At 41.0% G+C, this 109,208-nt stretch overlaps 2 protein-coding genes and 1 non-coding gene across 6 annotated transcripts; 1 reads left to right on the forward strand and 2 right to left on the reverse strand.

Annotated features, from left to right (window-relative positions):
* Window positions 1-498: 498 nt before the first annotated feature.
* Window positions 499-52,663, forward strand: LOC140533212 (solute carrier family 23 member 1-like). Of its 3 annotated transcripts, XM_072652645.1 has the most exons (14): window positions 499-5,330; window positions 5,533-5,719; window positions 7,934-8,000; window positions 16,783-16,938; window positions 18,782-18,939; window positions 37,224-37,383; window positions 39,550-39,731; window positions 43,519-43,639; window positions 44,889-45,045; window positions 46,345-46,598; window positions 49,493-49,657; window positions 50,253-50,361; window positions 50,530-50,625; window positions 52,097-52,663. In XM_072652645.1, the coding sequence occupies exons 3-14, from the start codon at window positions 7,998-8,000 to the stop codon at window positions 52,357-52,359; spliced, it is 1,824 nt and encodes a 607-aa protein (XP_072508746.1). In that variant the 5' UTR covers window positions 499-5,330; window positions 5,533-5,719; window positions 7,934-7,997; the 3' UTR covers window positions 52,360-52,663. The 3 variants fall into 3 exon arrangements, with proteins under 3 accessions (XP_072508746.1, XP_072508748.1, XP_072508749.1); XM_072652647.1 differs by lacking the exon at window positions 5,533-5,719; XM_072652648.1 differs by lacking the exons at window positions 499-5,330; window positions 5,533-5,719; window positions 7,934-8,000; window positions 18,782-18,939 and having other exon boundaries at window positions 16,855-16,938.
* A 1,037-nt stretch (window positions 52,664-53,700) lies between these two features.
* LOC140533213 (stimulated by retinoic acid gene 8 protein-like) lies at window positions 53,701-71,432 on the reverse strand. Of its 2 annotated transcripts, none has more exons than XM_072652649.1 (7): window positions 71,361-71,432; window positions 70,763-70,847; window positions 68,835-68,990; window positions 65,282-65,570; window positions 58,920-58,969; window positions 56,363-56,474; window positions 53,701-53,891 (listed from the first exon to the last, which is right to left on the reverse strand). In XM_072652649.1, the coding sequence occupies exons 1-7, from the start codon at window positions 71,365-71,367 to the stop codon at window positions 53,820-53,822; spliced, it is 771 nt and encodes a 256-aa protein (XP_072508750.1). In that variant the 5' UTR covers window positions 71,368-71,432; the 3' UTR covers window positions 53,701-53,819. The 2 variants fall into 2 exon arrangements, 1 of the variants encoding a protein (XP_072508750.1); XR_011976837.1 differs by having other exon boundaries at window positions 53,804-53,891; window positions 55,922-56,474.
* A 35,303-nt stretch (window positions 71,433-106,735) lies between these two features.
* Window positions 106,736-106,839, reverse strand: LOC140497866 (U6 spliceosomal RNA). Its single transcript, XR_011964877.1, has one exon. It is a non-coding gene; the product is annotated as a U6 spliceosomal RNA (small nuclear RNA).
* Window positions 106,840-109,208: the final 2,369 nt, after the last annotated feature.

Genomic DNA, 109,208 nt, shown 5'->3' on the forward strand with positions numbered 1-109,208 from the left:
GGAAATAATCTATGGTGGGGGAAATTGATGGTGGGCAACAATAATAATACCAAAAAAAGAGAAGAACGTGAGAAGAGCATCAAGAAAACCCTTGCAAATACACAAAAGCAGGAGGAGAGAGATATAGAGACAAATAGAATAATTTTGTGTTAAATTTGATATGCACTTAACAAAAACCAAACTAACCATTCATAGATTTCTTCTAATACAATCCTCTTTTCTGTTCTTTGTATATTAAAATGTTTACCTTTTTAAGTTTATGATAAAAAAAGAACATTAAAAAAGAAAAATTAGGGACCCCAGATTCTACTATCAACTTAAGTAAACCAGCACAGGTAGAATGTGGGTTTTCCTTTACCCCAGCGTGAAGGGATATTTTACCACTTAACTGAGGGATGAGCTTGTCTGAGTTACGAGAGAGAGAGAGAGAGAGAGAGAGAGAGAGAGAGAGAGAGAGAGAGAGAGAGAGAGAGAGTCGGAAAGGGAGAGAGGGAAGGAGGGAGGGAAGGAAAGAAGACAGGAAGGAAGAAAGGGAGGAAAAAGGAAAGACCTTGGGGGGGCCTCCTCCTTCTGCTTATCTACTGCCTGGACTCTCCTCTCCAGAAGGATAGAAATAAATGTGGAGACACCTTAGAGGCAAAAGCACCATGCAGGTCAAAGTACTCCACTATTCTTCTCAGTATCATATCTCCTGTACTATCTGATAATATTCAATATAAATTTTAGACTTCAATAAGGGCCATAGTTTGAATTAAGAAGAGGCTGGACCTAATAGTCTCCTTTGTTTAACTTTACCTTGATGTCAAGCAAGCAAATGCGACCTCCTTACCAGACCCTTCTTCTGGCATCTTAGTGATAAGGAAAAACACAGACACCTTGAGCTGTAACTTCAGCTTTGTCAACTCTGTTAAGATACCACAACTTCAAACGCCTGTTTAGGACAGGATATCTATCATCTGGGTGACAGGACTTTTTCCTTATCTTAAACCACAGAGACATGCTATGGAGAGAAGATGCCCGTAGCTTGGGATCATAAAACCCAAGTGACGCTACTTTGTTTACAATGTGTTTATCTAAGAGAACTCCTTTCTCATGGCAAAATGTAGTTAAGACAGTCAATTTCTGTACTGAGTCAGCCAGAACATTTTTCTGGCTCCATAATGCATTATGTTAGTGTTTTCTTTAATAGGAAATTGATCAATTAATTAATTAAATCATAAATTGTATGCATTTAGCCTGTTGCCTTTTCTTTAACCAAGTGTTCAGGTCAACAGTTATGGTGCCCAAAAGTGGATTGGAACTGAGGAACAGGAGGGACATTTCCTCATCTCGCCAAAGCCAGGACTCTGGCGCCAATAGGAACTATTTTTCCTAGAGTCCTGGGCCTTGACGGGGTCGGCATATGCCCTTCTATTTCCCAGCTTCCAAAGAACTCTCACTTTAAATTCCCTTTAAAGGAAACTCTGGGGACCACAGACCAAGTCGCTTTAAACCTCTCTGTATTACTTAGGTCTCCTCTGGCGATCGATCTCAGGAAACTTAGCACAGGCATTGCCAGCACTAGTGTCAATCAATTAAAGATAGCCCTAAATTATGTTGGCCACCACAGGGCTCTTTTGGACCAGTCAAAGTTACTTTATCTTACAACCAAATTAAGTTTAAAGGCCAACAAAACAACTAGCCAGCAGCGACAAGGTTCCATCCTGAGCTTGCTGACTTGGCTTAGCGAGAACAAAAGACAGGTATCCTCTTCCCTGTAAGGCTGGGAGCTGCTTCAGCACCTAGTGGTGTCCTGGCAAAAATCCTTTCTTCTTCAAGGGCTCCAGTCTGTCCTTTCCTTCCCTCCCTCTACCCGATTCCTCACCCCTTTCCTCCCTCCCCCTCCCCTTGCAGGTCTCTGATCTGGGGAAACTGGCTGCACCTAGATGCAATCTTTCCCCCTCGCCTTCCCCTACATTAGACCTGAGGAAGGCAGCTTCTGTTCAAGCCTCTGTTGCCTCCCTCCTCCCCATTCCCCCTCCTCACTTTCCCGTAAGGGCTCTGGTCCTGAAGAGGACAGTTACAATGCACCTAAGAACTAGAGGCCTGAACCTATTCCCATGGGGCCTGTTCCTTTAAGACAGTCAGAAACTTTGGGGCACCAAGGCTCCCCAACTCTACAACGACTACAGGGGTGTTCTGAGCAAAGGCTGCAGGATTCCCCTTTATTGCCAGAACTTGAATTCTTGCAACCCCCTTTCCTCAGAATGATAATAGCCAATTCATGATGGCGATTTCTAGCAAGCTTCTAATTGCCCTCTCTCTCTGGGTTGTTTTTTGTGAGCTATGTTTGTATTTGTCCTGTTGTCTATTTGTCTGTTGGTGTATGTCCCTGTCCATATCATGTGTGCTGTGAATAAGTCTGTTATCTTGTAAGATTTAAATGCAAGCAGCCAGACTTCAAGGGCTGCAGCTAGGGAAATAAACAAAATTTTAACATTTTTCCTTGTTGTTCCAGTCTGGCCAACCTGGAATTACAATGGAAAGTTAGATCGTCTTAGGTAAAATCATTTTAGCAGATTTGTATGTTGTGAGATTAATTATAAAGCATTTGGGGAACTGATCATTTGAAATAACTCCTAAGATTGTAGGTAGCCCACCTTTCTAGCAAAAGCTTGGAAATGCCACCTAGGTCCTAGACATTCTGCCCACCCTGTCCCAGCAGCTGCATACTGCCTTAGGGGCTCAGTAAATTCTTCTGCTGTGGGGGGGATTGGGAAACGTGGAAGAATCAGGCCTGTAGAGAGCATTCTCTAAATTCTGCCTGCGAAAGTCACCTCTCGGACACCAGCTTCTCTGCTCTTGGTAAACTTCTCTTCTTTGTTCCAGTTGCAAAAAAAGTATTTTATCTCTGTCTCATTTTCTGATTTGTAAAAGTAAGAATAATTATGACAGTTGTTATGGGATCAAAATGGTAAAATGATTGTAAAATGCTTACCACAATGACTGGTATATGTTGCACACAATGCTATTATCTCTCTCTAATGCAATTGTTAACTTTGAAGTGGTTTTAATTGCTAAAAGTAATAAGATGAATAATTTCTGGAAATGCAAATTATGCCATCTTCTGTTATTGTTGCGTTAAAACTACTTCTAGGATTGTATTTCTGAATTTCTTTTAGATTGTAAAGACAAAGCAATTTTTAGTCTGAATTTTGTTGAATCTAAAAGATGTTGGGAAAATTGTGTAAAACCAGTTATGTTACTTTATCAATTCTGCTAACCTTGTCTTATAATGTTTGTAATTGTCATTTAGAAAACCAGGTATTTTCACCCTTGTCTGTTAAAAAATTTAAAGGTAAACAATCTAGCTATTTTCTATGAAGTTGTAGGATTGTTAACTAAGTTATTTGGGATTACTGTTTGAATGTTGAAACCTAACATTGTTAAGTGATTCCTATGTATGGAAAGGAGGAAATGGAGTGAAAACTTTATTTAGACTTCCTCTGCCCATTCAGAACAGTCCCACAATGAAGTGAAAACTTTATTTCAATTCTTTCTGCCCATTCAGAACAGTCCTCCCATTCCTGTGGGTAAGATCATCAGCCCTAGGAAAGGAATTTGTTTTAGGTAGCTCCTAACAATGAATATGACTTGCTCAGAAGTTGTAATAAATAAGGAGGATTTTTAATAATTGGCTTTTACATCAGGACAAGTTTTAAATTTGAAAAGGAAGGATGTTAAATGGAATCCCTTATGTGTGTCTCCTGGTAAATCTTTATTGCTTGTTGTAACTCCATGAGAGTAGAAATAACTGGTATCTGGCTCTAAGTTGTGATTAGTGAGATTTGCTGTTTAAGGTAAAGGCATTTGGGACCATAACTATTTTTGTTTTGAGTTTGAATTTGGATATAGCTGTTTGCATTAAATCAGTATCTGAGACACATGCCACAAAGGAATATTTCTCTCTCACCTGACAAAACACCGAGGGGACAATTCCAGACTCAATCTAGGATGGGATCCCCCTGGCTCAGTTTCCCTGTTCCTGAGTCTGACTATGAACAGATACTGCATGACTGGAGAATTTCACTCTTCTCTGAATTCAGAGTAAAGGATGTTTTATCCTGTCATATTTGGTATGTCACATGTCCCTGCTTTGTTTCTTCTATAGTAAATTTCTGTGGTCAATAACTAGCGACCAGCAAAACATGTGAGCCTTTTGTGTAATCTTACTGGAAAATCTAATATTATTTTTATCTGAAATTGGAACATGTGCAGAAATTTATGTAAACTACTTAAGATTCACCTTAAGATGTTCCCATTGTTTAAAAGGATTTTAAAAGCAACAATGTTTTCCTGTGAGTCAGTCGCTTATATCTAGGAATACTGCAATAATTAAGAATTCAGTTTGTTATAATACTTTGGAAATTCATATTACTTAAGAACATTTTGGTAACAACTCAGCTTTAATGAATTCCAGTTTTAAAGGTTTATTTTTGCTTAAGAAAAAAAGAGATATCAAGCATTTTAAAAGTTTCCAACTACTTTTCTTCATAAGAGTTTAGTGAACATCAGAGTAAGTTTTAAACTGTTTTTTAAGAAAGGAAATACTTTTAGAAGAAATGTTTTGAAAAATCATGTGTGATTCTTTGAAGGCCTACTAAAACTTCAAAATAATATGCTGTTAAATTAAGCTGTTTTGATCTGAATTTGTAGTCATTCTATGGTCTAAGTCAGAGTTAAAATCTTCATTTGAACTTACTATATGTAAAATATTTAATTCTTGAAGTATCTCATTCTTCCAGAGTGAGGATAATTAGAGAAGAATAACAACTTCTGAAACAAAGACATAATTCCATCAAACTATAAATTTAGTGATTAGCCTCTTTGCTTTGTTTAAGCTGGAACAGGATTCCAGTAGAGTTATGCTAGTAAAAAGTAATAACTTATGAGCTATCTTGTCTTATGGTTAAAATGAAAAAGCAAGTGGAATAATCTGGATAATAGGATTGAGAGATTTAGAAAGATAAATTAAGTTCTGATTGAAACTATGAAAGGTAGATAAGATTTGGGAATAAATAAGGGTTATCTAAACCCCTCTTGCTCCTAGATAGTTGTTCTGGATACTTTTGTGTCAGTTTCAGATGGTTTAAAGTGTGAGGAAGAATTTTATTTGAGGGATACCAGCCAATATTTATTTGCTATATAAGACTGGGACTGCAATTTACTATTGTTTGAAGCTCTGATTACAGGAATACTTGTCTAAGTTATCATAAAGCCAAGTGACATGTGCTGCAGGCTAACGGTGGATGCTTGGAAAGGTTTTGAAGACGACCTTGGACACAGCCTAGGTAGGATCTTCCTAACTCTATTTCCCAAATGTGCTATTTCCTCTCTGAAAAAGGAAATTTCCCAACTGATTACTCCTAAGCCCTGCTTTCAGTATCTGCTAACCTCACGATTACATGTCAGATAATAGCTTATTTTTGGAATCAACCAGAACTGAGGAAATCCTTTCCTTCTGTTAACATTGTCCCTCTTTTTCTTTTATAGCAAATCTTTATAATCAAGAAGTTCTGAAAGTACAATACTAAGTCTGTCAAATAATAAATGGAAATTGGAGCATCTCTGAGTTAATATAATGGGGTGCAAGAATGAACAGCTTACAACTTTAACCTGTATTTCTGGACAAATAAATAAATATAATATAGAGATAACATCGAGGAAATGATTAGATCAGGTAATAAGACAAAGATGTAATGTGATGATTGGTTTCTAAAATTTGGATTTTGCACACAAATTGTATAGGATAGTGGTAAATTATTTCTTCTCTCTTAAAATATCTGTCCAATAATTTAAAGGGCAGATGAGTTCATTTTATGGTTGAACCCTCACATTTAAAAGGATTCTTATTCCAGGTAGAAGATTTAGGTAAAAACAGAAGCAGCAAATAAGATAAACTGAAATTTTCTGAAATTTCAAAAATGGAGAACAAATTTTAAGTAATTGTACTAATTTATATTGTCATAATTATCTGGGAACTTCTTGATCTGAACCAGAAAAGCAAAATTCTCTTTTTAAACTATCCCAAGAATAAAACCTGTTATCAAAGAAAAGATATCTAGGTATCAGATAACTACATGAGAAATCTAAGATTCAAAAGTGATGTTTGAATGAAAATTAAGAATGGATTACTGGGATACTAGGAACTTAATGTTAGTTAACATTGGTAATTCTTTAGTTAGCACTGATTTGTATGGTTCATGTTTAAGCTTTCTTGTTTATCTTGATGACATGTAAATCTCCCTTTTTCAAAACAAGCCTATTGTGAGCCATCTAAGTTTAACTGTACCTGACTTAATGTAAAAATGCAATTTTGTGAACTGAAAAAAAAAAAAACTTCAATGTATTGTTTAAGCCTAGCCCTGCGTGGCCGGGAAACTGAACTATGGCTAAGTGCCTTTAGCCATGTTAACTATGTTGTATTGTTTCATCTCAACTATCAAATCATATGTTTTCTGGGAGACCCTGTCAGGTTTTCTGTGTAGACTCTTGGAGCCATCTGTCACCTCCGTTGCCCCTGCTCCTGAGTGGACCATGCCCTCCAAGTTTGAAAGAGCCCGAAGAAGATGACATCAGACAGAGACAGCTTTCCCAAGACCTACATGAAGATTTAGTTTTTCATGTCTTTGTTGGTCTACAGGTGAAGCCTTCGGCTTGCCTTTGACCAAAAGGAGGAAATGATAATATTCAACATAAATTTTAGACTTTAATAAGGGCCAAAGTTTGAAGTAAGAAAAGCCTGGACCTAATAGTCTCCTTTGTTTAACTCAGAGAATGCCTTTTGATGTCAAGCAAGCAAATGGGACCTCCTTACCAGACCCTTCTTCTGGCATCTTAGTGATAAGGAAAAACACAGATACCTTGAGTTGTAACTTCAGCTTTGTCAACTTTGTTAAGATACCACAACTTCAAACGCCTATTTAGGACAGGATATCTGTCATCTGGGTGATGGGACTTTTTCCTTATCTTAAACCACAGAGACATGCTATGGAGAGAAGATGCCCGTAGCTTGGGATCATAAAACCCAAGTGACACTACTTTGTTTACAATGTGTTTATCTAAGAGAACTCCTTTCTCATGGCAAAATGTAGTTAAGACAGTCAATTTCTGTACTGAGTCAGCCAGAACATTTTTCTGGCTCCATAATACATTATGTTAGTGTTTTCTTTAATAGGGAATTGATCAATTAATTAATTAAATCATATGCATTAAGCCTGTTGCCTTTTCTTTAACCAAGTTTTCGGGTCAACATATCACATCTAATTTCAACCACGAATTTTCAGTCCTTGGGTTCTCTTACCATCTCATTTTATTCTTTGGCTTTAGTGAATACAATCCCCTTTAAGCCACAAATACTCAGGCATATATTTCCTAACTGCTCACTCCATCTATACGATATTGAAATAATTTGTACTGAGGCTGCCAACATCACTTAAATTGAAACCAAACCAAACGAAACAACTTGACAGAGAAGTTACTGCTATGTAGTGCTCAGTACCCAAGCTCCTCACTGCCCATTCCAGGTCCCCACTCTAGCAAAGTCCATAATTCCACACCCTTCGCATAAATCCTCCACCCCTCCTAATCTAAGGTGTGGGGGTTTGGGTGGAGGAAGGCTAAAAGAGAACTAGGTTAACTCTGGGTTCAGTTAGTGAGGAGAGTAGCCAAAGCTTGGAGAGGTTCCCTGGCTCCTCACCCAGCACAGTGACCCCTTACCCATCTCTCCAGAGTGGAATCCCTTTGAGTTTACTTAGGCTCTAAAAAGAGTTTCTCTTCCCCTGGTCTATAAACAACAGTAATCCAGACTTTCTGGGATTGGGTTGTTTCTTTCTCTTTTTCTCTAAGCCAGTTCCTTTCTCCTCGTTTCTTATTTCCACTTTTTTTTTTAAAGGGAGCTTGGGAAGGAGAAGACTGTGAGCCACTGTGCTGCCCACTATCGCAAGAACCTCGACACAATGGTGAGTTAGTTACTTGTGAAGTGGGTCCTAAGGGGCAAGGAAAAATGAGAGAGAGAGAGAGAGAGAGAGAGAGAGAGAGAGAGAGAGAGAGAGAGAGAGAGAGAGAGAGAAGAGCATGTGCATGTGTGTGTGTGTGTGTGTGTGTGTGTGTGTGTGTGTGTGTGTGTGTGGTGGGAAACAAGCTTAGAGGAAAAAGAGACAGGGAGGACTTCCTGATGTTCTTCCTCATTCTGCTTATTGCTATTACCTAGCAGGGGTGGAGAACCTGCAGCCTCAAGGCCATGCATGGCCCTCTAGGTCTTCAAGTACAGTCCTTTGACTGAATCCAAATTTCACAGAACAAATGCCCCTAATAAAAGGACTTGTTCTGTAAAACTTTGACTCAGTCCAAAAGACCTAGAAGTTCACATGTGGTCTCAACTGAAGGTTCCCACCCCTGAATTCGGGCATTTGAGTGAATGAAGCTAGAAGGAGATAATCACTTCTCTGGATGTGATCAGTAATGAAAATGGAGAAATGGGATTGATTGTTTCCTTTTTTAAAAAAAAATAATTTTGATTGATGTTTTCTGTTTCTTACGTGACCATAGTATCCCATGTGTGGTACCCCCGTTACCTCTCCCTAACAGCCATCCCATAAAACAAATAGTGTTTTGCTTGGTGTTTAGAGAGGGAAAAGAAATTGAAAGCCCCCAAAGATGGATAGTGTGTAGCATCTGTGGACCTCCCACTGCTACCAAGTTGTGGCTTGGGGGTGTCTTCTCATATCTGTTCATTTGAATCCCACTTGATCTTTATAATTTTGTTATATTTACTTTTGACTCGTTGGGGGGGTCATTGTTCTTTCCATCTATGTCTTTTGGAAATCAAATTCCTCATTCTAGAATTTTCTAAACTCACATAGTTTATCGAGCATATTCTGTCTCTCATCTGGAGACCATCAATACATCACATACTGACTTTCCCCTTGTATGCAGTTCATTGCTTGAATATTACAAAATACGACCAACTTCTCCCTGTTCCTAAAATGAAGTACATCACAATTCAGTATGAAGAGGATCACAAATGAGAATCAGGGACTGGCTTATCCTCTGGAGGAAATTTCTGAGATTTCTTCAGCCTCCTCTGATATGGGTCAATGTTTAGAATATTTTCATTCTTGGAGTAGAGGCAAATGGAAATTATGAGCTCTAAAAGGGAACTGGTGAATGTATAGATGTGACATCTACCACCTCTGCATCATAAAACACCATGTCACCTGCCTCATAATCCAAAAAATTCTGCCCTTTGTACAGTTTTGCTCTTACGGGAATTCTCATCCTATGCGTGGTACAGACTATATACTTATTTTGTGTTAGACTCGAAAGTCAGTATCCAATAGAAGAAATTGGTGAAACCTCTCCAATTCTATCTACAGAGTTCTTACAAAACCAACATCCCAAGCAAAACTGTTTCCCACTGTTACCTCCCAATACTGTCTTCTAGTCACAAAACTCGGAGTTTGCTAGACCAGCATCACATAGATCAGATCTCTCTACAAGACAATGTATTTTCTTCCATGACTCTCTTTCTCTTATTGTTTCCATATATGTGGGTAAGATGATTTCAAGATGGCCAGCTTTAGGATCCAGATGGATTTCCTCATGGAATTTTTATCTTGGTTGTTTTTCTCTAATTCACGCTCCTCCTCAAGTGGGGCTGGAACAATTTGAAGGACGGTGCTACTCTGCACAATTGTTGATTGGGCCAGAGATCCTTCATGACAGAAATTTTCTCAGAACATTTAAAACAAGTTGCATGAATATGCTGGAGGAAATAATCTTTGAAGAAATTGTGACCACATTCTATAGATGTGGTGCATGTGAAGAAATCTAGGCAGATAGATCATGTCACCTCTTCTGAAATACTTGAAGGAAGATATGAGGCCATCAGTCTTTCTGATGTCTCTGATCTGGGTCTTTTGGTGTGAGATTGTTTCCTTTGTCATGAGATGTCGTTTTCCAATACCTGTCACCTCCTATAAAACATCTTTAGGTGACTAAATGGAAGGGAGAATGATGCCAGGTGACCAAAGATCTGAAATTCTTGCAGAAGAGAGAGCAGGGTCTCCAAGAACAGTTGGATAGTTATAATCAGCTGATAAGTTATCATGAGAAATCATGTGACATGATGGAAGGTATAGGCACTTAGTGTATATGTGACCACAGTCAACTCCTAACCTCTTTAAGCTTCAGTTTCCTCTTCTGTAAAATGGGTTTGATGACACCTGTCTCAGAGGTGTGAACATCCAGTGAAATCATTTTTTCTAAATTGTTTTGTTATTGAACTTTAAAACACTATAGAAAAAGCCATCCAATACTGTATTTTTTGAATTTATTGAATACCACCTCAGCACCATGCTAAGACACTAAATCACAATACGAATTTCAAAGTCTAGTTCAGGGCCCATCAGAGGGACAAACTGATATCCTGATCCGTATGAGGTAAAGAGTGGCCACCCTGTGTGCCTGGGCTAGCTGGAGTGGTCAGTACAGACTGCAAAAGCTTTTGTGGAGTTGAGAGTTGATCTGTAGAATGACCAGTTAGGCTGGCCCTTCCAGTTTCTTCTGTTCCAACTTCACATCTCTTCTAGGAGCTTAACTGTTCTTTTATCTCATGTCCTCACCCTTTAGTATCACTTTTCAAAACATTTCTTTCTGTGATGAATTCAGTACACATTAGCCTTACTCATGGTCTTAAATGGGGTCTTGATCTCAGTATGTGACTTAAAATATTAACCCTTCCAGAGAAGTCTGAATTTTTATGGAGTTTTAAAAGCATTTTTGTCTGTTTCTAAGGCTGCATGCTTTACATTGTGGAAAAGATCCAACAGCATGCTACAGTAAAAGATGTTGCAGCCAGCCCACCTGAACCCAAGTCCTGACCCTCTCTCTCACAAACTGTGTGATCATAGACAAGTTAGTTTGCCTCAGTTGCTCTTTTCTTATATGCAACATGATGGAGTTCAACCAGGTTATGACCTCTTAATTCATATTTGCCTAGTGGCTTAAGGTTTGCAAAGCAGTTTTACATGTCTTCTCATTGGAACCCTATCTCCCACTTCCATACCTTTGCACAGACATTCACCTGTGCCTGGAATGCACTCCCTCCTAACCTCTCCTCTTAGTATCTTCCTTGAACACTTTACTCAAACACCATCGTCCCCATGAAGCCTTTCTTGATTTGTCTGACTGCTAATGCCTTCCCTCCCCAACTACCTTGTAAACTGCCCTGTCTTTACTTGTATGTACTCACCCTAGCCTCCACTGCTGTCCCTGGGTTCTCTAGTACCCTTAAGGGCATTGGGGGTGTTTAAGCTCTGCACAGACAGCTCCAGCCCCCACCAGTGTTGTGCCTTCAATTATAGGGGGTATTCCCCTTCACTCCAGTTCCACTTTGCCCCTGCTAAATGGATTCAATTTTTAAAATTTAATTTACTTGTTTTTAATTTTCAACATTTACTTCTGTAAGATTTTGAGTTCTAAATTTCCCCCCTCTCTCTGTTTCTCCCACCCCAAGACAGCATATAATCTGATGTAGACTATACATATACAATTATATTAAATATATTTCCACATTAGTCATGTCAAAGGGAAAAACCATGGGAAAGGAGAAACAAAAAAGAGAGAAAATAGTCTGCTTTGATCTGCATTCAGACTCTACAGTTCTTTCTCTGGACATGGATAGCATTTTCCATCTTGAATCTTTTGGAATTGTCTTAGATTCTTATATTTCGGAGAAAAGTTAAGTCTATTAAAGCTGGTGGTTGTTTAATGTAGCTATTGTTGTGTACAATGTTCTTCTGGTTTTGCTCACCTCACTCAGCATCAGTTCATGTAAGTCTTCCCAGGTTTTTCTGTAGTTCACCTGCTCCTCATTTCTTGTGGAACATAGTATTCCATTACAATGAATTAGGTTTGACAAAGAAATATTTACTTCAAAGGTATAAGATAAATATGGGAACAGCTTAGCTGGGTTTCTTTCTTTAGAGCACAGTTCCAGTTCGAAGTGCAAACTCTAGCAAGTTCCAGGCATCCTGGCTTGTCTGGTCGTCCTGGCCAGGTTATAGCTATCTGCAATGTCCCAACTGGAACCATGGCTCCAAGGTCACCATGACTCCAACTCCTGTGGCCAGTGTGGTTCACCACTGGCACCTGAAACTAGGAAGGACAAACAACATAGAGCAGAAGCAAACACCCCCAGGTCTATTTTTCAGAACCTGTGTCAAAGAGAGGGAGCAGGTGAAGGAAAGTTCTTCTCTGTATACCAGTTCAGTTCATGGAGTTTTCATTGTAGGCAAACTAGAATATTCACTCTCTAGACAGAGCAGATACAAGACTGGCAGAAAAGAAAAGAGCAGAATGACAGTGAATGGCCAAGCTTTTTAAAAAAATAATTAATTAATTAATTTTAAACATTCATTTAAATATTTGGGGTGAAGAGAGTGTTTCCAAATTCTCTCACTCTTTCCCACCTACTTCTAATCACTGAGAGAGCGAGCAATATAATATTAATGATATGTGTGAAATCATACAAAATATATTTCCATATTAGCCATGTTGCAAACAAAGAGTAAAGTGAAACAACATGCTTCGGTCTGCACTCAGAGTTCATCAGTTCGGTACAGTGATTTCCTCGTTCTGCTTGCTTCACTTTGCATCAGTTCATAGGAGTCTTCCCAGATTTTTCAGAAATCATCCTGCTCATCATTTCTTATACCACAATAGTGGTCTGTCAAATCATGTACTAGAACTTGTTCTACCAGTGAATGGTTCAGTCCTAACAGCTTTACAAATGAAAGCAGCCAATCAATGAACGCTACCCCCACTCACATGGTACAAGATGAAAAGGTTTCCATGTCAATCAATCAGGACATGCTCCAAAAGCCCCTGAAGGGCACTTCCATGTTGGGTGAACTAGCCATGTCCATCGGTTACTTTTACATACATACTTGTTGTCTGTCCTATTCAAACAGCCAGTTTTTTGCAGATAGGAATTGTTTCATTCCTTGTAGTAATAACAGCAGTACCTGGTAGCATTTCTAATAGATATTTGATATTTGAATGATCTTTACAAGAATGCCTTGAGGTAGGTGCTAGGTGGTGAAGTGGATGGAATGCTGGAGTTAGAGTCAGAAAAACTGGAGTTCAAATCAGGCATGAGATGTTTACTAGCTGTGTGACCCAGAGTAAATCATCTAATATTGGCCTGCCTCAGTCTCCTCATCTGTAAAATTGGCATAATATTAGCACCAATCTCCCAAGCTTGTCATGAAGATAAAATGAGATATTTGTAAAGCACTTTGAAAATTTTAAAGTGCTACATTTTTGCTATTATTATTTTTATTATTAGATTATCATCCCCCCATTGTAAAGATGAAGGAATCTCATTTTTGTCACAATATTGCACAGCTATTAAGTGTCTGAGGTAGAATTCAAGGTCAGGTCAAATGGTCTTTTCAAGATTCCATGCTGTAGATCTCTGGCTCGAAAATTCTGTCATTTTCTGCCTTCCGAGGTAGAGATACTAAGAGTTGTACACTTTGCTTCACACAAACCTGTTTTGAGACACAAATGAAGTCCTGTATCTAAAAGTCCTTTGTACACCAGAAAAATCACTGAAACAATGGAAGCTAATCAGACAGTCGGGACCATCAAGGAACCAGTATTTTAGGAAGGGAGACAAGAAATATATGTAAATAACCATAATACAAGGTAGGGGGTGATAAGATAAGAACCACAAAGTTCTACAGGCTCTACGAGAACGAGAGATTGCTTGTGGTTGGGCATAAGAGAGAAGGACAGAGATAATGAATACATACAATATGGACCTTAAAGAATGGGTAGGACTTTGACAGACAGACAAGGAGTAGGGCAGGGAAGTGGGAAGGACACTTCAGTCAGAGGGAACAACATTAACAAAGACACAGAAGTATGAGAAAAAAAACAAACCCAGAACTGTATGATCTCCAAGTTAGAAGGGACCCCAGAGGTCATTTAGCTCAATCTTGGCTGGGGCCTGACCTTCCCCCTACAATATCAGCAAATCTCATGAGGATAGAAAGGGTCTGTTCCTTATTAGGATGACAGAGAGAGAGAGAGAGAGAGAGAGAGAGAGAGAGAGAGAGAGAGAGAGAGAGAGAGAGAGAGAGAGAGAAAAGCAGGGCATAGTCAGACATGTACCCTGGACTTGGGAAAAATAAGTTTTAAAGCAGTTCAGAGAAAAAGATAGGAAGGTTATCCTGGTTGAAAATTCTAGGTCATTTATTGGACCTCAAGGGAAGAGAAATTCTCAAGAATGAAACTATGAAAACATAAAAAGAGAAAGAATTCCGATGGAGAGGAAAAGGGGGAGGCAGTCAAAAGAGAATGATGTAGATGGACTGGGAATTCATTAATTTAGCAATGTCCAGAATTATTAAGAGATTAATGAGAGATCTACAGAATATTGAGAACAGTATGGTGCAGTAGTATTAGTAGTAGTAGTAGTAGCAGTAGTAGCAGCCATTGTCCTAATAATAGTAGTAATAAGAATTATAATACAAACTAGCATTCATATAGTACTTCAAGGTTTGTCAAACATTCTATAGGTATTATCTCATTTTATCCTCACAGAAACCCTGGGAGGTAGGTGTTATTGTTCTTTATTTTACAGGTGAGGAAGACTGAGGCTAATTGACTTGTCCAGGTCTTCCTGCCTCCTTGCCAAGTCAGAATGGGGTAGAGGCTGACTGGGGTCTTACTGGGATGTAATGACAATTAGCCACATAATGTTTAGGTGTTTAGGAGCAGGGATGAGCTGCCAGCTGCGCATGAAGTTCTGGGATCAAGCCAGGACCTAGAGTTGTCAGGATGATCTGGGGGTGCTGTGAAGGGGCCAGAGGATCCACAAGACTAAAAGCTGAGAAAAAGCATCATAGACTTAGGGAGCATGTGCATGAGGAAGATCATGGGACACCAGGGAGAGGGAGTCATCCAGCTGATAGTCACCCAGCCCCAGAAACCCTGCTAGGAGTGAATGAGCCAAGGACTGGGCTAGGTGGTGCTGTGAGTCTGCTGGAATTATGAGGTGGAGAGAAGGAAGGCAGGAATGGGAAGCTCACTAGAAGTGGGATAATCATTGCTTTGAACTAAGGTCTTCTAGTCTCTTCCCTGTTCTTTATATGACTATGATAAACTTGTATGTTTGATGATTGTGCTTATGGGAGAAGAAAAACTCTTTAGTGGGAAGCTCAAAATCAGTCCAATTCAGATGTTCCTGTGGCCTAAGCCATTGTTTTGTTGTTAACGAGAAGCTCCCAAGATTGAACTTGCAGCAGAGTTGCGGTCCTGTGGTTTGGCTTACATGAAGCTAGGAGGTGCAATGGATAGCATGCTGGGCCTGCAGTCAGGAAGGCTCATCTTCCTGAGTTGAAATCTGGCCCCAGGCACTTACTAGCTGTGAGTGGGTAAGCCACTTAACCCTGTTTACTTCAGTTTTCTCATCTGTAAAAAGAGCAGGAGATGGAAATGGCAAACCACTCCAGCATCTCCGCCGAGAAAACCCCAGCTGGGGTCACAAAGAGTTGGATATAACTGAAGATGACTAAACAACGTCAGCAAAGCCCTAGCTTACATGTATTACTCCTTTTTATTTCTAGGTTTGATTTTGTTTTTTTTAATTAGCATGTTTAGAACGTTTATGTGCTGTAATTGGTTTCCTTGATTGTCTTTTAAATTTTATTTCATGCATTTAAAAACATCATTCTGAAAAAAAAAGGTATGTAGGTTCCACCAAACTACCAAAGGGGTCCAAAGATGGAGAAAAGGTTAAGAATCCTTGATTTAGAGTTAAGGAGTAGAGAACAGGTGATGATGTTTGGATGTGTGGATTAAGAGGAAAGAGGAAGCTTGAGATACATGGTCTTGATTTTCTCTGTACAGTAGATCTTCTGCTGAAAGGCTGTGATCTGGGAGTGATACAGGGGGTCTAAAGACAAGAGAAAACGTTTGGCATAGTCACAGAGAAGAGCTTGATAGAAACTCAATCAACAAGGAGCAATGGAATTTCTCTGTATTAGTGAGAGGCCAGTAGAGATGAAACAACCTGAATTCATGGTGGAGCAGTTGACACGTTACATGTAGGGTCAGAATGCTACTACTCTCATTGATTTCATGTCTCATACTTGGGAGCAATGGGTATCTCAGCTTCTGAAGCCTCGCTCCCTGACCTAATATTCTCAAGCTACCTTGGGGTGTCGCCTCAAGGCTTGTTCTTCCTGAATGATGCCCCATGCTTCCCCTAGTTGCTCAGAGTTTGTTACATCATGCTTTGCTTTCTTCCCTTTCCCTTACCCTCAACGGATTCCTGAGTTCAAATCCTGCCTCAGACACTCACACTGTGTGACCCTGAGCAAGTCATTTAACTTCTTTGTGCTTCAGTTTCCTCATCGATAAAATGAGGGGTGATTTATGAGACAAGGGCCAGGGAACAAACATTAGGAGCATAATTCGCAGTCATCTTTGGGAACTTTGTGCATGCTCCTACAAGGTCGTTCTGTATGTATTCTGTATTCTCAACATTAGTTTCTGTTTAATTCTATGTTGCTTTGTGTACATCCCCTTATATTTCCTGGTGGCCCCACACCTGGTTCTCCCTGGGGGAAGATATTGCACCTGCAGGTTCTTTTGTATCTCTGATGATCGAGAACAGAGGTTCTGGACATGGCGGGTATTCAATAAAAGGGGGTGACTGTGTTCTTACAGAATGATGACCTGCCAAGTACCAGCAAGAAAGGCCAAGGCAAGAGGCAGAATGGACAAGCCCAGAATCACAGCCACAGCACAACAGACGTCACACAGTTTGCCTACAGCATAACAGACAACCCACCCTGGCACCTCTGCATCTTTCTGGGGATTCATGTAAGAACATCAACCAAAAAAACCCCCAAAACCAACCCTGGAATTTAACATTGAAAAAACCCAATCCTCAACTGAAATGATTTTTTTTTTTTGGACTTGTTTGACCATCCTAAAAACTAACCTCTCTGAGGATCTAAACACAGCTACAAACTCAGGTTTTGTCAATACTGGTCCAATGTATGGTAGTGTTCTTGAGTAATAAGCAAGGCCATCATTTCGTCTTGCTGTCACAGAAACAATGTCTAATCGCCATGTGTTTGCCCTTATTGACCAAGATGACAATGTAATTTTGAAAGCCGTGGGAATGTGACTGAAGGTGGAGATGGGGGGTTGTGGTTGGCACAGTTGCTAGAGGGTTGGATGAGGAGTCGGTAAGAGCCAAGTTTATATCCTGTCTCAGAGCTTCCTACCTCTCTGGCCCTAGCAAGTCACTTAACCTCTCAGTCTCAACCCACCAAGCAATCTATCCACAAACATTTATACAGTTCTCACCATGTGATGGGCACCGTGCCCCTCTTTCCTCATCTATAAAAAGGTACTCGCCACTCAGCACTCTAAGATTCAAACAAGATAACATGGAAAGCACTTTGCTGACCTTAAAGTGCTAAAGATGGTGATGGTGATGGTGATGGTGAGGGTTAAACTGAGCACAAAGTGTCCTGGCAATGGAGAACAGAAGAAGGGGTCACCATACCTGAGTCTGTTCTCTGGAATGCTCCAATTTCTACGCAGTGCTTGTGAAGCTAGGATTGGGGATTAAATGCCCAAATAGCTTTGCCTAGGGGGAACAAAGAGATGGCACAGAGTGCTCCCTGAACCCTGGCTGAGCAGCAAGTCAGCAAATGTTAGCTGAAGATCTTTAGGCAAGTGAGATTTCTCAATGGGATTCATTGCCATCACTAGGAAAACAATTTCAAGTGTATGTTTCTGTGACATGACCTTCAGAGTCTTCTTCTTTTTTTTTGTATATGAAGGAAGGAAGGGAAGAGACAAGCATTATGAAGCCCCTACAGTGCCAGACATTGTACTACTATCTCATTTTTATTTTCATCTTCACAATAATTCTGGGAGGCCAGTTCTATTATCCCCATTTTACAGTTGAGGAAATTGGGGCAAACTGAGGTCAAGTGACTTGCCTACAGTCTCATAGCTAGTCAGTATCTGAGGCTGGATATGAACTCAGGTGTTCTGGACTGCAAGCCCAACTCTCTCTACTTCTCTACCCAGCTAGAGCTCTGAGGTGAGGAAATCCCCAAAGAGGAAAAGAGTCCCTCAGCTTTCATTCCCAGCAGTCAGGTTCCCACCCCCTCCTAGCCCTGCCTCATCCCACATTGTAATTCACTCATTAGTTCTTCCCCAGTACCAATGCTGGGAAATACAGGCAGATCCCAGCTAGGAACAGGAAAAGTTCCCAGCAGGCAGTGGTCAGCCTCTGGAAATGTGGTGATGGGAAAAAACCAGGTGAATGTCCAGGTTTGAGCCATCCCTGACTTGATCTGTCTGTGTTGTTTGGTCATGACCTAACTCCACATGACCCCATGGGTCACATTGCCCATGGAGTTTTCATAGCTGAGTGGTTTACCATTTCTTTCTCCAGTGGATTAAGGGAATTAGAGGTGAATTGTGACTTGCCCAGGGACACAGAGCTAGTAAATATCTGAGACTAAATTTGAACTTGTGTCTTCCTGACTCCAGGCCCAGAGCTCTACCCACTGAGCCACCTAGCTGCCTCTTGTTGTATCCTCCCCACTCTCTAAACCTTGCTTCTGACAGTACCTATTGCATCCACAGGGCAGGGGGCAGCACTAGATTCTTCATGCCATTCTCTTCTCTTTTTCTGCAGCATTATCTCACAGCCCTGGGTGGGCTTGTGGCTGTGCCTCTCATCCTGTCCAATGACCTGTGCCTGCAGCATGACCCCTTGACCCAGAGCTACTTCATCAGCACCTCCTTCTTTGTCTCTGGCATCTGCACTCTCCTTCAGGTCCTTTTAGGTGTCAGGTAGGCTAATGCTTCCCTGTAAGTGGGCACAGGTCCTGTCTTCACCCCAGGAAGGCTTGGGCCCTCAGAAACACAGTGAAATGAGTTCTTCCTCCTAAAGCCCTCTGCAAGACTGTGAGGTGGAATATTAACTCCTTGAAGGCAGGGACTGTCTCACTTTTCCTATTTGTATCTTTAGTACTTAGCACACAGTAAGTACTTAATAAATGGTTGTTGATTGATTTAGTGCCTTTCCACATCCTCCATGTTCCTCCTGTGCTGATGGCTTCTTTCCAAGCTTCTCAGAGCTTTATCAGAACCCATTCCTAGAGCCAGAAAAAGGCCAAATGCCACTTAGAGTCATCTTCCTCTTATACATGTCCCCATGCCCAGTGAGAATTGCTTACCCTTACCCATATTCTCCTTTGGGGATAAAATCTGGGAGCAAATTCAGTTGATAGAACTCAGATAAGCAGTATTAATCAATAGATGAACCAGCATTTTATTAAGTATCTACTATTTACTGGTGATAGAAATATACAGAATCAAACAATCCCTAGAACCAGTCTCCTCTCATACCTATCATCATTGCTTGTACCCATCCTGGAATAGTGTCTGGAGGTGCTAAAGTAACTAAATCATGACTCTAGACCAAAACTAATACCTTTGGACACCTTCTCCCCAGCCCCAAACAGACTACCATGACAACCCAGAGGGAGAAGGCGAAAGGGAAAGGAGGCTGTATCCTCTAGCTTCTCTTTCTCCTTAGCAGTCATTCTGTCTTCAATCTTCAATTCAGGCTCTTCTCTGACTATATCCCTGTGGGATTCTCCCCCAGCCATACCTCCAGGATAAGTTACATCCCTGGAAGGTGGCTGCTTACTCCCTGGTTATTATTACCAGGTTTTAGTGTATGGATCCCATATTACTAAAACCATCACCCACAAGCCCCCACTAGTGTGCTTACCTTTAATAGTCAGTGAACAGCAATAGAAGACATCCTTCCCATCCACACCCCTGTCTCCCAAACCTAGGGCACTCTCTTCTACAAATACAGGTAGAATCAGTGGGAAAAGCAGGTATATGTGTAGAGTATATGGGTAATAAGGAACTGATGGGACTAAGGCAGCTCCACTCTTGATACAGTAGGAGTATGCATAATTTCCACTTCGCATGATGTCCTTGTCCTTTTGTCCATTGTGTACAACATCTGCACCAGGTAGATTGCTCCACTGCCAGTGTGGACTTTGTCCTCAGAAGGAAGCTGTAGTCTCCATCATCTCCAACTTCAGACTAGTTGCAGTCCTCAGTTAGGACACTGCTATGTGCTTTTAGAAAGAGTAGGGACCCTTGCCCTAAGACTGGGGCAAACTTCTTAGTACTGCCCTGTTTGGAGTTTACTGTCTCCAAGGCAATAGGAAGAGAGCAAGGTCATCCTGACAACCTAATGCTCTGAGGTTTAACTTTTCCTTTCAGTAATTCTTCCCAAGACAAGCCTGGATGGTCCCTTAGTAAGAGAACTCACTCTAAAGTATGGTGACTACTCCATACGTTTCCCAAATCTTCATCTCTTCAGGCCACAACTAGACAATTGTCATTTGCCTAATCACCAAGCAGCTTTGGAACTCAGGATTCCCCAATTTTTAAAATTTTTAAGTTTTTCTTTTTGATATATGCAAGTGAGCAGAGTGGAGTTGAGAGGGGAGAAGGGAAGGTTCAGAGGCAATCTGGGGTCAATTTCATTGATTACTTAGCCACTTTCATGGTCTTCTATAAAGATGAGCTGCTCAAAAGCATATAGCCTTTATAAGTTGCAAATGAGCCTGCTCAAAGTTTTATATTATTTACTAGGTGAACAATCATCCACTCAAATAATAAAAAGTCACTCTCCTATCAACAAACATTTATTAAGGACCAACAATATACCCAGCGCTATGCTCAGTAAAAATATGAACCAGTTCCTTTCTTCAAGAAACTTATATTTCGTTGGGAAGGGGGGTAGGGGAAAGAACACAATAATTTAGTGTTGCGGGGTTGCGGGGGAGGCACTGGAGCTGAGTTCAAATACTGGTTTTATACACTTCCTGTATAATCCATGGTAAGTTAATCTCCCTCAGTATGCCCCAGTTTCCTTATTTGTTAAATAAGGGAGTTGGATCAGAGGACATCTAAGGACCCTTCCAATTTGAAGATTAAATACAGAGGTTAAAAGATACAAGTTATTTTGAGAATGGAGAGAATGTCAACAAAGCACTTAGTTCAGTATCTGGTATATAGTAGGCATTTAATAAATGCTGGTTGACTTAAAAGTAGGAAGGTACAAGAGAATTTTCCAGAAGAGGTGGCCCCTGAGTTGAGTCTTAAAGCAAGGTAAGTATTCAAAGAAGCAGAGGTGAAAAGGAAGTGGATTCTAAGCATGGGGCACTGCTTCTATGAAAATACAGAAATGAGAGAGGGAAATGCTAGTGGTAGCTCATTTTTTCACAATATGGAACATGAGAAGGGGCAAAAAGCAGGTGGGAGGCAAACTGTGGAAGGCCTTGAATGCGAGGCCAAAGAATATGGACTTTGTTCTAGAAGTAGTTAGGAGCCACTGAAGATTTCTGATCAGGGGAATCTTCTCACAGAAGTCCAGATCTCAGAATCAGAAAGGACGTCAGAGGTCATCTCAGCATCTTCAGGCTGGTCCTGTTCAAGGATTCCCTCTACATCTCATTGCCTTTCCATTTTCGGATAGCTTTAATTATGAGCCTGTTGCCCCCCATTTTTGTATCTTAGAAGCCGAGGAGAACAAGTCTAGTCTCTTTTTCCACAGGACAGTCTTTTTAGTGCTTGAAGATAGCGATCGTGTTTCTCCAAATTATTGTCCTCAGACTAAACATACCTAGTCTCTTCAAGGGACTATTTTCAAAAGGCTCATTGTCTTGATTGCCTCCTTTTGCATGAACTCCAGCTTGGCAAAGGTCCATGAAAGCACCAGAACTCACCTTCATGTTCCAGATGTGACCTGAGAAAGGGAATGCATTGATACCCCTGGTATTGTATGCTTATTTTCTATCAAATCTTTTTACTTTGGATCTTTTCTTCTTATCTTTTCAAAATCTGCCAACTCTTTGTTTCATCCTTCTAGATTCTCATACACAGCTGTCCTCAATGTAAACTAGCTAATCTGTGTTTGAGTGTATTAATGGAGGGAGATTGTCTTCATTCTGCCTCCTCCAAGATAACAATATATGTATTTTAACACTGGCCTTCTGGAGAATAAAAGTATGGAATGTCAGAACTGGAGAGGAGCTCTGAAATATTCTAGACCAGACATGCCAAACTCCAATAGAAACAGATCCCTGCAGGCTGCACATTGGCATAGAAAACCACAAATTAACATTACATATGTTCTATTTTTATTTACTTTTGTTAAATATTTCCCAATTACATTTTAATCCGGGGGAAGGGGACTAGGGGGGCTGTTAACCATAGGCTTGACAGGTCTGGTCTAGACCAAAGCCTTGTCTTATGGTTTAAAGAGTAGTGCAACAGTAGGACAGAAGAATCTCAGTTTACTAGGGTCCCACAGTTACTGACTGTGAGGGGCCCCCCATCCTCAGCACAGACTGAGAATAGGGATGTGCTCAAGAATGTGTTGCTCACTTTGTGACATCTCTTGAATGCCACCTAGTACTTTGATATTCCATGTCTGAGTAAGACATCAGGAAGCTTGCAGCATAGCCTGATGTGTAGAGTCTCTCTAGGAATTCATATGACATAGAACACGGACACAAAACCAGAGGGAAAGTCACCAGATTCCCCCATAGTTGTACTACTCTGACATGAAGAGATCTCACCTTATTCTCTTTTTATTCCTCCTTTTGACAGTCCTGCAAACATGATGTGACAGTCAGTTTATGAACTTGAACTTGGACTCCTCTTGCTCTAAAATGCCACTTTACTATGGAAGAGAGGCTTCTGTCCTGGCTAGGGCTGCTGGCTGGCTAGCTGTTGCTGCCTTCCTGCCTCTACAGCTCAGCTGCTCTGCCTCTTTGAAAGTGCTAACATTGCATTTGGTTGGATTTTCCTCATAAACTTGGATGTGGATATTCTCTTTAGTTGACTTGATGGAATATCCAGATCATAATGGATGATGGGTGATGGAATATCCAGCTAATAGTTATGAACTTCTGGTAGGAAGATGTGAATATAGGACCAGAAAGATGCTGCTGTTAAGGGTCTTAAGTTGAAGATATTTTGAGATTAGATCTAGAAAAGACAGAAAAAAAGCAGATCTGGAAAGGTAGACACTATAATGGGGGAGAAAATGGGTTTTTCAGAGAAAATTTCTATTTTATCTCTAAATTGAGTAATTGCCTCAGCTTAAATTGTTTATGTGAGTTAGTATTGGGACTGTAGGTGGGGTAGGAGTGCTCTGGACACAGGGTGCAAGCCTCAGGACTGGCAGCATCCAGGTCATCAGGAATCAGGAGGGCATAGACACCAGAGAATAAAGCAATATTTTCGATTAAATTTAAATTCATTGAACAAGTACTTATCTATTAGTCCATTTATATATTTGTTGTTGTTACAACACAAGACTTTCCATAACACTGGACTAGAGGTGAACTGGCACATTAATTAATAAATACCTGGAGAGATGGGGGAGGGGGCAGATCAAAAATGAGTATAGAAAAACAGAATGCCAAAGGTTCCCCATAGTTGCTACTCATCCCTCAGCTTCAGACTGGGCCAGTCTCATGAACCACACCAAGCAGCTTCCCTTCTTATTCCATCCACATACCTTAAACAGAGAAAGTCTTTGGTCATTGTGAAGCCAACCCCCCTCCTACCCCCCATCCCTGATCCTGATGGAAGAAAGGCAAAGCCAAGAGATCCTGGGCAGCTTTCATGGGAAACAGGGAGGAAGGTGGGAAATACAGCTAGTCACCAGGGCACTTCTCTCTCCCCTAGACATCCAGGAGCCATAGACACTATGAGGAAACAGGCCAAGAAGGATGCAGAGTCATCCATAGGATGTCATGCCCAGCAGCAGGTTCCCTAAAGGAGATCTAAACTCAGAAAAGGGAAAACAAGTGTTGAGCACCAAGGTGTGTGTGTTTGTTGAGGGGAGAGAGGTTGTGGTAAACAAATGTTTATTAACTTACTGTGTGCCAGGCTCTGGGATAGATACAGGTTTACATTCTATTGAGGGGGACAGTTAAAAGACTGAGTAGGGAGGTGATCAGATGCCAAAAGGGGCAGAAAAAGGAGGTTGAGAGAATGTATTAGAATCACCAACACCCAAGAGACTTTGATCGTTTATCTGTCAAGAATCTGTTCATTCAGGAACCACACCCCAGGTGTGGCTGGTTGAGAACTTGCTGGGGGACTCACGTTGAGTGGTTGCCTCTGACTGGAGTTTAGACGTGTGGGTAGGGATGGTGGTAGATGTTAGAGACATGCCCCTATTGCCTTCTCTGTTCCTGACCTGTGCTGGAGAGAGCTTGGAATGTAGTCCCTCATAAAAGGAGTTGCAAAAATGCACACAGCTGTAGATGCTTAGCTAATTCTTCCCTGGAAGGACCAATGGAGGGTTATTTCTGACTTGTCTTAGGAGTCTGAACAAAAGAAATACATTGAAAATACTTTCTAAATTGATTCCTCTGCAAGGTAGAAAACCAACCATGCAAAATTATCCACTTATTTGTAGTTCTTTATTATTAATAGAGGCTCACATTTGAGTGACACTTGGAGGTTGTAAAACATTCTTCTGACCACAACCCCATGAAGTAGATAGAGCAAGTATTACAAGCCTAATTATGATGAGGTAAAATGACACTTGAGTCTTGTGCCTTGCCGACTGGTTATATAGCTAAAGACAATTCAGACTGGAATTCAAACCCATGCTTCCTGACTCAAGTCTTATGCTGCCTAGAGGCACCTAGCTAGTGGTATAGTGGATAGAGGAATGGACCTAGCTTCAGATACTTACTGTGTGACCCTAGGTGAGACATTTAAGCCTGTTTGCCTTGTTTTCCTCATCTGTAAAATGAGCTGGAGAAAAATGTCAAAGCACTACAGTATCTTTGCTAAGAAAACCCCAGATGGAGTCGTGAAGAGACTGAAATAAGTGAACAACAGTAGTCACTTAAGCTCTGTTTGCCTCATTTTGCTCAACATAAAATAGGGATGATAATAATGAAGCCTACATCTCTGGAGTGTGAGGATTAAATGGGATATTTATTTATTTATTTTAAGTTTTCAACATTCGTTTCCACCAAATTTTGAGTTCCAAATTTTCTCCCCAACTCTCCCCCCACACAAAACGCCATCCATTCTGATTGTTCCTTTCATCAATGTGCCCCTCTCTTCTAACACCCCTCCCTTCCCTTATCCCCATTTTCTCTCTTTTCCTGTAGGGCAAGATAAATTTCTATACCCCATTACCTGTATTTCTTATTTTCCAGTTGTATGCAAAAACAGTTCCCAACATTCATTCCTTAAACTTTGTGTTCCAACTTCTCTTCCTTCCACCCTCCCCACCCATCCCCACTGAGAAGGCAAGCAATTCAATATAGGCTATATATGTGTAGTTTTGCAAATGATTTCCATAATTGTCATGTTGTGTAAGACTAACTATATTTCCCTCCATCCTATCCTGCCCTCCATTTCTTCTATTCTCTCTTTTGGCCTTGTCCCTCCCCAAGAGTGTTTATTTCCAATTGCTCCCTCATCCCCTTTGCCCTCCCTTCCATTATCCCCCTACCCTGCTTATCCCTTTCTCCCCTACTCTCCTGTAGTGCAAGATAGATCTTCATACCTAATTGGGTGTGCATGTTATTCCTTCCTTGAGCCGTATGTGATGAGAGTAAGCCTCATTTTTTCCCTCTCACCTCACCCTTTCTCCCCTCCGTTGAAAAAGCTTTTTCTTGCCTTTTTTGTAAGAGATAATTTTCCCCATTCCATTTCTCCCTTTCTCCTCCCAATATATTTCTCTCTCACCCCTTAATTTTATCTTTTTAGGTATCGTCTCTTCCTATTCAACTCACCCTGTGCCCTCTGTATATGTATATAATCCCTCCAACTACCCAGATACTGAGAAAAGTTTCAAGAAATACAAATACTATCTTTCCATGTAGGAATGTAAACAGTTCAACTTTAGTAAGTCCCTTGTGATTTCTCTTTCCTGTTTACCTTTTCATACTTTTCTTGATTCTTGTGTTTGAAAGTCAAAATTTCTATTCAGGTCTGATTCTTTTCATCAAGAATGCTTGAAAGTCCTCTCTTTCATTGAATGATCATTTTTTCCCCTGAAGTACTACACTCAGTTTTGTTGGGTAGGTGATTCTTGGTTTTAATCCTAGTTCCTTTGACTTCTGGAATATCATATTTCACGCCCTTCTATCCCTTAATGTAGGAGCTGCTAGGTCTTGTGTTATCCTGATTATATTTCCACAATACTCGAATTGTTTCTTTCTAACTGCTTGCAATCTTTTGTCCTTGACTTGGAAACTCTGGAATTTGGTTGCAATATATCTAGGAGTTTCTCTTTTTGGATCTCTTTCAGGAGGTGATCAGTGGATTCTTTCATTATTTATTTTGCCCTCTGGTCCTAGAATATCAAGGAAATGTTCCTTGATAATTTTATGGAGGATGATGCCTAGGCTCCTTTTTTTGATCATGGCTTTCAGGCAGTCCCATAGTTTCTAAATTTTCTCTCCTGGATTTACTTTCCAGGTCAGTTGTTTTTCCAATGAGATCTTTCATATTATCTTCTATTTTTTCATTCATTTGGTTTTGTTTTGTAATTTCTTGGTTTTTCATGAAGTCATTAGCTTCTATCTATTTTATTCTAATTTTTAAAGAACTGTTTTCTTCAGAGAGCTTTTGAACCTCCTTTTTCATTTGGCTAATTATGCTTTTTAAAGCATTCTTCTCTTCTTTGACTTTTTGTACCTCTTTTGCCAATTGAGTTAGCCTATTTTTAAAGGTGTTATTTTCTTCAGCATTTTTTGGGGTCTCCTTTAGCAAGCTGTTGACTCATTTTTCATGATTTTTTTGCATTGCTGTCATTTCTCTCCCCAATTTTTCCTCCACCTCTCTTACTTGATTTTCAAAGTCCCTTTTCAACTCTTCTATGGCCTGGGACCATTGTGTATTTATTTTGGAGCTTTTGGATGCAGAAACCTTGACTCTTACGTCTTCCCCTGATGGTAAACATTGTTCTTCTTCATCTGAAAGGATGGGAGAGAATACCTGTTCACCAAGAAAGTAGCCTTCTATAGTCTTATTTTTTCCCCCTTTTTTGGGGCATTTTTCCCAACCAGTTACCTGACTTTTGGGTCCTTTGTCAAGAGTAGGGTATGCTCTGGGGTCTGTAAGTTCCTAGTTCCTCCAAGGGAGAGGACTTAACTCCAGACCTGGCTCCCAGCTGAGATTCAGGGCAGCTGCTCAGTTCCCTCAGGAGCTTTTTCCTGAATGCTCCAAGGATGGAACAATGGGTGCCAGCTGCTGCCTGCAGTGGCCACCTCAGCCTGCTGGTGATGCCTGCTGCTGCTGCTGCTACCCCCGCAGCCACCACTGCCATATAGGGCCAGGGCCAAGGGAGGACATTGTCATGGAGGTGAACAAGCCCCCTCCCTGACCTTTGACCTATCTTTGTTGTCTGTGGGTTGAGGGGCCCCTGAGGCCTGCTCTGGCCCAGCATGACGTGGGTAAGTCTGGGCTGGGCTATGCTCTGCATCTGGTTCGACAGACCTTTCCAGTTGGCCTTCCTGGTCACCCTGGGCTGGAAATCTCCTCCACTCCATAGTTCTGTGGCTTCTGCTGCTCTAGAATTTGTTGAGTCTTTCTTTACAGGTATTTTATGGGCTGTGGGGGAAGGGCTAGAGTACGTGCGTCTTTCTACTCTGCCATCTTGTAAATGGTATATTTGTAAAGGACTGGCACATGGTAGGTGCTATATAAATGCTTCTTCCTATCTTTTCCTCCCTTCTTTATGCTGTCTGCTACATTATGCTATCTACACTGGTTGTATGAGACCAAAGCTGATGACTTGGGCCAACTCTGGTGGTCCCCAACCTTTCTTCCCCCTTTGGTGACTTCTTGAGGGAGAAGCCTGGGCTTCTGCCAATCCTAAATTGAGAGCTTCCTTTGCAGCCTATAAGGCCACTGGAATTTATTCACTTCTTTGACTCTGCATTCTCCAGTACCTGGCTCTGATACTGTGGTCCCTAGACTGGCAGATAATACCATATCATGGCTTGCCTCTCTTCCAGAATCATAGAATTCAAGGAATGTTTGAGCTGAGAGAAACCTTAATAACTATTTCATCTAATGCTCCCTCTTTTCACATTTTATAGATGAGGAAAATGAGGCCTTGGAAGAGAAGATGAGTTATGCAGGGTCACATGGTTATGTAATGTCCAGGTCTCTGGACTTTCTTTACATATACTAGATGGCCCAGGAAATAGAAAATAAATAGAAAACAGGATTTCTGCCCTTAAGGAGAACCTTACAATCCTTGGAGAAGTCCATGGACAAGTCCACATGAAAATGAATGCTAAAAGACTCAGTATTATAGAAGTAGCATCAACATTGATCCAACAATAGTGCAAATTCCTTTAGTGCAGGGACTGTTTGGGGTTTTGTACATAGTAGGTGCTTAATAAATAACTATTGAATTGAGTTGAAATAAAGGAAGCCTAGGAATGTATATTTGTTTTGTGTTCTCTGGTGGCATTATCTGAGTATGTCTCTCAACTGTTTCTGTTTAACACCAGTACTTTCCAGAGACATTATATAAGGCTGCATATCCTGGAATACCAAAAATCCAAAATTCAGATGACAGTAACCCTTGGGCAATGGATGAGCTTTAATAACCTGTAGCATGTTACCAACAAGGCCAAGGACTTGCATACAAGAAATGGTGTAAAAGCCATTATTTAGAAAAGATATTACAGAATAACAGAGTCTCAGAATTGGAAGGAAATTAATTTATGACTAGAAATGGAGGAGGCATGATTCTGTGACAAAAATGAAAGATTACAAGTTGATAGGCTTTTAGAGGAACCTTCTGTTGTGTGGTTTGTCCTTTGTTCTCAAAGACGACCATGGAAGATAATGCCATGACTTTTAGATGAATTGGATTACAGTGATAGAGGGCTGTGCAAAGTGACCAGCTCCTCCAGAGCTGTTTGGGTTCAGTGGCCAGATATATATCAGGACTATTGAAGAGGGCCCAGGATACAGTGGGAGACCTTGGCCTTTTTAAGCTCATTTTGACTGAGGCAATACTCATTCAGTAATTAGGGCTGTTTAAGAAGTGAGCCAAGGGATGGCCCAGGAGTGGGGAACCTGTGACCTTCTAGGTCCTCAAATGTGGCCCTTTGATTCCAAACCCTGGGTGACCCTGATAGTAAAAAAAAAAAAAATATTCTAATCAAATTGAAGGGGAGAGACCTTAGGATTGTTTCTGGCCAAGACACACACAATTACTATTTACATCCATTCTGAGCCATCCAAAAATAAGCATTACATTGTGCTTAGGCAGGGACCTATTATTAGTCAACCAATGAGAGCTAGAGTGAAATGGGTTTCAGGCATGATGTTTAAGAAAGAAATCTAGCTGGTAAAACCCAACATATCAAGGTAGGCTTCAGCCACAAAAATTTACCTTCCTTTGGGCAGAGTACCCTCAGATATGGGCATGGCACCCAGAGGAGAACAGAGGAAAGGAGTTGCCCAACTGGAACTGGCTAGTTGGGTCTCCACTGGGTAGCTCCTGCTACTCTCAGGTTGTGGTTTAATTCACTTTGCAAGTCATGGTATCTTCTTCCAGAGGGATCTTAGCATTTCAACTAACTTCATTTTACAGTTGAGGAACAGAGAGAGGAAATGACTTGCAAATAGGTATAACAGTGAATTAAGTATTGGGATTGGAGTCAGAAAAGCCTCAGGTAATTCCTAGTTGTGTAACCCTGGACAGGTCGTTTAAAGAGCCTGTCTTTCTCAGTTTCCTCAAGTATAAAGTAGGGATAATAACAGCCCTATCTCACAGGGCTTTTGTGAGGATCATATGAAATAACATTTGTTAAGGGTTTATCAGAGTGTCTGGCACATAGTAGATATTTAAATATCCCTTCCTTTCCTTTTCTTTCCTTTTCTTTCCTTTCCTTTCGTTTCCTTTCCTTTTGTTTCCTTTCGTTTCCTTTCCTTTTGTTTCCTTTCCTTTCCTTTCCTTTCCTTTCCTTTCCTTTCCTTTCCTTTCCTTTCCTTTCCTTTCCTTTCCTTTCCTTTCCTTTCCTTTCCTTTCCTTTCCTTTCCTTTCCTTCCCTTCCCTTCCCTTCCCTTCGTTACTTTGTTCCTTCCCTTCCCTTTCCTTTCCCTTTTCTTTTCCCTATCTTTTTCCCTGTCCTTTTTCCTTTCCTTTCCTTTGTCTTTTGGAGGATTTATGGGAAAACATGGGCAAGTACTGTGTAGAATGAGAAAGTGTAGAAAGATTGTAAATTTCCCTGTTGGAGGGAGTACCCACACTGATGAAATCAAGGATCTTTCCAAGTTATCATAGTTAATGGATGATTCCCACTGATATCTAAAAGGGATTAAAACCAAACTGATTAAGTAGAAATAAAGAACCTAGCCTGACTAGGAGGAGACTGCCAGGTAGAGATTATTTTACGATTTGGAGCATAAACAGTACTTAAAGTTCATGTTGAGATTGAGAGAGGAAGAGTTACAAAGAGGTACAATTTTGTTGGGCAATCACAAGTCATTAAAGCATATTACATGATTAAAGGGGAAAGTGGAAGTACTTAATTACTGATTTATGATTAGGGAAGTTCCTCGGGATGGAATAAGAACCAACTTTCCTGTTGTGCAAGAATATCCCTATACCCCCTCACCTCCATCCCATATTTCCTGCATCTGTTCACTGACCCTTAAAATTTCTAGGGGAGGGGGTATTTGGGAGGGGTAAGGGTGTCTCATTTAACAATGAGATTGAATTAAAATACGAACATTGTGAGAGAAATAATGCTGATTGAGATGTATTCTCAATAAGGTATAAATGACTAAGTATAGAAACCTTTTCAGAGAAGAGATTTTGATTGAGTTCCTTAGTCTGACTAAGGAAGTCAGCCCCCAAACAAGGCTGGTTTGTTTGCCTCTTATCTGAGAGCACTGTTTTGAATCTCCCTAATATAAGATTTTTCAAAGCATTCTACTTGGGATTTCATTTTTTATTTGATTGATTGTGGTCAATTCATGAGTCCTGCCAGTTTCTAGTCCCACCATCATCACCAACAGCAACCATCTCTCAGTAATTCAGGCACAGTGATGGCTACATTCATGGTCGGTCCACAGTTCAACTAAAACTACATTATATGTCTGTGCACCAATCCTACTAAAAATATCAGAGGGATGATTGCAAGTCACACCAAAAAATGGGCATTATGATAGAATGAAGAAATGGCAACTGCATCCAAGTCTAAGAGAGCACCTGCCTATTGGAAGTGATTAGTTGTCCTGCTGTGCTTAAAGGAGTGCTAAGGATGCTTTCGAGATGCTGCTGGAGCACCTATGATGAGGTGGCCCCTGAGAGTTTGAAGTGGAAGATGATGGATATGTGGAGGATGGAAGCAGAGTTAATGATGTCATTGGAGTATTTAGTAGTATAAGTGAGATTGGTTAAGATAATGGTGAAATCGTGTGGATGCTGAGTGATTATTAAGGTTAGAAGTCTGTGGGTGTATATGGGTGCAACACTGGGTATGAATCCCTATAGGTCTGAGTTTGGGGGAGAATTAAAGATTAAAGTAGTAGGATGGGGCAATGAGTCAGCTGGTATATCTGATTGGTGAGGTGAGCAAGTGACAGATCCCAGTGCCCTCCCCACAGAATGATTCCAGGATCTGAAGACAGTGAGGAGAGAACCCTAATAGGCACTGTATCTAACTGATACAGGTTGGAGCCCCAAAGCCCGAGTGTCAGAATATGAATGAACTGTTCAAATTGGGTACAATTTCACCAAATCCCATCCCTCTTTGAGTATGAAGCCTACTACCTAATAAGAAATTAGTTACCACTTTTCTAGTTTTTGAGCTGGAGCAAAGAACTAGGAACTCAGCTTGTGGTACTACAGGGATGAAGGAGAATGGATTTTAAACTGCTGAAATGACCCAAATATCCATTGTGTGTAGGGGACCCAGGAAATAAATGAAACAAAGCTCCCTTTGTCCTGAAGTAACTGGGCTTTCTGGGCCCCTTTCTAGCCATGTGATTCAATCTTAATATGAACTTTAACAAACTAGAACAAATCTAAATTGGGGTGACCCCAGTTGTGAGGGATCTGAAAACCAGCCCATATGAGGAGAAGGAAAATGAAATATCTTAAAGGCTGTCATAGGAAAAGGCAAGTAGGCTTGTCTTGTGCAGTTCTAGGGCAGGATGAAGACCATAGATAGAAGCTACACAATGTTATAAATTATAAATATAAAGAAGAATTGCTTTTTAAAAACAGAAATAATTATAATGTCTCGTGGGGTAATAAGAACACCATCACTGAATATTAAAATACATTAAAGATATTAAAATATATATTAAAATATATACTAAAATGTAGTGGTGGAAAATTATCTGTTAGAGTTGGAATATCTATTTCGGACAGGGGAAGGGAAGGAGAAAGGAAGAAATACTTATTGTATTTATTAAGCACCTACTATGTTCCAAGCACTGTGCTATTGTATAAATATTATGTATATATAATATACACAATATAGTATATATAATATAAATGTTATCTCGTTTGATCCTCATAACAACAAACTATCATTTTCAGATATCATTTGGTATACCTGCCAAAAGGAGTGAAGGACAGGCTCATGACAATGCAATTGCTACTCACAGGAAAATACCATGCCACCATCATCAGTGCCTATGCTCCCACCATGATAAACCCTGAAGAGATGAAAGAAAAATTTTATGAAGACCCAGAGACCCTTATCATCAATGTGTCAAAGAAGACAAGCTTGGCATGGTGTCCTAGGGAGGAATGGAGTTGGAAACAGCAACAGCAATGATCATTTACTGCTGAAGACTTGTGCATCGTGTGACCTTCTCATCACCAACACTGTTTTCTGTTTACCTAAATGCAATAAAACTGCATGGGTGCACCCTCACAGCAAACATTGGCATCCAACATGTGATTGTGAAGAGAAGAGACAGACAAGATGTGAGAGTGACAGAGGCAATGTATGGTGCAGAGTGCTGGACTGATCATAGACTTATCCTTTCCAAGCTAAATATTTGCATTCATCAAAAATGCTGCCCCCAAGCAATATGACTACCAGAAGAATTAATGTCAACAAATTAGAACTCTTCTCTGAGCATGAACAGTGTGTTGCTAACTTGGAGGGAAAGTTGAGCCAACACACAGTTGGCAATAGTGGAGCAGAAAAGCAGTGGGCAGCTTTCAGAGATGTGTTGTACAGCACTGCATTTGCTCATCTGGTTCAGAACACTCACAACCACCAAGACTGGTTTGATGAAAATGATGGGGAAATTTAGAAGCTGCTAAATGAAAAAATGAGAACTCCACAGGATATACCAACAGGATAGTTTATTCACCTCTAAGAAGGCAGCATTTAATTCCTTTAAAAGCAAAGTATAAGCAAAGCTTAAAGAGATGCAGGATTCCTGGCTCAGTAAGAAGGCAGATGAAATTCAGTTTTATGGTGATAGCAAAAATGCAAAGTGCTTTTACGATTTCCTGAAAGCTATTTATGGACCAAAAACCTATGGTGCATCACAACTACTCAGTGCTGATGGAGCCACATTGATTAGTGATAAGGACGTGATTCTAGAGAGATGGGCTGAACACTTCCATAGTGTTCCCCACAGACCATCATCATTCAATGCTGAGGCCATTGACCATTTACCTCAGATTGAAATCAATCCCTCCTTAGCTGAACTTCCAACTAAGAAGAGGTTTTGAGGGCCATTAGGCTCCTTTTGTGTAGCAAACCATCTGGTGCTGATTCTGTTCCAGCTGAGATTTACAAGGTAAGAGGATCATTACTCACACAAAAACTGACTGAAATTTTCCAGGTTATATGGCAAGAGGAGGTTATCCCCCAGGAGTTCAAGGATGCCTCCATTGTCCATTTCTGTAAAGGTAAAGGGAATCGATTGTCCTGTGACAATTATAGGGGGAGTCTCTCTCTTAGTCATTGCTGGCAGGATTCTTGCTAGAGTTCTCCTTAATAAGCTGATCCTTCACCTGGAAGATGGTCATATACCTGACAGCCAGTGTGGCTTCAGGAAGGGCGAGGAACAGTCAATATGGTGTTTGCTGCCCAACAACTCCAGGAGAAATGCCAGGACCAGAACAGAGGTCAAAACACAGTATTTGTAGATCTGATCAAGGCTTTTGACACTGTTAGTTGTTAGGGCTTATGGAAAATTATAATTATGTCAAAATTGGGTTGCCCAGAGAAGTTCATTAGTATTGTACATCAATTTCACGATGGCATGTTTGCCTGGGTTCTGGTTAGTGGACAATGCTCCTGTGCCTTCCCAGTCACCAGTGGAGTAAAACAATGCTGTGTGCTTGCTCCCATGCTTTTTAGCATGATGTTTTCAGCCATGTTGTCAAATAATTTCAATGAGGATGAACACAGCATCAAGGTTAACTACCATACTGATGGTAAGTTCTTCAATGTGCAAAGGCTGCAAGCCAAGACCAAAGTGAAGGGAGTGCTGGTGCATGGTTTTCTGTTTGCTGATGATTGTATGTTCAATGCAGCCTCTGAAGCTGAGATGCAATAAAATATGGATCGATTCCCTGATGCCTGTGCTAATTTAGGCCTAATAATTAACACCAAGAAAACACAGGTGCTTCATCAGCCACCACCGCACCATCCATACATGGAACCATTGGTTACAACAAATGGAGAAGTTTTGAGTGCTGAGGATAAGTTCACTTACCTTGGTAGTGGACTTTCCAGGGATGTACACATTGACAATGAGGTTGACTCACTCATTGCCAGAGCTAGATCAGTTTTTGGGAGGCTCTGAAGAAAAGTTTGGGAGAAAAGAGGTATTAGACTAACTACCAAACTGAAGGTCTACAGAGCAGTTGTGCTGACGTTATTGTTGTATGCCTGTGAAACATGGACAGTCTACTATCACCATGCCAGAAAACTTCCATTTGAACTGGTATTAGGAAGATTCTGAGGATCACCTATCAGGATAAGTTACCAGACACTGATGTCCTTGCTCAAGCTGAACTGCCAAGCATTCAAACTATGCTTCAGACAGCACAACTTTGATGGACTGGCCACGTTGTTCAAATGCCAAATGTATGCTTGCCAAAAAAAACTATTTTATGGAGAACTCACATGGGGCAGGCGATCACATGGAGGTCAGAAGAAGCAATACAAGGACACTCTCAAGGTCTCTCTCAAGAACTTTGGATCTGATTGTGCAACATGGGAGACACTGGCACAGGACCGCTCAGCATGTCGTGCCCACATCAGAAAAGGTGCTGTGCTGAATGAGCAAAGCAGAATTGAGATGGCATAAAGGAGACATAGGATGCACAGATTTGGAGTAACTACCCCAAATATTCATACAGACTATCTGTGCCCAATCTGTGATAGAGCATTCCAAGCTATTGGTATGATCAGCCACAGCTGGACACGCTGAAACTTCACTTTATCATGGTGATGTCATTTTGGTCCTCTTCTAGAATGAAAGACAACAACCAACCAACCATATATAATAAAATATATATAATATAAATATTATCTCATTTGATCCTCATAACAAGCCTGGCAAGTAGGTGCTATCATTTTCCTCATTTTATCTGAGTTTGAATTTGAATTTAGGTATTCTTGACTGCATGCCCAGTTCTCTATCCACTGCACCACCTGCCAAATCTAAAAAGTGGTGATACTCCTTGGAATACAAATGCAAATAGATTATTAATGCAACTGTAAGCACCCTGCTGAACTCAGCATGTGGTACTAAATAATTGGGTGTTCCCTTCCTTTTCCTCCTCTCCTTTTCTGAACTCATATTATTCTTGTTGTATCTCAGCTAAACTGCCTCTCAGATTCATAGCTCATTATTGATTTATTCCACTCTATAGCTGCTATTCTCATGTGTTTCCACTTCCTTTTCTCCACTGAGCTGTTATTGTCATGTGCTAGAGCTATGTTTAGCTGCTGAAGCTTCTTCTTCCTCAAAGAGAGTATTATCATTTTCAAACTTCTTTTCAGCTCTTTTGTTAGTCAGACCCATAGCCAGCTGTGACAAGCACAGAAAAAGCAATTTCTCAAGATCTTTTTTCCCCCAACGACCCCCTTCCCACTCCACACCTTTCTTTAGGAATTGCCCCATGCTACTTTGATATTCACATCAGGATGAGAAAATGCCTTTCAACTCCATCAGGACCCTGGCAGAAACTTTAGCAAGTTTTAAGGAGGCATTTAATAACTCAGTAGGACGGTACAGTTGGTAACCGTTCTTCTCTTTTGTTCTTAGTGTTCCAATTACTTTCTAGGTTCAGGTTGTTATCTCCTTACAATTACAGGCCTATTCTTATCCATTATATCATTTGATCTAGACAACAACAGCTTTGAAGGTAGCTAATGTATGTATAATTATCCCTACTTTTCAAGTAAGGAAATCAAGGCCCAGAAATGAATTAAAAATGAAAAAGAATTAAATACCTTGTCCAAGGTCATTCTGCTAATAAATGGCAAACTCAGAACTCCAGAAGCAATGGGTAGAAGTTCAGGGACACAGATTTTGAGGAAGTAGAAGGAAAAACTTTGTAATAAATACAGTTGTCCAAAACACAAAAGGACAGAGTTGGAGAGTAGGTTTTTCAAGCACTGGAAATCCTCAGTGGAGATTGTATGAATGTTTGTTGGAATGTTTTTAAGGGGATTTCTGTTCTTTCATGAGTTGGACTAGGTCCTTTTTTATTTCCTTCCAAGTCTGTGATTCTGCTACCTGGACTCAAATCTGTGAGTCCAATGTTTTGGTTTTTTCCCCCTCACTCACTGAGCTTGAACATTGGGATCTAAGGGACCAGGCCAGAGTGTTCTGATAAAGAGAATTACAGGGAAATGCAAAAACTTAACAAGGTGTCTTTCACATAGTAGGTACTTAATTTTTTGGTTGAATTGGGTTGAATGATAATACTAAAACCAATCCTCAAACTAATCTTCATGCCAGCCACAGATGATGTTCCTTCCCAGCTAAATTAGAAAATGTAGTTAAATAACCCCATTGTTATCCTTCTATTCCAGGTTGCCTATTCTCCAGGGTGGGACCTTGGCCTTTGTGGCCCCATCCTTTGCCAAGCTGTCTCTGCCTGCCTGGAAATGCCCTGAGTGGACTTTCAGTGCCACACAGGTGAATGTCAGCTCTCCAGAATTCATTGAGGAATGGCAGAAGAGGATCCGAGAGGTAATTCTGGAGAGAAAATACTGAGAGTTGGTCCTGGGGAATATTGGTGCTGGTGGTGATGTAAGTGGTAAAAATGAGAATGAGGAAGGAACTGCCAGAGACACCATCAAAGTCAAATGTCATACAAAATACCTTGAAAACTTTTATACTTTTCATCTAAGTAGTTCAAAACATTGACATACTTGCTCTCAGGTATTCTTCTAAGTAGAAACAGGAGTAAAAATTGGGATTTTGTAGAGAAATATCAGCTGGAAGCTGTATGGCCACATCTAGAGTTAAAGTAGGCATATGTGACACTGTGGCCTGTATGTAAAAATTTGGCAATGCATAGATAGGTGTATCTATTTGTAAGCCATGAACTATGAGCAAAAATAAAAGGTGGGGGATGGGCAAGAGAAAACCCATTGCTCTTTCCTCCTTCCTCAAAAAGATGCAACAAACGTTTAGTCTTCTGAAGACTTTCTCTGATGGACAATCAGACAGTTTAATGAGCTTCCTCCAGCATATCTGAAAGTCAGATGGCTGATCTATTGCTGGACCAGAGCCCAAGACTGAATCTAATCTGGTATTGGTAGCTAGACTGAGATGTGAATATGGAGAAATTTTCTTTTACAGTTTTATCCTCAGTAGTTTGTGTTCTGCTATATTCTCTAACACAGGAGCAGGTTGGGACTGAGAATTGGACTTGGTTTGGGCCTAGGATTTAGTTTTGTAGGAACATGGACCGATCCTAACTTTTAACAGAGTTACTTGGAACAGTGGTAGACTCCTACTCTGATGGGATGGAAAGGAGAAACTTGCTTCTCTGGTTGCTTCCTAACTGCCTTCCCTTATCTGTAGTCTGGATGCCAGGGTTCCTGTAAGTCATTAGGTCATATAGGATAGAGACTATGTTGGTGGAGTACTTTAAATTACAGGCTCCTAAGTAAAATTTTGCAAATCTCTTTTTGCTGACTATTCCAAAAAATGCTAACCATTCACCTTATGAGGGCCCAAATACTGCCAGGGACTTTTGGAGAACAGCTGTATTTAGGCTGATGTCTTTTGTATATCTGTAACTGAGATGGGTATATGTCTAATGAGAGGCACTGTGGAAGAGTAGATAGAGAGTTGGACTAGAAATCAGGAGGATCTGTGTTCAAGTCTTGCCCATGACATATTTACTGTGTGACCTCCTAGGTAAGTAATTTAACCTCCAAGAGCTCTAGACAACATTCTAAGACTATAAACTGCAGAGATGGTACCTTCCTGCACTGAAAGAGGGTGTTTCTTCGTCCAAGACTTCCCCATACCAATGAAATTGCAGATTTAGCCCCTACGTGTATGTCTGCTACAGGAACAAGGCACATTGTGTACCTTCAAGTAGTAGAAGTTTCTGAAGTTGATGATGGTGTAAGTTCCTTCCCTTTGACTCTTTAACTGGGCCAGGGAAAGGTAAAAACTTAGCACAGTGTCTTGCACATAGTAGGCACTTAGCAATTTTTCGGTTGAATTAGATTGAATGATAGTCCTAATAGCTGACACATATCACATTTTAAAGTTTGCAAAGTGCTATACACAAAACTTGTAGGTGGTAGAGATAGCATTACAACAACTGTATTTTGCAAATGAGAAAACCCAGGTGTACAGCTATTAAGTAACTGAAGTATTAAGAAAATGTCAGAGGTGAGATTTGAACCCAGAAGCTGCAGCCTCCAAATCCAGTTGTTCTATTGACTATACTAGACCTCCCCTCCATTGAACCACATTGAACTTTGCCATTGCTTAGGTATCATGGTGTCTCTCTAAGAAGTTAGAATCCTGACTGCTCAGAGGTCATGTAACTAGACTTGTTCATTATTATAATCAAGTAGACAAATCACACCACCAATGAAACATGGCCATGAACCTACCCTCCACCAGATCATGTCCACCTTTTATGTATCTGGACTCAGCAGAGTTGCTCATATTCATTTAAATTAAGTTACATTGTCTCTTCCTGGTGGTATTCTTCCACTAGTTCTTTAAATTTCAGCATTGTACCACCTAAATCCCATGACATCCAAGATCTAGATATTGTTGATTTATTGGCTTAAGAAGTGGAGTTTATAGTGGGGATTGGGGTTCTAAAACATTCAGTCTTGACATTGGTTCAAGAAATATAAAAGTATAGCTCTTCTCTTTCAGTTACAAGGTGACATCATGGTGGCTTCCTGTGTCAATATCATTGTGGGATTCTCTGGCCTCATTGGCTTCCTGATGCGCTTCATTGGCCCCCTGACCATTGCCCCAACCATCTCTCTTGTGGCTTTGCAGTTCTTTGACTCTGCAGGGTATGATGCTGGGACCCACTGGGGCATTTCTGCCATGTAAGTATTCCACGGAGAAACCAGCTCCTTTGGGGATGAGCCTGGAACCCCATCTACTGAGAAAATCACCTTGTGGTCAATAGTCACTGTAGGTCATTAATGCTCTGCCTTACCCTAATAATGGATGGAATTTCAAAGTTGGAAAGGAATGTAGTGGTCAATCTAGTTCAACTTATACCTGAAAAAGAATCCCTTTTCTGCAGCATGCCTGATGAGGCTCCCTAGACTTTGCTTGAAGATCATGAATGAAGAGGGGCAGGGAGGGAAGTCCACTCCCTCCCAAGGCAGCCCATTTCCACTTTTGTACAATGCTAATTGTTGGAAAACTTTCCTTTATGTCAATCCTAAATTGGTCTTTCCAACTTCTTCCCCTTTGCCTTTAGTTCTATCCTCTGGGGCGAAGTAGATCATGTTTAATCTCTCTTCACATGGGAGTGCTTTAAATACCCTCGATCCTGATGTATATGCCAAAGAGAATAATAGCTACATTGTCCTTCAGGTACCAGGTTGACACTGCTTACCTGTAGCCAGGAACACATATCCTGAGTGTCTTTGCCATTAGTGGAGAAGGCATTGAAGAGGCCATGACCACATACTCTCTCATATCTCTCTTGTCACAGAGGTCCTCATTCATAGGACATCTGGTCAGAGGTAGGGGTACAGCTCATGGCAAGGAATAACCATTATGGACACCAGGCTCTTTGACCTTGGTCTCATTAGCACCCGGTTATAACTAACAGAGCTAACTACTGTTAGTAACGTACATCCCCCATAATCTCCTTCTTCTCTCCAGTCTCTGATGAAGAGATGGCCCTTATACTTGTGAAGGCCAGTCTCTCTCTCTCTCTTTCTCTCTCTCTCTCTCTCTCTCTCTCTCTCTCTCTCTGTATATATATATATATATATATATATATATATATATATATATATATATATATATATATATATATATATGTATGTATATATATATATGTACGTATATATATATATACATATATATATGTGCATTTGCTCTGTATGCACTTATTTCCCTCTTCTATAGCATTTTGCCCCCACCATCATCTTTATCTTCTAATTTTCCAGCCCTCCCTGTTTGCTAGTTTCTTCCCTGCTGACTACGAACAAGCCCAAATCTCCTTCATCTTTAAAAAACCCCAAACCTCTCAAGTGATACTACAACCCCCATCCTATATATCTTCTATCCTTCTCAGCTAAATTTCATGAAAAAGTCATCTGCACTTGGTCCATCCCCTTCCTGTCCTCTCATTCTTTTCTAAACCACTTGGCTTCTCAGTTCCTCATGCAATTGAAACTGCTCTTCAGAGTTAGCAGAGATCTCTTTATTGCCGAATCCAATAGCATTTTCTCAATCTGCCTCCACCTTGACCTCCCTAGCATTAGACACTGTTGAATATCTTTTCCTCCTGTGTGCTCTCTCCCCTGGGTTTTTGTGATAGTTGATTGCTTATAGTAAGTCTCCTTTGTTGAGCTTCATCCATGCCATGCCTACTAGCTATGGATATACTCCAAAGCTCTGTCCTGGGCCCTCTTTTCTCTCAGTGATCTCTCCCTTAGTGATCTCATCCATTCCCATAAGTTAAATTGCTATTTCTAAGCAAATGATTCCTAGATTTATATATTTAGCCCTAGTTTCTCTTCTGAGGTCTAGTCCCAATTATCAACTGCCATTAGACATTTAAAAGTGGGTATTCCAAGGGCCAGCTGGGTGGTACAGTGGATAGAGCACTGGTCCTGGAATGAAGAGGATCTGAGTTCAAATCTGGCATCAGACACTTGATACTTACTAGCTATATGACCCTGGGAAAGTCATTTAACCTCAATTGCCTCACCAAAAAAAAATAGATGAGTATACCATAGGCATGTCAGACTCAATATCTCTAAAACAGAATTCATTATTCCCTACCCTTACCCCTACACACATCCCATTGCCCCATCTTCCATATTTATCTGTTTTTGTCAATGGCCCCACCATCCTTCCCAGTCACCCAGGCTCAGAACAGCAGGATCATCCTCAGCTCCTCACTCTTGCTTAGCCCACAAATCCAGTTATTGTCAGATCTTGTCATTTCTACCATCACAAAGTCTCTTTTGTACAACTATAACCTTAGCACACATCCTCATCACCTCATTCCTGGACTTCTAATTGGACTTGCTGCCTCAAGTCTCTCCCCAATCCACCAACCCACCTACATGCACTTACTAGGTATCTGCTGTGTGCTCTAGATAGAAATAGAATCAAAGAAACAAAACCTCCTTATTTCCACACAGCTGCCAAAGAGATTTTCCTAAAGTGTAGTCTGACCTTATTAGCCCTTCCCTACTCAATAACCTTCAGTGTTTCTCCAGTATCAATTATAACTGTAATTGTAACTCTAATATCAAATATAATCTTCCAATATGGCATTTAAAATTCTTTGCAATGTCTCCCTTGCTTTTCTTTCATGTTTTCTTGGTACATGACTACTCTCAATGTCCTCTGTGGTTCTGCTATATTGGCCTAATTGCAGTTGCACACAAGGGGCTAAATCTCCCGCCTCCCTGCCTTTGCACTGGGTTTCCCTATGCCTGAAGTGTTCTCCCTCCTAACCTTTGCCCTTTTAATCCCCGGCTTCCTTTCTCAAGGTCTTACCCATTCATTTAACTACCAGTGCCTTCCCCTCTGCAACTGTCTTCAATCAATTCTGCACATATCTTCTATGTACAGGCTAATGTATATGTTGTCTCCCCAATTAGAATGTAAGCCCCCTGAGTGCAGAAAAGTTTTTTGCATTTTCTTTGTTCCTCCAGCATGTGCGTGATAAAATGTTACATGATTTATTGATATTACTTTTCACAGGATTTTAGGATTAGGGCTGGGTGGGAACTTAAGGGTCCTTGAGGATCTAACCCTCTCATTTTACATAAAAGGAAACTGAGTCCTAGAAGAGTCACATAGGTAGGAAATAGGAAAACTGGAATTAGAATCCAGGTTTTCTGACTCCAAATCCACTGCTGAGAAGGTTTCACTGAGGAGAGGGTCCCTGAGTTGGGCCATGAATGAAAGGAGGAGTTTTAGCATATGGAGATGAGCAAGATAAGAATGTATTCCAGCTCTGACAAATAGCACAAAAATGGGAGAGAACTGGGGATGAAGAATAGTCGATTTGAGCAGGGTATAGAGGACCTGAAGTCAGAAACAGGCACTGAACGTATGATTTCTCTGGTATATGGAAATCCTGCTAAAGGTCATTCCTTCCCACCAGTGAAGGTTGGCACCTTCTCTACAATTTACAGTCTTAAAGAACTGCTGAGAGCTTTGAGAGCTATTGAGAGGTTAAGTGACTTATCTAGGGTCACAAAGTCAGTAGGCAGAATTTGACCCCAGATTTTCCTGGCTCTGAAGCCAGCTCTCCATAGGAATTAAAGCAGTGTGAAATTGAACTGAAAAGGCCACTTGGAGCCAGACTATAGGGGGCCTAGTCAGCTACCAGGGTCAGCACTTTCTGTTTTATTTGGTAGATAATGGGGAGCCATTGAATTTTTGAGTAGATGAATGATATGGTCAGGTCAATGCATGAGGAAAATTACTCAGGCTGTAGTATTAGGGATTGGAATTGGAAAGGACAGAAATCACTTAGGAGGTTACACCATTAGTCTAGATGGGAAGAAAGAGGGGGTTATAGTGAAAGAGGAAAGGAAGCAGCTGTAAGAGTGGACATCCTTAGGAAGATCTGAAATCTGTTCATGATAAACAACAGGAGCCTAAGTTTATTTCTTTCTATTTCAGGACCATTTTCTTCATCGTACTATTTTCTCAATACCTGAAAAACGTCCCCGTGCCAGTACCAGTTTATGGGCAAGTCAAGAAATGCCATGTTTCTAAGCTCTACCTTTTCCAGATCTTCCCAGTAAGCCATATTTTTGAGTTCTTAAAAAAATTGTTGGTACTTTATGTTCTGATGTCCTTGTCATTGCCAATTATACTCCATCCCTTTTACTACACAGTGAAGCTTCCCCTAGAACAAGGAAGAAAAAAGAACCCAGTTAATCTAAAGAGAAGCTAGGTAGTGCAGTAGATAGAGCACTGGGCATGGAGTCAGGGAGACCTAAGTTCAAATGCAGCCTCAGACACTTACTAGCTGGGTGACCCTGGGCAAGTCACTTACCCTGTTTGCCTCAGTTTTCTCATCTGTAAAATGAGCTGGAGAAGGAAATGGCAAACTTCTCTAGTATCTTTGCTGAGAAAACCTTCATTGGGGTCATAAAGTGTTGCACACAACTGAACAACACCACCACTGAAATCTAAACTAACACTGCAAACCTAAACCAACAACATCTCATATCAATAATCCCTTACCTTCTCAAGGAAAGTGGAAAAATGCGGCTCTTTATCTTTCCTTAGGGCCCAAGCTTGGCCATTATAATTACATAGCTTTCAACATCCTTTTATTATATGCAGCTGCAGAGGTTTTAGTATTTTCTTGGTTCTGCTTAATTTACTCTTAAGCTCCTGATCGTTTTAGCAACTCTTTTCTCCCCCTTAAGAAAAGGCTCTTGGGAGTTCACTCTCAGCTTTTTTCTCTGGCTCCTCTTAATCACAGAGCCATGGAATTTGAAAGTTGGAAGGAATTCCAGAAGCAATCTATCTAGGCCACAGCTTTTTGGCCTGGACAGCAAAAATTTGTTTTTAAAAATATTTTGATATATGTCAAAATGGGCTCCTTTGTAGTTCATTGTGTTTTATTTTATGCACCTAAAGACGTCATTCTGGGATGGGGTCTGTAGGTTTCACCAGAGTGCCAGAGGAAACTAAGGCTTCAGAATTAGGTGAGGTGTTCAAGGTCACATAGCTAAGAAGGGGGCAAAGCTCCAGGCTAGGGCCCAAGACTTCTTCCTCCTAGTCTGTTGTCCTTCCTCCTTTCTATCACTGCCTCTCCCTTCTACGGATTTTGTCTCTAGTCAATCTCTATTCTATTTCTGTTCTTTGTCTTTTATATTCTTCTTTGCACAATGACAGATTGCCACTAGTGCAGAATCACTTCAGGCTCCAGTATAGTTCCTTAGCCCCCACCTTCTCCCTTTCTGGGAGGCAGGCAGCTCAGGGCTAGGATGAGGGGAGTGTGTAACAGCATGATCAAGCTGCTTCTCTCTGGGCAGGTTCTGTTGGCTCTTTCCATTTCTTGGATCATCTGCTACGTGCTTACTGTCACCAACGTCTTCCCCTCGGCCTCTTCAGCATACGGGTATTTGGCCCGTACAGACACCAAAGGCGACGTTCTGTCCCAGGCCCCTTGGTTCCGCATCCCTTATCCAGGTATGGGCAGTTGCTCCTATTCCTGCCGAGTGGAAATCCTCAGGTGTGAGGAGAAACAGCATTGAAGGACAATGTCCTGGGGTAATGGAATGGGCCTTCCTGGCCTTCCCCCACTTCCCCAAGAGCCAGTGACTCCCCAGGGCAGTGTCTGGCTGGATGTCACTGTGTCCCCAAATGCCATTTTGATATCAATCTGGCCTTAGAAATATGAGGCCAGATGGGACAATAAGGGCACAGGGTGGAATATGAGGGTAGGCATATACCAGAGGCGGGTATGGTAAAGGGGGGGAGCGGAGTAAGGGCTCTTCCTGAGAACTCTGAGAAGGCTCAGTGTGTCCTAAAAAACTCCAGACTAAACCAGAGTCCAGGTTCCCTTTAGAGTGAATTTGACACTGGATTTCTTTGGAAACCGAGTCCTTTGTGAGTAACTGTTGTCTCCAAGGTAGCAATTCCTTAGACTGGGACTCACAGGACTTCAGATCATATATCCTTCCCCCTGCTCCAGGCATACCCCACTGTTGAGTCTATACTTCCCTAACTTACTCAGAATCAGACAAACCTTGGGGGTGTAAGAGACTAAATGGGAAGGGAAGAAGGAAAGATAATCCTCTCTATATCTCAGTTCCGTCTGAACCCCTGGGAGGTAAAAATGGAGTAGCACTGCTTAGAACTAGGACCCTAATCCTTGAATTTGGTCAGTTCTGAAGAAATAAGGTCAATTGGGTCAATTCTGCCACAGCCCGGGGTCCTTGTTGAGTTTGTGAAGGAGAGTTCCTAATTGCTAAGAGGTCAGGAATTTATAGTTTATGACAGGAAGGACAATCCCAAGTAAGAGCTTCTCAGATGCTATCCCGAGAAGGGCCTGACTTCTGGTGCTTTCTGTCACTACTGAGCTCTGATGACTGGCCAGCTGCTTTCCCCTCCAATAACTAGGAGGATTATGATAAGACATATTCCAAAGGCCCTGTTGAATTGAAGGTTGCTTATCCAATAGAGTGTTTGTGGAAGATTTTTAATTTTTCCAGGAAATGCCCATAATCTCATTTTATTCTTATGCCCCAGGTATTATTATGCCATTGTGTAGCTCGGATGTCTGTTGGGCCTCAGACCTACATGTCTTACTCCAAGTCCGCATATCTTATATTCACTTTGTATTGGTTTAACCTAGATTCACAAACGCATGCCTCCCCCAGACAATCAGATTTTCCAGAGCCTGGAAGTGGAGGGAAGGTGGAGAGATGAGTCTGATGTGGGGTTAATGTCCCCTAAATTAATTGCTTGTCTGTATTCAATTCCTAGGGCAATGGGGAGTTCCAACCATCAGCTTGGCTGGAGTGTTTGGCATCACTGCTGCGGTGATCTCCTGCATGGTGGAATCAGTGGGATATTATCATGCCTGTGCCCGGCTCATAGGAGCTCCACCCCCTCCAAAACATGCCGTCAATCGGGGTATTGGTATTCAGGGAATTGGCTGCCTTGTATCAGCAGTGTTGGGGAGTGTGAATGGGACCACCTCCTTCTGTCAGAATATTGCTGCACTGGGCATCACCAGGGTAAGGTTATTTGGGTTGCCACATCAGCCAGTGTTTGACCAACTAAACTGAAGTTCTGACACAGAAAGCAGTTGATGAATCATAGGATTACAGATTTTAGACACTCAAGTTAACCTTAGAGGCCATCTAATCTAATCTTCTCATTTTAAAGGCAGGTGCACTGAGAGCCACAGAGTAGGGAAAGGGACAAGAATGTATTACTTGCCTACTGTGTGCCAGGCATTATGTTATCCACTTTACAAATATTATTTTATTTGATCTCTAAAACAATCCTGGGAGATAAATACTATTATCATCCCTATTTTACAGTTGAGGAAAGTGAGGCAAACAGAGGTTAAGTGACTTAACCAGTGTCATATAGCTAGTAAGTGTCTGAGGCCAGAGTTGACCTCAGCTCTACTTGACTTCAGGCTCAACACACTATCCATTGTGTCACCTAGCAGTGTCTGGGATTAGGTGATTTGCCCAAGGTTGCACAAATATTAAGGGGAAGATTTGTTGTGGTTGTTGCTCAGTGATTTTTCAGGTGTGGTTGACCCTTTTGGGTTTTCTTGGCATCTCCTTTTCCAGCTCATTTGACAGATGAGTAAACTGAGGCAAACAAGTGATTTGCTTGAGGTCAAAGAGCTAGTAAGTGCCTAAGGTTGGATTTGAACTCAGGTCGTCGTGACTCCAGGCCCTGGTGTTCTCTTCAATGCCCCCACTAAGGGACAGAACCAGGATTCAAAACCTGAGTTTTTTACTTCAAATTCAATACTCTCTCCATGATAGCATGTTACCTCCTGTCATATTATGGTCTTTAAAAAGAAAGTTTTGATTTTGGTAACCATACTGGTGACTCATTGCAGCCCATTTAATGGAGAAAGAAAGAGAAGATGACCCGGTGGTCTTAGTGTTACCCAGAATGAACATATGCAATTCTTCAATGCCAGATGAATAAAGAAGAACAGATGACTCTGTCAGGATCAGTCAGCTAGCATTTATTAAACACCTACTGTATACCAAACACTGTACTAACCTTTGGGAACATAAATATAAGTAGAGAGAAAGCTACCCTTCAGGGACTGTACATCCAAATGGACAGGACAGCACATAAAAAGAGACTGTGAAGGAGTAGGGAGACAAAGGCACCAGAGGAGAGATGGTAGAGAAATCCTGAGTGTGGAGTGGAAAACAATGAAATACTGTTGGCCTGGGACCCGAGCCATGCAAATCAGAGGGGGAGGGTACTGCCAATATGCCCATTCCAGGACTGGGGCATCATGGAGGAAGTCCTGAGTATGGTCTGGAGGGGAACGATAACCTTCATTGGCTAATGGAGATCCAAAATCTTATCATTAGCAGGCAACTAGCATGATTGTAAATATTGACAACAGGTCTACTGCTTAATGTGGCATCTATGAACTCCTGAGTGAATTGGGTTTAACGCTTGGTCTTTGAGCAATAAATCTAGGCAGGAAACCCAAAGGAAAAAAGGCAGCTTCTAGCCATGGCAGTGTACCTCCCCTGGGTAGAGCACCCCAGGCAAGGGTGGAGAGGAGAGAGAGGAGCTGCTACTCACTCACAGGCTGTGTTTATCCTTGGTTCTCGAAGAGCACCATGACATCAAGATGATGACATGACTTGCAGTTGACTTTGATTTGAGTGAGTGGGGGCTGGTATATGGTTCCCTTTTCTCTTTCTTTGATATTGTGGGAGTATGGACCTAGGAGTGGTATTACTGAGTCAAAGGGTGTACAGATAGTTCTTAATCTCATCCTCTCTAATCTCTGGGAGTTTACCACTTCAACAGTCTCTGTCTCTGTCTCTTTCTGTGTGTGTATGTGTGTGTGTGTGTGTGTGTGTGTGTGTGTGTGTGTGTGTATCTCTCTCTTTTTGTCTCTGTCTCTTTCTCTTTCTGTCTCTACCTCCATCTCTGTACCTCTTTCTATATATGTGTCTCTCTATGTCTCCGTCTCTTTTTTGCTTAATGTTTGTCTCTCTTTCAGTCTGTCTGTGTCCCTGTGTGTATGTCTCTCTGTCTCTGTCTCTTTCTCCTTCTGTCTCTGTTTCTCTCTGTTTCTCTTTCTCTGTCTCTGTCTCTTTCCTTCTGTCTCTGCCTGTTTGTCCTTGAAGACAATATTGTAGAGAACAGCTATCACACTCTGACTGGTCACTGCCCTTGGAAATCTTAGCACAACATAGAACATGAGTATGCAAATGAATACTCAGTTTTTACCCTTGAGGAGCTTATGATCTAATTGGAAAGAGCAGTTAGATGGCTAGATATATAGGAAGATATAGATATAGACACAGTCATAGGCATAGATATAATTATAAACATATAAAGAAATATAGATAGATATAGGTACATACATGCACATATGTAATATAGTAGAAAACCCTTACAAACCTGTGTTTGAAGAAATGTAAGATCATATAGTTAACAGTATGCATATGTTATGAGAGAACGTGGAGCACAGGACTAATCCTAGGAAGATCAAATTAACCCAGGGAGCCTTTTTAATGTGGTGCCAATCACTGAACAATTATTCATTTGGTACATGTTGTGTGCCAGGTATTGTGCTAGGCCCTAGGGATATAATCTCAAAGACAGAAACAATCGTTATTCACTGAGATTATGTTTTGAGATGACACAGAGAAAATATACAAATGGACAGGGAATTGGAGCTCAGAGTTTTTCCGGCATCCTTTCCAATTCTCTTCCTTGGAGGCAGAATGGGGTGGTGATTTAGGTTTATGTCTGCTTCATCTCCATATTGCTTTAGTAGAGTTGTTCTAGTAGAAAGACCCACCCCAGACCCACCCCAACAGAAGCCCTTTGGGTGTTCAGTATCCTCACAGGTTAGCTGATCCTCAGTTCTCCTGTTTCTTGCCTTTCCCTTTGACTGTAGGTGGCAAGCAGGAGGGTGATCATTTTTGCTGGCTGTGTGCTGCTTCTGATGGGCGTCTTTGGGAAGATTGGGGCTGCATTTGCCACCATTCCAAGCCCTGTCATTGGGGGTATGTTCCTAGTAACGTTTGGAGCCATCACAGCAGGGGGAATTTCTTATCTACAGGTAAAGAAAGGCATCTTTTCAGTTCAATTCAACATTTCTTAGCAAGGCACTAAGTCCTGACCTTAAGACAGTCTGCTTTTAAAGAATTACAGAAACATTTTGCCTCTTGAAATACATTTTTTGGAATCTGGGTTATGAATGATAGAACTGGGGTTAAGAGGAAGTTCTCCTAACTATGTAAACCACAGTGCCCCACCTTTCAAGTGACAGTGGCCAAATTTGGAATTTCCCCGTGGGAGAAAAATGGCTTAGATTAAACAAAACAAAAACAATGGTAAAATAAATACTGACTTTTCACTTTTCAGACAGTTAACTCCTAATATCCCCATGAAGATTAAGTGAACGATTATGCTTCCAGAGTACCCAAGCAGGAATTTGACATGATGGCATGATAAACAGTGCTCTCCACCCCTACCCCCTGTGCCATCCCCATCCTGTGCTTAGATATTCCACTTGGCTTCTAATTTGCAGAGAGGAGGGTACCTGCTTTTCCCAGGTTCTCCCCTCACCCCTCTACATCCCAAGTAATTGCTGCCAGTTTTGAGGAGGAGACTCTCCCTTGATGGTAAGAGGACTGGATTCCTTCTCCCTGCAGTATGTGGACATGAACTCTTCCAGGAACCTCTTTGTCTTTGGCTTCTCCATCTACTGTGGACTGACCATTCCTAACTGGGTGAACAGGAATCCAGAACAAATCCAGACAGGTGAGGATCTGCTGAGTCCATAGATGACCAAGTTTCTCTCTCCCTAATATTGTAACCTGGTTGGTATGGTGAGGATCAAGGCTCAGAGAGGCCTGGGTTGTTGGACTCCACCCTGTGGAAGGTCCATAGTTTCTCTATCTCATTCTTTTCCTCTTCTGTCCACTGTAGGAATTATCCAGTTGGATCAAGTCATCCAGGTTCTGCTCAGCAGTAGCATGTTTGTGGGTGGATTCCTTGGCTTTGTACTTGACAATACTCTTCGAGGTAATGTTGGCTATCACCACTTCTTTCTAACAGCATGTCTGGAAAACTTCTCAGAAGATAGGTTCTTCTTCTTATTTGTCCTTTATTCTCCAAGAGGACCATGACATCAGGAAGGAGATGTCATGACTTAAAAATGAATTGAATTTAAGTGAGGAAAGGCTGTGCAAAGTTACCAGCCTCACATTCTCCTCTGGAGCCATGTGGGTCCAGTAGCAGGACATAGATCAAGACAACTGGTGATGACCCTAGATGAAGTGAGAGGCCTTGGCCTTTTTAAGCTAAGGTCTTTCCCAAGTCTAAGTTTGTCTGAGAAAATGCCCATTCAATGATTAAGGCTAGGTAAAAAATGGCTTCTTTTACCTAGTCAAAAAAAATCAATCTGGGAGGTGAAGACCCTTAGAGTTTCTGGTCAAAACAGAAATAATTGTTAATTACACTCACTCGTAGCCTTGAGAATCCAAACAGTGACCAAGTAAGGCTTGGACTGGGACCTATTGTTGGCCAATCAATGAGAGCCAGAATGATTTGAGGTTAAGGCATAAAAAAGAAATCTAGTCTGTAAATCCCAAGATATATTGCTAAGTTTCAGCAGAGTACCCACAGGTAAGGGTATGATTCCCTATGAAGTTGAAGGGAGGGAGATGATCCTCAGAGGACAGGCATATGCCCACAGGACCCCCTCCTGGTCTCCATTACCCATAGTCAACAAACATCGACTGAAGCTTGTCCTATGTATTGAGGGCAGAAGAGGTAGAAATGAAGAGAAAAGACTCATGACACCAGCTCTATAAAGACTGTACTATCTAGCTAATGAGATGACTCACATGTAGTTGAGTAAAATAAGCACCCGGCTACCTTCTCAGGACAAACCAAGAATGTAAGTGCTGAAGGGGTACCAAGATAGGAATACATGATCCAATGCAGTCAGTTGTTTTTGGCTTCCTGGACAATTTTATGGTGGGAAGAGGGCTAAATTATGTGGCATAGAGCAAGGAAGAAGCTCCAGGAAGCAAGAGGAAGAGTGTATACAGAAGCACAGAATGGTGAAATAGCTGGTTTGCTATAGAAGTAAGAAAGAATGGAGTCCAGTCCCATCCCTGATATTAACTAGGAGGGCAACCTTAGAAAAGTAACTGCATTTCTTTGAGTCTTGGTTTTCCCATCTGGGTGAAGTGAAGGGGTCAGGCCAAATTATCTTTAAAGTATTTTCTAGCTCTAAACATCTGTGATTTCAAACAACTCTTAGTCCCACTTAAAGGTCATAAGGTCATAGTTCTAGAACTGCAAGGGTCTTCATCTAGTTCAGCCCCGTCATTTTGCAGAATAGGAAACTGAGGCCATCTAGTACATCTTCTTTACAGGGCTCTCCCAACTGGATCTATCCCAAAGAATGCAGTTCCCTACCATTACCACACAGGTTACAGATCCATAGGGCTTGGCCCATTTTTGACTTCTTATTCCCTCTTACTAGGAAGTCAGGAAGAAAGAGGACTCATAGCATGGAACCAAATACATGAGGACTCAGAGGACACCCTGAATGTCTCAGAGGTCTACAACTTCCCTTTTGGGATTGGCACCAGATTCTGTGCTGCTTCTTGGCTCTGGCGTATCCCCTTTTGGCCCAAGCCAGAACATGGAGGGAAAGTAATGAGAAGGGAGCATAGTCTTAATGAGGAGAGTGGTCAGATTTCAATGGAATTGAGAGAGATGTTGGATGTTGAATTGAGAATGTAAAGAGATACTTCTTCCCCACTTCAGGGCCATTCCAGAAGATACAGGTTTGATAGGCCTCCATTGTTCGGATGGACACCTTATAGCACTTTCTTCACTGGTGGGGTTAAATAGATGTTCAACTGTAATCATCAGCCATGTTCAAACTAGTTATTGATTCACCCATGCACAAATCCTTTTTGCATGCCCCATTTCCCATCTATAGTATAAATTTGATACGTGTATCCTGAAATCTACAAAGCATTAACTTTATTATTGACAAGTTTTGGAGGGGGTGTGTGACGGGATTAAAACTGTAATGTTGAAATTGTCTGTTTTTCTTTATTAAAGCCGAGTCCTCTCTTCCCAAGGGGTGGTGCTGAGAGGGTACGATCTGATTTGAATAGGGCTCTGGACTTTTCCCAATATCCTGACTAATGTGGAAGAGCAATAACTATCATATAATTTGTTTTGTTTATCTGTTTTTAATAAAAGAAATGAAAACCATCCTCATGACTTAATTGGTTCAAAGGACTAAGATGCAGGCCACTGATGTAGCTTCTTGGTGGCTTAAGTAAAAAACCAGCTCACCAGAGGCAGGAATTGTTCTGCCTCAGACCTGACAGTCATGGCAGCATGGCCAACACAGACAGAAGGAGACTGAAATGGAATCAACCCTGTATCCTTGCTGAGTATCCTTTCCATGCTATGGCTAAGCACCCCTCCTTTTGTTAAATGGTCCACAAGTGTCTAGTTTCATTCTAGTTCCAAACCTGAAGCATAAACCCAGCCTGAGCCAGGTTCAGATATCAGCCCCTAATTTCCTACCTTCTAGCTTTTTGCTGCAACAACTTCTCCCTCCCTAGAAGATAAAGAGAACTAGAAAGGTAGACTGTGATTCCATAGTGGGGTGCAAGTCAGCTCTTGGGAATATTCTCACCAGTGCCCATGTTCCATCTGAAATTCAGGTATCCCAGGTCCTTGATAGCTATGCCTCCCTTCAGTTGAATTCAATGGATATGTATTAAATCCCTACTATGCCCGAGAAATGGTGCTCATTGTTGGGGATGCAAAGATAGAAATGATAAAGAACACGCTGCGGTCTAATGGAAGGTGGAATTGAGTAACATAAATTACCGTGACAAAGAGAAATAAATGTGGAAGGAAAGGTCTGAGTAAAGTACTGTGAAAAATTTGAGGAACACATACACACACACACACACATGCATGTGTGTGTGTGTGTGTGTATGAATACCCATGTGAATCTTTATATTGTATAAGAACTTTTCCCCTCTCCACCTAAAAGAAGACACAGTTCACTCACAGACCAAAACTTAAGGTTTACATTTAAATACTTTATCAATAGTCAGATCCTAAGACCATTCCCAGGAAAGTCCACCCCAAAAACCCTCAGATGGAGTTGTGGGTGTGATCTCAGCTTTCAGCAATGCATTTAACCATGAACATTCCCCAGTCTTCCTCTCTTATAAGTCCTCATCAAAGGTTTCAGTGCACCTTAGCATCACGGTCTCATCATCAAGTGGGATGGCTTCTTCCTGCAAAACACCAGGGTGGAAGAAATTAAGGGGAAAGTGAGAACATTTTCTCTCTGAACTATCCAGTCCAAGTTATAACCTATTTTGAATGTCCCACCCATCATCCCCAGACCAACCCACTATTGCTCCCTCCTTTCACAAAAGTTATCTGAATTTCTGTTTCCAAAGTCCATTCCCTTTGATCTTCAGTTACCAGTTTCTGGAAGAAAACCAGAGTTCTAAGAAGGAAGGCCCCAGTCCAATTTCACTCAACCTTCTTCTATGGTAGCACGAAGAAGTCTTTTTGGGGACTTTCTCCAATGGGACACCAGAATAGGAAAAATTCCTAAGTTTTGTCCCCTGTGGTAAAACCCTAGGCTCAAAATGGTCCATTGAAAAAAGTGTCATTACAGAGTTTGAGTTTGATTGTGTCTGAGGGTCATTCAGTTCTCCTCTGTTCTCTAACTGGAGTGTAGCGCTAACCCTAGTCAAGGTGTGCCCACTGGTCACATGGGTGATGGGGTTCACAAGACATGTGGGTGACTGAAGGGAAATCACTCTTCACTGCTAAAGAAACATCAAGCACATTTCCTACTGACAGTGGAGGCATCTTAAGTGAATGCATAGGAAAAAAAAAGCCCGTATTACTGGTCCTTCCCCAAGTGTAGATGCCAGCAAGGCTGAAAAACTACTTCCAAGTCTCTAACAAAGGATATTCAGGTTGGAAAAGGAACTATTTGTATCCATCCACATAAGAAGGAAAAGAACCAGGTTTTAGCTTCAGGGAATGTTCGCAAAAGCTTGAAAGAAGAGGCATTTAGGATACTCAAGATGAGAACAGAAGGCCTGGTCCACTGGGAGGGGGGAAATTTAAGATTTAAAAAAATAAAGAACAAGCAAAAACCCAATTTATTATATCCCAGTTTTGAATTTCTGAGTAAACAGTTGGTTTACATTTTACTCAAAATGCCCTGTGCACTCACTCTAAAGTGCTAAAGGAATCCAGGAAAACAGCTCTGGAAACTGTAGGCAGGGATTCGTGAGCTGCTGAAACCACAGCTCACACCAACAGGTTCTTAGGAGGTGAACTTAGTAAATATTTATGTAAATTAAGTCACACTGACAGGCTCATCTGGCCAAGGCTCATGGGAACTGGAAACTAAAAATGATAAAAGCAGAAAGGTTTTTATTCTCATGGATAAGGGAGAACGTGGGGACAATTTGAGACTGTTGTCTCTCGTCAGTTTTGGGTAGAGAAAGGGTTGAGAGCCTGGAATTCTGAAAAGACAAGTTGAGGCTGTCCTTTCCACCTTGTCCAACAACCTACAGCAGCCGTGCTGGGGACAAGAAGTAAATCGCTGCTGAGGGAAAAATAGGAGAAGGTCCCAAGCCAGAAACAGTAGTTTTGCTCCTAGCTAAGAATTCTGGGGAAGATTAAAAATAAAACCAAACCATTATGTTTCAAGAGAAAGGTACCAAATTGTACCTTAGTGGTGCTGGAGTAAAGAAAACATCTTACTATACAAAACATCTTTAAACTAATGGCTGGTGATTATTTAGGCTATTTTAGTAAAGAATTACATTGTAAAAAATGAATAAAGGGTAGAAAATTCATGACTCTTAATAAGTTCCCGAAGGCTTGACTAGAGAAGTCCTGGTATCTAAATTCCAGGCAAAACATTAACAGTGTTGACCTTTTGACAAACGGTTCACTGCCACCTAATGGTAGCATCCTTAAATTTCACGTTCAGCCTTTTTTTTTTTTTTTTCAAGACAAGATTTAATCCCACCTTCACCCCCCACTTCCCAAAGCTGATCGAGTTCTAATTTGTCAACAAATTTCACATAAACCTTCACAAAATGTCCCCGGCATCCCACCCACAACAGGGATGAAGGAGGACAATCACAGTGCCTTTTTCTCTTCAAAGTCAGATAGGTCCAGCTGTGCTGACAAGGTAGGGATTTGACCTTACTGGGCAGCCCTTAAGTAAATCACTTTTCTCTGCTTTTGTTTTTAAACTGAAGTTTAACTGGAGTCCTAGGCTACTCACCAGAAGGTCTCTGAAGATAGTGAAACTCTTCTGTCCTTGTGAGTGATGCAAAAAAAAATCTTGCCTTAGGAAACATCCTCTCCTGTCTCTTCTCTCAGTTTTTTCTTAATAGTTTTCAGCCTCATAGGAGAACACATGACTTAAGTCACCCCCAAATGGAAACAGGCCAAATGAAATGAAAATGAGTTGACTCCTTTTTGGTGTGACCAGGAAAAAGTCATTCAACATTTATTCAGTTCCTACTTCATACAAGATATTTGCCTTGAAAAACTCCCATTAAATAGGAATTTAATTCCTGGATCCTTAGATGAAAAGGCTAGTGGGCATATCATTGAGCTACCTAGGAATTCAAGCAAATGCAATACGTTGGAAAATCCCTTTCCTCCATCGAGGAGAGAAGCAAGGGTGCAGAGATCTTATCTGCTCTGCTGTCTGTCCTACCTGTGGCAACTGTGTGTTAGCACAGAAAAGGCCCTTAAAGAAACTGATGATCTGCACATAGAGATGGTTGTTTTCCTCTGGATTTTCTGAGCTGCAACCTGCGAACACTGAACTGACAATAGAAATAAAAAGAATATTTAACTCCTATGTTTTGGGTTTCTTTTTAACTTTTCCCTGGGTACACTTGAATATTTCTACTGAACCCTTGGTGGAATTCCCACGCACAAAGACTCCAGCTAAAGAAAGCCACAGTACATAGCACATACTCTGTAACCCACTCCTGGCAAAGCTCTATTGTGTCTGCTTGGTCCCTCCCTTTTAATCTCTCATGATATTAATCACTGAACATCATGATATTCCAGACCTTAGTTTGAGTTGTTTAGTACACATCACAAATGATGAGGACAGGAATAAACTCTCCTTATGGTGGGGTTAGTCTCTTAGCCTCTTGGTGCCCCAGGCAACCTTCAAAGACTCCAAGGGTCAAGTTGCCAATCTGCTTCAGCAGGATTGAGTTTACCTAGTAGGAGCTGCCCACATCCATGAAATCACAAGTCTAGATTAAAAAACAATCTTCATGGTCAAATTTGGGATTCTGGGTCATAATCTCTAGACAGAAGAAAGGGATAAAATTCTTAGTTGCAGCATCTCCTACCCTCGTCCCACAAAGCAGTAACATAGAACATTGGCTCCATTCTCCAACGAAGGTCATTTCACAGAACCAACACCGTCTAATGACAAGTTTATTTCAGTAAGGAGGTAACAACGTTAGCAATAAATGCAGGCCATCTCTCAGCAAGGCTGTTCTTGGACTATGGTAATATTGACTCCAGCATTTTCTTTCTTTTTTTGTTTTTTTTTAATTTCTTTTTATTCTTATTAACTTGATAAACATAAAGCAATTTAGACTAACACAAAAAGCAACCTCTGCCTTGCAAACAGCAGAGAAAGCCTTGTGTAGTCTTACCAGCAACTTAATAAATATTCTATCTATCCATTTATCAATCAACCTACTTATCTGTCTATTCATCTATCATCTATCTGTCCATCTGTCATTTATCTACCTATTTAGCTCTCTACTACTTAGCACAGTGCCTAGCACATATTACTCATTTCTTTCATAAGTATTCTGTCTATCTATCCATCCATTTATCCATCCATCCATCCATCCATCCATCCATCCATTTATCCATCCATCCATCCATCCATCCATCCATCCATCCATCCATCCATCCATCTATCTATCTATCTATCTATCTATCTATCTATCTATCTATCTATCTATCTATCTATCTATATCTACTTAGCACAGTGCCTAACACATTAAGTATGTAATCAAGTCTCTCTCTGTCTCTCTCATCTTCTCTACATCTCAGTCCTTTACTTATTTCTTATGCTTTGCTACAAACTAAACAGTAGCTGATACTCATAGATGGCTTGACTCCAGAGGAGGGAGGGTCACCAGATTGAGAAGAATGATGGAAAAATAAAGAGGCAGACATTAAAAGCAGCAGATTTAGGTTGTTTGAGGAGGATCTTCCTAATTAGGGCTACCTGAAAATACCTCGTGTGGTGGTGAGTTCCCTGTGTGGTGGGATGACTTCTTGTCAGGCCTATGCAGAGATGATTCACACTTCAGATAATGGTTGAACTAGATGAGGACTAGGTACCTTTTAATCCTGAGAGTTCTAGGATTTTAGAAGTGTGCCTTATACTTGAATTCTACCCATGATGGCCAGTTTGGTTTTGACCCACTTTATGTCCAAGCTGGGGATGTGGGGGGTGGGGTAGGATGGGGGTAAGATCCACAGTGGTCTCAAGGCAAAGGATAAAGGAGTGTGTGATTTTAACACTAGCCCAGACCTGCCACTGAACCCATGCTGGTTGATCCTGGAGTCACATTCTACACTACAGGTCACTAAAGAGAAGAAGCAGTGACACGAGGCACTCTGCAACACATGCCTTTGCACAGCAGAATGTTTGGTTGTTGTCTAGTTGTTTCAGTTCTTTGACACTTGGTGATCCTATCTGAGCTCTTCTTGGCAAAGGTACTTGGAGTGGTTTTCCATTTCCTTCTCTGAGTCATTTTAAAGATGAGGAAACTGAAGCAAACAGGGTCAGGTGACTTGCGTAGGGTCCCACAGTTCTTAAGTGTCTGAGGCTGGATTTGAATTCAGGTTCTCCTGATTCCAGGGCTGGCACTCTATCCACTATGCCACCTAGTTGTCCAGTTAGCTTGTACGCACAAGACAAAAGGCTCTCCTTGGGTTATCTTCCTCAGGTCCAGTAAGTGTCTGCCTAGGTAACAAGGTGATACAATAGATAGAGTGATGGATTCAGAGAGGGAAAGTCCCAGATCCAAATCCTGTCTTTGACACTTACTAATTCTGCGACCCTGGCTAAGCCACTTAACCTGCTTCAGTTTCCTCCTCTGTAAAATGGGGATAATGATTACACCTGCTGGATAGAGTTGTTGTAAGGATTAAAGGAGACAACATATGTAACATACTCTGCAAACGTTAAAGCGCCATGTAAATGCTAGCTATTATTGTCTTACCTGGGGCTGGAGACACCTGCGGCCACATCAAACGCATCTTCAAACAGGATCTGTGAAGGGTTCACATTTTCTTATGTCAGAAGCAATAATCCATTTCTGGGTTATTAAGTCAATAACCCAGGAATCCCAATATGCTTGGGATTTCTGCAGTAAAACTTCTGGTAACAAGATTTAACCTGGAAACTAGTCACATTCATGTGGGGTCCACGCTATAAGGTCAGGGGGCAGAAGGGTAACAGTAGAAGCATGACTGCTGCCTAAGTTATTCATTCCCTTTAGCCCCACAATGACCCTAAATGCTGGGCATTTAGCCCAAGGAGGTCAAAGGTGGAAAGGATCTATAGGGATCCAAAATATTCACATTAACACTTTTTGTGCTACCGATAACATGGGGAACAAAAAGTGACTGCTCAGCAATTGGGGAATGAATGAACACACTGTGTAGTGTTTGAGTGGAATGACATGTTCTTATAGAGTAAGAAACCGTGAATATAAAGAGTCCAGAGAAACTTAGGAAGCCTTGGATGAACGGATGCAGGACTAAAGCACAACCAAGAGGAAACACATAAAAGCCACAATCATGTTAAGGAAAATAACACTTTTTAAAAACACCCTCTATGTACGTACTGACTAATGTTGACTCCAGAGGTCAGATGGTTTCTGTAGAAAGGAAGGGACTGTAAGTGCAGAATACCATACATGCTTTTGGTTGCTATTCAGTCATTTCAGTTGTGTCCAACTCTCCATTACCCCATTTGGGGCTTTCTTGTCAAAGACACTGGAGTAGTTTGCCATTTCTTTCTCCAGCTCATTGTATAGATGAGGAAACTGAGGCAAACTGGCTTAAGTGACTTGCCCAGAATCACACAGTTAGTAAGTGTTTGAGGCTGGTTTTGAACACAGGAAGATAAATCTTCCTGACTTCAGGCCTAGTACTCTATTCACTGGGCCACCTAGCTGTCCACATGCTTTTAGATATAAGCCATGGCTTGTTTTGCTTTTTTTTGTTGCTTAACTACTTTTAAAGACAGGATCTATGGGACAAGAATACTGGGAAATGACACCATTTTGAAAAAAGAAATCAATTAAGAAAATCCAAAAAGAGAACTGATTCCTTTCCTAACCCTGTTTGGTTAATAATGTGCTGCCTGCCATCAGGATTCTCCCTGATTCTGAGGTCTTATCAAAAGGTCCTGGACTGGGCATCTTGGAACATGCCCACCATCCTGGTTCTGCCATTGCAATAGCCAACTTCTTTAACCTTCCTACCCTGGATTGAGTCCTTAGAACATTTACCTCGAACACTGAGGATGGGGAGAACTAAAATAGGGATGAGAACTGAAAAGGGAGAGTGGACTCTGGGGAGCTGAGGTGGGTATGCTCACTTAGAGGGCAGGCAGATGCTGAGCACAAGGGGATAGATACGGAGGGCACTGGGTTCTGCTTTAAGGAAGGGGGAAAGACTGATTGGATGAGAAGGTTAAATATCTCAGCTCAGAAAGGTCTGTTATGAGACTGGGATACTGATCGAATCTGAATGTCAACAAAGTTCCAGTGTCAGACACTAACTAAGAGACTGGAATAGGCACACCTGTTCTTTAGTATATACGAAATACTTTTCCCAAGTAGTAGAAAAACAAGAAAATATGAAAGTACAAATATCCTTAGTAAAGATCTCAAACACCAGTTTCTGTTTAACACTCCTATGAGTAATGTTGAACAAATTCAGGGGTCTTCACCGGTACCAGAGACCACCCAAGAAACTGGTAACATAAATCAATATCTACCATAAAGAAGAGATTTTTGTTAATAACTTCCTCTACTTGCAACGTCATATTCCGACACATTCAGAGTTCGAATAAAGTTAATGGAACTTGGTTAGAATGAATGGCCTAGGATCTATCCATGCCTTTAAATAAGACAAATAGATAGATGATGGCATCCATGAAGCTAAATTTCGGTTGAACGGGACAAAAAACATGCTTCAATTTTGAGCAAAGGGCTGTAGTAACAACAAAAAAGTGACTATCTTTTAAATTCTCAATTCGTAGCAATAGGCATCCCTGGAATGAAGAACATGATCACTGACTGAAAAGAAAATCTAATTATTTGGTGCCTGGAGTATACTTTACTTATGGGCAGCTAGGTGGTACAGTAGGAGGGGAGTACTGGCCTGGAGTCAGGAAGGCTCATCTTCCTGAGTTCAAATCTGGCCGCAGATACTTACTAGCTGTGTGACCCTGGGCCAGTCACTTAACCCTGTTTGCCTCAGTTTCCTCATCTGTAAAATGAGCTGGAGAAGGAAATGGCAAATCACTCCAGTATCTTTGCCAAGAAAACTCCAAAAGGAGTCAAGAAGAGTCAGGCATGACTAAACAACAACAAAAGAGGAGACCACCCTTTTACTCCTCTTATCGCTCCACTAAGGAGAAGCCCCATTCTCAAAGAAAGAGGAGGCACCAAAACTCCACTGTGTGTTGTGTGTATACGTACACTGGACCCACATTTAGGACACTGGTGATACCTGCAAACTAAGAACTGCATCTCCCTCTGCCTCCAAGGGTTTAAGAGATGGAATAGATAATAGAAAGAGCATTGTACCTGATGACAGAAGACCCAGGTTCAAGCCTAGACTCTAGCGCTCTCAGCTGTGTGATAATGAACAACACCCTCTCTTGAGCCTTTCTCGTTACTGTTCAGTCAGTGCAGTCATTTCTGTTGTGCCTCACTCTTCATGACCCCATTTGGGGTTTTCTTTGCAAAGATACTGGAAGGGTTTGTCATTTCTTTGTCTATCTCATTTTATAGACAAGGAAACTGAGGTAGCCTGTTCAGTGACTTTCCCAGAGTCACATAGCTCTGAAGCATCTGAGGACAAATTTGAACTCAGGTCTTCCTGACCTTCTATTCACTGCTCCACCTAGCTGCTAAGCCTTGCTATGCTTTCTCATCTTAATAATGGGGATGATAACACTTATTTTCCTTATACCTCCCTTCCAAGGTTATCATAGCAAAGCACACCGCAAATCGTAAAGCACTGTATAAGTAGGAAGTATTTGGTTTGCTATTTATTTATCCGTGCCATATCCTAGGCAATGTGGTATAGCACTGGCTTTGGTGCCAGAAGACCTGAGTTTAAATCTACTGCTTACTATCTGTGGGCCTTTAGGCAAGACACTTAGCCTCCCTGGGCCTTGGTTTCCTCATCTGTACAATGAGGAGATTGAATTAGGTGGCCCTTCCAGCTCTAAGTCTATGAGCCTATCAGTGAGTGCTGCTTCTAGGATTGGGATGTCCCACATTCCAACTCAAGAGCTCTAACTACGAGTCCCCAAGTACCTCTGATACTTAATAGCTCTATGACCATGTGAAAACCCCTGAACCTCTCTGAGATTTGGGCAATTCTCCAAGACTTATTTGGTAAATTATTTGCATTAGGGTCAGGAATCACTGTGTCATGCAAGAAAGTAGATCTTTATTAATGTATCTTAGATCTGAATGAACTTAGTTTTTCTCGTTTGTTGGAAACTTTTCAATTGCTAAGACTTATCAGACATCTCCTGGATGCATGAGATTCCAAGCTAGAGACTTCTCTCCTTTACTGGAAGGTTTCCCCAACAGATTGGGCCAAATAAACAAGACATCTGAGTGAACAGAGCTGCACTCCAATTTTGTGCACGGTGTCAAATACCACACTTGGCAAAGGACAGGCAATTATCAAGTGCTATTTTAAAATGAGATAATGCCATATGTCTTATCTCACTCATCCTTACACTAAGCCTTCGAGGAATGGAGTCTAATTGCCCCTCCTGCATACAGCTGTCCTGATCTCCCCACTAGTTAGAGACCTCACCACTCATTCCTCTTTGCCCTCAAACTTTCCCCTCTGTGTCTGCCAAGGTTGATAATAAATCTATATCCTGGCAAGTGGGGTACTTGGGAAGATGGCAAGGAATAAGGGGACAGAAGAATGAGGCTGGTGTTCTGGAACCATGAGTTTTCCCCTTCCCCACTTTAAGTACCTCATTCATTCATTCGTTCATTCATTCATTCATTCATTCATTCATTCATTCATTCATTCATTCATTCATGCATCTCTCCATCCAACCATCCATTCAATAATCAAATACTACAAGCTTGGCACTGTGCTAAGGACTGGAGGTTTTGGTTGTTGTGTCTGATTTCTTCATGAGCCCATTGGGGGTTTTCTTGGCAGAGATACTGGAGTGGTTTGTCATTTCCTTCACCAGCTTGTTTTCCAGATGAGGAAACTGAGGCCAACAGGGTTAAGTGACTTGCCCAGGGTCATACAGCTGGTAGATATGTGAGGCCATATTTGAACTCAGGAAGATGAGTCTTGCTGCTCTATCCACAGTGCCACCTAACTGCCCTAAGGGCTGGAGAAACAAAGCCATTAATAGTAATAATTCCTGCCTTCAAGAAGCTAACATTCAACCAGAGCAGGTAGGGGAAGACAGCATGTACATACATAGATGAAAAAAAAAGCAAGCTACAAGGTGCACTAAGACTTCTGGGACACCCTATATACAGATGAAGTGAATTAAAGTAACTCCTTGGGGAGAGGCAGGTGAGAGGGAAAGCATTAATAGTTGGGTAGGGAGAATTAGGATAGCCCTCACGTAGGAGGTACAGTACCTGAACTGAGACCTGAAGGAAGTTAAGGATCCTTCTTTTTAATCCTTCTTTACCCACTCATGGGCCCAATACTGTGCTGACTGGCATATATCGACCTGCTTCATTTTCAGCCGGGGCTCGTTCATTTTCTCTGGGCAGTCTGGTGGCCCCCACCTCTGGTTCTGCCATATTAACTGGCCACAGAACCGTTTGAAACTCATTTCTCGTTATTTCTACCTCCTCCTCCACATCAGCCCAATCAGTCCATCTGCCATATTGTTCTCATACACATTGTTCCTTTTGGACTCTGTGCTTTTGCCCGCATCATGAAATGACTTTCCACTCTCTTCTCTGCCCCTCCATCTCCCATTACTTCTTTCAAGTTCTCCTTCTCCTAAGGCCTTCCCTGATTACTACGCCGAGAATTCCATTACCCAACATCTCACTTGTGTATGTGGTTGATCCCATGCTATCTTTCCATTGTGGGTGCTGATCCTGCTAAGGGAGATCAGTTCAAGGTATGCCCCTAACTCTTACTGGGCCTTGACAGGCTGGAAAATCATGGGGAGTCAGAATCATACTGGGACCTTCCAGAGTGGGTTGGAACAAATAGTCCTCTCTGTCCTCATTGGTGGTAGGATGATTCGGGTCCCCTGAATCTCTCGCAGGCCAGAAAAGTTTCTTACAGGACATCTCAGTCAGTTAGCAAGTTGGTAACCTCCCCTGAAGAGGCAGCTAGATGGTTCAGTGGACAGAGTGCTGGAAGTAAGCAAGACCTGAGTTCAAATCTGACCTCAGATATTTGCCAGCTGTGTGACCCTAGACAAGTCACTTAATCTCTGTTACCCGGAGAAGGAAATGACCAAGAAGACCCCAGCGATAATATGGTCCATGAGGACGTGAAGAGACAGACCTGACCTCATGACTGAATAACAACAACCTCCCCTTGACCCATGCTCTCCACCACAGTTGGGCCAATGGTTGTTACAGCTACCTGAAGACTCAAACTTATCCTCTGAGTTTTTTCTTCTACAATCCCTGCAGGTAGTAGCTATAGATGGGAAGCTAGGTGGTCCAAAGGGTAGAGTGCTGGGCCTGGAGTCAGGAAGACTCATCTTCATGAATTCAAATGCAGCTTCATACACTTCCTAGCTGTATGACCCTGGGCAAGTCACTTAATCCCTCTTGCCTCAGTTTCCTCCTCTATAAAAAGAGCTGGAGAAGGAAATGGCAAGACTATTCCACTATCTCTGCTAAGAACACCCCAAGTGGAGTCACAAAGAATCAGACATGACTGACAGAATGAATAGGTAGCTATAGAGGTTTCCTGTTATAGTGAATAGAAAAGATGCCCTTAGAACCATGAAGAATTGACTTCCACTCTTGCCTTTGACATATTCTGTCTCTGTGACCCTGCCCAGGACTCTGAATTTCGAAGTGACTCAGGCAGTACCAGTCTAAGAGAATCAAAGTTGTTGTTCTTCACAACCACCTAGAGTGCCCTATCCAAATAAAATCATGGATCTAGTAAAAAAAAAAAAAATCCCTGCATGACCAACAATTCAGCATTGTGGTAGTGCAAACTTCCAAAGATATCAGCTATGATTCTAGTGACATTCTTGACACATTGATGTCACCCTGGAGAAGTTTCCTGGCCTCTTTCTCTATCTATAGCAATGGTTATGTCTTCTGGACCTACCTCTGTCTCCTCCAAAAGACCCACTTACCTCCTCTGGAGTGGAGACCAGGGATTCATTGGCCTCTTGGCTGCCAACTCCACTGTCCTTCACACTGTCCTCAGCAAGATACTCAGGCTCCTGGAAGGGAGCCTTTGCATTGACAAAGCTGCTTTGTCTCTGAACGCAGGCCTGGAGGATACTTTCTCTCTTCTCTTCTGGAAGCTCTTGCCACAGATGGGAGATGACTGTAGAGACAATGGGCAGGGACACCTGCTCAAGGGAGATGATTCCATTCTGGATCAGAAGGTCCACTGTCTGCTTGTAGAAGTAGAGATATCTAGAAGAGAAGAAAGCCAGCAGTAGGAGAGGGGTGGTGATCAAGGGTGGTCACTAGGAGGTCAAAGGTGCTGCTCCCCACTTTTTACTCCCCCTGCCCATGTTTCATTGAGGTGTGATTGTTTCACAGAATCTCAGCTTAGGGACATTAGCCAACCGAGAAAGGGATGACAAGAATCCAGCATCTGCGTCAGAGCAGGAATCTCTTCTAAAATATCCTCTGACAAATGTTCGTGCATTCCAAAAGACCCCCAATGATGCCCACTTTCTGCCAGAGAGATGATGGACTCCCAACACAGTCTGACATACTCATTCTTGGACAAGGCTGATGAGGGAATTCACTTTACTTGACTATGCTCATTTGTTGCAAGGAATTGATTGATTTTTTTTGTTCATTGTGGAGAGAGAGAACATAAATGCTTGTTGATAAAAATGATTTTAACAACACTTATGTGCTCCTTAGTCACGGCAGAGCAGTGGACACAGGAAGTGGTAGCAGGATTCATTCTTCCTATGAGACAGCTGAAAAGACTGAAGCAGAGAATAATGAAATGACCCAACCCAGATCATCAGTAGGGTTGGGAATGGGCTCCCCAAAGTGGCTTGCCTTCTGATATTAGACCCAGCTTTGTCCTAGATCTTAGGATTTTCTTGTGATGGGATGAGAATGAGTTGGTGGCATCATTTTGATGCCCTACTTGTTCTTGGGGTCATTTAACTTTGCTGCTGCATTCCCAAAGGCTAAAGCAGGACATCCTTGGGGCATTCAACCAGAAATCACGGACCTGTCCTGGCTGGGAATGAGCATGGTGAGAGGCCTATACCAGCTCTGGTTCTGTTTCTGGGTTTGTAAACAAGGAAAATCCTGATTTGCTGGTAAAGATGGAACATTGTTGTGAAATGCTACTGAGGTCTTTTGGAGAATACCCTTGATGACTCCCTCAGTCTTCATGATTAGGCAAGGACTTTATCTCTGCCTGCCCCGTAGAAGAGTCATACTGATTTCAGCTACATTTGGCAACAAATCAAAAAAAAAAGATTCTTAACAAGCAAAGTCCAAATAAGTCAGCGACTATCTCATAGGTTCATAAATTCCTTACCACTAGAAGGTCTTCCAGGGGAGGCTGTATGACCTCTTGTCACACATGATGTACAGGGAGTATTCCTACAATGATTTGGGGTTGGACTAGAATGACCCCTGAGTTCCTTTATGATTCTGAGGTCCTATGATACTATAAACTGAGAACCCTAAGGTCCCTCTGCAATTCTAAAATTCTGTGTTTCTATGGATGCTACAACTGCAGGGACCACAAGAAAAGAAATTAATCTTGGCAAGGGACCTTGGGAAGGAAGGGGTCCCGAACTTTGTGGGAAATCTGGACCCTGAGCTATGAAACTCATGCTTTGATGTTGTAGCAAATTAAGTATCGTACTTGGACTCCAAGTATGTGAGTTCTACACACTTATTAGCTGTGTGACCCTGGGCAAGTCACTTCACTCTTAGTCACAGTTTTCTGATCTCTAAAATTGGGATAATAATAGCACTTCACTCATAAGGTTATTGTGAAGATTAAATGAGACAATAGGTATAAAATATTTTATAAAACTTAGAGTGCTATAGAAATGTTAGTTATTATTATAATTAATTCTCCTTCAACAAAATGGAGCTAGGGAGTGAGAGAAGAAGAGCTTCTTTATGTCTTTTCTGTCATATCAGAGAGTTCAGTGTAAGACCTATGTACTTCCTGTGCAGGACAGGGCTTACGTAATACTCTTAAAGGAGCCTCTCAGCAGGTCCTGGCTGAGCAGAGAGGTTTATTAGGGAATGGGTATCGAGGGACAGACGTGTTAAGGTGATTAGGTGGTATGGTGGAGGTAGGTAGGTGGTACAGTGGATGGAAAACCGGGTCTGGAGTCAGGAAATCCCGAGACTGAATCTAATCTTAGATAACTACCAGTCATATGATTTTGGGCAAGTCACTTACCCTCTGTTTGCCTCAGTTTCCTCAGCTGTAAAATAAGGATGATAAGAGCACCTTTGTAAAGTGCTTAGCATAGTGCAGGGTACATAGTAGATTCTATATAAATGCTAGCTATTATCTAGTATACTGGGCATACTGGATTTGGAGTGGGAACCTGAGGTTCTAGTCTGCACTACGTAAATGTTAATGCTACTGTTACTCTGGGACGAAAGGACCCCTTTGTCACATAACAGGTGCTGTCTTCCCCGCCTCCAACAAGAGTTCTATGGAGAATGATCCAGGTAAATGTCTGCTGTGTTGGACAACCCATAGATTTTTTATCTGAGCATGGAAAATGCCCAAAGACTCTACAGAAGCATCATATTGCTGCCCTCTGCTGGCCAAGTTCTACCCTGATGCTTGGCACATCGTGGTTAACCTCTGCCTGGGAGAAGAGGGGCTGACACAGGGCTGCCTTTCCATGTCACTGTTCAAGTCATAAGATCACACATCAGAAATTCAGAGCTAAAAGGAATTTTAGAGGATTTTAGTCCAAACCCCTCACTTTTTGTTTTTCTCTCTCTCCCTTTATTTATTTTAATTTACTATTTTAACAACCTCCAAAAACAATGGACATTTATACATCTGTATAAACACAGAACAGAGAAAGAGTATTTGCCCATGACATTGCAAATGTCTATTATATACAACTTGCTTTTCTATTTAAAGGATAAGATACAATCAATCTATAATGAACCCCATTAGCCATCTTCGGAATCCTGTGGACCCCGTTCTTCTCAGAATAATGTTTTTAAAGGTATTAAAAAAAACACACAAGTTTACAAAGAAAGCCAATTTATATTAAAATATAGTGATACCTGTATATATAGCACATATATGTATATGTACGTATGTGTGGATAGATAGGGAGATAAAGACTTAGATAGATGTTCCAAGTCATAAACCTCTGCTTCTAGAGATAGTTGTGAAAACTATGAAAAGGAACCTAGAAGGCCCACCATAAGCCATTTCACCAAGCAGAGAACTAGTCTAGGTCAATGCCTTTTTGCTCTGTGACTGAGCCAATCTTCTCTCTCTCTCTCTCTCTCTCTCTCTCTCTCTCTCTCTCTCTCTCTCTCTCTCTCTCTCTCTCTCTCTCTCTCACACACACACACACTCTGTGTCTCTGTCTCTGTGTCTCTCTCACACACACAGAAACACACACACACACACACACACACACACAAACACACTCCCATTACCAACACCACCAACCATTGACAAGTAGGCTGTCACTTACATACCGTTCAAATTCCAACAAGTCAGGAGATGAGGTAATCGAGGACAAGTTGGAAAACTCATCTCTCCTCTCTTCTTCCTCCTCCACAGCTTCTCTGTCAAGCTCTTGAATCAGGTACCAGATTGTTTCACCATTCTCACCCATGGCTTCTGATGTCATGCTGGGGAAAGAAACAGAGACACATGTTAAATGGATAGCATCTTTAACATTTATCCCTCCCTCTCTCTACTTTCATTTCCACTCCCTAGTTCAGAGCCTTGGACTAATTCAATTGTCCCACTGACTTGGACTACAATGATGATCTCCTAATGATCTTCCTTCTTGTATTTTCTCCTCCCATCCTATTCCACCAGATTCATCTTCCTCATGCACACACCTGCTCATTTCATTTTTTTGATGAAAAGTAGCACTGACCTGCCAACTGTATGAAGCTCAGATTTCATGGCCTGGCTGCCCTCTACTACCCCCTACATTTCTACTTCTCTCTTATATTATCTCCACCCCCACTCCTGGCTACCCTCTACTACCCCCTACATTTCTAGTTCTCTCTTATATTATCTCCACCCCCACTCCTGGCTACCATCTACTACCCCCTACATTTCTACTTCTGTCTTATATTATCTCCACCCCCACCCCCTGGCTGCCCTCTACTACCCCTTACATTTCTAGTTCTATCTTATATTGTATCCACCCCCACCCCTGGTTACCCTCTACTACCCCCTACATTTCTAGTTCTATCTTATATTGTGTCCACCCTCACCCCTGGCTACCATCTACTACCCCCTACATTTCTAGTTCTGTCTTATATTGTCTGCACCCCCACCCCCACCTTTCTCCTACCTCTGTACTCTATGCTCAGGTCAGACTGGGTAACTTGCTTTCCTTTGCTGCACAGACCCTATATTTACCCACTTCTTTGTTCTTATCTCCATTGCTCCTCATGCCTAGAATAGTCTCCCTTACATTTCCATTGAATTCCTATCCATCCTTTAAATTTCCATTCAAAAGTGTTCTCCAGAAAACCTTCCCTCATCCCCTATGTTGTTATTCAGTTGTTTCAATTATGTCTGACTCTTCATGGCCCCATTGAGGGTTCTCTGGGGAAAGATCCTAGAATGATTCGCCATTTTCTTCTTCAGCTTTTTTATAAATAAGGAACTGAGGCAAACGGGGTTAAATGACTTGCCCAAGGTAATACAGCTAGTAAGTGTCTGAGGCCAGATTTGAACTCAGGAAGATGAGTCTTTCCAGCTCCAGGCTTCATACTCTATCCACTGTACCACTTAGATGTCCTCAGTTAGTCATGAATGCTCTTTCCCCCATCCACAGACCTCATCTGACACTTTGTATGCCTCCCACTTCTGCACTATTAATCAATTGATACTCACTTAGCACCCAGGATTGTGCTAAATCTAGGAGATTTGAAGACAAAAGTCAAAAGATTTCTGCCCTCAAAGAAGTTACATTTCACTGGGGATTCAACATGTTCATAAGTATATGCATGAGAAATCAAAAGCAATTTCCAAGGGGAAGGCAATAGCAGCTGGGAGAAGAGAGGGAGGTCTTCCGCAGAAGAATATGGCCCTTGAGCTGAGTCTTGAAGGAAGCTAGGAATTCTGAGATGCAGAAGTAAGAGGGAGTGGAGCCCAGGTATGAGGGAGAGCCAATATAAAGTCATGGAGATGGAGCATAAAGTGACCTGTAGGAAGGAGACCATTTTGGTTGGGCTATAATGTCCAAGAAGGAGGGTCATGTGTACTAATGTTATTCAAGTATGTAATACCCCCATGGTAAACTATAAGCCCCTTGAGACAGAGACCTAAAGTTGGCCTTCGCTTCCAGAATCTACCACGATGCCTGGCATGTATGTAGCTGTTACTTCTGAAATGTTTGCACAATGTCCTAAAATTTTGGGAGTCTACAGTGCCTTACCTGTGATTGTTGAAGTACATCATGGCATACTCTGCTTTGACCTCCTCTAAAGTGGATGCCTTTCCATCTTCCAGGTTTAAGGATTCTGTTGTCAGGAAGAAGGGAAGGTGTTGGAAAGAGGTGTTGCTGTCCAGATGGGAAGCCTGACACTCCACAGTTCAATGCTCAGGATGTTCTGAGGACAGCTCCCTCTTGTAAACAGGGGGACACCAGGGGAGGCAGAGGAGGATTCGCCAAGCCAACAATGAGAATGCAAAGAATTAAGAAGACAAGAAACATGTAGCATCATAGATCAAAGAAGCTTAGAACTGGAAGGGGGCTTTGGGATCTCCTAACTCATCCCCAGCTTATGTAGAGATCTTCCTGCTCTTCCTCCTCCTCCTACTGGTTAATGAGGGATTCCCAAGTGAGGGATATGCCATATCCAGTTGTCCTGCCCTAGAGGGCTGCCAAGGACCCCAGATCAGGCTGCTCACCTTTGTCTCTCATTTAGTGAAACTCTAACCCATCTATCCAGAATTAAACCCTACCTGACTGAGCATCAGAGCCAGGTTTGATCCTGGAGGGAGATAAGGGGCATGCCATGATACGCAGTTACCTTTCATCTTCAACAAACTATCCAATGTTTTCTCCAATTCCTGAATGTGAGTCTTCGCCTTACGCAAAACCTGCCACTGAACACAAAGGCAAAGCTGAAGCCCCTCCCTGACCACTCCAAGCAGGTGTGTGTTGCTAGAAGCAGAGGCCTTCCCCTGTGGTCTCTTCTTTCCCACTAGTTGGTCACAATCTTTGAGCTATTTTGATGCAAGTGACAGGAATGGGTAAAAGACCAAGGCCCAATTCAACTGCAAGGATTTAAGCCTTTAAAAGAGCTCATAAAAATGGGTTTTATATGAAATACCAAAATACTTGGGTAAGCAGAGATCAGCAAAATGTTCCTTGAGTGGTTTTTTTTTTAGTGTTTTGTTAAAATGCCAAGCTGAGATTAGCAACTTAAATGTTGATGCTTACACAGTAGCTACAACTCTACCCCTACAGACTTTTAACAATTTCAAAACTGTCTGTCGATTATAATGAGATGATAGATTTCGAGCTGTAAGGGACTTCAGAATTCATCTAGTCCAGTCATTCTTAATTTGGGGTCCATGATTTTGTTTTCTTTAATATTTGGATAACTGCATTTCAATTTTTCTTTGTAATCCTTTATGTCATACATTTAAAAACATTATTCTAAGAAGGAAGGGGGGTCCCCAAGGCTTCACTGGCCTTCCAAAGGGTTCCATGGCAGAAAAAGATTAAAAGCCTCTCATATAGTGCAACTAAAGCCCCAAAAGGTGAAGTGGGACTAAGGGAACACAGACTAATAAGGGACTGCAGGCACATGAATCCAGGTCCCCTGACTACAATTCCAGTGCTCTTTGCCCTAGGGCCACAGTATCTTGTCATGGACATTACCAGGGAGACACCTCCTAGCTTGACAAAGGTGGAGGTATAAAAAAAACCAGGCAAACAAATAACTTAATGTACATTCAATGCAGCTGGTTTGAATCACAGCTTAAGTAATTTCTTTAATAATGGCCTAGAAGCAACCTGTAGGCTGGGACTGTGGTTTATGCTTTGTTACCATGGAATACACTGCACACTTCCACTTCCACTTCCACACTGCAATACACTTCCACACTGCAACTTTTCCCATTGTGGTTTTGATATATCATGAGTCAGCACAAGAAATTAAATGGGAATTTTGGGGAGTTTCACTGAAGCAGCAGATAACACACAAAGGCCAGCAGATGACACAGAGCCTATGACCAAATACTTAACTCAGATTTTACAATGAGGTACTATAAATACCCCATAAAGAAAAGACTTCTCCGGGAGAGACAATTTAAAAATTATGGGACTACCTGAAAGCCATGATCAAAAAAAGAGTCTAGACATCATCTTTCATGAAATTATCAAGAAAAATTGCCCTGAGATTCTAGAACCAGAGGGCAAAATAAATATTCAAGGAATCCACAGAACACCGCCTGAAAGAGATCCAAAAAGAGAAACTCCTAGGAAAATTGTGGCCAAATTCCAGAATTTCCAGGTGAAGGAGAAAATATTGCAAGCAGCTAGAAAGAAACAATTCAAGTATTGTGGAATTACAATCAGGATAACACAAGATCTAGCAGCCTCTACATTAAGGGATCGAAGGGCATGGAATAGGATATTCCAGAAGTCAAAGGAACTAGGACTAAAACCAAGAATCACCTACCCAGCAAAACTGAGTATAATACTTCAGGGGAAAAATTGGTCTTTCAATGAAATAGAGGATTTTCAAGCATTCTTGATGAAAAGACCAGAGCTGAAAAGAAAATTTGACTTTCAAACACAAGAATGAAGAGAACCAGGAAAAGGTGAACAGCAAAGAGAAGTCATAAGGGACTTACTAAAGTTGAACTGTTTACATTCCTACATGGAAAGACAATATTTGTAACTCTTGAAACTTTTCAGTATCTGGATACTGGGTAGGATTACACACACACACACATGCACACACGCATACACACATAGAGACAGAGTGCACAGAGTGAATTGAAGAGGATGGGATCATATCTTAAAAAAAAATGAAATCAAGCAGTGAGAGAGAAATATATTGGGAGGAGAAAGGGAGAAATTGAATGGGGCAAATTATCTCTCATAAAAGAGGCAAGCAAAAGACTCATTAGTGGAGGGATAAATAGGGGAGGTGAGAGAAAAACATGAAGTCTACTCTCATCACATTCCACTAAAGGAAAGAATAAAATGCACACTCATTTTGGTAGGAAAACCTATCTCACAATACAGGAAAGTGGGGGATAAGGGGACAAGCAGGGTGGGGGGGAGGATAGAAGAGAGGGCATGGGGAGGAGAGTGCAATTCGAGGTCGACACTCATGGGGAGGGACAGAATCAAAAGAGAACAGAAGTAATGGGGGACAGGATAGGATGGAGGGAAATATAGTTAGTCCTATACAACACAACTATTATGGAAGTCATTTGCAAAACTACACAGATTTGGCCTATATTGAATTGCTTGCCTTCCAAAGGGAAGGGGTGGAGAGGGAGGGAGGTAAAGAAGTTGGAACTCAAAGTGTTAGGATCAACTGTCGAGTAATGTTCTTGCCACTAGGAAATAAGAAATACAGGTAAAGTGGTATAGAAAGCTATCTGGCCCTACAGGACAAAAGAGAAGACGGAGACAAGGGCAGAGAGGGATGATAGAAGAGAGAGCAGATTGGTCATAGGGGCAATTAGAATGCTTGGTATTTGGAGGGGGGAGGGGATAAAAGGGGAGAAAATTTGTAACCCAAAATTTTGTGAAAATGAATGTTAAAAGTTAAATAAATAAATTTAATTTAAAAAAAAAAAAGAAAAGAAAAGACTTCTCTGGCATGAAGAGAGGGCCAAAACTTTTTACACATATTTTTCAAGATCGAGGCAATGCTGTGCCCTACAACGTGGAAGGGATAACTGTACTTCACATTGACTTGGCCATACTCCTTCACTGACTAAGTAATTCTACTAGCTACTTTTAGAAAGAAGATTTCCTATAACAGGAGATGACTAGTTTGAATATCAGTCTTCAGGATGCCTAGCTTCAATGTACATTGGCAAACTAAAGTAGCCAAACTGTGTTTGGCTTACCTGTAACGATGTGTTGCCAGTTAACATGCCAATCCACCATTCAAACAATGGTTAATTGGAGAGTGGGGTCTCTATTCGAATTCACCTTTGTGCCCCTTTCTGCCATGCCCACAGCTGGCATTTCAGAAACGTTGGTTAAATTTTATTAGCATTGTGGTTCATCTAATAACTCATTAAATAGGCACCACGGCAACAGGCACAATTTCCAATTGCATTGTCAGCTTTAACCCTGAATTGATGAGCGCAGAAATTTTCCTCCTGTCCTTCCCTGCCCCCCAAAAAGTGTAAAAAGTTAGAAAAAGGCAGACTCCATTTAAACTTCTTACATTCTTATTCCACAAAGGGAGACAACACAGATGACTTCTTGATTTCATTCCACCTTACTTGCATATTGCATCTGGTAAGATTTAAGTTTCCAATTTTAGGTGAACTCACACACTAACTGGATGCACCACAGGGAGATGCTCAGATCAAAGCAATAGCCAAGGAGTTCTGACCAACCCAAAGTCAAGAGAGAAGGACCAGAGCAACAGTACAATAGAAAACATTTCCCATGTAACACAAGCTACCATCAACAATCTACTCAAAATAGAGGTGCATTTCCTGTTGCTCCAAGGAACTATGTTCTTACAAGGCCTATGACCCAGTGGAAATTATGCTGGATTTGGAGTCAGATCTTGCATGACCTTGGACTAGCAACTTAATCCAGGCCTCAATTTCTTCATCTACAAAAATTAAGGGGTTTGAATAAAGGGCCTCTGAGGTTCCTTCCAGCTCTCAATCTATAATCCCATAGCCACATAGAATGAGACAAGGATTTTCTCTCCTACAAACCAATAAGGCATCCCCCTTTTGCTTGAGCACAGAGATGGACTTACCTAAAAATTAAGAATAGAGGTTAACATGCTTTTATTTTTAAAATGAAAGTACTATGTAGACAAGGCACTATGGTTTCTTCTTTTGGAGCCCTGCACCTGACTCTCATGATCCTCCATGAACTAAAGGGACTCAGTGTCTCAAAACTATAGGGAAAAGTAAGCAGAAAGAATAGCTTCTTGTCCATGAACTCCTCTACTATTTATAGTGATTTATCATCCTTTAAAGGTTGTAAACATGCTGTAAAATTCTCTTTTTTTTTGTTCTACTTCCATATGGAAGTATACATTGTATCTGATGTTTGTTAAACTCAGAATTTTTTTTAAATTGCACTAAAAGGTAAGCTCAGATTTTTTTTAAGTTTCCAAATCACTTTGCAAACATCCCCTTCCTGATGCTCATAACAGCCCTATGAGGTAAGTGATATTATCGTCCCCATTTTATAGATGGGAAGACTACAGCTCAAGGAGGTTAAATTCATTGACGGTGACCCAACTAATCAATGTCTAAGGCGAGAGGCCTACCTGACTCCAAGTCCAGTACTCTAGCTATTATATACCACATTGCCTGTCTCTTCTGGTCCCAAATGACCATTCTATTTAGCATCCTCTCCACATTGAAGGAAAAGTATGATTTTGTAGCTTCTTTCAACTCAGATAAACCTTCTCCTTTCAGTCGTTTAGCTCTTTAAGTTGATGTAGCAAACATGTCCTTGCTAGGAGGAAGACACTATTCAAGACTGTTCCTTTCTGGATGACCACAACTTCTAACTTGTGGGGAAATGACCATTATCCAAGTACTGTTCTAATTTAGGGGCAGCTAGGTGGCATAGAGGTTAGAGATTCTGGTGTCAGGAAAACCTGAGTTGAAATTCAGCCTCAGATACTTACTAGCTGTGTGACCTTACTAGCAAATTACTTAACCCTGCTTGCCTCAGTTTCCTCATCTGTAAAGTGAGCTGGAGGAGGAAATGGTAAACCACTCCAGTATCTTTGCCAAGACCCAAGAGTCATGGGTCACAAAGAGTCAGACAGGATTGATACGAATGTATAACAATTCTGTTGTACCTTCCTCCTATGGAAGTGACCTTAAATTCTCAAAAGTTCCTCTTGAGGAGGGAGGGCCCTCTCTGACAACTCCAACCCAAGTTAGAAAGACTTCAAATGCACACTCTGCAGCGAGTGACATATCTTTTGTCTGAGGTCTAGTCTCACTGAGTCCAAAGAAGCCAGAAATTTTAAGATTGTCCTCTGTACCCACAGAACCTTCCATTCAAATCAAGCTACCGGGTCCTTAGTGACAGCCCACTCTCCCACAAGGCAAAAGGCAGGTAAATGGAGAGGAGAAAGTTTGCCTTTAGAGGAAGCAAGACCTGGATTTGAGCTGTATCTGTGAGAGACACCCCTCCTCCCAGCACCCCCCCTCCCCCAACACATGGACTAGCTATGCGACCCTGGGCAAGTCACTTAATCTCAGCGCTCAAAGCAACTGTGTAGACGCCCCAGGCAAGACTACAGGTCCCAATAAGGATGAAATTTCCCAAAAGAAATGAACAAAACAAAAAATGCTGTGACTTTAAGTCTCTCAAGGTACAAAGACAGAAAGCAAAGCAGCCCCTGCTCTTGGAGTTTGCATTCTGTTTGAAGGAGAGAAATCATCCCAGGGCTAACTTGTGCTTTTTAGACGGTTCTGGGAATGTATTGTTTGGAGGTTTAGAAGCTTCAGCACCTTCTCCCCAACAAGACTGTGAGCTTTGCTGGGACCAGGATTGCTGGCTCTCGTATCCTCTCAGCAGCTAACTCGTGGCTCCAGCCTCAGGCAGCACGGAGTATAGATGGCTGACTATCCGTCCAGGTGGTTAGGTTTGTTTGTTTGTTTGTTTGGATGAAAACCAGAAAACCTAAAGACCGGGAAGAACTTCTCCTAATCTGAGGCTCTTTGCTCACCAAAGACAGCAATAATAATAGATAATCAATAATAATAATAGAACCAATAAGATTAACTATTATTATTAATAATTGATGATTATATAAAATATGATTGATAATAATGAATCAGATTAACTCTAATAATGATAACTAAGATAATTAGTAACAATAGCCAACATTTATAGGGGCAGCTAGGTGGCCCAATGGATAGATCACTATGCCTGAAGTCCCAAAGACTCATCTTCCTGAGTTTAAATCTTATCTCAGACACGTGCTGTGTGACCCTGGGAAAGTCACTTAACCTTATTTGCCTCCATTTTCCTTCTCTGAAGAAGGACTCCAGTACCTCTGCCAAGAAGAACCCAAATGGGGTCATGAAGAGTCGGACACGACCAAAAACGCCTGAACGACAACGCAAAGCATTTATAGAGTGCATTGAGGTTTGTGGAATACTTTACATGTATTACCTCATTTGATCCTCACAACAACCCAGCGAGGTAGACACCACTATTACTCCCATTTTAAAGATGAGGAAACTGAGGTTGAGAGATGTGAAATGCCAAATGCCACACAGTTAAATAAGTCTTTACAAAATTTGTTGAGATCACAATTAACAAAAATGACCACTAGTAGAGGCAATATTTTACCATCTGCATTAAAATACAGCAGTTGTAGGCTCAGAAAGGACCTTGGGGGTCACTGAGTCTAACCTGGACTCAGACAAAAGTCCCCTTTACACCATACCTGATGAGGGGTCATCTGGACTTTGGTTGTAGACCCCCAATGATGACAGGGGTGAGAGATGCCAAAGTCCACCCTGTCCCACCCCTGCTTCCTGGGGGCAGCTCACTCCACTTCTGGTGGATAGCTGGAATTGATAGAAAACTTTTCCTTACATGGAGTCTAAATCTACCTCTCTTCAGTGTCATTCCGGATACTTCTAGTTCTGTCCCCTGGAGCTAAGAAGTCTAATCTGATTTCCTCCCATGATTGCCCTTCCAACATTTGCCAGATAGCTCTGTGTTGTAGACAGTAGTTAGAGGGCAAAGGTAAGATGAGAAGCAGGTGATGCCACAGTTGTACTAAGAAGTTAAGCAAGTGGAATGAAATTTCTTGATTGACTATGAGAATCATAGTTGGTTTGAGGAGGGAAATGGAGTCATCTCTCTGCTTGAACCAGACGACTGAAGTTGGAATAGGTTCATATCCAAAAGGCTTCTCCTTCTCCCCATGTGCACCCAGACAGGAATGTTTCACACTCATGGGCACATAGATCCGTGACAATGTTCCGGCTAGAAGATCATGACCAATCAGTTAACCAGGGTGCTAAAGCCATACTCCACTTCACTTCCCTTAGGCATTTCTGGCAGGAGGAGAGGGAAGATATTGCCAGAAGTAACTGAAACACTGATGGCTGCTGTCTAACCCCCTCTCCCTGCCCCAGCATAGCCAGATTCCCTATTGCCCCGAGTTATCCTGGCAGGTTCCTCCGTGATCCCTCTCTCCCTCCACTCCTATTGCATTTTCAGGTGAGGAACAGATGATCTTACAGATTCATAGATTTAGATTTGGAAGCGACCTTAAAGGTGACCTAAAGCTTTTTTAAAGAGGAGGAAGGGCCAGCTAGGTGACAGAGTGGATAGAGCACCAGACCTGGACTCAGGAAGATTCCTCTTTGTGAATTCAAACCTGTTCTCCCACACTTAGTAGCTATGTGGCCCTAGGCAAGTCACTTAAACGCTGTTTACCTCAGTTTTCTCATCTGTAAAATGAACTGGAGAAAGAAATGACAAGCTTCCAAGAAAACTTCAAATGTGGTCAAGGAGACTCAGACACAACTTAAAAATGACTGAATAACAACAAAGTGAAGGAACAGGGGTCCAAATCCGTTAGGTGACTTGTCCTATGTCATACAGGTAAGTGATTTGAATCTAAGCGCTCTGACATGAAATCTCCTTCTTCCTGAAAAATGTTGGGATCCCTGATCTATATCCACTTATGTTGCTATCTCCCTCCCCTTTGAGCCACTCACCCCTGCCTCTCCATATCTTTGTTGTTTTACTATTAGAGTGAGAAAAAACCGTTTTCCTAAGGCTGTTGAAGAGTCTGACCAGCGTTGCTCGGTGCCGGGCCTGAGACAAGCGTCTCCGCAGCAGTCGGGGCTCTAACTCCTGTAGCTGGGTTAGGAGTTTGGGAGTCCCGCTGACACATGGGCTGCTGTCTCCGGACGTCTCCATTAAGAGCTGCAATGGAATATTATGCCTTCTGCCCTTACTAAGTAAATATACAGGAGGAAGGGAGAGAGGCAGAGAGATGGACAGACAGAGAGACTGAGACAGAGAGAGACAGAGGAGAGAGAGGCTGTGGATGGAAGCAAAAGAGGAAGAGGGAGAATGGAAGCAAGGCACCCCCTACATGCATACTCATTATGCACATCCGACCCTGACAGAAATACAGCACATGGTACCACACGGCATCCAAACCCAGCAGCTATCAATATTGGGTTGGCAGCCAGAGGTTCCCATTGAGTTACAGAACAAGAATGCCAAGGCACTGGAGGAGTCTGACTTCTTCAATCCTTGATGTAGTTCATATGGTCAAGGGAGTGGCCTTCTAGCCCGATCCCTATCCTTAGATTCTAATTGCTAAGATACAACGCAAACTCTTTCACTTGGCAGTTCAGGCCCTTCAAGATCTGGCTGGAAGTTCTTTCCAGACCTTTTTCCTAGTACCCCTTTTCCTGAACAGTATTTCCCATCAAACTAATCTGCTACTGCCCTATCCCATCTCCCATGTTAGCCTGTCCCTCCTGCCTGGGGCATTCCCTCCTCCTGCTGCCTTGTAGAATTCAAATCTCAGTTCAGATACTACCTCCTACGAACTAGCAACCTTTTCTAATTCCTCTCTCATTGGTCCCTGTCCCAAACTGATGCTAGCTTAAGGACACAGACTGCTTTTGTCTTGTATCTCCAGCACTGTGCTTTGCACATAGTAGGAGCTTAAAAAAGGTTGAATTCAACCATGTTGATTTCTTCCAATTTTCATACAACTGAAACTCCTAAAAGATGACTCCCCACCATTGGATCATAGATTTAGAGCTGGAAGAAGGGATGTAGAAGGTGTTAAGACCAACCTCCCTTATTTTACAGATAATGTTAGAAGAGATTAAGCGCCTTGCCCAGAATCAAACCATCCACAGTATAGGTAAGTGTAGAAATGTCTAAGAGTGGAGTTGAACCAACTCTTGCAAAGCCAGTGGACTATCCATACCACATTGCCATGCCATAATGTCATCTACCTACAAAATGAGAAAGTCCCACAACCACCACAACAATAGCATTGGCTTCCCTTCACCTCATGCTTTAAACAGAGATTTATAGTCTTATCTTACTAGCCAGGATTACTGAAGATAATCCTTTCTTCTTTTTGAAATATCTCCACTACAGCTAAAAATTTCTGGGTTTGCAGAGAGGGAATCCCTTCCCTATAGCAGGCAATGTTCGTAAACTCACTATCCCTCCTGCAGAAGATAGTATGTTTCCCACTGTAGCCATAGCAGACTTGTGCAGACTACACACTTATTTGTACAAGTTCCTGACAATTCACTCCTTAAAGAGATTTGGGCTATCATGAAGGGATGTCCAGAGTGTTCCTTTTTTTGAGGGTAAGAATCACTGTCTCTCCAAAGCAATGCACTGATCATTCATTTCCTCATAATTATCATAAGCCCCAGTGTTATGTTTGCCAGGGAAGTTCTGACAATGGTATATCAACTGTCAGCAACTAGGGGAAGGAAGCCTTGAAAGGAGAATCAATACAAATGCATACTAAATCATAGATTTTAAAATGCTTCCCCCACAAATGCAAAGAATACTAGATTTCGTGTCTGATTTACTCTGCCTGCCACTTACTACTCATGTGACCCTGGGAAGATCAAGTCACTTCTCTGAGACTCAGTTTCCTTATCTGTAAAATGGGCACAATAATACCCTCCCACAGAGGTCCTTGAGGTCAGGGATTGTTTTTATTTTTGTCTTTGCATCCTCAGTATCTAGCTCAGTCCCTGATGTGGAGCAGATGCTGGACAAATAAATGCTTCTTGAATTAAATTTCTGTAGCAATTTCTGTAAAAAAAAAAAATGACTCTAGTGAGCCGTAAAGGAAGCATTCCTTCTTCTAACACACCAGTCTCCACCTGTAGCAAAATGAGCAGCATGGCTATTTCTCTACATTTTATTTCCAGAGAGCTTGGAAAGAAGGCACTTGACAAACTTTTAATCTATATCTTCTGTTTCCTCCATCATGTGGTCTTCAAAGAGTGAAACAGGCACCACAGTGAAGACACTGCCAGCCAGGCATCAGTCCTGGGTAAACGATCACCAGCCCATGAAAAGCAAAATCCAAACAAGTGCTCTTTTTTCCTGCACTTTCCTAAAACAGCAACTCATCTGTGAAAGAGCTAGACAACCCAAATGATGACTTCTGTTTCTAAGAAGGCACCACAGTAAGGACACTGCCAGCCAGGCAGTCAGTCCTGGGTAAACGATCACCAGCCCATGAAAAGCGAAATCCAAACAAGCGCTCTTTTTTTCTGCACTTTCCTAAAACAGCAACTCATCTGTGAAAGAGTTAGACAACCCAAATGATGACTTTTGTTTCTATGGCCTTTCACATGGCACTGAATCCTCACAAACACCCTGTGAGGTAGGTGCAGTAAGAATGAGCTACCACATGGAAGGAAACAGGCGCAGAAAGTCACTTGCTCCAAGACCAAGTAGAAGCTAAAAGAGCCACAATTTCATCATGGTTTTCTCACTGCTTTCCACGACCTCATACTGACTTTCACAGTATATACTGGTTTTTAAAAAATTCTCTTTCTTTCCCTTTCCCCCAGAAAAAAAAATTCCTCTCAAATACACCCTTTTTTCTGAACTACTAATTACTGGACTGACTGTATAGAGGGAGGTCTCAAAGTCACTGGGTAATCCTGCATTCATTTGCTTGACTCTTTAGAACCAAATCTAACCATGTCATTCCCCTATTCAAAAATCTTTTGCCTCTAAGATAAAACACAAACTTTCCTCCTTGGTTCTTAAACTCCTTTGCAATCTGGCTCCAACCTATCTTTCCAGACAGATTTCACATTATTCTTCCTCATGCACTCATACACTCCAACCAATCTGCCCTATTTTAGACAGAACTTTCCATTTCCTACCTCTATGATTTTGCATAGGCTGTTCCCTCTACCTTTCCTCCTTATCTCTGCCTCTTGGAATCCTTAGGTCCCTTATGATTTACAAGTGCCACCTCTTACTTACATAAAGCTTTTCCTGATCTACCTTTCCCCTAGATTTTTAGTGAACTCCTCATCCTGACATTACTTTGTATTTAGTTGTCAGTATAAAAATTGTTTCCCTTACTCTCACACCAAAAGTTCAAGGATCATTTCATTTTTGTCTTTGTATCTCACTTTGTAACCCCCTCCCACATGTATAAGACAATTAATAAAAGCTTGTTGAATTTAAAGGGGTCAGCCAATCACTTTCTATACTAGGAGTTGGCAGCCTTTCTGAGGTGGTCAGTCCAAAGTTTACATTTATTCACTTCTTGAGATGAGTGGAGGGACAGCCTTTCCTCATGAGTAGAGAGGATGATGGCCACATCCCTTCCACTGGGCAGACTGTCCAAAGAGAAAGGAAGACACAGGCCAAGGGCTACGTCCCATGAAAAATCAATTCTCAGGTCCACTTTGACACCTGTGGCTGATGCCTAATCAGTGTTGTCCCCAAGTCTTCTGTCTTCCCAGCACTTCCTCTATCATAGCAAAAACTCACACTAAGAGAAAACTTGCTTACAAAGTTCTTGCAGCACAAGTACTATTAATTCAGGGGTATGTTAGAGCCTGCTCATACCCAGATGAATGTTAAATTTCCAGTGTAAGCATTTACCTCTCAAGAATTGGCAAAAAGCTACAAACCAGAGGTTGATTTATTGTTTTATTGACTTAAAAAAGGGATGAAATTGTTAATAATTCAGATTAAACTTAAAAGTGTGTTGTGAGCACATATCAGAGATCCAGGTGTTAAACATTTAGCAACACACCTCTAATTATCATACTTAGTTTACAGGAAGGAAGGAGAAGCTTAAAGAGGTTGGGACTTACCCAGAGTTAAGAAATGCTAGAGTTAGAACTAAAATCCAGAGCTTCTAACTCCCAATCTGATTGCTTCTCCATTATACTACAGTGCCCTGGTGTGTTGACACACAGATCAAATGCTTTTACGGTTAATTAACTGCAAGGGATTGTGTCAGTTATTTAGTTGGATTAAAATTTTGTTATATTGAATTTTTCCTAAAATGAGTAAGTAATCTGCTGACCAGTGCTTGTTGAGATTTTCAGGTTACTGAACAGTCTACAAAGCTGATAATATGCCTAGGAAATAGGAAGGGCAAATAATACTATGTCTGTTTTGCAGATGAGGAAACTGAGTCAGAGAAGTTAGCTAACTGCTAAGGATCACAGCTGAGATAAACCCATGGAGGTTGACTCCAAGTGACTCCAAGCCCACTAGACCACAGCTTGTCTCCCTGCTAGACAGAGTGGTTGTTGTAATGGTATTTGATCTACATGGCCAGATTCAGTGTAGACTGCAACTGTAATAACCACAAAAGGATGTAATAGCCAAGAGAAATGATTAAGGGACAAATGAACCTGAAAGAATGAACTGCTCAGTTCACATTAGAGACTCCTATAACTACACAGAATGAGACAAAGGTTTTCTCTCCCCCAAACCAATAGTGTTGCCCTTTTGCTTGGGCATAGAGATGGACTTATCTAAAAATTAAGAATATAGGTTAAAATACTTTTATTTTGTAAATGAAAGTTCTGTATAGACAAGGCATTATGATTTCTTCTTTAAGAAGCAGTTTCCAGCTGCATGTTATGGAGCCCTGCACCTTGTCTTTCCTGATCCTCCATGATCCATGTTCCCCTTGTCTGCCCACCCCATTCAACCTTATCCCCTAAAAGAAAATCCCCACCCTAGTCTGGCCTATTAGCTCCTTTGCCTCTGTTACTTGCTTATACCTGCCTCTGTTAGACAATAGACTGTTTTTTGCTACATTTCATCTATGATATATTCCATTTAGCCTCTACTTATGGGATGTACAAGGGGATGTTAGCCTTCCTTCAGGGCCCACACTACATCCCATCTCTTCCACTGATCTCTCCTTTCGTGAAGGGTGTATTGCATTTAGCACACAATTTGGCATGCAGAGTCTCTGATATCTAACCTCTTTCATATATAACCTTTATCCCTCCCTCTCCCCCTCCCCCCAAATAATTCAGTTGTAAACTCCTTCAGGACGGAGTCTTTGTTATATTTCTTTAGAGCTATCAACGATACTGTCTCCTTCTATTGGCTTTTCTCAACACAACTCCTCCCCTCACTCCCTCTCTACCCCAGCCTCCACCATGCAAGGATCACTAAAATGTTTTCGAGTCTCCATCCCCACAGCATAAACCAGACCGGTGGGTACAAGTGGTCTAGGCAGGGACAAGGATTTGGGAGGAAGAAGAGGGCAGGAGGGTGGGCGTTCCTCTGGAGAAAGGGGAGGAGATGGGGGTGGCGTGTAGAGGCAAAATTAAGTTGGGGTGTTCACAATTGCTCAGACAGAGCCCTGATTTCATAATAACGTTTATCCCTGTTCTCCTCTGTGGAGGTTCACTGTAATTCTTCTGCAGCGCTTCCACTTCTTGACTGACCCTCTCTAGCCTACTGGCACATCAGCCCATGAGGGAGCTTTTGGTATCCAGGTTAGATGACTTCTCATGCCCCTTGCAGCTCTAAATCTCTGATCTTAGGTATTCTCTTTCAAAATAAAAAAACCTTAAACATTGTGCCCTGATTGCTTCCCTCCCCTGTCACACAATGGTCCTTTCAGTCACTCCCGTCCCTGCATATTTCTGCGAGTTCCAAACCCAAGGTGGAAGAGCCAAAATGGAGAATTTGATGACCTGCTTTGGAGTTTCACTGTCCTTCCAAACAGTTGTTCTAAAAATCCTTCGGCTGAACGTTGAATTCAGCCGTGACCCCTCTGATTCAGCCACCCCTTTCCCTGCTTTCTCAGCTCTTTATCTTGCTGGTTCCGTCCCAGCCAGCCAGCACGCATGTTCTATCTCTAGCCCTAGAGCCACGTTATCTGTCCACGTCGAGAAACGAGTAGACACAGCAGGGATTCTCTCATGCAGTTGGCCGTCCCTTGTAGCCAGTTCTCTTCTGTTTTGTGTTTTGGCTTCCCCAGGCACAGACACAGAAATACAGGAAACATCTGTCCCTGACACTTCGGAGAGTCCCACCTGCGCCCACCTGAAGCTTAACAAACGTGCGGAGCGCTGGACGCGCCCCTGGGCAGTGCATGCACAGTGCGTCCGTGCGCGAATGCCTTCCTAGAGACCAGCGCGGGCTGTCTGCGGCAGACGGCGGCACCCACACGCAGACGGGCAGGGGTGCCCGCCCCAGCACTCAAGCTGGCACTGCCCGACACCAAGACGCTGCTTCTCAGACACGCAAGGAGACCTACGCCCTCACCTACACAGGCCTGGGGGGCCCAGCCGACAGCCCCCTAAAGTGCAGCCCTCCCTCGCCGCCTCCCCGGCCCAGCCGCCCGGCCACCCCACACACCGGCAAACCCAGCCTGGGCAGCTGGAATCCAGCTGCTTCCGCCCGCGACCCTGGGCAGAAAATGCGGCTCCCGGACCCATGACAGCTGACCAATCCCGGCCGGTCCGTGGACTTGCACACAGCCAATAAGAACGCGCAGCTGCCGGGCCAATGGGAGCGCGGCGGGACTGGTACAATGTAGCAAGTTCCCGAGGCGCGGGGAGAAAAAGACGAGGGGGGAACTGAAGGAGACTTGGAGAATTTCAGGGGAACGACCTTGTTTGAGCTCCTGACCTTGCCTGTTGTCTGTGAGTATGTGTGAGTGGGTGAGATAGATAGACAGACAGACAGGTAGGTAGATAGATAGATAGACAGAGAGATAGATATAGATAGATAGATAGATAGATAGATAGATAGATAGATGATAGATAGATAGATGATCGATAGATAGATGATGGATAGATAGATGATAGATAGATAGATGATGGATAGATAGATAGATAGATGGATAGAGATGATAGAGATTGATAGATGATAGGTACAGATAGATAGTAAGGCAGATAGGTAGATGACAGGTAAATGAATAAAGAAATAGATGATATAGATTGATGAGTAGGTAGATGATAGATGGATAGATAGATAGATAGATAGATAGATAGATAGATAGATAGATAGATAGAAAGATAGATAGATAGACAGATGGATAGAGATGATAGATAGATGATGGATAGAGATGAGAGAGATTGATAGATGATAGGTACAGATAGATAGGAAGGCAGATAGGTAGATGATAGGTAAATGAATAAAGAAATAGATGATATAGATTGATGAGTAGGTAGATGGTAGATGGATAGAGAGATAGATGATAGATACAGATAGATCGATAAATGCTAAATAGAGGATGGATATAGACACAAATAATTTATTCACATCTGTAGAGATGAATAATAGCCAGCTTCATCTGTTATGTATGCCACTCATTTAACATTTTTGAGAGATCCATAGTATGTCAAGTTCTATAAATATTAAATGAAAAGATGATAAAATATATGTAGGAGAAAAAAGAAGAAAGCTTTGACAAGGGAGATGGGAATGAGTTGAGATAAAGGAAGAAATAAAAGAAGAAAAAATACAGAAGTTCTGCTGAGAATGTAAAAATTTTTAAGTATATTATTTAAAGTACATGTTAAAAAAGTGAGAAAGTGGTGAGATATAGGAGGTAGGTCTGTGGTTGATCATATATGTATGTATCCACAGTATCCAGGAGAGTCTTGAGTTTAAGGAAATACATATAATTGTAAGGATGCTTTTGTAAAGCTCCATTTTAAGGGATAGCTTTTCTTACATCATAAATTCTGATTTTTATTTGGGCAGATATGGTCCCCACACTTTCAGGGGGTAGGAACCCATGTAGAAAATTCCCCTTCCCCTCAATTCCTACATACTCCTTGCCTTCTTTGGAGAGTCCTTTGTTTTTTGCCATGGAGTAAACATCTTGGAATGTTCTTAGGATCCTTATTATGGGGTATTTGTGTTATACTGAAAAATTGGAGACTCAAAGGGTTCACCCTCGGGGAACAGAGGAGCAAATTATGTTTTTATGGAATCATAGAATGTTAGAGTTTAGAGGTAGATCATCTGGTCTAATCTCCTCATTTTAACTTACTTAACAAGAATGTGTATTATGTCAACACAAGGAAGGATGTGTGTGAAATGATGGTGTAGGACAAAGTTGGAAGTCAGAATAATCCATATATACTGATTAAAAACATGTAGAAATCTCTGTATGTGTGGAACAAGGTTTAGAAATGACAGTGGAGATGGATATAAATAGAATTCAGTTTGGAATAGAGGCTTTCTTCATGCAAGATATATGTTCACAATAAATTTATATATAATCAGAATAATGAGTATGTATCTACAATCTGATTTGTTTGTTTATACTAGATGCCTTTTCTCTAGAGAGTGTCCTCACTTTTCAGTCTAATCCATCCCACTCTAACAAATTCATAGAACTCCTTTTATCAAATCATCCCTCTCTGCTCAAGTATTTGCAATGAATGCTTATCACTTATCATAAATGACAAATCTAAACTCCTTAGCCTAGCAGTCAAGACTGATGTCAACTCTACCCATGACCACATACAGCCCTATCTCCAAACTCTGGGCTTTTCTATGCTTTGTTCTTCTTTCTAGTCTTTCTTCTTCCTTTTTCTATTCATGAAGTTTATTGAAATGTCTAAATCCTTCTAATGTTCAGTCATTTTTCAGTTGTATCCAACTCTTTGTGACCCTGCTTGGGGTTTTCTTGGCAGAAATCCTGGAGTGGTTTGTCATTTCCTTCTGTAGCAAAAGGAGGAAACTGACCTGCAGCTTGTAAGTTTCTGACACTGGATTTGAACTTAAATCTTCCTGACTCGAGGCCCTCCGATCTATCCACTGTGCCACCTACCTTCCTGGTTCATTCTTTAAAATAATAGAATTTTGAGAACTGGAAGGAATCTCACACCTCCCTTCTCCTGACTTGTTTTACCTGTGGAAACTGAGGTGTCAGAAAAAACAAGTAAACAAAATGTTTTCCTTAGAGCACCCTATTAAAAGCCTTAGGGGAAAGTTGTTAGGAAAAGGTGAGAAGGGCAGAGGTCAAAGAAAGGTCAGAATCTCCGATGAGAACTAGAACATTAAGGAGACGAAAATCTTCTGCAGCCTTTATAAAAGCAATCCAGGACATACCTTTGCCAATCTCACTTTTCCTTCAAACTAAATATATATTTTCAAACTCCCAGGGAACATCAATGGGATGGAAAAAGACTTGATGGGGCACCAGGAAGTTTGTTTGAATGATTCTGGTGGGAATTGGATGTTCTCCTGTCAACACTTTCTAGCATCTCTGAGAGACAAAGCCAGATGTCTTCCAAACTAGGTACCCTAAGATGCTTCAAAAGGTGGCACCTCCTTCCTCTTCTCCCCCAAAGTAATATCCCTAGGGGGAGTGGGGCTATTCATTTTAGTTCAGCATTGGTGTGTAGGTGGACAGAGGCTTTGGTGAGAGGGAAGGTCTGTTTTAATTGTGAAAGTGTTTGGAAAAAACATCAAGTTTTGGGAATATGTTTTTGTCAGGTAGAATGAAAAATGTATTGGACTGGAGTCACCAGACCTGGGTCTTGTCATGGTGTGACCTTGGGTAAATCATATGCCTACTCTGGCTCTCAGTTCCCTTATCTGTGAGAGGAAAGAGCTCCTGGCTATCTAAGATTCATGGTACATGAATGGAAAGAATGTTAGTCTTAGAATCCAGAAGATCTGGGTTGAAGTCCTAGCTCAGACTCTTAAATGGTGTGATTTTCAGACAAACATTTTTTTGATCCTTAATTTCCTCATGTGTAAAATAAATAATACCCAGGTTTGTTCTTTAGAAGGAAAGAGCTTTAAAACTTAAAAAAAAAACTTTAAACTTTAAAACAAAAAAAACTTTAGAGTTTAAAAACTTAAAAAAAACTTTTTAAAAACTTAAAACAAAATTTTTTAATAAAACAAAACAAAACAAAACAAAACAAAGCAACTGACTTGGGTTCCAGAGGCATAGGGGAACTCCTGTAAGGAAATCCCTTCTAGTAAGGCAGTCACTTACTGTTTATTGGAGCACTAACAGGTTAAGTGATTTGTGCAGAATCACACTGCCAGGATGTTGATTCTGGACCTGCTCTCCATCCTCTGGATCCCCTAAATGTGATTTATTACTGTTTTGGTTTGGTTCTGAACCACAAAGGTCCACAAGCTGTTTAGTTGTTTCACAAGTACAGAAATATATTTTATAGTCATCTCAAGTAGCACATTTAAATATCTGAAGTCTGTTTCTGCTTATGCCAACACCTCAATTATTTCTGGAAACATAAGATCACAGAGACTTCAAGTTGGGAGGGACCTTGGTCATCATCTAGTCCAAGCTCCCTTATTTTACAAATGCAAAAACTGAAACTCAGAGAAAGGATGTGATTTGATCAAGGCCCTCAGGTAATAAACAGCAGAGAAGAGATGTGAGTCTCGATGTTCTGATTTAAAATCTAGTGGTCTTCTCACAGTACCACCTAGTTATTCAGAGTACAGCTGAAAACCAGGAAGGCCATTAAGTAGCCAAAGTAAAGACTACAAATTCCGTGGACTAAAGTTTACACATATTGCTTGTGGAAGCCCTCACTCAGAATGTATTCACTTCTATTTTAGACATGCTGTTACTACATCTAGTTATCTGATTATCCAAGACTCAAGAAGTTTAGAAATCTCAAGGTCATAGTAGCAGGGTTTTTGTAAATCTACATTTTAAAAGTGCAGGTTAGCTCATACTGGAATATAACTGCACTGAAATGAAAAGGAAACAAATGAAAGGCATGAAAAAACATTATCAGAGTTAGATTGTTTTATAGTTCATAGAAAAAAGGAAGGCACTTTGAAGTTTGCAGTTTAACAGTTTGGAATGCAAAGTATGGCCAATGAGTAGGCTGTTGGAAATTCCACAGAAATGGTTATATACTTATTCCACCATAACTTGACAATTCAGTCACTCACCTACAGTATTTCACCAGCAAATGTGAGAAAAATGACTAAGTTGGGCATACCCTTTGACCTAGTCATCCTACCACTGGCATATACCCCAGGGACGTCAAAGGGAAAAATAAAGGTCCTCCTCTCTCTCTCTCTCTCTCTCTCTCTCTCTCTCTCTCTCTCTCTCTCTCTCTCTCTCTCTCTCTCTCTCTCTCTCTGTACACAGACACACACACACAGACACACACACACAGACACACACACACTTATATTTCCAAATATTCATAGCAATGGTCTTTATGCCAGCAAAAAGCTGGACACAAAGTAGTTGCTCATATATTGGGAAGTGGACTTTGGTATATGACAGCACTGGATGTAGTAGATAAAATATACATATGGAAAATTCAGAGGAACATAGGAAGGTTTGTATGAATGAACATGGGGGAAAAGGAGCAGAACCAGATCATTATATGCAATGACTGTAACAGTGCAGATCAAAAGGAAGCCAAAATCTAAATAAATGAAAAAAGCATTGATGATCCTGGAGAGTGTATGATGAAACATACCTCCCTCCTCACGGTAGAGATGTAGGACACTATTACGACAGAATTTCAAATGTGTTCTCAGGTGGACTTACTGGTTTTGCTTAATGTTTTTACTTTTTTGCAGAAGTGGGGTTCAAACTGGAAGTGGGTAAGGAGGGCTTTTTGTCTTTTTTTCCTGAAGTGGTTGTGATATAATTGGGGAAAAGGAAGGGCGTTAACAAAATGTAGGGATAAAGAGTGAACCTGTGATTTCATTAGTATAAGGAACTCAGTATCAGTATTAGTGTAAGTGCAGGTGAGGCAACTCCTCTATTAATGTAGGTCAGCAGTGTCTGCAATTTATAGTCTTAGTTGCCTAGATCAGTGGTGTCAGACTCAAAAAGAAAGGAGGGCCATTAATCAGTACGTTAGGATCCTGCCAGCAGCATATTGACTTAGTTTTAAAATGTATTTTATTCATGTTTTGTTGTATCGTTATTTATTTTATTAAATGTTCCCCATTTACATTTTAATCTGGTTGGAGACAGTGAAGAGTGCCTTGTGTTTGACACCTCTGCTTTAGAGCGCTGAGAATTAAAATGACTTGATTACATTGTTCAGGATGTCAGAGGCTAAACTTAAACCCAGATCTTCCCGACCTTGAAAGTTATTCACAATTCACTGTTCCACACACTCTCTCATCAATAAAAGGAAATTTTTAAAAGAGTAAAGAACAATGCTTTAAAAAGCATCATGCCACCAATATCTTTTATGTTGAAAGCTCATTTGCCCAGAAAAACTAATTTTCTCTACTGGAGTTTAATTGGGAGGATGCCTGTGATTTCTTTAATCAACCAAATAGCCCAAGTGTTATTCTGGGCTTGCAGTATTTTTTTTTTTTTTTGGAGGAGAATTGGGGGAAAGAATGGAAAGGCTGTGTTTAGGGCCCTGATTGTATTAAACACATTAAAATGAGGTATTAGTTCTCCTAGAATTTTAGGATTTAGAACTGACAGATACCTATAAGATCATGTAGTCCAGCTGTTTCATTTTACAGAATAGCAAACTCAGTGTTGGTGCAATGAAATACCCTGCTTGAGGCCAGGATTCAAGCCTGAAAATCAGGTCCTCAGATTCCAGGACAAGACCAGCCTGGGAGAAATTCATACACTTTCTCATGGAGGAAGCACACCCCCAGTAGATTTTAGCTGGAACCTCACAATGACCAGTGCCACATAGCATGGCAGGGAATGGTCCCCTTACCTTTCAGCACATCCCAAAGAGGAGGGAGCAGCAGCGAGGAAGGGAGTCACCTACTGGAATCCACTGATTCTTCTCAGTGTCCACACTGCTCTGCTTATGCGGTTAAAATGGGCAAGGGGGGGTGAGAGTACAGGCACCTCGAGGTCAGCCTCGGAGAGCACTCTAGGGACAGTGCTCTGCCTTGGGGACTGAAGCTGTGTCCTCACAAATAAAAATGAAATATTTTGACCTCACTTTAGAAAGAAGATTTCTTAAAAGTGATACCAAAGGGTTTAGAAACTGGGGGAAAGAACAGTTAAACTCCCAACAGAGACAAACCCACAGGTGGGGCAGAAGAAACAGGAAATGTCAGCCCAAGTGGCAGTTAAAACCATCTCTTCCTCTGAAGTCTAACAGCATTTGCAGTCTGTATCAACCACTCAGTTTAACCCTTAATCCAAACATAGTCTCCTGCTGTTGGTTATACTGAGCATGTATTAATTTTCTGCCCCCAAATAGACTGTGAGCTCCTTAATGTAAGGAACTATTTCTCTTCTCATACAGCATCTAATAAATATAGGTAACTTTTACATGGTGCCTACTATTACTTCTGTATCTCTGTCAAGAAAACCCTAAATGGGGCCACACAAAGTCGGATGTGATTGAAACAGCTGAAAAACAACAACTATATGCCAGGCATTTGCGAAGCTCTTTACCACTATGATCTTATTTGACAGCCCTGGGAGGTAGGTATTACTATTTCCTCCATTTTATAGTTGAGGAAATGGATACAGAGATTAAGTGACTTGCCCAAGTTCACACATCTAATGAGTCTCTGAGGCTGCATTTGAACTCAGGTCTCCTTAACTCCAGGGCCAGCAACTCTATCCACTGTGCCCCTTGGCTTCCTCTATCATGATGCTGAAAGTGTTGTTGTTTAGTCATTTTTCAGTCATGTCCAGCTCTTTGTGACTCCATTTGAGATTTTTTTTTGGCAAAGATACTGGAGTGGTTTGCTATTTCCTTCTCCAGCTCATTTTACAGATGAGGAAACTGAGGCAAAGAGGGTTAAGTGATTCGCCCAGGGTCATACACTTACTAGCCAGATTTGAACTCAAGAATATGAATCTCCCTGATTCCAAACCCAATACTCTGGCCACTATATCACCTAGATGTGCTGAACATACTATGTGGAAATTTAGTACATTTTTGTTAATTGCCTGGCACTCTCAAAGACTCTCAATTTTCCCTTTCATCAGAACTTCAACTCTTTGGACATTTGGACTACTTTGATAAATTATAGATTGAGAATTTGAAAGCATTCCAGGGATCATCTAATTTGACCTCCTTATTCTATAAATGAGGAAACTGAAGACCAAGTTGAAGTTCAAGTGACTCGCCTAAGATCACACAGGTAGTTTAGTGGCAGTACTAGGATTGAACCCAGACCTTCTGTCTTTAGATTCAGTATTTTTCCCACAGTGCTTTTAAAAGTCCCTTCTAACAGACCTCCGGTTTTGCCCCGTACAGATGGATTAAGAGAGTGACTGATAATGGGAAGATAAATATTGTCAGATCAGGGACAGATTCCACTCCTCTACCTTCACTGCTGGACTTATCCAAAAGGTAGTTATTGAAAGGCCCCGAGTTTGTGTCTAGTTTTAGTGGAAATAACAGTTAGTAGGAAGAGAGCAATCAGAAAGTTTCGAAGTAACAATGGCAGTAATAAAGCACAGCATCAGGATTTCGTGGTTCTCTTTCCCTCCACAGGACCACTTTCCTCAGATTTTCTGGAAATAGTCTTAATTTCAAATGTTCTTAATATTGTCCCCATTGAAATGTTCCAGAAGCCTTAATTTTTTGCCAAAATTTAACTGACTGAATCAAGTTGGATTAATGAAAAGAACACTCTATTTGGATACGTGCCAGGGTTCTAGGTCACCTTATACCTGTCCCTAATATGGATAATCCCCCCCTTTTTAAAAAAATATAAGTTGGCTCAAAGCCAAGTGATTCAGTTACAGAGACAAAATGTGATCTTAAAATCTACTTATCATTGTTCCTATGCTGCTAGTGGGTTCTGCCCAACACTCTAATCTGTACACAGTCCTCCCGTTAGGTCCTGGAGCACAGCTGCGGCTCCCAAACTTCTCAATCGCCTTAGCATTGAGCCACTCATCCTCTCAATTCCGTAGTATGACTATTAAAACTGCCCTCACACCAAATTCCTCTCCCAAACTAGTCCTTCTCTCACTCTCAGTCCCATAGCAACATACAAAGAAAACCATTCTTAGCATAGCTGCTAGCTCTCCTTCTAGCCTCCTTTGATGACTTGATTTGTCTCTCACCCTCCAAGTTCATCAGTACTAGCCCCAAGACTACTTTCTGACTCCTAACTGGCCCTTCAGAATTGTAGCCTTGCAGTTTCCTATTCCTCCTACTTCCTGTCTTAGCTCCCAAAAGCTCCTAAACTCTTGGCTGCCTTCTCTGCTACCCAATAGCTATGTGACCTTCAACAAGTCACCTAACCTCGATGGGCTTTACTTTCCTATAAAATGAAGATGTTGGGTTAGATGATCCCCCAGGATCATTTACAGTTTTAATTCTATTATTTTGGCAGTAAACATAGTGATAGAAAAGTATATGTCAAAAAATCAAGGGCCATAAAAGATAAATTTCAATTGCCATCCTGACTCTTTTTGCTTCATATTTTTTCCATCTTCTTGAATAATAGAAACCTGACTCTTTTCATTCATGACCACCCTCTTCAATTGAGATGAATGAAAATGCTGAGAGACAGTTTCTGAGTAACTAATTATCAATTTATTAATTAAGCTAGCTGATAATCAATAAATTGACGGTCAGTAATTTCTCTTGGTGACCAAAGACAAAACCATGGAGATCACTGAATGCTTAAATACCTTTGGAAAAGGTGATGGGTGAAAATCAACCCTGATTGGTGAACAATTAATGAGGGGGTAGACATATTAGTGAAGAGGTGGGCTAAAAATCTCTAGCTCCACCTGCTGAGAAAGTGGCTTGATCACGAGACTCAGCTGCCTCTTGCAGTCTGGACAATGGAATCCATCTCTACCCAGATCACTTTGGTTGATTTTTCTCCTTCATAAGCTGACTGACCCTAAACTCCAATGGGAGGCGACAATAACATGGATTTGTTTCCTAGGGGTGAGGATTCATCTAGATTAGATTCTGTTTATACTCTAGCTAGAGGTAAGGTCTTTTGATTGGCTGGGGTCCCATCCATGATGGCAGATCATGTACCTAGAGGATTTGGTAATTTCATCTATCAGCAATGTCCTTCAGAAACTGACTAACTGACCTACAGGGACAGCTAGGTGGTACAGTGGATAGAGCACCAGTGCAGGAGTCAGAAGAACCTGAGTTCAAATCTCACCTCAGACACTTGACACTCACTAACTGTGTGACCTTGGGCAAGTCACTTAACCCCAATTGCCTCATCCTGGGTCATCTCCAGTCATCCTGATGAATATCTGGTCACTGGATTCAGATGGCTCTAGAAGAGGCTGGTGACCTGCACAGCCCTCCCTCACTCAAAACAAAGTCAAGTGCAAGTCATGTCATTATTTCTCTGATGGCATGGTCTTCTTCAGCAAAAAAGGACACACACATAACCGACCTACAAGGGCTGATCCCTGAACGAGGAAATAAAGGGGAAAACCCTTAATCCTAATTAATAATTGATTATTAATGTAATAGAAAATAATCACTTCTCTAACAGTACTGAATGCTCCTTTTTACTTGTCCACTGGAACAACGAGTTCAGAGGGAGGAAAGAGTGTGTTCCTTGCTTATCACTGACATTTTCAGTCCTTGCTTGCTGCCATCATCTAGCAATCTCTCTGAGACTGACCAGAGGAAAGGGTCATGGAGGGAAGATAAATCCATATTTGTGCTGTTTAGTTGACAGATATCTATGTAGAGATATCTGTTTGATGGAGTGCAGTGGGTGCTGGGGCATTGGTGTGTTGGAAGCAGCTTATACTGGCTCCTGAGAGTCAATTGTTAAGTTTCCAATGTGAGCATTTATACCTTTCATTGTTGTTCAGTTGTTTCAGTCATGTCTGACTCTTTGTGACCCCTTTTAAGGTTTTCTTGGCAAAAGACACCGGAGTGGTTTGCCATTTCTTTCCTAGCTCATTTTACAGGTCAGGAAATTGAGGCAAATAGGGCTGTGACTTGCTTAGGATCACAAAGCTATAGGCCACATTTGAATTCAGGGAGATAAGTCTTCCTGACTCTAAGCCCTGCACTGTATCCACTGTGCCACCTAGCTGCCAAACTGGCAATCAGCAAATACTACAAATCAGGCCTTGATTTCTTGTTTTGTTGATTGACTAGACTTAAGAAAGTTATGCAGAAAATTTTAATAATGTAGATTAAATATAGAAATCAGTTCCTGAGGAGCTGATCATTAAATATATATCATACACCTCAGGGTTTGGGGTAAAAGGAAACAGACAAGTCGATTTGCATGCCATATGCATGTAGCAGCTGAATCTGTCACATGGAATATGACTATCTGGCATCCTAATATGAAGGGAAAAGTGTAAGGAACCTAATCTGAATCCTTGGGAAACTTAGAAGTCAGGAATGTTTATATGAAGTGGAGCCCTTAAGGAAAATGCTGGTAGAGAGATTGTCTATAAACGTGAGACAAAAATGATTGGACATCATCTTCGATCCCATGATCAGAAAAAGAGATCAAAAACTGCAAAAAAAGATAAAGGAGAAACTGCTGGAGTTGTGTCCTCTGGATTTATTTGTGAGAAAATAGTCTGTGAAACCTGGAAAATATTTCAGTGGAGTGAAACTTCATAGTATAATGAAAAGAAAATTGGACTAGGAAGTAAGAGATCTAGATTCTAGTCTGCCATTAGTTATTTCTGTGACTTCTGGCAAGCCATTTCCCCTCCCTATGTTGAAATTTCCTTATCCATCCAATGAGGGAGTTGAAGTAGGTGGCATTTAAAGTCCTTTCCAATTCTAAGGGGCAAAAACTGAATTATGGAGGGCAAGTAGAGAGTCTGCTTTCAGCAAGTCAACATGGATAGAGTTTTCCTCACAAAGCCCTGTAGGGAGGCATCATTCAACAAATCCCTGTAACTAAAAGACCTGAAAGCAAAACTTTTTCAATAATCACAGACCCATGGAGTCATACTGCTTACTGTTAAGTGCTCAACAATAGCATTAAGGAATTTGCAAATATTGACTATACTGTTATTGAAGGTAGTAAGTAGAAGCTTAAAGGGAAAAGTGAGGAGTGGGAGGGAAAGGGGAATACAGATTGGTAGCAGGCTCTTATGACATTATGAGCTCCTTGAAGAAGTACAATAACTATTTCTTCCTTGACTAATTCTCTTTTTTAATCCCCAAGTTCTATTTTGAGAGCTACCATTTTTCTAGGTAGCAACTCAGCTTCCACCCTCAAGTCCACAGTTGACTGTCACCATTTTGATTCCTGGAGGATGCTTCTTTCCTGTTTGCTTCTCGGAACCACCTTTTTTGTTTCTTTGTTAGTTTCACTTGAAACCTGTAATTTCATAGGAATATCCCTGATTAATTCAGTCTGTTTTACATTGGTTCCATCCTTATCAGGAACGTCTAATGGGTAGACCTGGGAACTTGCCTCTCTCTTCTATTTCTTTAGATTTAGAACTAAAAGGTAGAGCAGTGTTCCTCAATCTGCATGCCACAGGTCCATGGGGTATGTATGTATGTGGAGTTATTGTAAGGGATTATTAAATCCATCTGCATACCAAACATTTCTATTCTGTCATTATGCATTTTTCTCAATCAATGGACAGTGACGTTATACTACTATGCATATACCCGTGTATAAAAATATTTATAGGAGCACTTCTTATAACAAAGAACTGGAGACAAAGTGGGAGTTTATAAAATAGGGAATGGCTAAAAATGTGGGATATGAATATAATGGATATTATTGTGCTATAAGAAATGACAGATATGAAGGATGAATAGAAACTTAGAGATACTTATAGGAATTGACACAGAGTACCAGTAGGACAATTTATGTGATGACCACAATAATGCAAAGGAAAACAACTTGGAAAGATTTTAGAATACTAATAAATACAGTGTCCAATGATGGATTCAGAAGACTGATGACAAAGCATACCTCTTGCCTCTTGTGGTAGAGATGAAGGTCTAGAGATGAAGAAAGATAAATACATTCTCAGAAATGGCCAATGTGTTGATTTGTTTTATTTAGGTATTCTTATTGATACAGGAGAGGACACCTATTGGGAAGGGATAAGTTAGAGGATAGAAAGGAAATAATACCAATAAAAACATTTTAAAATGAAGAATACACAGAAGAATACAAAAGAAGTTCAGAAAGGAACCCAAACAGGACAATTTTCATTACCACCTTATTAAATTTAATACAATTAAAAAAAACGAATTGTACATAAAGTTCATATGCATTTCTTTTTGTTCTTTTTATCTTGAATTGTTTGCATTTGCTGATGACTAATTCCATAAGTTTAAAAGAAAATATAAATTTAAATGGATAGTCTGGTTATCATTGCTGTAGAGATGATCCAGTCTAAGCAACTCATTTTATGGAAACTGAGGCCCAGAAAAAGGAAGTGACTTGCTTAATGGTACACAAATAATAAGGCACAGAGTCCTTATTCAAATTCATGTATTCACTGTCAAATCCAGGCATTTTCCCACTAAAACAGATTGCCTCTAACTCTGGAGGCTGTTGCTACGTATTACTAAGAACAGTCTCCAAATGGAAAGATTGACAGATCTCCCAGTTGAATTCCCTGTATCTTCACTTATAGATATTTGGTTTACTTTTCCCTTGAAAAAAATGATTTTTAAAAAGGGGAAGATATTGCTGTTAATGACTGTATGCCTGGCTATCCTGGAACAGGCTGGAACCTTCAGGCATTGAAGCAGGGACACTCCTTTAGAATCAATCAAGAGACCCAGTGATTAGGTGTCATGGAGGCTAGAATCTTCATAGTTAAAACAATAATGATGAGGTGATTGGTAACATGATAAGTCAGACAAATCACATAAGGAAAGTTAAAGGCAAGTCAGTCGGGGAATCCCCTTAAAGAATGAGCTCAAGGCAAATGCAGGACCATGGACAGCTCCACATGTACCTGTTTGTCCAGTTTTACCTGCTTTACTCTGACAATAAACTGATATTTCTGAGCTGCTGGGTCAGGCCCTATGGTGGAGGCACAGTTGTTATGAGTTTTTTATCTTGTAGGTGCTGATATCCCTGGAGGCAAGGGTTAGAGGCTTCACAGAAGAAAATGATGGCCCTTTCACACTCTTGACAAATAGTCTTCTCTCCCTCCCCCATCTCATGGAAATGTGTGAGTACTGAGCAGACTGTTCAATGGAATAAGTAATCATACTATAGAGGAGGAATTTCTGTGTACAAGTTACATGTAATTGATTTAAATCACAAATATAAGCCACAGATCATTTGGTAGAAGTTCAAAGTATAAGACAATCCTCAGGTACTACCTGTAGTTGCTTCCCATTTTAGTCCTTAGGGGTCTCTCTCTCATTCTCTCTCTCTCTCTCTCTCTCTCTCTCTCTCTCTCTCTCTCTCTCTCTCTCTCTCTCTCTCTCTCTCTCTCTCTCTCTCTCTCTCTCTCTTTCTCTCTCTCTCTCTCTCTGTCTCTCAGTTACTAGTTTTCTGTCTAGTACACCATGTTTTCACTCTCTGGTGCTTTGCTTAACCTTTCCATCCCTATAGAAACATAATTCTTTCCTGTAGGAGTTGTGAGTTAATCCTTTTCTGGTTTCCTGTTGAAACTATCTGCATGATCACCTTCCTAACTCATCTTGTATCTCTCTCTTTTTTGTTCCTAGGAATCTTATTTCCCTTTTGTCTCTTCTTTTCAATACTTGATCCAAGCATCTCTTAGATGGCTGTTTTCCAATCCCTTCTCTTAAGAGAAAAACAAGGGGACAGGCTAGGTGGTGCAGTGGATAGAGCACCAGCCCAGTTGTCAAAAGAGTCTGAGTTCAAATTTGGCCTCAGACATTTGATATTTACTAACTGTGTGACCCTAGGCAAGTCATTTAACCCCAACTGCCTTGAAAAATAAGGAAAAAAGTTTTATTGATGTCTTTTATCTACATGTCATGGTCATTTCATAACACACATACACACATGCAGAGATTGAATCCTTCCTTGCGGCTAAGAAAAACAATTAAGCAAAAACATCCTATAGAGCATCATAACTGACTATATACAACATCCTGTCTTACTGGTGTCTCACCTGTCTCCTCTGCCTTGAATGTACTACCTTTTTACCTCAAAATCTTAGAATTCCTCTATTCCTTCAAGGTTTAGCTCATGTACCACCTCCCATGGGAATTCTTTTCTCATGTTCCCACTTGTTTCTCTTTCTCTCTTCAGATTATCATATATATTCTTATCTGTTTATGTACTGTATTATGCAGTATTCAAATAAACTCCTTGAAGCCAGAGACATTTTTTTTGCTTGTTTTTTACTCTAGTACTTAGCACAATGCCTTGCCCCTGGCTAGGGGATAGGTATAAGAACTGCATTTATGATTGTATTTATATAAGGAACTCCCAGGTGAGGAAACTCCCTTTACCAAGCCATTTAGGCACTTTCTTTGCCATATATACTCATGGAGAGTTGTCTGGAGCATTGAGAAGCTAAGTGACTTACCCAGGACTATACATTAGAGGTAAGACTTAAACTCAGGACTTTCTTGCTTTGAGCACCCAAATTCCATTCTCCATGAGACACCCCCACTTAGTTTCTGGTGATAGGTAATGTTCTGCCTTAAATTGGATTTAAGTTAGGCAGAGCTGAGCAAAGTTATCAGCTTCATTATTTCTTCCAGAGTCATTGAAGTCCAGTGGCAAGACAAAAGTCAAGATGACTAGCTATGGTCCAGGATGCAGTGGATGACCTTGGCATCTTCAGTATCAGACCAAGTGCCTCATGTCTGTTGGAAGAAATTGTTCTCATTTGCCCACTCCACTCTCACGTGTGGGGTAGACATCCTAACTCACAGATAGGCTTGAGGCTTGCTGGTTACCCTCAACCTGGTTCAACCTGTCTGCAGAGATGTGTTTTTTTAACCAGGATGTGTCCATTGCCTATGCTGCAACTTCTTGGAACCACAGGTGGATCAGACCACTTTGGAAGCACCAAACAGGACCAGCCCAAACCTTCCCTAAAAAAGTGTCCCAAGACTGGCCCTAACATCAAATATGAAGTCAGGAAGTTGACTGGAAGGATGCACCAAAAAGAAAGTAATCTCACTATAACAAGCTATTATGACAGGGATGCTCAAGACAGCAGTAGAAAAGAATGACTCCAAAATTACAAGCAAAACCTCAAAGAAAAACAACTTGGAAACAGATTTTACTTGAATTACTGGAAGAGATGAAGCACAAATTATAAGTGTATTCCTGCAGTGCTTGTGGAAAATCCATTTTTTTCTTCTGAGTCTCTGTTTGCAGTTGTCATAGAGTTAGATTTGCAGTGTGCTGGCTGGTATTTTGATTGACTTATGTCTCTAGCTTTTAGTCCTTAAATTGAGGTTCTGTGCCAGGGCCAGGCTTTGTGTCCCTTGCTGGGCATTTGGGTAGGGTTAGGATTGGTCTTAGTCCCCTGGGTTCTTGCACTGCTCTCTTCACCAGGTAACTCTTCTGCCCTTCCCCTGCTCCCACACACACTCAGGACACTTTCTGGCATCTCAGCACAGAATGCTAAGGACCTCAGAACTCCCAGGTAACTGAGCTAGTCTGAGTGCTGCTTCACATCACTCTGATCACCAGCTCTTCCAGAGCTTCCAAAGTCCTCACCCTGGGGCTTTCTGATCTTCCCATGACTAGATATAGAGCCTTGCAGACTATATAAATCTCTGGCCCACCACCAGCCACATTGGATTTGTTTGCTTGAAGTGGCTTGTTTTGCTGTTGCTTTCCCATTGTCCATGGACTTCTAACTGATTTTTTGTGCAGTCTGTCCTGGAATAAATAATTTATAGTAGTTTCTCATTGGATTTCTTAATCATCATTTGTCCTGGTGCAAATTTCAGGTTTTCATTGAAGTGGAATATTGGAGCTGAACAGCCTGTCTTCCACTTATCTCTAATAGCCAAAGTACTTCCATCTATCACAGAAAAGCTAGGGAAAAGACATTTTTGCCTAATGAGTTTAGCATTATTTTAGGAACACATTTCTATCTTTCTGTTCTTTCATTCCAACCTCACCATCTACTCTTTATTAATCTTGATCAAGATTTAGACATAATTTTGCTGTCCCTGTCTCATATGCTACTCAGAGGTCATCTATTCTGCATCTTTATGAAAATACTTTTCAGGAACCACAAATAATGAGGCAAACTCTGAATTTGTTCAGAACACAAATGATGAATTTAGAAATGGTGATGTTACATCAGCAAACCATGGTTTACCTTCATATGACTGAAGAGGAGAGAAATGAAGTTGATCAACTTCAGAGTTGAGGAATTCAGTCAGAATGGACTCCCCTCATTAAATTTTGTAGTAATTGCAAGGAAAATAAAATTGTGCTTTGATTTCAGGGGTTAAAGTGTATATGGCAATTGTAAGAAGCAATACAGAATTCGATCAAGATACAGGTAAAGCAGACCTCATGAGTAGAGGGGTGTAGAGTCAGTCCAGGAAGGGGTTTGTCCTATGCAGACAGCCCAATTGTAGAATACTCCTTACATATGGGAACTTTGATATCATAGATGTACACAGTTCAGGAAATTTTCTTAAATATAGTTGCATCTGTCTTCTACTTTGATAATGATTCTTTCTGTCTCTGTCTAAGATTTAAAATTATTACATACAAAAGTTCATGAATTTATCACAAATTGATTCATTGTGCCCCCACCCAACTCTGGAAAAGTCTCCTAATAGAGCTCATCTTATTTTCCATTAAGATTCTAATCTCCTTTCCAAATCTGCATGACCCAAAAAGAAAACATACTCCCATAATAAATTAAAACACATGCAATTTACTTCATTAAACTAAAATTAAATGGAGAATTAAAACTCCAAGTGGCTATGCCTTGCTTAAGTAAAAGATCTGTTATCTCCATTTCCCAGAGGCAGCAGCTGTCTCAAATAATAGCTAAGTTCAATTTTATTGTTACCATGGCAACTAGAGTATGAGATTTCCAAATGCTGGTGATCTACCCACTATCCAGTAGAATCTGGACTCATTTCTTCCCTGCTCCCAATTTTTAACACCTTTACTCAGGTAAACCTGAATTTTTTTTTCATTAGGGAAGTACTTCCTGAAAAATCACAGTTAAAATCTCAAGGAGGAAAGGAAAGAATTCGCCATCTTTCACTGCAGTTCCCATGGCTTGGGGTCTCACAAATTATTACTGCAAGTTCCCTGTCCAAGTTGTGTCTCAGAGTTTCTCATCAAGGAGACTGCTTTGGCCAGTAGTTCCCAAGCTTGAAAGCACTGGCTCATTGATAATTAACAATCCTGTAGAGAAATAAAGAGTGGTGCTTTTTTCTGTTTGTTTGGCAGGGCAACCTCTACCCAGCACACTCCACTGCCCACGTGGATTCCCTCTGACCTGGTTGTGACAACAAACCAGTCAACTCTGCTTTTATGAGTCTTGTGCACTGCAATTAGCCACAGTGTCCTGTACCATTTACTTCCGGATTCCTTGAGTCTTTGGTCCCTGGAATGTGTGGGTCTAGGAAGAAACTGGGGAAATATGAAGCAAACACCTACCTGTATAAATCAGGGCCACATAAATACTTGGGGAATAATTGTTCTGGATTGTTAAAATTTCCAGGTAGCTGAAGATTTATCTCTTTGAGGTTTATATCTTTTAAGAATTTTCATCATTTTATATTGTTGCACAATATTTTGTGCAACACATTATGTTTTCCTGCCTTTAAAAAGTAATTTTTTGATATATTTGGCTTTTACATTTTAAATCCTCTCCATACCTCAATCATACCTCATAGCAAAAAAATTTTAAAGTAGTGCATGTGGGGGTGGAGGGACACTTCAGCAAAACTAATCAACACATCTGAAATTCCTGATTTCATATGCAGTATTCCACACCCACAGAGAGGTTCATGTTCATGTCTCTTCTTTGTGGCCAAACTTGATATTATAATTAGCAGCATTCAGTCAAAAAGATTTTTTGTATCTTTTATTTTTACATGATGTACATGTCGAATTGCAGCCCTCATTTCATGCCCTCTCACAGTCTTCCCTTATAATAAGGAACTAAAAAGAAAAAAGAAAAGTTCTATAAAACTAATGAACATTATCCAAAAAAAAAAAAATCTGATTTAATATGCAGGGTTCCATATCTATATTCTCTACCTCTGAAAAAAAGCAAATAGAGATATCTTCTTATAACTCTTCCTGGGAGCGAAACTTAGTTATTAATTGCAGCATTCAGTTTTGATTGTTTCTTTTTCATTCTCTTTATTTACATCTTTATAGTCATTGTAAATATTGTTGTCTGATTCTGCTTTCTTCACTTTATTTTTAAATTAATCTAAAATATTTTCCAATTATATGCAAAAACAATTTTTACATTCATTTAAAATTTTTTTGAGTGCTTCCTACTCCCTTCCCTCTTCCCTCCCTGAGAAGGCAAGCAATTTGATAGATTATACATATACAGATCATATTAGCCATATTGCAAAAGCAAACAGATCAAAGAAAGAATGAAGTAAAAAAAATTATGCTTCAATCTGTATTCAGACTCCATCAATTCTTTCTCTGGAGATGGATAGAATTTTTAAGTCCTTTGGAATTGTGTTGGATTAATATATTGCTGAGAATAGCTAAGGCATTCACCATTGATCATTATACAATATTGTTGTTATTGTGTACAGTGTTCTCCTGGTTCTGCTCACTTCACTCTGCCTAAGTCCATACAAGTCTTCCCAGGTTTTTCTGAAACCATCCCCTCATAGCATTTCTTAGAACACAATAGTATTTTTCATCATATTTTGTCACAATCATATGCCACAATATTCCTCAATTGATGGATATCCCTTCAATTTTCAATTAGCTGCTATAAATATTTTTGTACAAATAGGTCCTTTTCCTTTCTTTCCAATCTCTTTGGGATACAGACCTAGTAGTGGCATTGCTGGATCAAAGGGTATGCACAGTTTGGTTGCCCTTTGGGCATAGTTCCAAATTGCTCTCCAGAACGGTTGGACCAGTTCAGAAGGTTGCCAACAGGGACCCAGTGTCCCAGTTTTTCCACATCTCCTACAACATTGGTCATTTTCCTTTTTTGTCACATTAGCCAGTCTGAGAGGTGTGAAGTGGTACTTCAGAATTGTTTTACTTTGCATTTTTCTAATCAGTAATGATTTAGAGCACCTTTTCTTATGCCTATAGATAGCTTCGATTTCTTCATCTGAAAACACTGACTATTTATCAATTGGGGAATCACTTATATTCTTATAAGTTTGACTCAGTTCTCTATATATTTCAGAAATAAGGTGTTTATCAGAGAAATTATAAATTTCTCAACCCCCCCTCCTTAGTTTTCTGCTTTTCTTCTATTCCTGGCTGCCCTGATTTTGTTTGTACAGAAGTTTGTTTTTTTTAATTTAATGTAATCAAAACTATCTATTGGGCTTCCTGTTGATCTTCTCTACTTCGTGTTTGGTTACAAACTCTTCCTTTATGTATAGATCTGACAGGTACATTTTCCCATGCTCCCCTAGTTTACTTATGGTGTCACCACCTAGTTTATCATATACCTAGTTTGACCTTATCTTGATGTGCGGTGTGAGATGTTGATCTATAGTTTCTGATAAACTACTTTCTAGTTTTCCCAGTAATTTTTGTCAAACAGTGAGTGGTAGTCCCAAAAAGTGTGGATCACTACATTTATCAAAAACTAGATTATTATAGTAGTAATTTACTGCTGTGTACCTAATCTATTCTGCTGATACACCACTTTTATTTCTTAGCCAATACCAGATTGTTTTGATGATTACCATTTTTTAATATAGTTTGAGATCTGGTATTACTAGATATTCTTGACCTTTCATTCTTCCAGATAAATTTTTTTTATTATTTTTTTCTAGCTCCATAAATAATTTTTTGGTAGTTTGAATGTTATGGCACTGAACAAATAAATTAATTTATGTAAAATTGTCATTTTTATTCTATTGGCTCAGCCTACCCACGAGCAATAATATTTCTCCAATTGTTTAGATCTGATTTTATTTATATGAAAGGTGATTGTGTTCCCACAGTTCCTGGGTTTTCCTTGGCAGGTAGACTCTCAAGTATTTTATATTTTCTGCAGTTTCTTTAAATAGAACTTCTCTTTCTCTCTCTTTCTGTTGGGTTTTGTTGATAATATACAGAAATGCTGATGATTTATGTGGTTTTATTTTATATCCTGCAACTTTGCTGAAGTTATTAATTCTTTCTACTAGTTTTTATTTGATTCTTTAGGTATACAAAAATATGGAATGCTTCATGAATTTGCATGTCATCACTTATGCAGGACCCATATTAATCTTCTCTGTATCATTCCAATTTTAGTACATGTGCTGCTGAAGCAAGCATCTTACATCACTTCATTTCATTCACTTGTCTTCCTGTGCTTCTTAGTAATCACCATATTTATCATTTCTTACAGTGAAGTAATATTCTAAAGGGGATGGCCCTTGAAAACCTTTGCATGGTGGTAGAGCCTCTGAGAAACATATCTCCAGAGGCCAGGAGATAGAGAGTCCTTCCTTTCTGACTAAAGTATATTGAAAAATGCACCTCTTCAATGAGGTTTGGATGGAGACTATATTGGGAGCCAAATATTCCAAAATATTTTTATTATTTAGTCCTTGATTCTCTAGAATTAGTATGTGTATATGTGAGTGTGTGTGTGGGGGGGTGTTAGTTGCTATTTGGTAACTTTAAAACTGGTTGGTTGGTTGGTATCTTTCATTCTTGAAGAGGGCCAGAATGACATCACTATGTTGGGGTCAAGATACAGAGTGTCCAGCTGTGGCTGATCAGATCAATATGAGTTCGGAAGACTCTGCCACAGATTGGGCACAAATAGTTCACATGAACATTTGGAGTGGAGATGTCTCTAAATTTGCTCTATGAGCAAAGCAGAGTTGCAGTCACTCAAAAGAGCTGTGAGATATATAATCTTAAAGATGAATAATTTGGAAGAGTAGGCTTTGATATCTAAAGGGGATATTTAATTTTAACAATTTTATAATTTCAATTACTACTCTTGGGTTTTCCTTTTCAGGTTACGTGGACACACTGTGCAGCATCTATTTTTCTTATATACCAAATATTTGTGATCCCCAGACTTTTCTTCATGCACACTCTATGGAAAAGGGCCCGGGGTTCCTGCTCTTATTCACATATTCACATTGGTTGAGACAATATTAGCCATATTTTTGGTTCAGAATTCATGTAAGACTTAAAAGCTTAGGGTGTCTTTGAGATTAAATTCAATACACTGTGGTTTAATAGTGCTATTTCAAAGAAATTAACTGGTGTCTGAGGTCAGATTTGAACTCAGGGTTTTCCTGAATTTAGGCCCAGTACTCTGTCCACTGTACCACCTAAAGGTATTAAAAAAATTCTTTAGTATTAGAACAAATACCTAAAAGTATTAAAAAGAACCTGAATACTTTTTTGGTGGTCTGGTGGATAGAGTGCTGGGCCTACAATTAGGAAGGGAGAAGCAGTTGCTGCAGATCCCAGGTATGCCTGAGGATAGTCAGGTGGCACAAAAACATGACAGGGAGATGCCATTGTTAAATACAACAGAATGGAATCTGTTTTCATTCCCTAACTACTGGATTCAAATCTAAGCTCTGCCACTTACTTGCTATGAGACTTCAGTGTTGAAGAAAAAATAATACCAATAATGTACTCTGAAATTTAGGCTCAGATCTTCCAGAAACAATTTTATTTAATTTATCATGAATTTATATCCAAGTAATTTCTAGTTTGGAGAGAGCAAGCTAAACTGTCCCCAAATAGTTCTCCTGTCTTCTGACATCACTCTCGGCCCCAAGACAATTTGAGGTAACATTTACAGGAGTCTTGAACAATAAGAAAAAAAGATCATAATGTGGTACAGTGGATGGAGTTCTGGGCCTGAAGTCAGGAAGATTCATCTTCCTGAATTCAAATCTGGCCTCAGACACTTACTAGCTGTGTGATTCCAGGTAAGACACTTAACTCTGTTTGCCTTAATTTCTGCATTTGTAAAATGAGCTGGAGAAGGAAATGTCAGAAGACTTATGCTGCAAAGAGATAAAAGAGAAAAAGGTCCTATTGTTTACAAAAATATTGGTATCAGCTATTTTTGTGGTGGCAAAGAACTGGAATCTATTGGGGAGGGGTGTATGCCCATCAATGAGGGAATAGTTCAATTATGTCATATGAATGTAATGGAATATTATTATGCTATAAAAAACAGTGAAGAGTATGGATTCAAAGACACCGGCACAGACTGGTAAGAAGAGTAAAGTGGGAGGAATCAGAACAATGATGCATAAAAACAACAATATAAAATTCAATTATTTTCAAAGATTTAACAGCTCTATTCAAAGCAGTGGTCAAACGATTCCAGAGGATTAGTGATAAAGAATGTTAACCACCTCATGACAGAGAGGTGATAGACTATATGCAGAACAAGGCATGCATTTTTGGACATGGTCAATATGGGGATTTGTTTTAATTGACTTCGAATATTAGTTACAAGAGTTTTGTTTTTTCCTTTTTTCCCTTCAATGTTGGGAAGTTGGGTGGAAGAAAAAACCCAAATGCTTGACAATTAAAAAAAAATTGAATTAAAACCAAAACACAATAAAGCAAAAATTAAATCATCACATACTTTATACCCTGTGATTTCAGTGCAAAAGCATAGAGGAGGCTGGTGGAAAATATATTTAAATATATG

The sequence above is a fragment of the Notamacropus eugenii genome, chromosome 3, assembly GCF_028372415.1.
Source record: "Notamacropus eugenii isolate mMacEug1 chromosome 3, mMacEug1.pri_v2, whole genome shotgun sequence".
NCBI classification, from domain to species: domain Eukaryota; kingdom Metazoa; phylum Chordata; class Mammalia; order Diprotodontia; family Macropodidae; genus Notamacropus; species Notamacropus eugenii.

Bases quoted from the DNA above. Each gene is read 5' to 3' on its own strand.
- LOC140533213 (XM_072652649.1), bottom strand. The intron at 68,991-70,762 runs GTAAGGCACTGT...TTCTTTCCCCAG, and splicing joins ATGTACTTCAACAATCACAG to CATGACATCAGAAGCCATGG. The intron at 56,475-58,919 runs GTAAGACAATAA...TTCTATTGTCAG, and splicing joins GCAGGTGTCTCCAGCCCCAG to TTCAGTGTTCGCAGGTTGCA.
- LOC140533212 (XM_072652645.1), top strand. The intron at 45,046-46,344 runs GTATGGGCAGTT...TTCAATTCCTAG, and splicing joins GTTCCGCATCCCTTATCCAG to GGCAATGGGGAGTTCCAACC. The intron at 49,658-50,252 runs GTAAAGAAAGGC...TTCTCCCTGCAG, and splicing joins GGGGAATTTCTTATCTACAG to TATGTGGACATGAACTCTTC.